Raw genomic sequence first — 144,179 nt, 5'->3', positions numbered from 1 at the left:
GCAAAAGTGTTTCTAAAAGGAAAGATCACAGCAATACAGTCCTACTATATAAGTCTAAGTCTATATCTGAAGGAGTTAGAAAACAAACAAACAAAGCCCAAGGTCAGCAGAAGAAAGAAAATAATAAAGATCAGAGGAGGAATAAATAAAAAGAGACAAAAAATGGAAGAGATCAATGCAACTAAGAGCTGGTTCTTTGAAAAAAATAAAACAAAATGGACAAACCTTTAGCTAGACTAACCAAAAAAAAAAAAAAAAAAAAAATCACAACCAAAACCAAAATAAAACAAACAAAAAACAACAACAAAAAAGAAGACACTAATAAAATCAGAAATCAAAGAGAAGTTAAAACTGACAGCACAGAAATCTAAAAGATCATAAGAGACTATTATGAACAATTACACACCAACAAATTGGACAACCTAGAAGAAGTGTATAAATTCCTTGAAACATACAATTTTCTAAAACTGAATCATGAAGTAACAGACAATCTGATTACTAGTATGGAGACTGAATCTGTAATCAAAAATCTCCCAACAAACAAAAGTCCAGGATCATATGGGTCACTGTGAATACATTCAAAACAAGAAAAAAAAAAAAAAGATTTTGCATGTATTCTTCTTAAAATCTTCCAAAGCTTAAATAGCAGGAAACACTTCCAAATACATTTTGTGAGGCCAGCATTACTGTGATAGCAAAACCAAGAAGGACACCATGAAAGAGAAAATTATAAGCCATTATCTTTGATCAACATAGATGCAAAAATCCTCAAAAAATATTAGGAAGCCAAATTCAACAATACATTAAAATGATCAAACACCAAAATAAAGTGGGATTTATTCCAGGGTTGCAAGAATGTTTCAACATTTGCAATCAAAGTGATATACCATATTAACAAAATGAAGGATGAAAATCATATGATCATCTCCATAGATGCCCAAAAAGCATTGAATAAAATTCAACTCCAATTTTGATAAAAACTGTCAGAAAAGTGCTGATAGGGGAAATGTACCTCAGCATAATAAAGGCCATATATGATTAACCCATAACTAACACCTTACTCAATGAGGAAAACCTGAAAACTTTTCCTTGAAGTTAAGGAAGAAGATAAGGATCCCCACACTCACCACTTTTATTCTACATAGTACTGGAAGTCTTAGCCACAGCAATTAGTCAACAAAAGGAAATAAGAGGCATCCAAAATGAAAAAGAATAAATAAAAATGTCACTCTTTGCAATTGACATGAGATCATATATACAAAGACGCCACCAAAACAAAAATATTAGAATGAATAAATTAAGTTGCAGAATATAAAATTACTTGTGAAATCTGTTAAATTTCGATATACAAATAATAAACTCCCAGAAAGATAAATTAAAAAAAAACAATATCAAGAAGAATATCTAGAAACAAATTTTACCAAAGAGGTAAAATATCTGTACACAGAGAACTATAATATATTGATAAAAGAAATTGAAGAAGACACAAATGAATGAAAAGATGTTCTGTGCTTGTGAATTAGAATAATTAATCTTGGTAAAATGTCCCTACTACCTCTTTTGTTCAGGCCCATGATACCGGCAGGATGGGCAAGTGTAGCAGTTTTCATACTGCCAGGAAGCTCACAGCCACCAATGCATCAGAAGTGGCATGATCAAAGTACATGAAGGCCTATGTGGACACAGCCCTGAATGGCAACCCTTTTGGAGGTGCTTCCCATGCAAAGGGAATTGTACTGGAAAAAGTAGGTGTTGAAGCCAAATAGCTAAATTTAGCCATCAGGAAGTGTCTCAGGGTCCAGCTGATCAAGAAAGGCTAAAAAATCACAGCCTTTTTACCCAATGATTGTTGTTTGAATTTTATTGAGAAAAATGATAAAGTTCTGGTTGTTAGAATTGGTTGCAAAGGTCATGCTGTTAGTGACATTCCTGGAGTTTGCTTTAAGGCTGTCAAAGTAGCCAGCATCATTCTTTTGGTCTTACACAAAGGCAAGAAGGAAAGACCAAGATCATAAGTTTTGATGGTGAAAACATGATAGTAAAAAATATTCATGTGCCAAAAAAAGTCCCTACTACCCAAAGCTATATATAGATTCAATGCAATCCTTATCAAAATTGTAACATCATTTTTACAGAACAAGAACAAATGACTCTAAAATTTGTATGAACCCACAAAAGATCCCTGATAGCCAAAGCAAACTTAAGAAAAAGAACAAAACCAAAGGTATTACTCTCCTTAATTTCAAAATATATTTTAAAGCTATAGCAATCAAAACAATATGGCACTGGCACAAAAACAGACACACAGATCAATGGAAAAGAACAGAGACCCCAGGAATAAATCTATATACATATGGACAATTAATTTATGACAAAGCATCCAAGAACACAATGGAGAAAGGATTGTCCCTTCAGTAAATAATGTTGGGAAGACTGGTTAGCCACATGCAAAAGAATGAAACTAGACCACTCTCTTACACCATGCACAAACATTAATTCAAACTGGATTAAAGACTTGAATGTAAGACCTGAAATTATAAAATCCTTTGAAGGAAACAGGCAGTAAGCTCCTTGACATTGGTCTCAGCAATGGTTTTGTGGATCCGACTCCAAAGGCAAGGGGAACAAAAGCAAACATAAACAAATGGGATTATATGAAACTGAAAGCTTTTGCACAGCAAAGAAAACCATCATTAAAATGAAAAGTTGGCCTACTAAATGGGAGAAGATATTTTCAAGTCATGCATCTAATAAGGGGTTAATCTACAAGATATACAAAGAGCTCACACAACTCAGCAACAACAACAAAATTTGTTTAAAAATGGGCAGAGGATCTGAATAGACTATTCACAAAACAAGCATATAGATGGCCAACAGGAACATGTAAAGATGTTCAACATCACTATTATCAGGGAAATGCAAATCAAAACCACAATGAGATATTATCTCACACCAATTAGAATGGCCATTATAAAAAAGGCAAGAAATAACTACTGTTGGAGAGGATGTGGAGAAAAGGGAACACTTGTACACTTTTGGTAGAAATGTAAATTAATGCAGCCACTATGGAAAATAGTATAGAGATTCCTCAAAAAATTAAGAATACAACTGCCACATATCCCTCTGTTCCACTGCTGGATATTTATCCAAATAATATAAAAATGCTTATTCAAAAAGATATATGCACCTCTATGTTCACTGCAACATTATTTATAATAGCCAAGAAATGGAAACAGTCTATACGTCCATCAATGGGGGCACCTAGGTGGCTCAGTAAGTTAAGCATCTGACTCTAGATCTCAGGTCAGGTGATTATCTCACAGTTCATGAGTTCAAGCCCCATGCAGGGCTCCGTGCTGACAGTGCAAAGCCTGCTTGGGATCCTCTCTCTTTGCCCCACCCCTGCTTGTGCTCTCTCTCTCTCTCTCTCTCTCTCTCAAAATAAATAAGTAAACTTAAAAATAGATGAATAAAGATGATGTGATATATATGTGAATACACATACACAATGGAATATTAATCAGCCACAAATAGAATGAAACCTTGCCATTTACAACAACATGAATGAACCTTGAAGGTATACTAAGAGGAATAAATCAGACAGAGAAAGACAGATAGTATATGATTTCACTTATACGTGGTATAAGAACAAAACAAATGAAGGAACAAAATTAAAGGAAACAAAACAAAACTCGTAGATAGAGAGAATAGATTGGTGGTTATCAGAAGGTAAAGAAGGTCAGGAGTGGGAAAAATAGGTAAAGGGGATAATTTGTATGGCGATGGATGGTAGCTAGACTCTTTGTGATGATCAATTTGTAGTGCACAGAGATGTTGAATTATAATATTGGATATCTGAAACCTACATAATGTTATATTCCAATATTACCTCAATTTATAAAAAGACAGGACCCATTTAGAAAATCAATGTATTCTTCAGAATTTATTATTCTCAATAGTAAGAATTTATTATTCTGGTAAATTTAGGATTAGGGTGATGAATTTAATGCATAGGGTTGGCTTTTTGAAAAGAAAAAATGAAGACTACCTTCTGAAAAAATATATAATTTACCATTATTAATACTATACATTAATTGCTTCTATTTAGAAAAAACATAACTTTATAGGTCAAGATGAAAGACATGACAATAGGCTTATATTCTACACCAATTATAATGAAATAACAAATTTACATTATATATATGTATGTATGTAAAACATAAACACATACATACTACTGTATTCACCTAGTGCCACTTAGCAATTCTTAACATATAAAACTGAGGAAGAAAGGACCCACGAAACAAGATAGGGAGCGATGCTGTAGCTCCAGGAATAGGAGCTCTTATACAACAGGGACTGAGTTATAACAGTGCTTATCATTTTAATGTGGTGACATTCAGGAACAAGAGAAGACTTAGTGTATGTTTACAGTCAGTGGACTATCTCCACAAAGGCAGACAGATACCTATTCCAGAAAATGCATAATTTCTTTCCAAAACAAACCAATTTCAGAAAAGATCTCGATTTTATGCTGGCCCAGAGTCTGAAAGCTTGGGAGAGGTCCGTGATGTCTATGACTGGAAACGCCCAGGAAGTACAAGAAGCACACATTTCAGAAGACCAGATGACTAATAACCTAGAACTGACGCAAACCTTATCTTTGTAATTCCTATAAAACTACTATAATGTACTATAGCAGACCCAATACGTTATCTTAGACCAAATGCAAAACAGAGGCAAAAGAAAAGTATGGCAGGATCTCAACTAAAATGGCAAGTATATGATACAAAACAATTTAACTTCTGAGGAATGTCTACATCAAGAAGGAAAGATATCAAATTCAACAGATGAAATAAATGATTCCTAAGAAAAATGTAAAGTAGTAAGACAGGACCTGAAAAATAAGTACATTTAACATCCTTAGAGAAGTAACAGGATGTATTACACTGCTAACCTGCTAACAGACAAATATGGAAATGATCCAATTATAGATCATATAAATGAAAATTTAATTGTTGTTTTTTAAGTAAATTATTATTATAAGAGATCGGATATATCTGAAGCATCAAAGCTAAGAAAGTTTCTGAGATTAAATACAAACTAATCTTATAGGTGGAAGGTATGCAAGAATAAGTAAAAGAGAAGCTCTTTCCAAAACTTCCAACATCAGCTAATGGAAATTTGTGTAGGCAAATATAGTACAGCAAAGAGGCAAGAGTTAAGAATATATTTCAAAACTGCTGAGAAATGGAGATTTAGGTATGCTTATTTCACTTTTTTACTATGGGTCATGTAAGAAGTTAAATACAAAAAAACTAACAAAAAGTAAAGGACCTTGTATAGCCAGTCATCAGAATTCTAAGGAAGAACAAAGTTGAATTAATCACATTGCTCACTTTCAAGATCTTCCATAAAGCTACTATAAATAAGACAGCATACTATTGGCCAAAAGAGAGAGAGAAAGAGCTCATAAATAGACCCATTAAAATATAATCAACTGACTTTTTTAATATGCAAAGGTATTTCAGTGGAGAAATGATAGGAATTTCAATTAATGGTGCTGGGAAAATTGGATGCCCATATCAAAATGTTGAAGCTCAACCCAGATCTCACACCTTACACAAACATTAAAAAAGTATTATAGACCTATTATAAAACTTCTCCAATAAATCATAGGAGGAAACCTAAGTGAACTTAGTGTTGGTAAGTTTTTGGATATGAGAGAAAAATCAGAATCCATTAAAAAATAACAATAAGGTGGATTTGATTTAGTTTAAAATAAACACATTCATAAAACATCAACATCACACACAGCTACTATGAGACAATTATGGATCAAGACAAAAACAAGACAATATCATAACTGTGTTTAAATTACGGGCAAAATATAAACATGTTCCAAGCCAGAAAAAAAATGACCAAATATCTCCTTGTTGGGCTACCATGAGAAGCTGTTGCTTCTTAACCAATTACAACTCTAAGATTGTTCTAGCCTTCCCTTCTCCTAGATAAGATTTATTAAGATACACAATCATAGAATCACCTGTACTTCCTGCACTGCATCCAAACCAGAACAAAAGCCTGTTTCTTAAAACTTCACCAAGCCCCTTAAGGCTAAATCTTAATGTCTTTCTAACACCTGCTTGCTGAGATGCCTCATGGGTCCCATTGTGTGTATTCTTTCTCACCACAATAACCCTAACTTGTTTTGACTTACACGTAGGTTCACAATGGTCTTTAGCAGGAAGGCACTGACAGAAGGAAATAAACCCACTGTAACTGTTCTCCTCATCTGAGGACATTCTTCCCAGTGTTATTATCAATAACGGCTTCCACGGTTATTTGGCTTCCACAAATATACTTAGATAAAATTTCGAGGGTTGGACACCTTCTGCATAATTCCTGTAATATCCCCAAATCCACGTCATTGTTTTAGTGGAAAGTGCGGGTGTCATGAAAAACTGAAAGTCCATGAAAAAAGAATCTTTCATATGTCTAATAAAATTTTTTAAAGACTTGGGATAAAAAGGTATTAAAGGAAGAAAATAAGAGAGATAAAGGATGTCTACTATAAGAAATCAAAGGAGACCATTAGCATACTCTATCACAGGGAAAAACAGCTTACAGAATTCCATATATAGAATACAAAAAATGTATACTGAACACATTAGGTAAAACTATGTCATGTTCCTCAATGCTGCCATATGCTTTGGACAGGCAATTTGAAGTAAACAGCTTGAAGTTTAAAGTGACCGTGCAGTGACAAACAGAAGTACAAACAGAAGTAAATCAGAAAAAACGAACAAAACATGTTTTATGCAAAGAAGTTTTTCAGAAAAAAGTAGTTTACTTATAATGAAATTGGAGTTATAAATTAAAGATTAGATTCCATGTCCTAAAGCTTATAGGTTTGATGCCCTTAACATTTTTAATCTTTTTTTCTAAATACATGTGTGTATGTATTATATATATATATATATATATATATATTTCCTATTTCAGAAGGTTAATGTAAGAATTAAATGAGATTAGTATAAGAAATACAACTAGTCTAAAGGAAATTATTTTATTATGATTTTCAAGTACATTTTCGCACACATTTTATTTTTTATTATAATTGTTCAGTAGTAGAACTTAATTGGGATAAGCTCCAATTCTATATGTCAAAACACAGTTAATGAATTCTTAATTTTTTTAACTTTTATTTCAAAAATTGTTCCTTCAACCTGAAAATGTTTTCCAGGGTTACCTGGAAATATAATATATTTATATTATAATATATAATAAATATAATATAATATAATATAATATAATACAATATAATACAATATATTGACTACAGCATTTTAACAACATGGAAATCTAAACCCCTTTATTGTGACATCCAGTTTAATATGTAAAATATGAAAACTATACAAATTTGAAATATTTTAGTTAAGAAAATATTCAAGAGTGGATGCCTTCAATTTAACTCTTTTTTATAGCAAGTAAGCATTTTCAACTTCTTTTTCCAATTCGTATTTATTTATTGTAATCTTTTTCATTATATGCAGGCAAATATGAAATTTTTTTTCTTTCTCTTACCTTCTTTCTTTGGCTATTACCTCTACAAAGTCTGATGCTTCTGGGTCAAAATTTTCCTGGAGATCATTTTTTTTTTCCTTTTTTGTCGCTTTAGTGGCCATTCACAAATTTGTAATAATTGCAGGCTGGACCACTGTTACACATATTTCATACTGATTTTTTTTTCTACCCGTATTACTCCTGAGAAGAGTTTACTATTTTTTGGAAGTTGTGTGCAAGTATGTCAGAAGAAATGGAGAGATGACAAGGGCACAGGAGTTAGCAGAAGTGTGGGGAAGGGAGGATCAGAATATACTAACAGACAAAATAACGCAGGGAAATAGTTTCCTTTGCAAGTGGCTACAGATCAGTATGATCTGACTTAATGCAAAGGTAAATAAAAAGAGACTTAAAGTTTTAAATTATAAAGCAAATATTCTTGATTGTTCACCTGTTTCTCTGAATCTTCACTCTCATTTGACTTTATCTTCCATGGAACTGTGACATGCAGTAATATTTCTTCAGAATCTGCAGTAGGAAAATGGGTTTTTGTGTGTGTGTGTGTTTTTATTTTTATTTATTTATTTATTTTATTTATTTATTTATTTTTTCTTGGCAACAATCTTCTCGGTCGAGCATGGAGTTCTTAATCCTGAGTACATGGCGGTCTCAAATTGAAAGTAAACTTCCATAGATGTGCCCACCCTCCTTGGTGTACAACTTTCACTAGATTTCCAGGGGCACACTCAAAATGGCTAAGATTCAAACAAATGAACAAAAAGTAGACATTACAGTTCTACAGGACCATCCTGTTGGTTTCCAGAACAACGTCAGTGCCCATTTCCTTGGGACTCTGGGGAATAAACCGAGGGCAGGACTCACCCCTCTAGAACCTCTGGCCAGGAAGACTGGCTGCATTTCAACTGCTAAGACTCTAGACCCTGATGCAGGGAGTAGATACCTTGGCTAACATCCTCAGTCACCTACCCGGGCCTGGGGGTGGGGAGGGGGGAGAGATGCTGGGGAAGGCACCAGCAGGAGATCAGAAGGGGAAGGCCATGGGAGTACCACAAAGAAAATTGCTCTCCTGGCAGAGCCCAGCCCTGCTTCGAGGCAAAAGGAGAAGGAAATCCAGGCTTCCCAGTCTTCCCAATCTTACCCAGGAGGGCGTGCAGTCCTTCAAGCGCACAGAGCAGTGCAAAGAGAAGGAACATGGCGGGGTCAAAGCGCTGCAAGCACGACCAAGGCTGAAGGCCGTTGGGCAGCTCAGGCTCGCGGGCCGGAGAACGCTGAGGAGTCCAGCATGCTGGCCCGGCCCTGCGGGTGAGGATTGCGCTTGCTTTCAGCTCGCGCTGGCTCACCCTCAGGGCCCTGAGCGGATCAGCGGCTTCCATGGGTCAAAGGAGAGGAAGCACCAGACACAAGCCTATGCATTTGCACACAACTGATTTGTTCTGGCTAAGTTGTCACTGATCGGACTCTTCATTAGGGACACAGGGGCAACGAGGCGTGATTTGTTTCTCTGGTGAAGTTCTCCGTAATTTTGATTCTCTGGGTCATGGTTTTCTGGCATGTTTTTTTATTTGCTGTGATGGAGGAGAGAGGAAAATAGAGACGTTAACCACTTTTACAAGAAATTTCCTGCTTGAATCGTGCTACTGCGGACTTAATTTAGTATCTTTGCAAATAAGGAAAAATCAAGAATATTGATCTTGATCCTGGATAAGGCAATCAAAAAGCGCTTTTCATCAACAGTGTGCCTATTCATACAGTATTAGATTGTAATCAGCTGAAGAAAGGGAAAGGAAACCTTAACAAGCAACGTAGGTGTTTTGTTAACAGTTACTCTGAGCACTAGCAGAAAGCTGTAAAGGTGCTGAGGCAGCAAGGCAAACAGGAAATGTGTCTTGGCTGGACAAGAGCAAGCAATTGTCATTAAATATTCTAAGAGAAATCTTAAATCACACATGTCTAAGACCCAACTCAACCTCTACGCATCTCTCACTTTTATCTTCTTATATCCCAGTACACCCTATGCCAAGGATGAATTGTGTCAACAGTTGCAACGTTAAACTCCAGTCAGGCTTCAAACTTGGATCTGCTAGGTGGTAGTATACCTGGGATCCTTAGAAATTCTTATTAAAAATAAGGTAGGCCAGTTATCATAATGCCCTAAAATAAGTTAGTAGTATTGAGGATGATGGAAAGTTGTGGTAGAATCATCCTGATATGTATGTTTCTTAACCACACAAATCACCCACTAAAGTGTACAATTGAATGATTTTTAGGATTTTCCATATATTTACAGATGTGTGCAGCCATCACCACAGTCTATTTTAGTTTCATCATTTCGAACGGAACCCTGTACCCTTTAATTATCACTACCCCTCACCCCAGATCTTCATCCCCCACCTAAACAACCCAGCCATAAGTAACCAATAATCTTTGCCTGTATAGATGTCCCCATTCTGAATATTTCAAATAAACAACATATGGGTTTTGTGGCTGGCTTTATATACTTAGCAGAACGGTTTTAAAGGTTCATCCATGTTGTAGGGGTATCAGTGTTTCGTTCCTTTTTATGGCTGAATAATATTCCATTGCATGCATAGATCGCTATTCATACAATGTTTATCCATTCATCAGTTGATGGGCATTTGGAAAAGGAATCTCTTAGCCTCTGTGGTGAGGTACCCCCAACCTTGAACCAGGAGCATCCTTGTTTATTGAGGGAGACTCTGTAGGTTCTCATTAGATTCCAGCTAGGTTGATGGCTCCATTATCCATGTACAACGCTTTGAGGTATGCAGAAGTGCACTCATCTTAGTAAGAGGGAGATGGGGAGGGGGACCCTGAAGCAAGAAAATATTACCCAGAAAAGCTCAGCTCCAGCAAAGGAGGAGGAGCAAGTCTGGCTTCCCCAAAGGACAATGATATATCCTAGATCTCAAATTACATGAGGCCACAGAATTCTCACCTGGACACACAACAGTTATCTATGACCAGAAACACAGTTGGAGCAATTCCCTGGAGATGGAATGGATGTTAGTGTCTTTCTGGGTGTTTGTTCTGGGGCTGGCCTTATCTGGCAACATTTCCTCTCAATATCCCAAAGCTTGGAAGGGATAAGACAGGGAATCATGGGCAATTGGGAGAGGTGTGGACTGTGGGTGTCCTCAGTGAACAAGAAATGTTCACATCTGGGGATGTGACAGCTTCTCTGGTTCAAAAGTTGCTTATTTTCCCATAAAGGATCACAACATGTAGAAGAATCAATAGACATAAGCCTGCATACTTTCACTCTCAGGATTTATTTTTGTTTGTGAAGTTGAAAGCTTTGAGCCATAACCAAAGAAGAGGATAGCATTTTTTTTTTCTTTCTTTCTTGAATCAAGTCAGTTAATGGTGAGTGTCTTGGTAATATCCTTTCTCCAACCTATGGCTTTTTGACATTGTTTTGTCACTGTTGTAAAACAAATATAGAAAAAGAGAAATGCTAAGTTTTAATTGTTAATAAAAGTGATCTCATTTTACTATGCAACTAGAGGTATAGCAAATCATTGGTATATAGGATGCTGGTTATGGTGTCACAATCTAGGCCTGTACTTCATGAAATTTGTAAGCCCAGGTTTCTTGTTCCTAAATTGTCTGGGATAGCCACAGTAAAAGGAAATGCTGAAAGTAGTTATTCAGAAACATTTCAATTACACAGTTTCTACACTTCACATGGATTAAAGAAAATCACCAACAAGGAAACAGAGAGGAAAAGAACACTAAGAATATGTGAAGAAACAAATAACTACTAATTTGTCTATTATCTTCAGAGGAAGAGTATTTCAAGAAGCCCTCTGTGCCTTTACAACAGGCGTCCCATATACATACAGATGGAGCTGTTTTAACTAGCCTCCAGTTCTTACTGAGTTTGACTTTTTCCCCAAATTTGTGAAAAAGCAGTCCATATCATGCTGAATCCCTCCCTTACCACTTTAAAAACACTTTAACTATACCAGAAATATTTTCTCGTGTGTGAGAAAACAAATGCCTTATCATGGCATATCAGACACTTGTCTTGGTTCACAATTACCCACATAGATTTTAATATAAATTTTAAATGTAGTAAGAGCAGAAGTTTGAAAACAGGTCTGTGTTTACATTTAACCTTGCTTATCTTGCCGCTTTATCAATAAACGTTATTTAGGCACATTTTCTTACACTTTATATTCAAACTGCCAATTCATTCTGCTTGTCTCCTTCAAAATTTATTCCTAAAACCATCTTTACTACCCCTGGTCTGAGGTACCATCCTTTTCCTCCTGCATTTTGCAGTAATTTCTCCACCAACTGGTTTCTCCACTTCTCCTCTTGCCACCATACAATTTTCAAGAAACCAGCCTTTTAAAGTGGAAATCTGTGCTTGAAACCTTAATCCTCCAATGATTTCCTCCTTTCACTCCAAATAAAACACAGATAGCCCCCAAGACCTCCCACAGCCTACAAGGGTCTTACTGTCTGACCTACTCACGACCACAGTCCCCTTACTAACTCTGCTCCAGCTAAACTGACATCACTGTTATTCATCAAACATTCCTGACTTACTTCTTCATTGGATCATTCACATGCTTGGAAAGCTCCTGCCTAGATATACGCATGGCGACGTCTGCCAGCTCTATGCCTCTGTAAGGAGTTGATTTACAGCTGGAATGGAAAAGCTCTATCTTTATCTCTGGGAAAGCCTGGATGCTTGGTTTCACTTTTTGCCAAGACATTGGCAGTGGAATTTATAATGGGCTGTTTAAAATTTAAAGTAAGGAACCTTGAGACCTTGTGCATGAGGTATCTCTCTGGTGCCCATTGCTTGCCTGCACTCTTTCTTGCTGCACTGTATCCTTTACATTTAAATAAAAGCCCCATGTGAACTGAACCTGGGAGGTCAAGTACCTCCTTTTAAATATCTAAACTGAGTCAATACTTGCAAATCCTCCAATTCTTTGTTTACACATCTCTTACTGAATAGGGCTCATTCATTGGATTATATTTAAAACCAATTGAATTTAAAACCAGCTTCTCCCTCATCACCAAATCTCCCAATTATTCCTACTGAGAAATAAGACTATTTTTCATAACGGGTAGTAATTATGTTTTCTTTGGTAGCAGAAGATGGGGAAACAGAGATCCATTGACTTAACTCTCCATCAAAGTAAGATATGGAGGAATAGCAGATTAGTAAGTGAGTGAACTCTTGTTTTCACTCATGGTTGAATTTTTAATTTTTTCCACTTATTCACAGTGATAGGTTATAACATGTCAAGTATTATGATTTCTTTATGTATCGACTTACAAATTTGAATATATACAGATATATACCTAATATACAGAATATATTATATATAGATATATACAGAATATACAGAATATATTCAGATATATCTGTATATATGCAAGTATGTATATGTGTGTGTACATATATATACATATATATATTGAATATATATATTCATATATATATATATATTCAATATATAGAGATGCAAACACTATCCCATCTATAGTAAAGAATTGTCTTTCTACCCTGGAGAGAGACTGCATTTATCATTTTGCCTGGCATCTAATAGATCCTCAATGATTATAAATTCCTTCTCATTACCAGGCATACATCAAACTGTGCAAAATTGTAGAGTACTTAAGAGTTAAACCCTAGAGTCTGGTTGTCTTAAATGAAACTCGGCTCAAACTTACTACAATCTGTACACATAGGGAATTATTTAAATTCCTTATGCCTGTTCCCTCACTTTAAACTGAGAATAACAATAACCATGGAGTCTTAGTGAGAAAGAAATGTAAACATCAGGAGTCAATCTGTGTAACTACCAATGGGAACCCCAAGTGTGGGAGCAGGATGCATAAATGCTCATAAATATTTTAAGAACATCTTTAAATTCTCTTTAAAATAATTTCTCTGGGCACTTGGGTGGCTCAGTCAGTTAAGTGTCCAACTCTTGGTTTTAGCTCTGATTTCACGGTTCATGGATTTGAGCCCTCTGTCAGGCACTGTGCTGACAGCGCAGAGCCTGCTTGGGATTCTCTGTCTCCCTCTTTCTGACCCTTCCCTGCTCATATGCTCTCTCTTTCTCTCTCAAGATAAATAAATAGACATTTAAAACATTTTAAAATAATTTGTCATTACAAAAATGTTGGTTAATAAGTCTCTGGCTAATATTAGTTAACATTAACATTTCTAAATTAATATAAAACAAAATTACAAAATGAGTTCAGTCTTTGTTTTAGTATATGATATTGATAAATAAGAATCAGTATGATGAAATGTGGAATAGGAAGTATTGTTAGAAATTTAAAAAACTGGGGCGCCTGGGTGGCGCAGTCGGTTAAAGCGTCCGACTTCAGCCAGGTCACGATCTCGCGGTCCGGGAGTTCGAGCCCCGCGTCGGCCTCTGGGCTGATGGCTCAGAGCCTGGAGCCTGTTTCCGATTCTGTGTCTCCCTCTCTCTCTGCCCCTCCCCTGTTCATGCTCTGTCTCTCTCTGTCCCAAAAATAAAAAAAAAAAAAAAAAAAGTTGAAGAAAAAAAAAATTAAAAAAAAAAGAAATTTAAAAAACTATTTCATGAAATAGTTAAAAATTAAATTTTTTAATTTCATAAAAATTAAAAAAAACTACATCATTTAAAATAATTTGACTCCTTCAATTCACCTTTAATTCTATGACAGGTTGCTGTTACTATTGCTGTCTTCTGATATATATCTGCACAAAAGAAATAGCATTACTTTTAGGGTTATGTAACACGTAGTCTTAAAATCAAGAAAAGTAGAAAAACTAGGTTTGTACTATTTACTCCATTCACATGTACTGCTATCTCCTTTGCTTCCCATATCCCACTCAGTGATCACATATCTAGCATTTGGTCTTTCTAATGTTGATCTAGGTTTTAAGAATGTTAAGCATTTAAAATTTCAAACTTAAATCCATCTAGTACTTTTTTCCTTTTTGTCTACATGGAAGACAGGATGAAATAGTAGTATGTTTGATAATGCTTCTCCAAAGTTAAAAAAGACGATTTACACACAAGTCTTCAAATTCTTAAATTATCATATATCCAATTATATTATTCTATCAAATAACTATGTAAATAACGATTTCACTTTTATTACTGAGGTCCTTAATGAGGTTTCTGTATCTTTCAGCTACATTGTTACATGCTGTGGCATTAAACCTCTATTTTTTTCCTTTGGCTCCTATACTCCTGTTGAAGAGGCATGTCACTGTGTTCACGTTCTTACTACATAGCAACAATACCTTACCCACAGATGATAAGATCAAGTTTGAACACCTAACTCAGAATTATAAATCCAGACAGAACATTGGCTGAATTTAGGTACACTTACACAGCTATTTTCTTGTATCTCTTGAGAATATGAACTAAGAAGCATTGGGTGTGGAAAGATTATTCGTATTTTATTTGAAAACAAATCTGAAAAGGATTAAGATAGGTAAACTGGACCATGTGCAAGCAGAGCAGTCATTTTGGAAGAATGGATAGAGAGACAAGAAGAGATTATTTCACTCATAAACCTTTGGGTGATAGAAAGAATAACCTATTTCCTGACTGTCCAATTCATTACCATCCCTTTGGACGTCAGCTGTACATCATTTCTTACCCTTGTGGCCCTAAAGCCACTTATCGTTGATCTAAAACTTAGGCTGTTGCGACTAGATTTTGTTATTTATGATTCATGATCCCTTACTATAATCTCTCTTCCAAAAATCAGGTTTCCTTCTAGCAACTATTCAGATTTTGTCAAGATCTCTTAAGATCACCAGAAGACTTTAAATAAATTGTAACAAATTGATGATTATGTAAATGCATATATAAATTATGCAGAATACTACATTGACTTTAACTCGTTGCTGTCACTTGTTGAGAAATAAAATTAATTAACTTGGGAAATAGAGGTGTTGGTGGAAATTTTCTATTATTTTATCTCCATCTACACAAGAAATGGAGACATTTTCCTTTAGCATGGAACAACAAGCCCCACTTATTTACCTTTACTTCTGCACTCTCATTTTCCTAAATATTCACCAAGCAAAGTTCTGGCTTATATTGGTGTCATAGTAGAGAAAAAAGCATTTAAGTGAAGTAATTCAGACAGAGAAGGTCGATTACCATATGATCTCACTTATATGTGGAATCTAAAATTTTACAAAAAAGGGGGGCGCCTGGGTGGCGCAGTTGGTTAAGCGTCCGACTTCAGCCAGGTCATGATCTCGCAGTCCGTGAGTTCGAGCCCCGCGTCAGGCTCTGGGCTGATGGCTCAGAGCCTGGAGCCTATTTCCGATTCTGTGTCTCCCTCTCTCTCTGCCCCTCCCCCGTTCATGCTCTGTCTCTCTCTGTCCCAAAAATAAATAAACGTTGGAAAAAAAAAAAAAGCTATTAAAATTTTAAAAAAAAGGAAAGAAAAAAACCCCTGATAGACACAGAAAATAGAAGAACAGATTAGTAGTTGCCAGACATGAGGGTAGAGGGTAGGCAAAATGTGTGAAGGGGGTCAAAAGGTACAAACTTCCAGTTATAAAATAAATAAGTCATGGGTATATAATAAACAATATGGTGACTATAATTAATAACACTGTATTGAATATTTGAAACTTGCTAAAAGAGTAGATCTTAAAAGTCCTCATCACAAGAAGAAAACATTTGTAACTATATATGGTGACAGATGTTAACTAGACTTATTGTGGTGATCGTTTTGTAATATATACAAATATTGAATTATTATGTTATATATATATATGAAACTAATGTCATATATAAATTGTGTTTAATTAAAATAAAAGACCTAGTCAAGCTCAGCTCTACTAAAAAAATAAAAACAATTGTGAAAGTACCTCAATTTTATTTTTAGAAATACACGAAAAATATTAAGTGTAAAATGCATCATGTTCCATGTTCTTTCTTCATTATCTTATTTTTTTTAATTTTTCTCACCTTCTACATATTCTATTTACAAAATTTGCTTCTGTATCTCTATTACTCTCCTTAGCACAGATGAATGTCAATTCAAGGAAAGTGGGGTTGCTTGGAAAGTAGAAACTTCTCCTAAAGCAATTATAGTCAACCTGGTTTCCTATTTGAAATGCGCTATGAATTAACTGAGTATCTTCAGTTGTCTCTGGACCTATAATAACATAAAAGATATCTAACTAACTGAAATTTAGAAAAAAAATCTGTGTATACAAAGACTCAATATTTCTAAACATAGCACAAACTATCCAGGAATCCCTATTTGCAATATTCTGAATTACATTTGGATTCTTCCCATAATATATTTTAATATTAAATATAAACAATAATAAATTTATTTACCCTTTACTTTCTATTCCCTCTCGGTTCCAAAGTTGTATTTTATTCCATTTAAAAGCAAGGATGGCAATTAAAATAAGGAAAGGTAGAAAAATGTAGAAACCAAACAAGAGGCCATGTTTTCGAGAAGCCACATGTTGTTTTATAAACAGGTATTCATCTCCACCTAAAAACATGAGAGTACCTTTTAACATTTTCAAAACATATATTCAAAGCATATTAGTAATTTTAACTATAAAAGTTAGGGATTCAAATAATATGTATTTTCCTATATTCTGTGACTATTCCCCAAAATCCACCACAATTACATATGTGTATGTGTATCTATATCTATCTATATCAATAACAATATTTATTTTTAAATTCTTTTTTCATTTATTTATTTTTGAGAGACAGAGAGAGCACATTTGGGAGGGGCAGAGAGAGAAGGAGATAGAATCCAAACCAGGCTCCAGGCTCTGAGCTGTCAGCACGGGGCCCAACGAGGAGCTCGAACTCAGGAACCGTGAGATCATGACCTAAGCCAAAGTCGGATGCTTAACCGACTGAGCCACCCAAGCGCCCCAACACTTACTTTTAATCTTTATGTCTATATTTAATCTTTAGTTTTGTGTTTTATTAAATATATTTATTCTACTGCATTCTTTTCTACGAACTACTTAGAATTCATTAAATTAATATTCTTATTTAATAAGTTCTTTCATTAAATAAAATAGAGCAAAAAGAAAGTGTTTTTTTTTTAACTAACTTAATAAAAATTTACTGACATAACTGATGGCTACTTTTAAAAACAATTAATGACTGTAAACTAGGTTAAATTTCCATATTAGCTATATATAGTGATATTGTTCTATTTTTAGCTACATTAATTAGAAAAATAAATATTCCTCTAGGTGTTATAAAGTCATTACAGAAAATTAGAAAACTCTATGAAGTCTTAGTCCGGTTAAACAAAATAAATAAACCAGATAACTAAAGTACATAATGCTAAATTAAGCAATCAGAATTACCCTTAAAACAACTATGATGGCACTAAATGCAAATGAATTTAGTGTCTTTCAAAAAAAGACAAAAATTCAGTAACTTCAAAACATGGACAGAATCCAGTTATATGTTGATAAGAAGTGATCTACCTAAAAGAAAGTAATTCAGTATGTTACATGGATTATAGGAAATAAATTGACAAATATCTACAAAATATTAAAATTAAGCTCTATATAGTGGGTTTAGGCTCTCCTTTTAAAACTCTCCTTTCCTCCCTCATCCATCAGAAAATGTCAACTCTCCATCAGTTCACCTTAACTAAAAATTATCATATTGGAAGTGGAGCTTCCTTCTCATGTCCTTAGTTACTCCAAAGGCTGATTAAAGAAATTGGACTTAATCATTATTGGATTAATTGGGCAATATCCATTACTCTAAGGAAGAAAGGGCTTCCAGTTTGGCCATGATGAACACTTTTCATTAAATAGTGCTTAACTAGCCTTTTTATAATATAATAAATAGAAACAGAAATTAGAAATAGAAATAGAAATATGAAACAGGACAAAATACATGAAGGAAATGGTTTCTGGAAATCAACAAAAAATGCAAATCTATAATATCTGAAGGAAAGAAAACATGATATATTTTATAAAAATCCAGTTTACCCATTGACAATTTACTGATCTCAGCACAGAGAATTGAAGTCTTAGAAAATACAGAATTACCACTGAGTTATGGAGGCAGAGGAAAGAATTCACAACACTCGTAATGGCTAGAATCTGTAGGGTGCACACTGGAGAGAAGGGGAAAGATATATAAACATATACACAGTCTTAAACAACCTAAAGCTAATTAGATGGCAGCTCTCACTGGGTTGAGGGTAGAAAGAAGAAAGTATCATTTGCTCTACAAAAGTTCTTAATTTTGATGAAGTTCAATCAATCTATTGTTCTGTCTTCACTTGTGCTTTGATGCCCTCTAAAAACATAGCCTATGCCAAGGTCACAAAGTGACCTTAGTTATGTGTGTTGTGTTTTATATGTTTAAATCTTACATTTAGATCTATGATCTATTTTCCATTAATTTTTATGAATATTGTGATGTAGCAATCTAACTTCTTTCTTTTACATGTGGTTATCTACTTCTCCCATTTGCTGAAAAGACATTTTTTCCCCATTGAATTGACTTGGCATCCTTGTCAAAGATGAATGACTGTAAATATGAAGTTTTATTTCTGGACTCTCTATCCTATTCCATTGAACTAATGTCTATCCTTATCTTTAGGTTATTACTACACCATTTTGATTACTTTAGCTTTGGATTATCTTTTGGAATTAGAAAGTATGTTTTCAGCTTCAAGTTTTCTTCAAGACTTCTTTTACCATTCCATGTCCCTTAAATTTCTGAATGACTTTTAGGATCAGCTTATCAACTTCTGCAAAAAAAAAAAATTAAAAAAATAGTGCTCGGGTTTGTTAAGAATTGTGTTGAATTTGAAGGTCAATTTAAGGGGTATTTCTGTATCAACAATATTGAGACTTCTAATACATGAACCTGGCATGTCTTTACATTTTATGCAGATCTTTCCATCAATAATGCATGTTTAGCTTTCAGTTCATATCTTATACTTCATAACATTATTTCTAAATATTGTATTATTTTTGGTAATATAAAGGGAATTTTTCCTAATTTAATTTTTATCATGGAAAAATACACAATAAAGTTTATAATTTTAAACATTTTTAAGTGCGTCATTGCCACCATCAAACACCAGAACTTTTTTCATCCCTACAAACTGAACCCTTAAATATTAATTTATCATTTTCACTCCCCCAATTCCTGACAAGTACACTTCTCTTTTTTTTTCTATGAATTTGACTATTCTAGATGCCTCATAAAAGCAGAATCATCCAATATTTGTTCTAGTGTGACTGGCTTGTTTTAATTAGGATAAGTTCTTCATATTCCATCCACGTTGTAGCAGGTGTCCTAATTTCATTCCTTTTTAAAGCTGAATAATAGTCCATTTGTATGTATATGACACATTTTGTTTCTCCATTTATCTGTTGATAGACATTTAAATATTTCTACCATTTAGCTATTGTAAATAATGCTGTTATAAGCATGGGTATACAAATACCTGTTCAAATACATGCTTTCAATACTTTTGAGTATATACTTAGATGTGGAATTGCAGGATATGGTAATTCTAGGTTTAATTTTATGAGGAATCACCATACTATTTTCCACAGAGCCTGAATCATGTTACATTCCCACTAGCAATGAACAGGGATGCCAATTTCTCCACATCATCACCAACACTTGATATTTCTGAATTTTTTTTATAACAGCCATCCTAATAGGTATGAATTGGAATCTTGTGGTTCTGACTTGCAATTCCCTAGCAATTAGTGATGTTGAACATCTTTTCATTTGCTTATCAGTCATTTGTGTATCTTCTTTGGAGAAATGTCTATTCAAGTCCTTTGCCCATTTTTTAATTAGTTTCTTTGTTGCTGAGTTTTAAGAGTTCTTTAAATATTTTGGATATTAATACTTCATCAGATACATTCCATGGGTTACATTTTTGTTGATGGTATCTTTTTATAAGTAACAGTTTTTCATTATGATGAATTCCAATTTGTTTATTTTTTTCTTCTGTTTTCTGTGCTTTGGTGTCATATCCAAGAAATCATTGCCAAATCCAGTGTTTTAAAGACCTCCCACGGGCACCTGGGTGGCACAGTTGGTTGAGTTTCCGACTCTTGGTTTTGGCTCAGGTCATGATCTTACAGTTTGTGAGTTCAAGCCCTGCATCAAGCCTCGCATTAGACTCCACACTGACAGTGTGGAGCCTACTTGGGATTCTCTCTCCTCCTTCTCTGACCGACCCCTGCTTGCATGCTTTCTCTCTCTCTTAAAATAAACTATTTTAAAAAAAGACTTCTGGGGCGCCTGGGTGGCGCAGTCGGTTGAGCGTCCGACTTCAGCCAGGTCACGATCTCGCGGTCCGTGAGTTCGAGCCCCGCGTCAGGCTTTGGGCTGATGGCTCAGAGCCTGGAGCCTGTTTCCGATTCTGTGTCTCCCTCTCTCTCTGCCCCTCCCCCATTCATGCTCTGTCTCTCTCTGTCCCAAAAATAAATAAACGTTGAAAAAAAAAAATTAAAAAAAAAAAAAGACTTCTTCCATGCTTTCTTATAAGAATTTTATAGATTTAGCTCTTACATTTAAATCTTTGATCCATTTGGAGTTAAGTTTTATATACAATGTAAAGGTCCAATCTCATTCTTTTGCATGTGGATATCCTATTATCCCAATACCATTTCTTGAAAAGATTATTCTTTTTCTCATTAAAAGGTCATGGCCACTTTGTTGAAAGTCATTAGACCATATGTATGGTCTATAAATGGTCTATTTCTTGGCTTCCTATTTTATTTCATTGAAAAATTTCAGTTTTCTTATACTGTTGCCCAAATTAATTTATCAACTTTCAAAAAGGTACAAAAGAGCCCTGGAGCCAAATGTATCTTTTTATTTTAGCTTCTACTGAACATGACTGAGAATTCAGAAATGTTCTTTACTGCCCATAATGATAAAGAAAAGAATATTGATGGAGGAAGATGTTTTAAAATTTTTAATCAGAAAAATGCAAAAAATAAAAAAAAAAAACAGAGAAGACCTCTGGGCTGTAATGGTGATATTTAAATTGATAACACAAATGAAGTTTCATGGTATAGCTCATATAGTCTTCAGATAATGATATCATTTTTCTCCAACTCAAGAATCAATGAGAAACAGAATATTTCTAATAGCAAAAAAGAAATATAATATTTTCATCCAGTTACTCATACTCTGACATGCAATATTTCATCACAAATATCTGGAACATTCTGTGTTGTAAAGAAGATCTAGAATATCCATTTTTTTTTACAACATTCGGACATGAACACTTATACGATATGGTTCACAAGTGGACAGATATGTATAGAAGGTTGATTGGAAGGAGTTAGATGGTGTAGGATCAATAAACATTAAAGTTAATAATTTTAATTGATGTTTATAAATGTAAAAAATGTTTAATTATCGTACACTATTTATAATTGCTCTAAAAAGGAAAAAACAAAATATGAAATTGTAAAACATGTACAGTATCTGGTAAAAAGTACAAAATTCTGATGAAGAAAATCCTACAAAATCTAAATAAATGAAGTGACATACTGTAGATTGGAAGGGTCAATAATATATAGTAAAGATATGAAACCTTCCTAAATTGTTCCATAGGTTTTTTTTTTTTAATTTTTTTTAACGTTTATTTATTTTTGAGACAGAGAGAGACAGAGCATGAATGGGGGAGGGGCAGAGAGAGAGGGAGACACAGAAACGGAAGCAGGCTCCAGGCTCTGAGCCGTCAGCCCAGAGCCCTACGCGGGGCTCGAACTCACGGACCACGAGATCGTGACCTGAGCTGAAGTCCAACGCTTAACCGACTGAGCCACCCAGGCGCCCCTCCATAGGTTTAACATAATTTGAATTAAGACCACAGCAAAAAGTTTTTAAACATAGATAAGCTTATCTTGAAATGTACATAGAAAGGAGACCCTAGAATAGCCAAAACAATTTTGAAAAAGAAGAATAAAGTGGGAAAAAACACTCTTCCCAATGTCAAAGATTGCCACACAGTTACAATAATCAGAACAGTATAACAATGAAGAAAATGACGCATAGATAAATGGAACAAAATAGAGAAGTGAGAAATACACTAACACAAAAATTTCCAATTAATTATTGATGAAGGAACAAAAACAATTCAAAAGACAAGTGAATGCTTTTTCAAAGAATTATGGTGCAGCAATTGGAGATGTGTTAATCAAAAAGTTAACCTCCCACCCTTTACAAAATGTAACTCAAAATGGATCATGGACTTAAATGTAAAACACAAAACTGCATCTTTTAGGAATGTCATGGCAGAAAATCTTCGGGACTTAAGGTTGATAAAGAGTTCATACACTTGGCACCAAAAGCATGATCCATTAAGGAAAAGAAGTAGACTTTATCAGAAAAAGAATTAATATTTGGGGTCTGAGGGAAAACAAATTACAGAGATGGAAAAAATGTATTCAAATTATCTATCTATCTATCTATGAAACCAAAAAACCAAAAAAAACAAAAAAACAAAAAAACCTCTAAAAATTCAACATTTAAAAAAACACAGTCTAATTAGAAAATGGGCAAAGACATGAACAGATTTTCACTGAAGAGAACATACAGACGCCAAATAAACACATTAAAGACATTCAACATCATTACCCATTAGGGAAGTTCAAATTAAAACTACAATTAATACATACCTAATAGAATGACTAAAAAAACCCAAAAACCAAAAACCAAAAAACAAAAAAAAAACAAAACAAAAAACCAGTGATATCACCAAATATTAGTGAGGATGCCAAAACAATGGGTCATTCATATACTGTTGGTAAGAATGTCAAATGTTACAGTCACTCTGAAAAATAGTTTGGCAGTTGCTTTTAAATCTATAAATGGATTATTATTGACCCAGCAATTTCAATTTTGAGGATGTTTCCCTGGGAATTCAAATTTCACTTTCATTCGGAATTTTCCACACCTGTGCATTGGAGATCTATTCATAGTAGCTAAAAATTGGCAAATATCCATCAGTAGTTTGATACATCTGTACAAAAGAACACTAGTCATCAATAAAAAGGCATGAAGTATTTATACTTGCAACAATTTGGATGCAGTTCATGGAAATTACGGAAGAGAAAGAAGCCAATCTCCAAGAGATATAAACTGTATGATTCCATATGTATAACATTCATGAAATAACATAAGAGAGATAGCAGTTTAGCTATTACCAGGAGTTAGCAATGGCAGAAAAGGGGATCAGTGTAGCTATATAAAGGGGTAATATTAGGAACCATAAAGTGATGATACACTTCTGTATTTTGATTGTGGTGGTGGTTACACAAACTTGAACATGTGGTAAAACTGCATGAAACTGAATACCAACACCCACATATGCACTCATACACACACACACACACACACACACACACACACTATATAGATGTATACTAGTGAAATCTGAATAAGGTCTGTGATTTTAATAATGTCCATTTCCTTGTTTTGCTACTGTACTATAGTATTAAAATATGTTAAAACTGACAGAGTCTGAGTAAAGGGTACATAGGACTTCCATCTGCATTTTTTTGCAGCTCTTTGTGAATCTATAATTATTTCAAAATATTAAATAAAAATCACAGAGGGATATCATTAGACATCTACAACTGGCAAAACAAAATCAAAGCAAACCAAACAAAAATGACAACATCAAGTGCTTGTGAAGTGTTCAACATCCATGCAGAGAAACTGGAACTCTCATTGATAAATGCAAGGAAGGAAAACTGGTACATTCACGTTAGAAAATAGTTTCGCTATTTTTTTCCTTTTTTTTTTTTTAAAGTTTATTTATTTTGAGAGAGAATGTGTGGGTGTGGAGGAGGGACAGAGAGAGAAAGAGAGAGAGAATCCCAGCCAAACAGGCTCCACACTTTCAGCATGTAGCCTGATGCGAGGCCTGAACTCACAAGTTGTGAAATCATGACCTGAGCTGAAATCAAATTGGACGCTTAACCAACCGAGCCACCCAGGCACCCCAAAGCTATTTCTTGTAAAATTAAAAATACACTTGCTAAAAACTAAACACTTAATAAATGACCCGGAAATCTTAGTCCTTGGTGTTTACCAGCCAAACGGTGAAAATTTACGTAAACACAAAAGTCTATGTGCACATGTTTATAGCAGGTTTATTTAAAATTGCCCAAATCTAGAAATAACCCAAATACCTTTCAATGGCTGACTGGATAAGCAAATAAGAATGCATCATTTCAATATAGAAGCCTACTTAACAATAAAAGAATGAGCTATTAGGGAGCGCTTGGCTGGATCAGTTGGTATAGCACACAACTTTTGATCTCAGGGTTATCAGTTCACGCCCCATATTGGGCCTGGAGCCTACTTAACAAACAAACAAAACAAACCAAACAAACAAACAAATGAATGAACTCTTAAACAGGAATATGACCTATGACAACAGAAATGGATCTGAAATGCATATGTACTGCAAATGACATTCTGAACAAGGCAAATCTATAGAGACAAGAACAGGTAATTTGTTTCCAGGAATCCGCAGTGGGGCATGAATACAAAAGAGCAGCCAGTGGGAACTATTGAGGTGAAAGATCTATTGTGCATTGTGACTGTGGTGTTGGGAACAAAAGTCTGTGCTTTTTTCAATACTCATTGAATTATATCCCACAGAGCGAATGTCACTGTGTATCATTTTTTAAAACCCAAAGATGTTTAATAAAAAATATTTAAAAAGAGACAAGTGTTCAAGATTTTTTTCAAAATTTCCAAAGCCATATTAACCTATGGATTCAAGAATCACAGCCAACCTAAGCAAGATAAATTCAAAAAGAAACATGTCTTGATAAATTGTAGTGAAACTGGAAAATCATATAAACATGTAAAATAAAAATGTGTAACATAAACACATATAAAAAAGGTATAAAAAAATAAAAGAAACATTAATCAGAAGAATAATAAGAATGGCACTGTAGGGGCTCCTAGGTGGCTCATTTGGTTGAGCATATGACTCTTGATTTCAGCTCAGATCATGATTCCAGGGTTATGGGACCAAGCCCCACAGCGGGCTCCACACTCAGCGTGGAGCCTGCTTAAGATTCTCTCTCTCTTTCTCTCTCTCCTTCTGCCCCTGTCCTCCAAGTACATTCTCTCTCTCTAAAAAAAAAAGAAAATTACATCTTTGAACTGCTGAAAGAAAAACTTCTCAGTGTAGAATGATTTAATTCCAGTGAAAATAGTCTTTGGAAATTAAGACATTTTTATAAAACTTTTAAAGACAAAAGCTGAGACAATTGGCCACCACAAGGTACAAACAAAAAGAAATATAAAAGGAAGTTTTTTCAGAGAGAAAAAAATGACCCACATGGAAGAGTTGAAAAGCCCTTGATAACTGCAAATGGATGGGTAAATGTAAATATTTATATTAAAAATCTTTAAAATTTCATTATCTATTCAAGGCAATATAACAATAATCTATTATCAGATTTACGACATATATAAATAAAGTATAAAAGTACAAATGATGGAAAGACATTAATGAAATTATACTGCAAAGATTTTTACATTTTGAAGTTTAGAAAGAACAAATACGCTTATATATGTTCATCAATGTCCACCAAATATTTTTTAAATGTTTTGTACCATCTACTATCCATATGCTATGGATACTTAAATTTAAATTAAATAAAGTAAAATAAAATGGAAATTTAGGTTCCTCGTTGCACTATCTATATGTCAGGTGCTCTATAACCACACAGTCAGTGGAGATGCAGACCATTTCTGAAAGGGGAGAAAGCTCTTTGAAACACACTCATCTGGATACTAACTTCCTTTACTCCAAAACCCATTATCAATACTTCCTCCTGGTGATAATGGTGATGGTTTACAATATGGAGGAGTATATCCAACATCACAGTGACAATGAAGCAAATTATTGCAAACCTGAAACCAAAACCAAATAAAAAATAAGAACATTTTATGTACAACATAAAAATTAAATGCACTGTTCTGTTAGTCAATGTAAATTATTAAAGTATTGTAATTTGTATATTTATTTTAATGTGGCAAATATTTTTAAAATAAAATATAACAAATTCCCATGCATTAACCTTTTAAATGTCATTAAGATTTTCTTTTGTCTCGTATGTTTTCAAATAAAAGATAACCTTCTTGATAAAACTGAAATGCCTTATTCCAAAAAGGCACAAAATTATGAACCAAAAAATTATACTAATCATCAGTGAAATGTAAATCAAAACCACAATGAGATATAACCTCCCAACAGTCAGAATGGCTAGTATCAAAACAATAATAAATAAATAAGAAAGAAAGAAAGAAAGAAAGAAAGAAAGAAAGAAAGAAAGAAAGAAAAAAACAAGTGTTGGTGAGAATGTGGAGAAAAGGGAACCATTGTGCACTGTTGGTGAGAATGTAAATTAGTGCAGCCACTGTCAAAAACAGTATGGAGTTTCCCCCAAAATTAAAAATAGAACTATCATACAATCCAGTAATTCTACTACTGAGTATTCACCCAATGAAAACAAAATCACTAATTAGTATATTTCACTCTTTTGGTTATTGCAGCATTATTTACACTAGCAAAGATATGGAAGCAACCTAAATGGCTATCAGTAGATGAATGGATAAATATGCAGTATATCTAAACAATGGAGTGTTACACAGCCATAAAAAAGAAGAGATCTTCCCATTTTTGACAAGTTGGATGGACCTAGAAGATATTGTGCTAACTGAAATAAGTCAGACTAAGAAAGACAAATACCATATGATTTCATTCCTACGTGGAATCTAAAAAAAATAAATGAATAAACAAAAAAGCAGGATTAAATCTGTAAATACAGAGAACTGGTGGTTGCCATAAAGGGGAACAGGTGGGGGTAATGGGCAAAATGCGTAAAGAGGAGTGGGAGATATAGGCTTCCAGTTATAGAATGAACAAGTCATGGGGCTAATAGGTACAGCAGAGGGAATATATTCAATGATACTGTAATAGCAAATGATAGCTACATTTGTGGTGAGCATATCATAATACAGAGTTGTTGAATCACTATATTCTACACCTGAAACTAATGTAACATTGTTTGTCAACATATTTCAATTAAAAAATTATAAAATAGAAGTTAATATTTATTTTGAATTGTGCTAGGTTTAAAAATAGTGGTTATAAAAACAAACTTTTCCAAAAAATGGGGAAAAAAACAAAAGGAGAATCTTCCTTAATGAGACAGATACCGAAATGTATTTTGTTAGAAATAGGAAGGTTAGAAAATACCTATACATGTAATTGAAAGAAGGGTCAGAAGCAGTAGGTTCATAGAAAAAATTAATAAGAAATTAAATTCAAATTAAATAAGAAAGGATAGAAATAGAAAAGAAACTGTTAATAATAGGACATGTAAGTGATTTGGGAGAAATTTTTGATATAAGACACGCAGGCAGGTCACTTTATTCCTGGATTATTATATAAAATGTGAAGCATCAATATGGCAGGAGACACTAGCCACAAAATTAAAGCCAAATTTATGTTCAAAAAAACAAACTACAAAATTTCTATTCCCTAGTAGATAATTTCACAGTGGATGAACAAATTAAAATGCAAATGGAAAATACGACTATACATACATGCTTAAAAACCATATCATTAGGTAAATACAAATTAACAATGGATTTAGCATGTTAAAAGTGATTTACAAAAACTGAGATGCTAGTCTGGCCAGAATTTGAGGAAATGCGTATTTTTATACCTGATAGGAGAGAGCAAAAATTGGTATGATATGCGTTAAACACAATATAGTATTTATAAAAATTTAAATAGTACATCAATGTGGCCAATAATATTTCATTAAAAATTTAACAAGAAGTCAGATGAATGTGCAAAGGTTACTGTACCCGATGTCCATTGTCCCACTACTTATAATAGTTAAGTTAAAATTTAACATCCAAAAGTCCATCAGTGAAGGACTTTTCAAATATAGTATGGAGGACATACAGGGAAATAAATTGAAGTCACTAAAGGATGAAAGAGATCTGAATAGACAAGAAACTCTGCTCTCACAAAAATATTAGATCATAATATTTTGATATAAATATATTGTGTGTCTAAATATATATCAGTACACATACACTCAACCATAAGCATATTTACATGTATGTATAAATATGTATGAATAATCCTTAATAAATTCATTTCCTAAGTATCATAATCTTGATATAAATTATAATAGATTACACTTCATATTGCATTTCTGTACAAAGTTCAAAGCTCATGAGGCCTAAAACAATAGCACATAAATCATGTACATATGTATAAATAATGGAATACAATTTCCTTATTTAACTGAAAGTTTTCAACATAATTTCTATGTCAAATAATTCTGAACCATATTATCTTGGAAAATATTATTGACGTGAACTAAAATAACTATATGTAGAAATGAAATAACCATTACATACCCCATTTCCACTGCAATTTGTAACTGAGTCACAATTTACTCTCTTTGAGTATGAATCCTTAGGAGTGCACCGTCCCCGGTCACAAAACTAAAATGTTAAAACAGCCAACAACAAAAATTTTAAATGTAAAGCCATGAATCGAGCAATTGTACTTTGTACAAAAATTTGCACAATATACTTTATATTTATCCTTCATATACTATATATTTATATTATCATATTATATTATATATATTATATTATATATTATTATACATGTATGTTTATATATACATAAATAACATGATTTGGAATTTCATGAGATCTACTCATTCTAAAAGAAGAACTTGGGAGTCCAAACGGTATGCTATTACTTTACCACATATAAAATTTAGAGAATGAGATACTATTTTTTTCCCATGAGTACAGCTGTGAGCTTATTGATACGAATTATTATAAGAATAAAAATAGCCACCTTGTACTGACCATTTTTAATAAGCTAGGATCTGTCTTTGCACTTTCTATATATTTTTATAATATACACTAATACACACTCAAAGGAAATATTTTTATCCACATTTTAGATTTGATGAGAATAAATCTACTCTTCTAAGTTCAAGCACAAGTTATTGACAAATGCAATATTCAGTGCAAGAACTACTTTCGTCACAGAGCGACATATTGATCAATGCTAAATAGTAGTGTTCCTGTCATTTTTATATTTTTTCCAACTTTAATGATAATGTCTCTTATCTTTCAAATTAGCAGTGTGACCTAGAGCAAGTAATTTAATCCCTCCATATCTCTGTTTATCCATCTTTGAATTTGGAACAGCAATTATACCCAAATTTTATAAAAGTGTAGGTTATAAGGATGAAATAATTTGTTAGACATAAAGGAATAAAAGTAGTGTCTGGTACATAGTAAATGATCACTAAACACAGAAAGTATTTTAATTATTGTTTATTTGACCTGATTTTTATGTAAGCTCTATGTTAATATTGTTTTATCCAAATTTTAATTTAATTTGAATATCTTTAGGGAAGTCTGTAAAAATTTCTGTTGGCTTTTCTCAGGTTATCTGATAGAATATATATTATATGATGAATAGTCTTAAAAATCATTATTTCCTATCACCATTAACCAATCATCATCATAAAGGAAAGAATATCAGCTTGTTCAGTAACTGGAAGTGCTCTGATGAAGCCAGCAAGAATAGCAAAAATTTTGGATAAACCAGCATTACCTGTGCACAAAATCATTTTCATTCTAGTGCTCCTTAAACATTGTCATTGAGGCAATAATAACTAGTCATATTTCCCTGGGCTATCTTTAGGGGAAAAATAAGCTGGAAAAGTTAAGACCCATGCTTCTAATATAATTTCCTGCAGGTAAAAGGGTCAATTTGCAGCTGGATCTTTTGTAATGACAGCAAAAGCAAGAGACATTACAAAAGTAGTTAGGCCTGGGCAGTGGTTGGGATATGTTTTGAATATAAACTAATATACAAGATTCCTTCCTTGAACAAGATACACGGTGTCCCAGAAGCAGTCATACCATGTTTCAAAGAAAAAACAAAACAAAACACATAAAAACAACATAAGTAAATACATATTTCCTAAAGAGAAATGTGAATTATATGTAAGCATATTTTTGTATAGTCCCAGGTATGAGTAAGATAAAAGGAGTTAATTTTATTCATTTATTCATTGATTAGCTTATCTAATTTTGGACAAATGCCCCAAACATACTTCTTTTCAAGTTTGAAATGAATGTGTTGAGATATGTTCATCTTCCCTGGCCTACGTACGTGAACTAGAATCATTTCCCCTGTTCTAAGTCTTATAAATTAAAAAATTAAAAAGCTTTCTATCATATCCAATATTAAGCAAATTTGCATTGCTGGAATATGCCTATCTCCATGCAGTATACTCTTCACCCACTATATAACAGTATTAAATATATGAGTGTTTTATTTATACCTTCATTATGATTAATAAGGAGATATATTTTTCTTCCTGTTAATAAAAAAATAAGAAATAAAGTCTCCCCTCTTTCCCTCCTTCTCTTGCTATCTATCAAGATAATTTTTACAGGGGCACCTGGATGGCTCAATCAGTTAAGCATCCGACTTTTGGTTTCAGCTCAGGTCATGCATCTCACAGCTTCATGGGTTCGAGCCCCATGTTTGGCTCTCTGCTGACAGGGAGAGAGGCCTGGCTGGGATTCTCTCTCTCTCTGCCCCTCTCCCACTCATGCTGTCTCTGTCTCTCTCAAAATAAATAAATAAACTTCAAAAAGAAGATAATTTTTACAAAGGACCCACCTTTAGTGAGGGAAAAGTAAAGAAATCTTTCCTTTCCAACCACTCTGAAATCAACTAAAGAGAGAATTACACATGAAAATACAGTATAACTTTGATGAATTTTTAAAATAACCACAGGAAAATTCCAGTTCAAATTCACAGATACGGCACTCAAAATAGCTCCCCTTTTCCTAATTAATGCAAATAAAGGATCATCAGAAAGAGGCAATTGGAAGATAAAAGATTTAAGAACTTCCTGGGATTTTGAAATAAAATGAAGTCCACTAATGGATAAAATGAGGCGAGGAAGCAACATCATCAAATACAATGGTAAAAGAGAGAGCCTGGTTGATCAACTTCGAATGCTCTGGAGGAGCTGCAGCCTGAGTAAGAAGGAAAAGCAGAGGAAGAAGAGCCTAAAAGGCAGGTAGGGAAGGGTGGCTAAAATGCAGAATTTTCAATGGAAGTCTGTCCACAAAACTACAGAAGTAGTTAGCTCTCATATTCACTACTCATCTCTCCTTTCTCTCAATTACAAAATGCAGTCAACACAACACTTTTATCCCAAGGGAGATTATTTCGAAAGGTATTTTGTTTCCGAAAGCAACTGAATTAATGGTCACTGTAGAATTTCGACGTTTCAAGTGGTCTGTCCTCTAGAAGAGTTCCTATCCAATTAAACTACTGGAAGTATAGGGTGTCTGGATGCCTCAGTCGGGTAAGCATCTGACTCTTGATTTTGGCTCAGGTCATGATTTCAGCTCAGATCACGATCTCACAGTTTGTGAGTTTGAGCCCTGCATCAAGCTCTGTGCTATGTCAGCATGGAGCCTCCTTGGAATTCTCTCTCCCTCTCTCTCTGTCGCTACCCCGCTCATGCTCTCTCTCTCTCCCTCTCTCTCTCTCTCTCTCTCTCTCTCAAAATAAAGATATAAATGTAAAAATTTTTTAAATAAAAAAAAATAATAAACTACTGGAAGTATCATGGCCTAAAAGCCAGTTTCTGAAATGAAGGCTGTCATGTGACAAAGCCTTGTCACATGGAGAAGGCTGCCGATTCGTTTTTTGCGTTTTTTTTGTTTTTGTTTTTGAGTTAAAAATGGTGTGGGAGTAAAAAGTCATGCCAGCGTCTACTGAACCAAGTAGGAAAAATCAGTCTTCCTTCTGCCCTTCCCTTCCCTTCCCTTCCCTTCCCTTCCCTTCCCTTCCCCTCCCTTCCCCTCGCATTCCCTCCCTTCCCCTCCCCCTCCTCCCTCATTCCTTTCTTTGTTTTCCCTCCATGGGGACATTAGCCAGTTGGGCATAGGCTTATGATCAGACTTCCCAGGCAAAGAATCACTGCTGGAGAGATGAGTGAATTGATCTGTAAAGCTTAAAAGCTTTACATACAAGCTGGTTGGAACAAACCAGCATAGCAATCTTCTGCGGTATTTGCATGGCTTATTCCTATACTGTTTTATTTCAATTGTTATCATTGTAATTGTATTTTTTCCTGTACATGTAATTTCACTATCACTACTTTTAAGATTCTTTTTCTTGGTCTTTAATTGTCAGTTTGATTATGCTACATCCTACTGTGGATCTCACTGGCTTCATCCTACATGATGTTCTTTCAATTTTTTGCATCTGTGTGTTTACACCTTTTGCCAAATTTGGAAGCATTCCAAGCATTACTCCCTGAAATACTTTTCCATCCTTAAAATCTTTCTCTTATTCTCCTAGGATCTTAGAATGGCTTTTATCATGACAAAAAGCAATAGAAAATGTTTGCAAAGATGTAGAGAAAATGGAACCCTGGTGCATTATTGGTGGAAATGTAAACCATTGCAGCCACTATGGAAAATATTATGGATGTTGTTACAAAAATTAAAAATAGAAACATCACATGATCCAGCAATTCCACTTCTGAGTATTTATCAAAGTAAATTAAAACATGTAACTCAAAAATATATGTGTACCTTCATGTTCACTGCAGCATTATTTAGATTAGCTAAGATATGTAAGCAATCTAAATGTTCACTGATGAATGAATGGATAAAGGAAATGTAGCAAATATACACAAAGGAATATTATTCATCCATAAAAAGGAATTAAATCTTGCCATTTGTGCCAACTTGAACGGAACTTGAGAACATTAGCTGATTGATATAAGTCAGACAGAGAAAGACAAATACTGTGTGACCTTATGTGTATGTGTAATTTAAACAACAAAAACAACAAAACCCAAGGTCTTTGATGCAAGGAATGGATTGGTGGCTGTGAATGGTGAGAGTTGGGGAAAGTAGGTAAAATGGGTGAACAGGGTCAAAAATTACAAACAGGGTCAAAATTACAGTTTGTAAATAAATAAGTCATGGAGGTTACAATACTATGGTGACTGCAATTAATAACACTGTATTGCGTATTTGAAACTTGCTAATAGAGTAAGTCTTGAAAGTTCTCATCACGATAAAAAAAATTTCATAACTATGTACAGTAATGGATGTTAACCAGATTTCTTTTGGTGGTCATTTCACAATATGTATAAATATTGAACCACTATGTTGTACATCTGCAACTAAGTTAATGTTATATTTCAATTATATGTCAATTAAAAATAGTAACAAATAATTTTTAAAAACCAATAAAAATGTGTAATAATATATTTTGACATTATACACATTTCTAAATCACTTTCCGGATAGTATATGCTAATTTATACTTGTTTTAGGATGATAAATTATGCTTCCCATCATCAATTATTATTTTCAACTCCTAACTGATTAGAAAAAACAATAACTGGATGTTCACTTACTTTATTTACTTCACCAAGCTAGAAGCACACCGAATCTCACTGTTCAAAAGTTTTTACAGTGTTAAATCTCCAGTTACACCACTTCCCTTCCCGAAGATTGTGATGAGGCTAAAAGTTCCAGCCCTCTAATCTCTTGGTCTTATTGGTGATCAGCTCCATCATACAGCTATCTAGAGACCCCATCCTGTCACTTCATTAGCATAAATTCAGTTTGATTGGAAGAAGCTCTTTACGATTAACAAAAAGCATTCATTATCACTAGGGAAATTCCAAGGGGTTTAGGAGCTCTTGTACCAGAAAATCAGGGAAAAAGACCAAATTATTTTTGTGTATTATACCACCTTTATGCCATTAGAATGATTTTTCCAATCAATTAATGATTAAATTAGCTGATAAATTTATGTACTTAATCTCTCACATTTATAGTAAACATTTTTTCAGTTTGTCTTAAGTGATCTTTAAAGGGATGACATGTTACTTTATAAGGTAGTCAGCACCAGTGTGTTCATTTGTAATTATTTTATTATTTTTATGTAAGAATAAGTTTTCTAATTTTGACATAAATTTAATATTCATTTCCATTTTCCTCAAGTTTTCATTTCTTAAAATATTTCATCTCAATGTTAAGTATCTAAATTTCAACGTGAGATACTTGAGTAATGTTTTACCTTAGTTAATGAATATTTCAATGGTACAAAGGACACACACAAATCATTTATTGTTTCTTAAGCTGTTTAAGAAAAATAAAAACAAAGCTTGAGATCCATTTTATTATTATGTCTTGTGAGAGGGCCAAATTTTTAATAAGTATTATGCTTTTGGAAGAAGAATTAGGGAAGTTGGCTAATGAGCAAATACCTGTTTTACTTTCATTACAACCAAATCAATTATTCTTGTCAATTATAGCAGTACTAAGTAATTTGCTTTTTTTGCTTTCTTTGTTTTTCTTATTATTCAGGTTGTTTTAACCTACTTTTTGGTGTATTATTTGATTCTTTTTTGTTATTTATATAAATTTTTGCAGACCAGATCCTGGCCTAATGAAGAGGCTAATATTCTGCAGTGTGAGAAAATAAGTTCTAATATCTATAGCAAAATTCATAATAAACAAAATGATAGTGAAGCAAGTGTTCCTTTGACCAATAGAAATCCTAAACTTTAAATCTTAAGATCATTATGTAGGAACCAAAATTTGTAATATTAATTATAAAAAAAATGTTAAGGTCTTTGTCTCTCCCTCTCATGTGTGTGCACATGTGCACTCACACACACACACACACACACACACACACACAGACATCCACACACTGTATATATAATCAAGTCAAATTTTTATTTACCATATTTGGACCACACATAATGCCATTCGCTGTATACGTAATATCATCTGTTACATGTGCTGTTGGTATTCTTAAATATGCGGAGATACACACATGGCCTTCCATGTAAGTATACTGAACATCAAATTTTTTAAATGGTATTACTTCTAAACGTGTCCAGTGGCAAACTATCTTTCCACAAAGGATATCCCTGGCAATATAAGGAAGAAACAATTATCCATATGTCACTTAAGGACAAAAAATATTAGGGAAATCATAGTTCAAATATGAGGGTAATTGAAAATGTTACTGGATCATAGCACCAAGCTATTCAGAATATAAACAATCTTAAGAAGTGCAACATAAATATTTATCTGTATATAATACATTCACCTCTCATTTGCATTAAGCAACTCTTTGCAGTACAAACACACAAACAAAATTGGAAAATTTATAATTTTCTAAATACACACTTAAAATTACAATACTTTCGTCCACAGTTTCCAAAATCATCTTCCTGAAGATTCACTTCTTGTGTACATAGAGAAGTAGAACCCTTTGCAACTGAAAATATAAATAAAGTTCCAATTACTCATCTTTAAAACATTAAAAGCTAAAAGTGTGGTAAATTAATATAAAGACATCTAGACAACAGCAATGCCCAGTCAGTGTCAGGTACTATAAATTTTTGGTATCATCTACTGACTACACAAGAACCATTAAAAACTCCTACTTGAGAATAGGAAAATTGCTATCATAGTGAAGCAATGACTAAGAAATCAAACCATCATTACTCTCTTATCTATAATTCTAATATTCTACTCATTTTCTATCAATTACCTGAAATTTGACTAATATCTTATTCTTTTTATCCTATAATTATTAGATCTATCTACCTGTTGGCATAGTTCAAAGTTGTTTTGATTTGTAATTTTATTTTCAAATTTGAATTTACACAAACAATACCTTTTATCATGGTTACAGGGTGGATTACTGACTTTAGAAAAATATAGTTTGAAAATGAACCACTGAGGAGCCTACACAGGAAAGACAAATCCCATGATATCTGGTTTTGAAAGCAAGAGGGCCAAATTTTGTGAATTCTTACAACCAGCAGGACTTAAAACCCAGAATTTTATTTTATTTTATTTTATTTTATTTTATTTTATTTTATTTTATTTATTTTTTTTTTCAAATATATATATTTTTTATTTTCAATATATGAAATTTATTTTCAAATTGGTTTCCATACAACATCCAGTGCTCATCCCAAAAGGTGCCCTCCTCAATACCCATCACCCACCCTCCCCTCCCTCCCACCCCCCATCAACCCTCAGTTTGTTCTCAGTTTTTAACAGTCTCTTATGCTTTGGCTCTCTCCCACTCTAACCTCTTTTTTTTTTTCCTTCCCCTCCCCCATGGGTTTCTGTTAAGTTTCTCAGGATCCACATAAGAGTGAAAACATATGGTATCTGTCTTTCTCTGTATGGCTTATTTCACTTAGCATAACACTCTCCAGTTCCATCCACGTTGCTACAAAGGGCCATATTTCGTTCTTTCTCATTGCCACGTAGTACTCCATTGTGTATATAAACCACAATTTCTTTATCCATTCATCAGTTGATGGACATTTCAGCTCTTTCCATAATTTGGCTATTGTTGAGAGTGCTGCTATAAACATTGGGGTACAAGTGTCCCTATGCATCAGTACTCCTGTATCCCTTGTAAAACCCAGAATTTTAAAACTCAGTGGCTAGGCTCTGGTTGAACCCAGAGGGCATTAGGAAGCTGAGTCCCTAGTCTTAGACAGCAGGACAAACAGCCAGCAGAGATACGACAAGGAAGCAGCAGTCTGAAAACTGCCAGGGACAGACAGGAGGGAGAGTGATTTATTCATCTTAGAGCATGGTCTGGGAAGGCAAGGATCATGGGGAAATGCCTCCAGGAACAAAGGAGCTAGACATTGCCATTTTCCTCCCCCAGCCCCCACCATAAACACAGGGCCACCTGCAGGAAACAGCAATGGTGCCACCATTTGCTACCTAAGCCCAAACCTCCTGTGCTTCAGTGGATCAGCCCTTCCCAATCATGCTTGCCTCAGTCCCAGTGCTGTGGGCCCACTCCCCCAGAAGACCAGTGAAAACTCCAACAACACCTAGTCAACTGACCCACATGTTTTGTGGGACCTCAGTTCCTGTAGTGTTGGTGGTAGCAGGTCTCTTTCTCAAGCAGACCAGCACACACCATGTTAAAATGTGCTGCACCCAGCCATGGACCAAACACTGCCCACAACAGAAAAAAAGATCCTCTGCAGACAACTGTACTAAAGGAAGAAAGAAGCAGGGCATAGGTAGCACACGTAGCAGACATTCCCTGAAGCATCAGGTCCTGGGGAACAGGGGACACTGTACTGCAAGGTACTAAAGGACTACTTCTTCATAAGGCCATTACCTTCAATAGCAAGATACATAGTTGACTTACCTAACACAGAGAACCAAACACAGGGTTGGACAAAATGAGGAGACAAAGGAATGTGTCCTAAATGAAAGAAATGTGTCCTAAATGAAAGACCAAACCACAGCAAAAGACCTAACCAAAACAGAAATAAGTAACATGCCTGATAGAGAATTTAAAGTAATAATCATAGAGATACTCTCCGCACTTGATAAAAGAGTAGAGAATATCAGTGAAACTCTTAATAAGGAGATAAAAAAGAACCAATCAGAGATGAAGAACAAAATAAATGAAATTAAAAATATACCCGATAGAATAAGTAGCAGGCTAGATGAAACAAAGGAAAGAATTCATAGCCTGCAAAATGGAGTACAGGAAAGTAATCACGCTGAACAAATGGGAGTAAAAATAATTATGCAAATTGAGAATACTCTTAGGGAACTTAGTGACTACATCAAGTATAAAACATTCACATCCTGGAAGGAGAGAGAGAAACGGGAGCAGAAAATTTATTTGAAGAAATAATAGCTGAAAATAATTGACAGTAATACAATAGTAGAGAAATTTAATACCTTACTTACATCAATGGACAGATCATCCCAACAGGAATACAACAAGGAAACAGTGGCTTTGACACTGAATAACACACAGGACAGGTGGATTTAATGGATATATTCAGAACAATTCATACTAAAACAGCAGAATACATATTCTTTTCAAGTGCACATAGGACATTCTCCCCAATATGTCATACATTAGCCCACAAAACAAGCCTCAAGAAATTCAAGAAGATAAAAGTCAGACCCTGCATCTTCTCTGACTACAATGCTATGAAACTAGAAGTCAACCACAAGAAAAAAATCTGGAAAGGCCAAAAATACATGCAAGTTAAATAACATGTTACTAAACAATGAATGGGTCAACCAAGAAATCAAAAAGCATATGGAAACAAATGAAAATGAAAACACAACCCTCTCTGGGATGCAGAAAAATCAATTCTAAGAGGAAAGTTTATAGCAGTACAAGGCTATCTCAAGAAGCAAGAAAAACCTCAAATAAACAGCCTACCTTGCACCAAAAGAGATAGAAAAAGAATAACAAACAAAACCCCAAACCAGCATAAAGAAGGAAATAATAAAATTAGAGCAGAGATAAATTATATAGAAACTAAAACACAAAAACAAAAACAAACAAAAAAAACAATAAAACAGATCAATAAAACCAGGAGCTGATTCTTTGAAAAAAACAATAGAATTTATAAAACCCTAGCCAGACTCATCAAAAAATAGAGAGGACCCCCCCCCGCTCCCGCCAAAAGATCAGAAATGAAAGAAGAGAAATGAAGGAGGAGAAATAATAATGAAAACAGAAAGTATTGCAAGAGAATATTATGAAAAGTTATATCCCAACAAATTGGACAACCAGAAGGAATGGATAAATTCTTAGAAACATATAACCTACCAAAACTGAAGCAGGAAGAAACAGAATATTTGAACACATCTATTACCAGCAATGAAATTGAATCAGTATAAAAAAACAAAAACAAAACAAAACAAACAAACAAAAATCTCTCAACAAACAAAAGTTGAGGACCAAATGGCTTCACAGAAGAATACTACCAAACATGTAAAGAAACGTTAATACCTATTCTTTACAAACTATTCCAAAAAATAGAAAGAAGGAAAACTTCCCAATTCATTCTATGAGACCAACATCACCCTGATACCAAAACCAGATAAAGACACCACAGAAAAAGAGAATTACAGGACAATATCTCAAATGAACATAAGGCAAACATCCTCAACAAAATACCAGCAATCTGAATCCAACAATATTCTTTTTTTATTTTTAAAAAAAAAATTTTTAACGTTTATTTATTTTTGAGACAGAGAGAGACAGAGCATGAATGGTGGAGGGTCAGAGAGAGAGGGAGACACAGAATCTGAAACAGGCTCCAGGCTCTGAGCGGTCAGCACAGAGCCCGACGCGGGGCTCGAACACACCTACCGTGAGATAGTGACCTGAGCCGAAGTCGGCCGCTTAACGGACTGAGCCACCCAGGCGCCCCTGAATCCAACAATATATTTTAAAAAAAGTCATTCACCAAAAATAAGTGGCATTTATTCCTGGGGTACAAAGGTGGTTCAACATTCACAAATCAATCAAATGTGATGAATCACATCAAGAAGAGAAGGGGTAAGAACCATATGATCGTTTCAAGATGGAGAAAAAGCATTTGGCAAAGTACAACATCCATTAATGATAAAAATACTCAACAGGGGTGCCTTGGTGGCTCAGTCAGCTAAGCATCTGACTTTGGCTCAGGTCATGATCTCACAGTTTGTGAGTTTGAGTCCTGCATCAGGCTCTGTGCTGACAGCTCGGAGCCTGGAGTCTGCTTCAGATTCTGTGTCTCCTCTGACCCTCCCCTGCTCATGCTCTGTCTCTCTCTGTCTCAAAAATAAATAATAAACATTAAAAAAAAACACTCAACAACATAGGTTTAGACTATATAAAAGTCCTAGCCACAGCAATCAGAAAAAAAAAAACCAAAAAGAAATAAATGGTATCAAAATTGATAGGGAAGATGCAAAATTTTCATTATTTGCAGATGACATTATACTATATATAGATAACTCAGAAGATTCCACCAAAAAACTACTAGAATTGATAAATGAATTCAGTAAAGTCACAGGATACAAAACTATACACAGAGACCTACTGCTTTCTTATACACTAATAATCAAGAGGCAGAAAGAGAAATTAAGAAAACAACCCACTTATAATTGAACCAAAAACAATAAAATATCTAAGAATAAACTTAATCAAATAAGTGAAAGACCTGGTACCCTGAAAACTATCAAACACTGATGAAACAGATTCAGGATGACACAAAGAAATGGAAAGACATCCCATGTTTATGGGTTGGAAAAATAAATATTGTTAAGCTGTCTAAACTACCCAAAGCAATCTGCACACTTATTTCAATCTGTATGAAAATACCAACATTTTCCACAGAACTAGATCAAACAATCCTAAAATTTGTATGGAAACACTAAAGACATCCAATAACCAAAGCAATAAAACAAAAACAAAAACAAAACAAACAAAAAAACTAGAGGTGTCACAATTCCAGACTTCAAGTTATATTACAGAGCCAAAGTAATCAAACAGTATGATACTGGCACAAAAACAGACACATAGATCAATATAACAGAATAGAAAACCCAGAATGAACCCACAACCAAATGGTTAATCTTTGACAAAGCAGGGAAGAGTAATCAATGGGGAAAGGACAGAGGACAGTCCCTTCAACAAATGGTGTTGGGAAAACTGCACAGCAACACACACGAAAGAAAAGAAAAGAAAAAAAAGAAAAGAAAAGAAAAGAAAAGAAAAGAAAAGAAAAGAAAAGAAAGGAAAGGAAGGAAAGGAAAGGAAAGGAAAGGAAAGGAAAGGAAAGGAAAGGAGACCACTTCTGTACACCATACACAAAAATAAATTCAAAATGGATTAAAGACCTAAATGTGACACCTAAAACCATAAAAATCACTGAGGAGAACACAGCCAGTAACCTCCTTGGCGTTGGCCATCGCAACATTTTTGTATATATGTCTCCTGAGGCAAGGGAAATAAAAGCAAAAATAAACTATTGGGACTACATCAAAAACAAAACAAAGCAATACAAAACAAAACAAAACAAAACAAAACAAAAACAAAAAACCAAAAAGCTTCTCCACAGTGAAGGAAACAATCAACAAAACTAAAAGGCAACCTGCTGAATGGGAGAAGATATCTGCAAACAACATATTCAATAAAGGGTTGGTACCCAAAATATATTTAAAAAACTGAGACAACACAATATCCAAAAAGAAAATAATCCAATTAAAAATGGGAAGAAGCTATAAACAGGCGTTTTTCCAAAGAAGACATACAGATGGTCAAAAAGACATAGGAAAAGGTGCTTACCATCACCACTCATCAGGGAAATGCAAATCAACACTACAATGAAATTATCACTTCACACCTGTCACAATGGCTAAAATCAAAACCACAAGAAACAAGTGTTCATGAGGATGTGGAGAAAAAGGAACCTTCTTGCACTGTTGGTGGGAATGCAAACTGGTATAGCCACTCTGAAAAAGTGTGGAGATTCCTCAAAAAGCTAAAAATAGAACAATCCTACAATCCAATAATCATACTACTAGGTCTTTACCCAAAAAGTACAAAAACATTAATTCAAAGAAATGCATGCACCTCTATGTTTATAGCAACACTATTTACAATAACCAAATAATAGAAACAGCCTAAATGCCAATCAATAGATAAATGGATAAAGAAGAAGTGGTATATATACAATGGAAGATTGTTCAGCCATAAAAAAAAAGAAAAGAATGACATTTTGCCATTCACAATGACACGGATGGAGCTAGAGAGTATAATGCTAAGTGAAGTAAGTCAGTCAGAGAAAGACAGATATCATATGATGTCACTGATATGTGGAATTTAAGAAGTGAAACAAAGGAGCAAAGGAAAAAAAGAAGAGGGAGAGGGATACAAACCAAGAAACAGACTCTTAACAATAGAGAACAAACGAGAGTCAACCAGAGGAGGTGGTTGGGGGAATGGGTGAAATAGGTGATGGGGATTAAGGAGTACACTTACCATGATGAGTACTGAGTAATGTATGGAATTGTTAAATCACTATATTGTATACCTGAAACTAATATAACTCTGTGTGCTAACTATACTGGGAAAAATACAAAATAAAATAATAAAAATGAACTTCAGATAAAAAGTATACTATTACATTTTCCAAATAACTCTGCACACTGTCTATCTGTATCTTGGCATATTCCTTGAAAGCAATAGGCAGTGTTATTATTGCATGGTTGTAAATCAGCAGATATCACATCAGGTACACAAAACTCAGATGTTCCATTGCAAAATTCTGGAAAATCACACAGATCTTGGCTTTGTCGACATATAGTTCCCTTTACAGAGAGCTGTGAGACAAAGAAAAAAGAATTATTTTTGTAAAGTAATAAACCAAAACTGTAAAAAAATTATGTAAGAAAAGTGTAGATCTATCATTTCTATTATTACCACATTTTAACTACTTAAAGTCAAATTATGAATTTACTTGAAAACTCAAGTTTAGAAAAAGCCCAAATGTCCATCAATGAATGAACAGGTTAACAAATTGTGGTATATTCATGCAATGGAATATTTTCAGCCATATAAAGGAGCACTGATACATAGGTTACAAGATGAATGAACATTCAACACTATGCTAAGTGAAGAAATCCATACACAAAAGGTCACATATTCTATGCTTCTAACTTACATAAAATATCCAGAATAGGTTACTCCAGACAGAACACAAATTGGTGGTTGCCAGGACTGAGGGGAAGGAAGAAAGGAGAGCAAGTGCTTAATGCTCCAGGAGTCTCCTGTTTGACTGAGGAACTTGTTTTGGAACTAGATAGAGGTGGCAGTTGCATAACACTGTGAATGTACTGAATATCACTAAATTGTTTCCCTGAAAATGGTAAATTTTATCGTACATGATTTTCACCTTAATTTTTTAAAAACTCTACCAAAAGTAAGAATTATTCCCTTTTTAAAGAACTTCCCTCTGGGATGTAGGGAAAGGGCAATGGGCTATGTAGAAAAACCTTATTGCTTAATCCTTCTGATTTGGAGACAAAGGACAAGATGAGAGCTCTGATGAAGGGAAGAGCAACAAGGTTTATTGCTAAATAGTGGAAACTCTACGCCTGCCTCCTTGAAGACAAGTGACCAGTGACTTTAATTACTAGCACGAAGAGTGAAAAAGAACACACAGAGAACAAAGTAGAATGATATTAGGAGAGATTTCATTGATGGAGAACCTGCAAATCTGAAATCTGGCAATCAAGATCTCTAATTAATCAGCTTTTATGATTGTTGTTGACGTCTAAAGGTGACACAAAAAAGGCAAGATGCTACAATGAAGCAATCCCCAAAAGACAAATCTTACTCAGTCTCCTTTCAGGTGTGACTATAAAGGAAAACTCAATGGGAAACTTCCCAAGGAAAGTCAAGGATTCAATCCACTTCAGGATCCAGGTGTATCTACAAAGCTAACTTCAATATTAGACATGCTACATGTTGCTGACTATTCTACATGGACTCTTTTTCTGCTATTCTCAAAATGAGATTTTTATTATTACTGTTGTCTGTTTATTCAAACACTGTACATGAACTGTGTTGGGTGGCTTATTTTTAATTTCATCATAAGTTCTTCAGTCATGAGGACCTACATTCAGGTATCACCTCAGATATGACCAAAAGGAGTCATTAGCATCCAAATAATTTGAAATTGGTATTGAATAATTGGATGGATCTTCAGCAGAGATTGAAACAATACAGTGAAGGCAAACATAAGAAGGAAGGTTGAAAAAAAAATCTAAGGATAGCTTCTGAATTCTGAAGTCAACTGTGTATGAATCAGGTACCTAAAGTTACACACAGTATTTGAAAGTTGTGTAAAAAAATAAAATTAAAAAAAAAGTGAATGCACAAGCACAGAAAAAAATCATGAAAGAATGTACCATAATATTTTGAAAGCTTACCAGACAAGTATTTTTATCACAGCATGGTCCAGTGCCACACTCTGCAGGTTCAATCAGAGTACAGTGTTCAGTATCACAGCATTTTTCAAATTTGCATGGCTAAAAGTAAATACAGTCAGGTTAAATAATAGGAATTTTCAATTAAAGAAATCATTTCATTGATTGTCAAAATATACTACAGCATATCTCTTAGTTAATTACAATCACAGTATGGTTTTTACTTCTGTACTTATTTTTAACACCACTTCTTTTAAAGTTAATATATTTCCAGTATAGGAAAAAGAATGAATTTTTTTATGGTTCCATGCTCAAGAAACTGAACTGTTAAAAATGTAATTCAATTTCTTTTTTTAATGTTTATTTATTTGAGGGAAGGAGGAGGGAGGGGAGAGAGAGAGAGAGAGAGAGAGAGAGAGAGAGAGAGAGAGAGAGAATCCCAAGTGAGCTCCATGCTCAATGCAGAGCCTAACCCAAGGCTTGATCTCACAACCATGAGACCATGACCTGAGCTGAAATCAAGCTGTATACTTAATAACTGAGCCACCTAAGCATCCCAAATGCAATTTCTGTCAATCTTATTTGTGTTCATAAATATAACACTGTAAATCTAAAAGTACTTTAAGACAGAGAGAGAGAGAGAGAGAGAGAGAGAGAGAGAGAGAGAGAGAGAATCTTAAGCAGGCTTCATGCTTAGTGTGAAGCCCAACATGGTGCTCAATCCCACAACCCTGAAATCATGACCTGAGTTGAAATCATGAGTTGGATGCTCAACCCACAGAGCCACCCAGGCACAGCTAACAGGTTACTGTACTAAAGGATATTTCAATGAAAATTTTGTTATTATTTTTTAGCTCTAAGATTTTATATTAAAGATTAATTCTAGAAATTATTGGGCTATAGAGTACAAAAATATTAAAGGCTGTTTATAACATACTCATTTTCTTCTTTGTATACACTTATCTTTTAAGTGCAAGAGTAATGCTTCACAAGACTGTTAGTAATACTTAAAAATTAGTAAAGTGATAGGCAAAAATACTAAGTGTTTACATCTGTTTCAGTTTTGTTATTTTTATTACTAGTGTGCTGAAAATTCTATATATATACATCTTCTGGTTTATTTTACATTTCTGCATGTATATTTATGTTAAGGTATTCTTGTCTTTATTTCCTTTATTTGTATGCACTTTTATGTTAATTATCTTAACCCTGACTACTGATTTATCTTTACTATGTTTTACAATTTGTCATTGACCTGATTTTGGTTTTGGCACTTTTGGGGTTATTCTGGGTATGATAATACGATATTGTGAAATGATAGACTCATGATATCTGATAACTATCATCTTTTTTTGTGTGCTTCTTGAATTTATAGATAAAACTTTCTTTCACCCTAACCCCAGTAAATATGGGAGGTTTTGTAAAATATTTGCATTACATGTATTATGTATTTATTTTTATGTTGAATGGTTTGAATAGTATATTGTGAAAGAAGCTATTAATGATGTATCTTTTTCTCAAAACAGAGGTTCAATTTATCAGTTGCTTTTATAGAATAATAATTTATTCCTGATCTTTTGTAATCCCTGGATTATCATATACTATCCTATATAAAATCATATATAATGTCAATGTCTTCAATTACACTAACTGCATATAACTAAAGTGTATTTAAAAATTTTATTATTATAGGGGTGCCTGGGTGGCTCAGTCATTTAAGCATCCAACTTTGGCTCAGATCATGATCTTGCACAAGTTTGAGCCCTGCAATGGGCTCTGTGCTGACAGCTCAGAGCCTGGAGCCTGCTTCAGATTCTATGTCTCCCTCTCTCTCTACCCCTCCCCCACTTGCCCTCTGTCTCTCTCTCTCTCTCTCTCTCTCAAAAATAAATTAAAAGAATAAAATTTTATTATTATACACATGTTTTAATATTGACAAAAGACATTTTTACATTTTCATATTTCATTAATAAAAAATGTATTATGCTTCATAATACAAATATTTTCATAAAAATTATCAAGATTATTTAGTAAAGACAGAAAATGGAACACATTAACTATTAATATTGCAGGGGAAAAAAACCCTAAAATCAATGACATGAAAAGGGAAAACCTCCAAAGGCTAGAATCAAAGAGAGTCTACAGTGAAGAATATGTTTTGAAAATACTCGATTTACAATTGAAAGCTACACTAAATTTGGGGCTTAGAAATGTTTTTTTCTTCCAAGATTTTATTTAAATTCGGGTTACTTAAGATATAATGCAGTTTTGGTTTCAGGAGATTTTTTAGTGATTCATCACTTACATATAACACCCAGTGCTCATCATGAAAACTTCCCTCTTTAATACCTATCACCCATTTATCACATTTCCCCACCGACCTCCCCTCCAGCAACCCTCAGTTTGTTCTCTACAGTTAAAAGTCTCTATGGCTTGCCTCCCTCTAAGTTTTTATCATGTTTTATTTTTCCTTACATTCCCATGTTCATCTGTTTTGTTTCTTAAATTCCACATATGAGTGCAACCATATGGTATTTGTCTTTCTCTGAATGGCTTATTTTGCTTAGCATAATACAGTGATTTTATCCACATCTTCAAAATGGCAAGATTATATTCTTCTTGATGGCTGAATAATATTACATTGTGTATATATACACCACATCTTCTTTATCCATTCATCAGTCCATGGACATTTGGGATCTTTCCATAATTTGGCTATTCTTGATAGTGCTGCTATAAACATAGGGATGCATTAGCCCCTTCAAGTCAGTACTTTTGTATCCTTTGGATAAATACCTAGTAGTGCAATTGCTGGATTTTAGGGTAGTTCTATTTTTAACTTTTGGAGAACCTCAAAACTGTTTTCCAGAGTGGCCGCACCAGTTTGCATTCCCACTAACACTGTAAGAGGGTTCCCCTTTCTCTGCATCATTACCAACATCTTTTGTTTTCCTGTGTTGTTTATTTTAGCCATTCTTATAGGTGTGAGGTAATATCTCATCATGGTTTTGATTTGTATTTCCCTGATGATGAGTGATGTTGATCATCTTTCCATGTGTCTGATAACCATCTTTATGCCTTCTTTGGAAAAATGTCTATTCATGCCTTCTGCCTATTTTTAACTGGATTATTTGGGTGTTAAGTTTGTATTTTGGGGTGTTGACTTTGATAATTTGTTTTTAGATTTTGGATACTAACCCTCTATCTGATATGTCATCTGCAAATATCTTCTCCCATTCCATATGGGGCCTTTTAGTTTTGTTGTTTCCTTTACTGTGCAGAAGCTTTTTATCTTGATGAAGTCACAATAGTTCAGGTTTGCTTTTGCTTCCCTTGCCCCTGGAGACATGTCTAGTAAGAAGTTGCTGCACCAAGGTCAAAGACATTGTTACTTGTGTTCTCCTCTAGGATTTAGTGGTTTTCTGTCTCACATTTAGGTGTTTCATCCATTTTGAATTTAGTTTTGTATATGGTGTAAAAAAGTGGTCCAATTTCATTTTTCTGCATGTCACCATACAGTTTTCCCAACACCATTTGTTGAAGAGACTGTCTTTTATCCATTGGATAGGCTTTCTTCCTTTGTTGAAGATTAATTGTCTATACATTTGTTGGTCCATTTCTAGGTTTCCTATTCTGTTCCATTGATCTTTGTGTCTGTTTCTTTGCCAGTACCATACTGTCATGATGACTACAGCTTTGTATTGTAGCTTGAAGTCCAAAATTGTGATGCCTCCAGTTTGGTTTTCTTTTTCAACATTACAATACAAATTTTAGAATTGTTTTTTTCTAGCTCTGTGAAAAATGCCGGTGGTATTTTGATAGGAATTGAATTGAATGTGTAGACTGCTTTGGGTATTAAATATATTTTAACAATATTTGTTCTTCCAATCCATGAGTATAGATTATTTTTTCATTTCTTTGTGTCTTCTTCAATTTCTTTCATGGAGCACTTAGTTCTTTTACAGTCAGAGTAACTATTGATAGATATGAATTTAGTGTCATTTATTACCTGTAAAGTTGCTGTTCATGTAGATTGTTCATTTCTATTTTTGGTGATTTTGGTATTTCTTTCTCTCCCAAAGGGTCCCATTTAATATTTCTTGTGGAGCTGGTTTAGTGTTCACGAACTCCTTTAGTTTTTGCTTGTCTTGAAAACTCTTTATCTCTCCTTCTATTTTGAATGAGAGCCTTGCTGAATAAAGTATTCTTGGCTGCAATATTTCCCATTAAGCATGTTGAATATGTCATGAAACTTTCTTCTGGCCTGCCAAGTTTCTGTGGACAGGTCTGCTGCTAACCTTATGTGTCTAACTTTGTAGTTTAAGGACCTTTTGTCCCTAACTGTTTACAGAATTCTCTATCTTTGTAAGTTTCACTAAGGTATGTCTTGGTGCTGACTTGATTTTGTTGATTTTGAGGGGAGTTTGCTGTGCCTCTTGGACTTGAATGCCTGTTCCTTCCCCAGATTAGGAAAGTTCTCAGTATAATTTGTTCAAATAAACCTCCTTCCCCCTTTTCCCACTCTTCTGGGTTGCTATGATATGGATATTATTGCACTTTATGGAATAGCTGAGTTCCCTAAGCCTATATGTGTGATGTTTTCTTCCCTTCCTCTTTTCAGCTTCATTATTTTCGATAATTTTATCTTCTATATAACCTATTCCTTCCTCTGCTTCTCCCCGTTGTGATTAACTCAAGTTGGTTTTGCATCCCACTTATAGCATTTTTATTGCAGCCTGACTAGTTTTTCAGCCTTTTATCTCTGAAGCAAGGATGTCTCTGGTGTCTTCTATGCTTTTTTCAAGACCAGCTAGTATTCTTAAGACTTTTGTTCTAAATTCTTGTCATATATATTGCTTGTATCTGTTTTGAGCAGATCCCTGGCTGTGATTTCTTCTTGATCTTTCTTTTGGGGAGTATTCCTCCATCTTGCCATTTTTGCCTAGGTTTCTGTCTTTTGAAAGTTATGAGAACTTGTTGTGTTTCCTGTTCCTGAGAGTAATGCTATATGAAGAGGTCATACACTGTCCATGGCCTGGAGCTTCAGGAAGTGTTTCTGGTGTATGCTGTGTGCAGTGTGTTGTGTTTTGGCTGGTCTTTCCCACAGGTCAGTCCTATGCAGAGTTCCTCCTTGCTTGCACTGGGGAGTGTTCGGACCTTTACCCAAGTGTGCTTTGATTTGTTTGGTAAAATAAGCCTAATTTTTTGTTTTAAGTTTTTTAACTTTATTCATTATTGAGAGACAGAGAAAGACAGAACATGAGCAGGGAAGGGGCAGAGAAAGGGAGACACAGAATCCAAGGCAGGCTCCAGGCTCAGAGCCATCAGCACAGAGCCCAACGAGGGGCTTGAACCCACGAACTGCAAGATCATGACCTGAGCTGAAGTCGGTTGCTCAACTGACTGAGCCACCCAGGTGCCCCAAAATAAAACTAATTTTAAAAAAGCCTGATTCCCCCTTCCAAAAAAGAAAAAAAAAGAGAGAGAGAGAGAAAAGGAAAAAGAGCCAAAAATAAAATGATAAAAAATAACTATAAACCTGATTCCAAAAAAAAAAAAAAAAAGAGAAAGAACGAAAGAAAGGAAGAAAAGGAAATGAAAATAAACGAATGAACCAAAAACTATAAGACTGATTGCAAAAGAAAACAAAGAAAAAGAAAAGAAGCAAGCTTAGTCATATTTCCACCAAAACTGAATCTGATGCTTTGGAGCACTCTATGATCAGTAAGTAGTCTTGCTGCATAAGGGGTCCCTGTGTTGTTCCTCTGGGGGAGAGGCCCTGCTTTGGGTCACAGTCAGATCTGCTTTAGTAAAGATTCCCCTGCAGGGTGCAGGGTGCAGGATGCAGGGTTTGGTACAAGAGGTTCCAGCCTATACTGGGGGCACTGTGTTGCTCACTGAAGTCCAACTGGAGAAGATGGTGTTGCCCTGCTTTCTTATCCCCAGACGGGAGCCCTCACAGAGAAGTGAACAATCCCCCTTCCTGTGTCCCAGGTTTCCATCAGATCCCTGCCCTCATACCTGGTGCCACAATTCTCCTGTGTTTTATCTCTGGCACACAGCTAGGATTCAAAACTCCAAATCTTAAAGGATCCGGAAGTGTGAACCCACTCCCCTCCTCCAGAGGAGAGCCTCACAGTGCTGCACTTGGCGCCTGTGCAGTTTCACCACCGCACAGGTACCTGGAATTTATGGTAAAGCACAGCAACAAGGTGCAACCAGTTTTCCTGCCTTCTGCATGCACCTCTGTCCCTTGCTGTTGAACGGCTGCTCAATGTACCCGCTATGTCTTTTGTCCTTGGAGATGCAATATACCCTCTTCCAAATGTACTCCAGGAAGGGGAACGTTCTCTCCCAGTGTGACCCAGGGGATCCCCACACAGTGCTGTCCACATTCCACTCCCAGGCCTCTGCCCTCTTCCCCAGGAGCACCACTGCCTGCCCATCTCCACTCTGGTGAATGGCAGGGATTTCTAAAACCTCAGAATTTGAGCTCCACTGTTTGCAAAAACTTAAGTCAGTTCCTCTTGACTTCCCGGTCAATGGTTTTGGAGGAGTGTTTTTCTTGCATGAACCCAACATGCTGCTCTCTCTCCTTTCTCCTTCACGGTCTTCTCTCTACAAAAAAGGCTCCCTCCCCTCTGTGGCACTGTGGCTTTTCTTTTCCCCAATTCATGTATCTGCCCCTTGTATTTGTCACGTCTCCCCCTCTAATTGTGCAAATTGTTCTCTTAATCCTCAGATTGATATCCTAGGTCTTCAAAATGATTTGGTATTGATCTAGCTATGTTCTAGGGTCCTCTTACTACTCCACCATCTTAACTCTTCCTGGGCTTACAAATAAATGTTCAATGAACTGTAGTTTAAAAATGGAATCCCATGGGGCGCCCAGGTGGCTCAGCTGGTTAAGCGTCCAACTTCAGCTCAGGTCATGATCTCACAGTTTGTGAGTTCGAGCCCCACATCAGACTCTGTGCTGACAGCTCAGAGCCTGGAGCCTGCTTCAGATTCTGTGTCTCCCTTTCTCTCTGCTCTTCCCTTGCTCATGCTCCGTCCCTCCCTCTCCTTCGAAAATAAACATTAAAAAAAAACACTTTTTAAAAATGGAATCCCATTATGGGACTGAATGTGAGACCTTTTTAAAATAGGTAACTGTGGTTTGCAATTGATAATTTAGAGAAATCAAAAGGACTTTTTTAACTCCTAGTTTTCCCAACTTTTATCAAATGTCTCTTCAGTACTTAATATCATAATTTTTTATCTCTTTATTAATTTTGATATATGTTGAAAAGTATTGAAATGCTTCTCTATTTCTGGAATAAACTCCAAAAGTATACTTTTTCATACGTTCACTGGGATTATTTGACAATTTTGATTTAAACATTTTGCAGTAATTTTCCAAAATATGAATCAGTCATTCAAAGTAATGCTAAGCTGGTTATTGGAGGAATCAACAACTTCCATGGATTTAATTCTATGTCTATGTGCCTGTGAAGGGCACTGGAAATAGGGATTTTTAAAATGTACACAATTAATAACATTCAGAAATATGAGATATTTACGCTTTAATTTAGAGACATCTAAATAAATGGAATATACCAGGTTCATGGTTTGAAAATCACATCATGAATATGGCTGTTCCCCACAAATTCATGTATAGATTCAAAAAACTCCAATCAAAATTTCTGCAATGTTTTTTTATTTTTTAGGGGGTGTGGTAAAAATGGAAAATTTGATTCCAAATTTCACATAGAAATACAAAAACCTAAAATCACCAAATCCATATTCAGAAAAAAGTATAAAATATGAAGACACAATTTACCTGATTTTGTGAATTAGGGTAAGAATAGCTGGTATTAGTTTAAGGGGAGATATATGGATCGATGGAACACAAAGTAGGTGATGAACTGTTTTTCAATAAAGGTACCATGGTAATTACATGGGAAGAGAAGATCGTTTCCCAATAAATGGGGTTAGAGCAATTAGATATATACAGAGAGAGAAAAATATGCCCTAATACTTAACTTACAAAAATTACTCAAAATGGATCATAGGCATATACATAAAAGCTAAAATCAGTAAACTTCTACAACACTTATGAGAAAGCATCACAACTTTGGGTCGGATAGGACACAAAATACAGAGCCAAGCCACATACTGGGGAGATAATCTGGCAAAATATTTGCATGCAGTTTATATTAAGAATTTTTATACATGATAAAAAAACAAACATTAAAATATGTAAAATATGTGAACATTCAAAAGAGAGACATTTGAATGTCTCATAATCATATAAGACACAGTCCAATACAAAGTAGTCATCAGGAAGATAAAATTAAAACTGCAATGAAATACCAGCACACCTCGAAATGACTAAAATATAAGAGACTGGAAGTAACAAAAGTTGGTAAGAATAAGGAACAACTGCCACTCTCATACATAGATGGTTGGAATGTAAAATACTGTAAGAACTTTAAAATGCAGTTTGATGCCTTTTTACACATTTAATAGTATAATTAACATGTGACCCAATAATTCTATTCTTAGAAATTTACCCAAGATATGTGAAAACTTATGTCTAAAAAAGACATGGATATTCTTTAGAAGCATTTTTCAGAATACTCAAAAACAAAAACAACCTAAAAGGTCGTTAATAATTGCACGAATCGGGGTGCCTGGGTGGCTCAATCAGTTGAAAGTCTGACTCTTGGTTTTGGCTCGGGTCACAATCTCACAGTTTGTGCATTTAAGCCCCACTTTGGACTCTGCACTGACAATGCAGAGCCTGCTTGAGATCTTTCTCCCTCTCTCGTTGCCCCTCCCCCCACTCAAAATAAATAAAAAAAAATTGCATGAATCCACAAACTATGTCATATTCATACAAAGAAATACTACTCCACAGTAAATACCAATGAACTACAGATACATTTAATCATGCAGTTGAATATCAAAATTATAGGCAAAAAATCTAGAATTAAAAAGGATCCATACTCTATTATTTCACTTATGTGAAGTTCAGTAGTGGGCAAAAATAACGTGAGATAATTAGAAGTTTCAGATACTAATGGGATTGACTTAGATTCCTCCAAGTCAGTGGAGTTATGAGAGAACTGTCTGTGGTAATGTCAATGTCCTAATACTTCTTTTATCCACATCTAATTAAATATAACATAAGTAGAATTAAAAAACAAAACTCGGTAAACCAGAAGGAAAACAATATAAACAAATATAATGAGGACTACCTAGACACATCCTAAGTCCTTGTGCTGAAATGAAAGACAAAGTCACAATGCTTTTATGAATACAAAGACAGATGGGTTCTAAGGATCATCTGTCCAGGTTTGGAGCTGACTTGGTTGCTGAAGTCTTCATTGATAATGGGTACAAATGGTCTTTGACCACCATTGTTGAGATTCCTGATGAGTTCCATCAGTGGAGGTTGGTGGTCTTGTAATACCAAGGAAAGATTATTGTGGTTGTATTCACTCACCTACACTATATCAAGAAAATAAAACTACTTCTCTTCTGTTGGTGGCCATTACTATAGACAGAAAAATCCCTGGTGAGCAAGAACGGTTAGTCACTCTATAATTTACTGAGATATATTCTTACAATGTATTAGAGGGAAGAAATTAGAGATATATTTAGTCAAAAGCCTAATGAAATCCTAAAAACTAGGATCATTTGACTAACTCTTTAGGGATCAGTGCAGGTTTTTCCAGATTTGAAGGCTAGGAAGTCATTTGGTCACTTAAGAATCAACTTCATGCTCTAAGCACCACTAGTCAATGACCACTCTAGTTAATGGTATGAAGATGGAGGGATACAGTGTAAAGACTTATTGTAGCTTACTGCAGTAGGTCCTGTTAAAAGATAAAATTGAGGCACATTAAAATTTTTAAGATAAATTCTTAGCAAAACTCCATTCAAACTGGGCAGCATTCAATCTAGCAAAAGAAAGATTTGAGGAGATTCCATTTGTATACAGAATGAAAGACTTTTATAGGCAGAAGGGAGTGGGAACAAGGTAATTATACTGGCAGAAAAGCATGTTTATTATTACAAAATTCCGTTCCTTTAGGGGATAGCAGGGGTCTATCAGGCAAATAACTTGTGCTGATAAGGTGATTCCTGATAGACTGATTGAGGACTCTATTTCTGTGAGAGCAAAGACAAAACTGTAATGAAGTCTTGGTGTGGTAGCATGGGGATTAGCCAAAGTGACTCCACTTTGGGTCTGTTGTCATGTTTTTAATAGTCTGTATAGCTATAATAAAACAGTGGCCTACCCAAGATAAATTCCTATTTAGATGTCCTTGAAACCCAGTGGGGCAAGCCACCACTTCCTTTTGCTTCACTGTGACTCCAGCCTAGGTTTCCAATAAAGATTAAGAGTGCCCAGATGATGAAATAGGCAAGCAAATCAAATAATCAGTTCAGAGACAACTGAATTGCCTCTTCTGTCCCAGGAATAATCTCTAAAAAACTATTCAGTAACTGGGATATAAAGTACCCCAAGTAAACACTATGGCAAAAGATAGACAAAATTCCCTGCAAGCCAAGGGCAAAAAAATAAGACAACCAATAGTTCATGGCCATGTAGATCTGGATGTTAGGCCATAGAAAGTCTAATGAGGAATTTGATGGTCTGTTGTTGGGAGAGACACAGAGACAGCACAAGGGGCAGAGAGAGAGAGGGAGAGAGAATCTAAAGCAGGCTCCATGCTGTCAGTGCACAGCCTGATGTGGGGCTCAGTCTCATGAACCATGATAAAATGACCTGAGTCAAAATCAAGAGTTGGATGATTAGCTGACTGAGCCTCTCAGGCACCCCCAAAATGTATTCTTAAAGGAGAAATTTGAAAAGGTAAGTGCACAACCAAGAGTTAGTTCCCAGTGGAACACACACTCAAGACAGGCAGTAGAGGCTTTAAATACGGTAATTTCCTTGAAGGGGACAGATGGAGAGGAAGTCCAAACTGACTATAAAAGAACCGTAACACGTAATTAAACGTCGTATTTTTCTTTTATTACCTCTGTGTCTATCCCCAACACACGAGGCTACTGAGACAAGAAGGTAGCAAATAAGAGTCAAGGAGTGGTAGACACTAACACGGTCCCCTTTTTACTGCCATATTTCTTCACAGAATCAAGGTGATAATGAATAAAAATGATCATTGCCACGAGGTCAAAACTCCCAAGGTGATCCTGCTATGGTTCATGTACCAGTGGATGCGAGATGTTCTAAGATGGCAAAGATATATAAGAAATAAACTGCTGAACTACCTAAAGATGAATGTAGCCAAATGGTTTGGTTTGCTATGGTAAGGATGGGAAAAGGGTAAAGTGGTGCTGCAGACACAAGTCATACTGATCACTTGGCCATGGAATAAGAGAACAACCCCAACAGGTAGAGAAGAAACATCTTAGTCTCAGAGGTCAAGGGTGGGAGGAGAGTCAATTAAACTCTTGGCTCTCACTCACAAGACACATGACCTGGCCTTGCCAATTCAGAATGCTTGGATGATCTTGTCCCAGACTATCACCAATTCCTTTAACCTAAAGGTTGGATACCCATTCTATTAGGAAACCATAAGCTGAGACTTGTTAACTGTAGAGGTAGACAGCTTCTGCCCAGATAAACTTTTGAGCACTGATATTGTTCCTCTTAGCCAGCTACATTTTATTAACTCTGGAGATCTGCATTTACTACCTAAGGGAAAACAAAACTTTCTTGTGTACTCTCCTCAGGCCCATAGGTACTACTCTGATTGCTAGATCTATCAATTCACTGACCTTCTTGAAGGTCAAGAGTTCTTGAAGGTCAAGACCTTCTTGAAGGTCAATTCACTGACCTTCTTGAAAACCATTAGCTGTTTTTTTTAGCAGTTTGTTCTTGTTAGTTTCTTTTTTAAAGATTTTATTTTTAAGTAATCTCTATACCCAACGTGGGGCTTGAACTCACAACCCTGTAATCAAGAGTCACATTCCACCAACTGAGCCAGCCAGGTGCCCTCTATTAGCTATTTCTTTAAATACTTCAGATATTCTAAGATTACCTCCTACATGTCCCTTCTGGCATTTATGTTTCTCTTACATTAATAATCCTGCCTTTCAGTTTCCTAAGAACTGGACCCCAACCTCACATTAGCAAAATGCTGCTGAGATTGCTACAAATGTCTTGGCAACAATGATTTCTCCCAAAATAGGCCAATGTATTAGATCTAGGCTTGCTAGTATAGCCAAATTATTTTTCTCTTCAGAAAACTGCAGACTGCTTGGCAGCAAATGGTTAAACATATTCAAAGGTTTGCCTATCAAAAGAAATACATAATTGGTTTACTTTTGTACTCATTTCCTATTTCTCCTATCAAAAAATTTACCATGCTTAATGGCTTAAATAATACATGCATTATTTTATAGTTCTGGAAGTCGAAAGTCCAAAAGGTGTCTTACCTGGACTAAAATTGAAATGTTGAAAGCTGTGCATTCCTTGGGAACTCTTGAGAAAATCCATTTCCCTACCTTTTACAGCTTCTAGAGGCCACCTGCATTCTTTGGTTAATGGAATCTTCATCTTCAAAATCACAGTACATCTCCAAATATCATTTTTACGTGTCCTCTGACTCTGACCTGCCCCCTGTCATTATTACATTGGACCTGCTCAGATAATATAGCATACCTAACACTCTCAAAGTCCCTAACTTGATCATATCTTCAAAGACACTTTTACCATGTAAGGCAAAATTACAGGTGCATTGCATATATAAACAAACTGCCGAAAAAATTCCAAATATATTTTGAGGAATACACGTGAACATTTCCATGTGTCTGCTCTATATGTTACAAAATGCAGTTGCTACAACTATTCTTTCTGGCTTATCCATAAAAGTAACATACCATCATTGCCATAGATCCTAATCATCACGGAGGTGACCCCTATTCAATATGGCAGGATACTAAGGGCAGAAACACCAGCAGAAAAGAATCACTGGGGAAATGATGGATTATGGTTATCAAGGGTGGCACTAGGGTAGAGCAGGCAAGCCACCTAGGACTACAAATTTTTAGAAGGCACACACTCTAAGGCCATGCAATTGCTGACTCCACATGTTTCGTGGAAGTGATGGTTCCAACTGGCTACCTTAGGAAACATTCTTCCCTAAGGAGGGGATTAGACCATGGAGAGGAGAGGTGGAAAGCTGGCAGCTTGAGCCTCCAAAGAGGACAGAGAAGTTTATCAGCAGGGTCTGAAAGCCGCTAACTCCCAAAACAAAGGGAGCATTCCAAATCTAAAGGTGCTAACCTGTGAAAAAGAGACAGGAGCAATTCAGGGATTTCTGGTTTCAGCTGTGACATGTAGAGTCTGGAAGTATCACTCCCACCTTAACTAAAGAAAAAAAAAAAAGCAGAACAAAGGCAATTGAATAGGGAATGATCTTTTGTAAATGTTGCTGGAGTAACTAAATGTGGATATGCAAAAAAAAAAAAAAAAGAATTTAGACATATAGACTTTTATCTTTTCTGCAAAAATCAACTCAAAATGGATCAGAGAAAAAAAAGTTAAGGAGAAGGGAAAGAGGATTGCATAAGTGAAGCACAGGGGAGTTTTTACGGTGGTGAAACTATTCTGTGTGATGCTATAATAGCGAATACAGGTCATTATAAATTTTATCAAAATCCTCAGAATTGTCTAACACAAAAAGTGAACCTTAATGTAGACTATTGAATTTAGTTAATTATAATGTATAAATACTGGCTGATCCACTATAAGAAATGTACAACAATAAGATGCTTATAATAGAAAAACTGTATGCTGGAATTGGGGTAGAGGGTGGGGTGGGTATATAGAACTCACTGTAGTATCTGTTGGATTTTGTTGTAAATCTATTACTATATTTTAAAAAATCATAACTTATTTTTTAAATAGATTGAAACTGTGCACAGGTAAAACATACATTCTGCAAATATATGTTTGTGTTTATTAAAGACTGGAACTAACCTGGCTATTGGTTTTTTTATGCCTTTTATGTATTTTTGTTCTTGCATTAGTTTTTATCACTTGATAAATTTTTTCTTGGTTCTCAGATATGACACACATTCATAGTTTCTGTAATGATTGGATCAACTAAGAACGACCTATACTCCTAAAGTATTTCAAAGTTGTAAAATGTTGCATACAAGGGAAAAATAAAGAAGTACTGTCTGGGACTGGGGGAAGTCATGGATAATTAGAAGCTTGCATTATACTACTAAGATAAACAAGAAGTAAACACCATTGTTCCCAGAGTGAACAACAAATTAACCATAATTAAAATATTTTTCCATGAATGACCTTTGGCATATAGTAATGGGTATAACTAATACTTTTTATACTATTGTGGGACCAAATTCATTTTAATTTCATCACACAATGCTTAGAGATCACAGCTTTACTGCTCTGGGTTCCCACAGTGATGGGCCTTCTCTGGATTATATTAATTCTTGTAAAATGTGAAATACTATCAAGTATGTAGACATTCTGCCACAATCATAACATTTTTATGTGGCCTGCACTGAAAAACTATTTTGTGTGTGTGCTCCATGATATTTAATATTTAAACATATATGACTACAGATAGACTTTATAATCCAAATAATATTCTTTTTTTAAATTTTTTAACATTTATTTATTTTTAAGAGATAGAGCACAAGAGGGAGAGGGGTAGAAAGAGAGAGGGAAACACAGAAACTGAGGCAGGCTCCAGGCTCTGAGCTGTCAGCACAGAGCCTGACGTGGGGCTCGAGCCCACGAACTGTGAGATCATGACCTGAGCTGAAGTAGGACCCTTAACCGACTGAGCCACCCAGGCGCCCCCCAAATAATATTCTTGATATGCTAGTATATAAGTCACCAAAAAAAGCAGCTAAGTTTCGTTGGGGTAGGTGGAGTTCAGCAACAAGATCACTGAAGGCAATCCAGGATAATGGGGGGTAGAGGAGAAGAGCCCTTGAGCACTATGTCTGATTAGGACCCCATGCAATTGCAGGCATCTCAGACCAGTACACAGCTGATTTCATCCACTGGCCCTGAATTTCCTTTGATATTCATTGGCACATTGGAACCAAAGAATTTATCCCATAGTTATGTAAAGAAAATGTATGATTCTGATATTCCCATTAAAAGTTCTTTAATGAAATAATACAATGTAACAACAATACAATCTGATTGGGTGGGAAAATCCCCAAAAGTTCCACTATAAACAGACTGGCCCCTGACACTGGTAAACTCCACAAACAGGAGGTTGTTCACCCATAAGAAACAGATAGCACCAGCCCACCTCCTGCTTCACCTGAACCACTTGATCACGGGCGTCTTGCCAACAAGACTCATCTCATGCCCAGAAATTGTAGTTTACTGGAGAAACAGTGTACCTCTGAGCCTTCTACCACATTGATGATAAATTGCTGATAGTTTACAGAAGTGAATGCTGATGAAATAACCAAAAACTGTATGAAAGATATGCACAGACCACTCAGGAATAAAACCCAAAGTCAGATACATTCAAAGAAATATACATATAAATAGCTCAGGACATAGCACATTCACCTACTGATGCATAGCCTAGAACAATGCAGGCACATGTGCAGCAGAAGACATGTGCCAGGAAAGACACAACTGCATGAATCTTAATAGTAAAAAATTGAAATAAACTTACATTTTCATTGACATAGAACAAACTATAATATCAATAAAATACTAAAAGCAATGAAAACAATTGGACTAAGCTACATTCAAAAACAGATGACCTTTGCAAGTGTAATATTGAGTAAAAGGCCAAGTGACAAAATGATATAAGCCATATGGTTGCTATGTAAAGGTAGAAAACAGTCAACCAAAGTATATTGTGTAAGGATGCAAAAATAGAAGTAAAACTGTGTTGAAGAGTAGTAAAGCAGTGAAATTGTAAATGATGATTGTAAATGATGATTGTAAATCTGATTGGGAAGAGACATACAAAGAACTCCTTTGGCAGAGGTAAGATTTGTTTTGAACTGAATGCAAATTATTCAGGTGTGTGTTAAGTATCTGTTTGTTACACCCTTCATTCATATTTCATGTGTATTGTATATCACAATGAAATGGTGAGTATGACATAATTTTTTTTGATAAACAAAAGTGGGAAGTGAATTGTCCTATCAAGAGAACAGTCCTAAAGTATATTTTAAGGAATAGGATATAATTCAAAAGGACATTATTTCAGAAACAAACTTTCACATGCAAAAAAACCCTTAATAAATAAAAGGACTGGTAGGGGAAATAAAGCAACTGTTTTCTGAATACAATCTCTGGAATAATAAAGATGACAAATTAAATATTTTGTAAAAATGTCATGTAAGTTATTGGGTTGTTGTGAGAAGTGAAATGATTCATTTTCAGAAATACCAAATAAAAGCTGTGCTGACTAGTTAACAGTAGGTTTAACCTATTAGAAATATATATGAACCCCCTCCCCTCTCCCGACACACACACACACACACACACACACACACACACACACACACCATAATGGAGTCCCAAAACTTCAGACACCTCACTTCCTTGTTCTTCCATTCTCTATTTCGCTGGCTTATTTCTTTTCAGACTTTGCAATGAGCATGCACCAAAGAACAAAGGAGAGATGGAAAGTCTCTACCACCTCAGAGAATGTACATTTGTTCCAATCAGACTACTTTTTGCCTTACGTGGGCATAGGGACATCCAGGTAAGGCTGTAATCTCTGTAGTACTCAGCCAATGAGGAGCCAGGGGAGGGACATGCATGCTAGCAGATAAATTGTCTGCTGTAACTGCTCTGAGTGTGCCTGTCCATCAGACACCCGCTCTTGCAAGAACATTGATTAAAGCCTCGCCTCACTGTGCTCCGAGTTTCCAGTGTCCCTCTTTTGACTGGGTCAGTGAGCTTTTTCTAACAGTTGTAAATCCTGTTATTTTGGGGTAATGTGGTCTAGATATGGTTAAACATTACATATATATGGTTAAAAATGCAAATATAATCACTGAAGGGAAATTGAAAATACATATCCACTGAATCACTAAAAAATAGTGGAAGAAAGAAAAACAAAACACATAGACCAAAAGAAATAAAAAAAATTCAACTGAAAAACAAATGTGGCAAAGTGAACACAGAAAACATAAACATTTTGAGCCAAGTAAAGTTATAAATAATATGTAAGAAGTAATAATAGCTACATGTAGTGAGGTATCCTGGAGGAGATTCTGGGACAGAAAGATGCCATTAGGTAAAAACAAAGGAAATATGAACAAATTATGGACTTTAGTTAATTAAAAGAATACTCAAAAAGTAATAATCATGTTTAAGGGGATAATCTTATAAATCAAAGACAGAGTGAATATTAAATTAAAACCAAACATAGATATTGAACTTAATAGTACAGAAAAACTAAATGTAAATAGAAAATTATCAGGGAAATACCAATTAAAGAAAGTTATTATGTGTACAGATACAGATGTATGCCAGACCAGATAGACTTTAAAACCAAAAGAAACATGAGAGATAAACAGATTCAGTATTTATTTAAAGGTAAAATGTTAAATTTCTAGGAAGATATAAAAATTGTAAATATGTTTGCACCATATAAAAAGCTACAAAATATATAAAGCATGAATTAAGTAAATTATAGTGAGAATTAGGCAAATCCAACTCTACAGTTGAAGGTACCAACATTATTTCTTAAGTACTGAGAATTCAGGCAAACAAAACCAATAAAAATGCAGATGTGAGTCATTCACTTAAAAATTATAATGCAATCAAGTATACAGAATTTTGTTCCAGTTAGTTTACATCTTCTCAACCAAATGTGAAATATTCAAAATTATCTCCATTTATAAGTATATGAAAGCAGTCACAACAAAATTCAATGATTACTTATCTTACCAAGCACAACTAAAAAAAAATAGCAAAAAGCTAAATAGAACAACACATCAAGACGTTATTAATTAAATTCTGTGAAGTCAAAAGTTAAAATAAATGAAGATCTCACAAATGCAGGAACAGCAATTAGGAGATGAGGAGGTAAACAACAACACACATTTAATAACTTAGTGAACCAATGCAGTCACTTTGGAGGAATTCAGGAGATGTGATTGAGGTGATAATTATAGAACTGATGTTAACATTGTTTGTGATACAGAAAGGTAGATATTACCATTAATGGTTACACAATGAAGAAACTCTACCTCCTCTGTTTTTTTTTTAAATTTTTAATGTTTATTTATTTTTGAGAGAGAGACAGAGCGTGAGCAGGGGAGGCGAAGAGAGAGACAGAGACACAGAATCCAAAGCAGGCTCTAGGCTCTAGCTGTCAGCACAGAGTCCAATGCCGGGGTTGAAACCACCAACTGTGCGAATTTCATGACCTGAGCCAAATGGCAGTTTAACCAATTTAGCCATCCAGGCACCCTGAAAATCTACCTCTTTAATCCATGCTACACTTACCTGCTACTTAAACTCTTCAAATGCTTTAAATTCAAGATGAGTCAGTTATCACATGCCCCATATCTCCCTTAGATATCTGATAAATGGTGGAGCTTTTGAGAAAAAAAAAATCTTTCTTTTTTATATCACATCTATAAGTCTACAAAAGAAACACAAACAAAAATCTTTATTTTAAAAAAATTAATGTTTATTTATTTTTGAGAGAGAGACAGACAGACAGCACGATCAGGGGAGGGGAAGAGGGAGACAGCAAGATACAGAATCCGAAGCAGGCTCCAGGCTCGAAGAGCTGCCAGCATTGAGCCCAACATGGCCCGAAGCCACGAACCACAAAACCATGACCCAGAGCCACAGTTAGGCGCATAACCGACTGAGCCACCGAGGCTCCCTCAAAGAAAAATCTTTAGATAAGCAATTCATGTTTGTCACTAACCTGTGAACGACCACAATCACATTCCTCAGGCGGTTCCAAAATACCATTGCCACAGAGTGTATTTTTATCTTGGTAAGACACTTCTGAAACTATTTGATTCTGAAGACATTCAAATTCAGGCTGTGAAACCATACGGTTAAATTCATTCATGCTGCAACTGCTAAAAAACTTCACACCATGGGAACGTCTAAAAATAAATTATATTCTTCAGACAAATGGAATAAAGTCAGTTTTAAAGAAACCCTCTTCAACAGAGTACTATGAATTCTACATTTCACTTACTGGAGAGCCAAGGAGGGGAAAATACCATTTTTCTTAAGTTTTTATTTAAATACCAGTTACTTAACATGCAGTGTCATATTGGTTTCATGTGCTTTTATTTTTTTTTTTAATTTTTTTTTCAATGTTTTTATTTATTTTTGGGACAGAGAGAGACAGAGCATGAACGGGGGAGGGGCAGAGAGAGAAGGAGACACAGAATCGGAAACAGGCTCCAGGCTCCGAGCCATCAGCCCAGAGCCCGACGTGGGGCTCAAACTCACGGACCGCGAGATCGTGACCTGGCTGAAGTCGGACGCTTAACCGACTGCGCCACCCAGGCGCCCCATGTGCTTTTATTTTTAATACAAACCGTAAATAAAAGCAGTGAGTCCATTTTTATTATAATTCCATATAATAGACATCTACCACATAAAGGAAGTTAAAATGACATGAGTTCAAATATATTAAAACACTTTATAGTGCTTCACACACAAAAAGATCTCTTTAAGAATATCTTATTTTTACTTTTATTGTCAACATAAGTCATAATTACTTATAAAAATGAAATGTACTAGGAAATTTATATAAACTGAAGGAATAAAAAGTGGTTGATTATGCTAATGAAAAATCAAGGTTATTTATTCTTTGATATCAAAATCAATCAATTAAAATATATCAACATTAAGTATATAAAATCTACAAGCCCTAGATTCTTTTTTATTTTATATTTGTACATTTCTAAGTGTACTACTTAATGGACTTTTCTTTAATTTTGTAAAAATCTAAATCTTAGATAAATAATACAGTACAGTTCAAAGAATAAATTTTGTTTCCTGAAAACAGTTAAGAATAATTGCCAAAAACAATGTTAATAACTCTAAGTATTTTAATGTATAATTCTTGCATAGAAATGAATTCTCCTTAACCAGACCCTTCAAAATCAGGAAATAGTGGTACATTACTATTACATAATCCTCAGATTCCATTCAAATTTCTCCTTCTTCACAATATTAGCACTTTATAGCAAAAGGATCCAGTTCAGAATCAACCATTGCATTTACTTCTCCGTATCTACATTTGTTATCCACATTTGTTGTTGAAAAATGCTTTAAACGAAATGCAAAACAAAATGGAAAGGACGACGGCTCGGATTGAAGAGGCAGAGGAGAGAATAGGTGAACTAGAAGATAAAGTTATGGAAAAAGAGGAAGCTGAGAAAAAGAGAGATAAAAAAATCCAGGAGTATGAGGGGAAAATTAGAGAACTAAGTGATACACTAAAAAGAAATAATATACGCATAATTGGTATCCCAGAGGAGGAAGAGAGACGGAAAGGTGCTGAAGGGGTACTTGAAGAAATAATAGCTGAGAACTTCCCTGAACTGGGGAAGGAAAAAGGCATTGAAATCCAAGAGGCACAGAGAACTCCCTTCAGACGTAACTTGAATCGATCTTCTGCATGACATATTGTAGTGAAACTGGCAAAATATAAGGATAAAGAGAAAATTCTGAAGCAGCAAGGGATAAACGTGCCCTATCATATAAAGGGAGACCTGTAAGACTCGTGACTGATCTCTCTTTTGAAACTTGGCAGGCCAGAAAGGATTGGCACGAGATCTTCAATGTGCTGGACAGAAAAAATATGCAGTCGAGAATCCTTTATCCAGCAAGTCTGTCGTTTAGAATAGAAGGAGAGATAAAGGTCTTCCCAAACAAACAAAAACTGAAGGAATTTGTCACCACTAAACCAGCCCTACAAGAGATCCTAAGGGGGATCCTGTGAGACAAAGTACCAGAGACATCACTACAAGCATAAATCATACAGACATCACAATGACTCTAAACCCGTATCTTTCTATAATAACACTGAATGTAAATGGATTAAATGCACCAACCAAAAGACATAGGGTATCAGAATGGATAAAAAAAACAAGACCCATCTATTTGCTGTCTACAAGACACTCATTTTAGATCTGAGGACACCTTTAGATTGAGAGTAAGGGGATGGAGAACTATTTATCATGCTACTGGAAGCCAAAAGAGAGCTGGAGTAGCCATACTTATATCAGACAAACTAGACTTTAAATTAAAGGCTGTAACAAGAGATGAAGAAGGGCATTATATAATAATTACAGGGTCTATCCACCAGGAAGAGCTAACAATTATAAATGTCTATGCGCCGAATACCGGAGCCCCCAAATATATAAAACAATTACTCATAAACATAAGCAACCTTATTGATAAGACTGTGGTAATTGCAGGGGGCTTTAACACTCCACTTACAGAAATGCATAGATCATCTAGACACATGGTCAATAAAGAAACAAGGGCCCTGAATGAGACATTGGATCAGATGGACTTGACAGATATATTTAGAACTCTGCATCCCAAAGCAACAGAATATACTTTCTTCTCGAGTGCACATGGAACATTCTCCAAGATAGATCATATACTGGGTCACAAAACAGCCCTTCATAAGTTTACAAGAATTGAAATTATACCATGCATACTTTCAGACCACAATGCTATAAAGCTTGAAATCAACCACAGGAAAAAGTCTGGAAAACCTCCAAAACATGGAGGTTAAAGAACACCCTACTAAAGAATGAGTGGGTCAACCAGGCACTTAGAGAAGAAATTAAAAAATATATGGAAACAAACGAAAACGAAAATACAACAATCCAAACCCTTTGGGATGCAGCGAAGGCAGTCCTGAGAGGAAAATACATCGCAATCCAGGCCTATCTCCACAAACAAGAAAAATCCCAAATACAAAATCTAACAGCACACCTAAAGGAAATAGAAGCAGAACAGCAAAGACACCCCAAACCCAGCAGAAGAAGAGAAATAATAAAGATCAGAGCAGATATAAACAATATAGAATCTAAAAAAACGGTAGAGCAGATCAACGAAACCAAGAGTTGGTTTTTTTGAAAAAATAAACAAAATTGACAAACTTCTAGCCAGGCTTCTCAAAAAGAAAAGGGAGATGACCCAAATAGATAAAATCATGAATGAAAATGGAATTATTACAACCAATCCCTCAGAGATACAAACAATTATCAGGGAATACTATGAAAAATTATATGCCAACAAATTGGACAACCTGGAAGAAATGGACAAATTCCTAAACACCCACACTCTTCCAAAACTCAATCAGGAGGAAATAGAAAGCTTGAACAGACCCATAACAGTGAAGAAATTGAATCAGTTATCAAAAATCTCCCAACAAATAAGAGTCCAGGACCAGATGGCTTTCCAGGGGAGTTCTACCAGACATTTAAAGCAGAGATAATACCTATCCTTCTCAAGCTATTCCAAGAAATAGAAAGGGAAGGAAAACTTCCAGACTCATTCTATGAAGCCAGTATTACTTTGATTCCTAAACCAGACAGAGACCCAGTAAAAAAAGAGAACTATAGGCCAATATCCCTGATGAATATGGATGCAAAAATTCTCAATAAGACACTAGCAAATCGAATTCAACAGCATATAAAAAGAATTATTCACCATGATCAAGTGGGATTCCTGGGATGCAGGGCTGGTTCAACATTCGCAAATCAATCAACGTGATACATCACATTAATAAAAGAAAAGATAAGAACCATATGATCCTGTCAATCGATGCAGAAAAGGCCTTTGACAAAATCCAGCAGGCTTTCTTAATAAAAACCCTTGAGAAAGTTGGGATAGAAGGAACATACTTAAAGATCATAAAAGCCATTTATGAAAAGCCCACAGCTAACATCATCCTCAATGGGGAAAAACTGAGAGCTTTATCCCTGAGATCAGGAACACGACAGGGATGCCCACTCTCACCGCTGTTGTTTCACATAGTGTTGGAAGTTCTAGCATCAGCAATCAGACAACAAAAGGAAATCAAAGGCATCCAAATTGGCAAAGATGAAGTCAAGCTTTCGCTTTTTGCAGATGACATGATATTATACATGGAAAATCAGATGGACTCCACCAAAAGTCTGCTAGAACTGATACATGAATTCAGCAAAGCTGCACGATACAAAATCAATGTACACAAATCAGTTGCATTCTTATACACTAACAACGAAGCAACAGAAAGACAAATAAAGAAACTGATCCCATTCACAATTGCACCAAGAAGCATAAAATACCTAGGAATAAATATAACCAAAGATGTAAAAGATCTGTATGCTGAAAACTACAGAAAGCTTATGAAGGTAATTGAAGAAGATATAAAGAAATGGAAAGACATTCCCTGCTCATGGATTGGAAGAACAAATATTGTCAAAATGTCAATACTACCCAAAGCTATCTACACATTCAATGCAATCCCAATCAAAATTGCACCAGCATTCTTCTCGAAGCTAGAACAAGCAATCCTAAAATTCATATGGAACCACAAAAGGCCCCGAATAGCCAAAGGAATTTTGAAGAAGAAGACCAAAGCAGGAGGCATCACAATCCCAGACTTCAGCCTCTACTACAAAGCTGTCATCATCAAGACAGCATGGTATTGGCACAAAAACAGACACATAGACCAATGGAATAGAATAGAAACCCCAGAACTAGACCCACAAACGTATGGCCAATTAATCTTTGACAAAGCAGGAAAGAACATCCAATGGAAAAAAGACGGTCTCTTTAACAAATGGTGCTGGGAGAACTGGACAGCAACATGCAGAAGGTTGAAACTAGACCACTTTCTCACACCATTCACAAAAATAAACTCAAAATGGATAAAGGACCTGCATGTGAGACAGGAAACCATCAAAACCCTAGAGGAGAAAGCAGGAAAAGACCTCTCTGACCTCAGCTGTACCAATCTCTTACTCGATACATCCCCAAAGACAAGGGAATTAAAAGCAAAAATGAATTACTGGGACCTTATGAAGATAAAAAGCTTCTGCACAGCAAAGGAAACAACCAACAAAACTAAAAGGCAACCAACGGAATGGGAAAAGATATTTGCAAATGACATATCGGACAAAGGGCTAGTATCCAAAATCTATAAAGAGCTCACCAAACTCCACACCCGAAAAACAAATAACCCAGTGAAGAAATGGGCAGAAAACGTGAATACACACTTGTCTAAAGAAGACATCCGGATGGCCAACAGGCACATGAAAAGATGCTCAATGTCGCTCCTCATCAGGGAAATACAAATCAAAACCACACTCAGATATCACCTCACGCCAGTCAGAGTGGCCAAAATGAACAAATCAGGAGACTATAGATGCTGGAGAGGATGTGGAGAAACGGGAACCCTCTTGCACTGTTGGTGGGAATGCAAATTGGTGCAGCCACTCTGGAAAACAGTGTGGAGGTTCCTCAGAAAATTAAAAATAGACCTACCCTATGACCCAGCAATAGCACTGCTAGGAATTGACCCAAGGGATAAAGGAGTACTGATGCATAGGGGCACTCGTACCCCAATGTTTATAGCAGCACTCTCAACAATAGCCCAATTATGGAAAGACCCTAAATGTCCATCAACTGATGAATGGATAAAGAAATTGTGGTTTATATACACAATGGAGTACTACGTGGCAATGGGAAAGAATGAAATATGGCCTTTTGTAGCAACGTGGATGGAACTGGAGAGTGTTATGTAAGTGAAATAAGCCATACAGAGAAAGACAGATACCATATGGTTTCACTCTTATGTGGATTCTGAGAAACTTAACAGAAACCCATGGGGGAGGGGAAGGGGAAAAAAAAGAGATTAGAGTGGGAGAGAGCCAAAGCATAAAAGACTCTTAAAAACTGAGAACAAACTGAGGGTTGATGGGGGGGTGGGAGGGAGGGGAGGGTGGGTGATTGGGTATTGAGGAGGGCACCTTTTGGGATGAGCACTGGGTGTTGTATTGGAAACCAATTTGACAATAAATTTCATATATTGAAAAAAAATTAAAAAAAAAAGAGAAAATGTCAATTTTAATATCAGTTTTAGTATCAGTTGTAACTTCTCTTTCATTTGTGGTTTATTTGGGTCCTCTCTCTCTCTCTCTCTTTTTAATATTTTTTAGAGAGCACAAGTGGGGGGAGAGGCAGAGAGGATGGAAGCAGACTCTGCGCTGAAAGGTTGACACCAGTGAGCCCAATGTGGGGCTCCAACTTAGGAACCATGAGATCATGACCTGAGCTGAATTGGCACACTCAACCAACTGAGCCACCCAGGTGCCCTCTGCCTTCTTTTATTGAAAAGTCTGGTTAAATGCTTGTTAATTTTGTTTATTATTTCAAATAAATTGTTCTTAGTTTCCTTTTTCTTTTCTAATGTTTTTTTTTAATTTTTTGTTTTTCAGAGAGATAGAGCATGAGCCAGGGATGGGGCAGAGAGAGAATCCCAAGCAGGTTGCTCATCAGCACAGAGCCCAGTGCAAGGTTTGATCCCATGAACCATGAGATCATGATCTGAGCAGAAATCAACAGTTGGATGGTTAATAAACTGAGCGACCCAGGACCCCCTGTCTGTTCTATTGTTTTTTAAGCATATTTCATTTCTTCACTCATCTTTATTATTTACTTCCTTCTACTAACTTTAGACTTGATTTGTAATTCATTTCTAGTTTCATACTGTTGTGGTTGAAAAAGATGCTTGATATAATTTAAATCATCTTAAATTTATTGAGACTTATTTTGTAGCCTAACATCATCTATCCTGGAGAATGTTCTATATGTACTTGAAAAGAATGTGCACTCTGCCAATTTTGGATGGAAAGATTCATCTGCTTAATGAGTCATTTATGGCCAATGTTTTGCTGTCTGGATGATCTGTCCACTGATATAAGTGGGGTGTTAAAGGCTCCTACTATTATTGTATTACTGTCAATTTCTCCCATTATGTATGCTAATATTTATGTATTTAAGTGCTTCTATGTTAAGTGCATAGATATTTACAAGTATTACATCATCTTGTTCAATTGATCCCTTTATCATCATGTGATGACTTTTTTGTCTATTACAGTGTTTATTTTAAAGTCTATTTTGTCCGAGAGAAGTATGGCTACCCCAACTTTCTTTTAATTTCCATCTGCATGGGATATCTTTGTCCATCCCTTCCCTTTCACTCCATGTGTCTTTGGATCTGCATTGAGCCTACTGTAGGTAGTATATATGTAAATCTTGTTTTTATTTGTCCATTTAATCACTGTACACATTTTGACTGGAGAATTTAGTCCATTTAGATATTTTATTGATAGTTATGTACTTATTGCCATTATATTGATTGTTTATTGTTTTTATAGTTCTGTTTCCTTCTTCTGTCTTCTGTTGGTATTTGGTGACTTAGTGTTGTGTTTGTGTTCCTTTCTCTTTATGTTTTGTGTATCTATTATTGGTATTTTTTGTGGTATTTTTTGTGAATCTTTTGAGATTCATATGTAACATCCTATGTATACTGCAGTCTATTTTAAGTTGATGGCTGAGGGCTGAAGTTCAAGTGTGTTCCAAAAATACTACATTTTTGCTCCCCCTGCATTTTGTTTTTGAGATATTTTACATTTTATTTTGTATAAAACTTGACTAATTATTATAGGTCTAGATGACTGTCTATATTTGTCTTTTAACACTCATACCAAATACATGGGTGGTTGACTTGCTGCCTTTACTATATGTTTACCTTGAGTGACACTGCTTTCATTCACAGTTTCATTTCTAGTTAAGGCCTCTTCTTTTTCCACTGAAAGAATCCTTTAACATTTCTTGTGATATCTGTTTGGTGTTGATGAACTCCTTTAGTTTTGCTTGTCTGAGGAACTCCTCATCTCTCCTTTAACTCAAGTGATAATCTTGATAGGTACCGTATTTTTTATTATAAATATTCCTTTCATTACTGTGAATATATCATGCCACTCCCTTTTGAACTACAAAGTTTTTTCCAAAAAAACCCCTGATAATCATAGGAAGGTTTCCTTTTACATAACTGTTTTTCTCTTGCTGTTTTTAAGATTCTCTGTTTATCTTTATATGTTGTCACTATGATTATAATGGGTATTGCTCTCTTTGGGTCCATATTATTTGAGACTCTTGTTTCCTGGACTTGGATATCTGTCTCCTTCACCAGATTAGGTTAAATTTTCAGACATTATTTCTTCAGATGTATTTTCTGATCCTTTTCTTCTCTTCTACTTCTTTTTATTTAATGTTTATTTTATTTTGAAGGAGGGAGAGAGAGAGGCAGAGCATGAGTGGGGGAGGGGCAGAGAGAGAGAGGAAGACACAGAATCCCAAGTTGGCTCCAGGCTCTGAGCTGTCAGAACAGAGACTAATGCGGGGCTCGAACTCACAAGCCATGAGATCATGACCTGAGCTGAAGTCAGACGCTTAACTGACTGAGCCACCCAGGTGCCCCTCTTCTACTTCTGAGGGTACCTATAAGTGCTAGTATGACTGATGTTACCCTAGAGGTTCCTTAAAATAACTTCAATTTTTAACATTATTTTTTTCTTTCTGCTTCTCTGATCGGGTGCTTTCCATTATCCAATCTTCCAGATTGCTTATCCATTCTTGTGCAACATCTAATCTGCTGTTGATTTCCTCTAGTGTGTTTTTTATTTCAGTTATTGTATTCTTCAGCTTGATTGATTCTTTTTTATATTTTCTATGTATTTGTTGAAGTTCTCACTGTGATTCCTCTTCCAGTTTGGTGACCATCTTTATGACCATTCCTTTGAACTTTGCCTAGTGGACTGACTATCCATTTCACTTTTCTCAGGTATTGTCTTGTTCTTTCATTTGCAACCTCTAGTGCCTCATTTTGCCTCCTTCTGTTTATTTCTATGTACTAAGCAGTTATGTCTCCTGGTCTTGAAGGAGTGGCTTTATGCAGATAGTCCTTTATGCAGGTACTGTGGGGCTCAGTAGTGCATACCCACATGGACTCCCAAACCAAGTGCTCCAGGACTCTCTATGGGCTGTGTGCATGTTCCTGTTTTGGCTAGTCGATGATAGGTGGTCACCAGACTTGCTGGTGAGTGGGGCTGTCCCTCAGTGCACATGTATATGAGTGAGGTTCAGCTACAGACACATTGGTGTTTAGGGCTGGCCCTTAACCCATCTGGGAGTCCTGGCCATGACTCTTAGAGGCATGCTGGTAAAGTGGCTGGCTTCCCAGTGTGGGGCCCTTGGGAGGGGCTCTGGTGGTGGCTTATGACACCCACTAGGTCTGGCAGGATGGGGGGCTGCTTGGGTGGCAGCTCTCGTACTGACCAAGGGTGCACACCAAGAGTGGTGAAGGGGCACTGTATTGAATATTTGAAAGTTGCTAAGAGATTATACATTAAAAGTTCTTATTATAAGAAAAAAAAAAAGACTTGTTACTCCTAATGGTGACAAACGTTAACTGGTTTTCTGTCCCTTTGACTCTTTCCTCTCCTTCTGGGACCCCTATAATGTGAATATTGGTCTGCTGGATTTGTTTAGTAAGCCCCTTATTTAACTTCACATTTCAAAAATTATTTCTTTTTGTTGATCTGGCTATGAGTTCTACTACTCTGTTCGTGAGTTCATTGATCTTTTCTTGTGCTTCATCTAGTCTGCTTGTTAAATCCCTCTATTGAATTTTCAGTTCTGTTATTGTATTCTTCAGTTCTGTTTTATAATCTTAAGTTCTGTGACTTCTATTTGGTACTTTCTTCTATTTTATATCTGTGTTGATGTTCTCACCTTGTTCATTCATTCTTCTCCCAAGCTTGGTGAGCATCTTTATGACCATTACTTCAAACAAAATTTATTAGGTAGATTACTTATTGCTGTATTATTAAGTCTTTTTCTGATGTTTTGCCTTCTTTTGTTTGGAACAAATTCCTCTGTTTCTTGATTTTGTTTTATTCTCTGTCCACTGCTATGCATTAGATAAAACAGCCTTCTCTTCCAGTCTCAAAGGGGTGGCCTCATGTAGGAGATGAGCCTTGCTATTCAGGCTTCTCCTAACTCTTGGTTGTCTCTCAAACTCTTGTGATTGTCCAAGCAGCCAATTTTAGTTTTTGGCTTCAAGTGGTTAAAGATGTACCAAGACCTTTAATTGTCCCAAAGGGGAGGAGCTCAATAAGCACCTAGGTTCAGGGTGATTGGAAGCCAGACCCTCAAGCAACAGCTTTTAAAGTATAAAAATACACACAGTGCTATGGGGCTACAAACATATACCTTGCTGGCCAACAGAGTAAGGAGATGCAGAGATGTATACTGTGCAACATTCTCAAAACTTAGGGTACCAGATGATTATAAAAGTTCATTTTGAGGTGCCTGGGTGGCTCAGTCGGTTAAGCGTCCAACTTCAGCTCAGGTCATGATGTCACAGTTCATGGATTCAAGCTCCACATCAGTGGGTTCAAGCCCCACATCTGTGCTGACAGCTCAGAGCCTGGAGCCTGCTTCAGATTCTGTCTTCCTCACTCTCTGCCCACCCCCCACTCACGCTCTGTCTCTCTCTGTCTCTCTCTCTCACAAAAATAAATAAACATTAAAACAAATTTTTTAAAAAGTTCCTTTCCTGAGATCCCAGAGATCTTTTGTGAGTCAGAGAAAGAGCACAAAATGGCACATACTAGACTCCATTTCCAGAGTGCACCTTAGTAGGACTCTAAAGGTGTCCCAAACCAGAAGCCTGCCCCTCAGGCAGAAGCTCCAGGACAAGCAAATAGGCCATTTCAAAGAAAGTTTGGTGTTATGTTTCAGTCTGCTGTCTGTGTATTGCCACAAAAGTAGTAGCTGGCCAAGAACCATCTCTTAATTTGTTATAGTTCCATGAGACCCAGGAATGCAAACCTTCCTGGACACCAGAGCTAGGTGATATGTCAGGCACCTCTACAAACTTCTCTATGGAAGAGATTGGCACTCCAGAGTACAACAGATGAAGACAGCCAAATTAGCACCTGCTATCTTAAAAGTTGTGGTATCCAAGGATGGTTCAAACCCTTTATTCCTTAGGGGAAAACTACTGGTTTCAGTTTTCTCCTGATTTGGGGTTGGCATGTGAGGGGTGGGAATTATAGAAAGATATAAGATTGTGCCTTAGCCTCCCCTACCCACTCTGATATGGGTTTTTTTTTTCTCATTTTCCCAATATGTAGGAGTTCTTACTTAGTTTTTATATTTTTAAAGGAAAATGATCCATATGTAGTTATAGATTTGTTGTGTCTGTAGGAGAACATGAGTTCAGATTATTCTTATGTTGCCATCTTGAACCAGAACCCCTGCAAAAAATTCTTGGCATCTCCTTTTCTCTCAATTTTAAGAAACTGCTATAGATTATTATGAGAATCATCATTTCCAAATATCACTATATTCTTGCTCCCTCTGATATATTTCATATTCATTTTATAAGATAATTTTTATTATCCATACTGCATGAACCAATTAAAAATATATTTCATTACATTTATCATAAGATCCTAATTTCCACATCATGATTGCATGATCAGGCTCTTTTCTGTATCACATCCTGGACTTCTTTCCATGACTCATTATTTATCCCCATTGCATGTTACTTCTTTTTCCTTATGTCTAAAACATTCTCCCTTATAGTCCCAGCTATATTTTTTTCACTTTTATCCTCCCCCCAACCTCCTTAACTTCAGTCTGTCAAGCTTTACAATCTTGTCGCTACCCAAGTATTAGTTCACTTGCTTTCACTGAAACTTTTTCAATGAGCTCTTTAATAACCAGATTCATTCTCATTCAGATCCCAACAAAATTATTTCCATAATTATTCCTAGACTACTTTATCAGAATGTTTCTTCTCCCCATACTTTCGCTATTCATTTTCTTCTTGGAACCTATCATAAACTGTTTAGATTTTGTTTGTTTTTATGTCTACTTTTTAATTTTCTATCTCTGATGGACTAATGTATTTAGGACTTATCTATCTTATTAACTATTTGTAAACCAAACTAACACAATAACTGGGACACAGTAGATGTTCATTAAAATTTTTTTTTTGGTGAATGAATAAATTTTACTCTAAGATTCTAGTAAGCCCCAGAAAGTTATCATCAACATCCACTTTCTCTCTATACTAGAACGATTAAACACAATTTCTATAATATCAAATGTCCACTTCCTTTAGGCATTAAATTAGCACATATTTACTTAATAAGAAATGTTCATAATCAGGTCATATTGAAAGAGATTGTACATTAAAGAATATTACAAACATTTCCCAAGGGAAGATATAGATTTGAAAAAAATAAAACCTTACATTGCCTCAGGGTTCATTATGCATGTAGTTCCTGGACAGTAACAAGTGAGGATGTCATTATTATATGTTAATCCCAGATTAACTCCAAGCAACTGTGTCATAACAACTGAAAATGCCTCTAAAGTTATCATCTTTGGATACTAAATAGGAAAAAAAAAATCACAATTGTTGCCTAACTTGTTTATCTATTTTATCTTTTCAAGTAAATATAATGTATATAAGTTAAACTAGTATAACAAAGTTCATTATTTTCTTAAGAATATGGAAAAAATAGGCAAATTTTGTTATTATCTTTGAGTAATAGTATTTTTAGTCCAAATGGCATTGACAAATAACAAATAAGATTAATGCAATTTCATGTTTTAATGACATGCTACTGATTTAAATCTGAATTTTTTTTTTAATTTTTTTTTCAACATTTTTTATTTATTTTTGGGACAGAGAGAGACAGAGCATGAACGGGGGATGGGCAGAGAGAGAGGGAGACACAGAATCGGAAACAGGCTCCAGGCTCTGAGCCATGAGCCCAGAGCCCGACGCGGGGCTCGAACTCACAGACCGCGAGATCGTGACCTGGCTGAAGTCGGACGCTTTAACCGACTGCGCCACCCAGGCGCCCCTAAATCTGAATTTTTTTAATGGAAAATAATAAGCATTGCTTCTGTAACTATATTACTTTCCATGTGAACAATTAGAAAAAAGTACACAGATTCTTAAGGGTTGGGTTGGCCATTAGTTTTGACTTCAGAAACAGTTTTAGGGAAGAAATCAAATTAACTTTCTTCTAAAGGCAGAATGTGCAAGCAGCATTTTTTTTTTGTCTTAAAAACTAAAACTTGAGAAGTAGTGATGTCAGCAGCATGGAAATCCTTGGCAATCAATGATTTTTACATGATCTCTATAGTTTTGCCTTTTATAGAATGTCACAGAATAATAATATAATATAATAATATAATATTAATATAATACAGGATATAACAGCACTTAGCCTTTTCTCCAAATGGCTTCTTTCATTAACCAGTATCCATTTAAGATTCCTTTATGTCTTCAAATGCCTTGTGGCTCCTTTTCTAAATAACTGAATAATATTCCTTTATATGTATTTATTCCAGTTTTTTTTATCCATTCACTTATTAAACGATATCTTGGTTCCTTCTAATTTTTGCCAATTGTGAATAAAGTTGCCATAAATATTCATGTACATGATCTTGTGTGGATATAAGAAGTTTTATACTCATTTGGGTAACTGCCAAAGAGGACAGTTGCTGGATCATATGGTAAGAGTAAGAAAGTGCCAAACTGTCTTCCACAGTGGCTGTACCAGTTTGCATTCCTATGATCATGAATGAGAGTTTCTGTTGCTCCACATCCTTATGTGTTTGGTGTAACCAGTGTTTTTGAATTCCAGTACAAAGCTGAAAAGGACTGGGAAATTACATTCTTGCCTTGTTCCTGATTTCACTGGGAAAGCATTTAGTTTCTCACAATTAAGGTGTTAGCTGCAGGTCTTTTCTAGATGTCTCAAGTTAAGAAAGTTCCCTTCTAGACTTGGTTTTCTAAAATTTTGTCACAAATGGTGTTGGGATTTGTCAAATTCTTTTTCTGCATCTATTGACATGATCAAAGAAGTTTTCTAGTTTAGTCTAAGGATGGAATTGGTTAAATTAAATGATTAACTAGCCTTACATACCTGAATAAATTCTGAGTGTAGGTGTCAACAAGGAAATTTAAACTATTCTAAAAAGAAATTCTAGAGTGGAAAAATGCAATAAATGAGCTTAAAAATCCACTGGAGGTATTCAAAATTAGATTTGATCAGGCAGAAGAAAGAATAAGATCTAAAGACTGATCATTTGAAATCATCCAGTCAGAGAAGTAAAAAGAAAAAAAGAATGAAGAAGATAGAACCTATTGACATGAACAAGCAGATCAATGTATGCATTATGGGGATCTCAGAAGGAGAAAAAAGAAAGAAAGGGACAGAGAGTTTATTTGGAGAAATAATGACCATAAACTTCAGAAATCTGAGTGAACTGCTCAACAAACTCCAACTAGGATAAATCCAAAGAGACCCACAAATTTCCCATTATAATCAAACTGCCATAAGGTAAAGGTGAGGAGAGAATCTTGAAAGAAGCAAGACAAAAATAACTTGTCACATATAAGGGAACTCCCATAAGATTACCAGTAGACTTCTCAGGAGAAATTTTACAGGCCATAAGGGATTAGGATGAATACATTCAAACTGCTGAAAGAAAGAAACTGTCAACCAAAATTACTGTATCCAGGAAAACCATAGTTTAAAATATAATGAAGACATTAAGACTTTTCCAGAAAAATAAAAGCTGAGGTAATGAACAAAAGTTAATTACCACTAGACTTGATCTATAAGAAATGCTAAAGGGAGGCTGTCATGTTGAAACTAAAGGAAGCTGGTTAGCAATATAAAGCCAAAAGAAAATTATAAAGTTCTCTAATAAAGATAAATACATGGACAAATATAGTAACATATATTATTGTAATTTTGGTGGGTAAGTTCACTTTTAATTATTGTATAGAATCAGAAGGACAAATACAAAAAAAAAAACCAAAACAAAACAAACAAAGCCTATAATCTATGTAATAACATAAAATGAGAAATAGAGCTGTAAAGGAGTAATGTTTTTGTATGCAATTGAAGTTAAGATGTTATCAGTTTAAAATACTATTAATGTTAATATATTTTAAGTAATTAAAATGGTGATTAAAAATAAAATATGTACACAATATACACAAAATAAAAACAGAAGGGAACCAGAGCATGTCACAATAAAAAAAAAAAAATCAGTGGAACACAAACGAAAGCATTAAGAGAGAGGAAGGGACAAAAATGTTACAGGGTATAAAAAATAAAATTAGCAAAATGGCAATAGTAAGCTTTTCATATAAGAAATTAATTTAAATTTGAATAAATTAAACTCCCTAATAAAAATATACAGATAGGTTGAAAGATTCAAAAACAGATTCCAACTATATTACTTCAGATATAAGACTTACATAAGCTAAAAGGTTAAAAAGGAAGAAAGATATTCCTTGCAAATTATAACCAAATGAGAACATGGGTGGCCATACTCATATCAAACACAATAGACTTTAAATCAAAAACTATTAAAAGGGAATAATAAAAGGGTCAATTAACCAAGAATATATAATAATTATACTTATGCACCAAACATCAGAGCTCCTAAATATATGAAGCAAGTTTTGAAAGAATTGAAGGGATAAACAGAAACATAATATCAAAAGACTATAGTACCTCACTTTTAATAATGGATAGAAAACTTAGACAAAAGATAATTAAATAAAGGATTTGACAACAGTATAGACCAGCTGGACCTAATAAAGATATACAGAACATCCCACCTAACAAGAGTGGAATACACATCTTTCTCAAGTGAACGTAGAATATTCTGGGGGATAGACTACTTGTCATACTACAAAACAAGTAACTTTAAAAATATTGAAATTATACAAAGTATCTTTTCTGATCCCTATGGATTGAAACAAGAGAATAACAAGTGAAAGAAAACTTGAAAGTCCACAGATCTGTGAAACTTCAACAACAGACTCAGACACCACTAAGTCCAAGTTAGAAGTCACAAAAGAAATGAGAAAATACATTGAGATAAAAAGAAAATGAAAACACAACGTATCTAAACTTACAGGATCCAGTAAAAGATATGCTAAGAGGCATGCTTACAGCAGTATACACATACATTTAAAAAGAAAAACAAGGGCGCCTGGGTGGCTCAGTTGGTTAAGCCTCCGACTTCAGCTCAGGTCAAGATCTCGCGGTCCATGAGTTTGAGCCCAGCGTCGGGCTCTGGGCTGATGGCTCAGAGCCTGGAGCCTGCTTCCGATTCTGTGTCTCCTTCTCTCTCTGCCCCTCCCCCGTTCATGCTTTGTCTCTTTCTGTCTCAAAAATAAAAATAAACTTTAAAAAAACAAAAAAAAGAAAAAGAAAAACAGATGTCATATCAACAGCGTAATTTCACCACTCAAGAAATTAGAAAAAATGAACCCCAGCAAAAAGAAGGAAATGAATAATACAGATTAAAGCAGAGAAAGAACAGAAAAACAATAGAAAAAATTCAATAAAACAAATAGTGGGTTCTTTTAAAAGATCAACAAAATTGGCATATTCTTAGCTAGATTAACTAAGAGATAGTACTCAAATGCTTAAAATAAGAAATAAAAGAGGGGGCACCTGGGTGGCTCAGTGGGTTGAGTGTCCAACTCCTCATTTTCACTCAGGTCATGATCTCACAGTTTGTGGGATTGAGCCCCACCTTGGGCTCTGGGCTGACAGAGCAGAGCCGCTTGGGATCTTCTCTCTCCCTCTCTCCCTGCCCCTCCCCAACTCATGCACACATGCCAGCACATGTGCGTGCACACTCTCTCTCTCAAAATAAATAAATAAACTTAACAAAAAGAAATAAAAGACATTGTAAGTGACATCACAGAATTAAAAAAAATGGAAGAGAATACTATTAAAAATAGTAATCCAATAAATTGGATAAGCAAGAAAAAAAGGATAAACTCCTAGAAACATACAATCTTTCAAGACTCACTCATGAAGAAATAAAATAATAACTACTAAGGAGATTGAAATAATGGTAAAAATAGTAAAAACACCTCCCAAAAAGAAAAGCCCAGGACTTGATGGTTTTCCTGGTAAATTCTACATTAAACATTAAACAAAGAATTAATACCAATCCTCCTCAAATTCTTCCAAAGAATTAAAAGAGAAGGAACACTCCTAAACTCATTCTGTGAAATCATTCTATGATTACCCTGATACAAAAACTCAACAAGAAAACTATAGAGCAATATCCCTAATGAATATTGATATAAAAATCCTCAACCAAATACTAGCAAACTGAATGGAATAGCATATTAAAAAGATTCTACACCATGAGTGAGTGGTATTTATATCTGGAATGTGAGGAACATTTAACATTTGAATAGCTATCAATGTAAAACCCCATTTTTGAAGAATGAAGAAAAAATACCGCATGATAATCTCTATGCTGAAAATGGATTTCACAAGATTCAACATCTTTTTATAATTAAAAACACTCAACAAACTAGGAATATACGAAAACTACCTCGACATAATCAAGGACATGTAGAAAAGCCCACAGCTAATGTCACACATGCTGGTGAAATCCTGACAATTTTACCTCTAAGATCAAGAACTAGATGGAATACTCACTCGCCACTTCTATTTAACATAGTATAGAAAGACCTAGCCAGAGCAATTAAGCAATAAAATAAATAAAAGGCTTATAGTTTGGAAAGAAAGAAGCAAAATTATCTCTGTTTGCAAATGACATGATCCATATGTAGACATATATATCACTGGAATAGATTAAAGAGCCTAGAAATAAACCCTTGCATATAATTAAATGATCTATAAAAAGGTGCCAATATGACACAATGGGAAAGGACAGTCTGTTCAACAAGTAAACTCAAGGGAGAAAATACAGCTTTTTCAATAAATGGTGATGGGAACATTGGATATCCACATAACAAAAGAATAAAGTTGGACCCACATATTTCACCATATACAAAAATTAATTCAAAATGGCTTAAAAATCTAAATGTAAGACTCAAAATTATAAAACTTTTAAAAGAAAACAGGAAAAAACTTCATGACATTAGGTTTGACAATTATTTCTTAGATATGATACCAAAAGCACAGGCAACAAAAGTAAAAGTGGACAAATGGGACTACACCAAACATAAAACTTTTGTGCTTCAAAGGACATGATCAACAAAGTGTAAAGGCAACCTACAAAATGGGGGGAAATTTTGCAAATCGTATAGCTGATAAGAGACTAACATCCAAAATATAAAGAACTCATACAATCCAAAAACAAACAAAAAAAACCTCAAAGCCATTAAAAAATGGGCTAAGGACTTGAATAGACATTTCTGCAGGGAAGATTTCACAAGGTCACAAGGTATATGAAAAGATCCTCAATATTACTAATAATCATAGAAACGTAGATCAAAACCACAGTAAGATATCACCACATACCCAATAGGATGGCTACTGTAAAATAAAGCAACTGCAGAAAGTAACAGGTGTTGGTGAGGTTGTGATGGATATAATGTGAACTGCTAGTGGGATTATCAAATGGTGCAACCATTCTCAAAATTAGTATGATCATTCCTCAAAATATTAAAGATGACCCAGCAAACCTACTTCTGTGTGTGTGTGTGTGTGTGTGTATATATATATATATATATATATATATATATATATATCTCCAAATATATATATATATATATATACATATATCCAAAATAACTGGAATCAGCATTTCAAAGAGATATCTGCACTCCTACATTTATTACAGCATTATTTATGATAGCCAAGGTATTAAAAACAACTTAGGTGTTCATTGACATGTTAATGGAAAAAAATAAAATGTCACCTATACAGACACACATAATGGAATGTTATTCAGCCATAAGAAGAATGAAATCCTGCTATATGCAACGACATGTATGAACCTAGACTGTACTATAATAAGAGAAGTAAGCCAGACACGTGAAGACAAAAATTGTATGTTCACCATTATATAGGGAATCCAAAAATGTCATACTCACAGAAGCAGGTAAATAGAATGGTAGATGCCAGGGGCTAGAGGGCTTGGAAAATGGGGCCATGTTGGTGAAAAGGCACAAAGCTATAGTTATGCAAGATGAGGAGTTCTTGAGATCTGTCTCACAATGATGGAACATCATAAGCACTACTGAACTATATGCTTAAAATAGCTAAGATGGTAAATTTCACATTCTGGGTATTTTACCACACACAAAAATTTTAAAATTGTAATATTTGACTTTCAAAATCCAAATAAAAGGTATTTCATAAAAATGTGTCAAAACAGCATGGTAGAAACACTGTATGTATGTTTGTTCCCTGAAATAGATATTAACTTCAAAAGGTGATATAATTACTAAAGAGATGGAGATAAAATGCATACCAGAGCAATTCCTGCAGCAAACTTTGGATTGCATGCCATTCCATGATATGTTGCTCCTACATAATTAGGATGGTCTCTATAACTAAAATAACAAAACTTTTTATTGTAAATAAACATACTTTATTAATAACTTAATGACGTTTTAAGAATTGGATTCCTCAGTAAAGCTGTTTTTTGAAACTTGAGTATTACATATTGAATCTAATGTTTTCAATCATTTTGTATTTGATTTCCCACAGTTTCTAAAAGTTAAGTTCTAAAGTCTACTTTAATGTCATATGATACACAGCCCAAAACCCAGCAGTGCCTACCCTTCTGAAAAATTAATCATCACTCTTGCCACCACTGGATGGATATAATTCTAAGATGTACAAGTCAGGATAGTTTACTGCCATGATTTGCATTAATTGATTCTGTAAAGCATATAAAAAAGGATGGATTGGAGGACAGGGAGAGAAAAGACAATATGAGGTAGACTCATATTGAGAGAGAGGATACAGAAAGCATCCTCACACATTTCAGTCCCATTAATGTTTTCCTGAGTACCCAGACCTGACCTTAATGCAGTAGGAGACACCAATAGATTTATAAATGTATTCCATATTGCTTAAGACCTTCTGAATTATGTTCTTATTTTTCCATGTAAATTAATCAAATTAGTAAAGCAAACATCTATATGAAGTCTTTTGAAAACTATAGTACAAATAGTTATATATCTATACCTTAGGTTATTATACAAATACTAGAAGGTAACCATATTATTATTTTAATGTTTTTATTTTAACCAGTTTTATATGCAACTGTTGCATTCTGTTAACTAATTTATATTTTATTTAATATTAAAGTGATAGTTTCAATTATTTAACTCTGAGAAAATCTTTAAAACCCTTGAGGCCCCATGTTTATCCCAAGGCTTTCTGAATTTTCTTTTTTTTTTTTAATTTTTTTTAACATTTATTTATTTTTGAGACAGAGACAGAGCATGAACGGGGGAGGGGCAGAGAGAGAGGGAGACACAGAATCGGAAGCAGGCTCCAGGCTCTGAGCCATCCGCCCAGAGCCCGACGCAGGGCTCAAACTCAAACTCCCGGACCGCGAGATCATGACCTGAGCTGAAGTCAGACGCTCAACTGACTGAGGCACCCAGGCGCCCTGGCTTTCTGAATTTTCAAATTTAATACACTTCCATGGGTAAACAGTCCACTCTGAGAATAATGGCCTGCTACGATTTAGTGTCCTACATTGTTATTAGATTTTTATATTTTGCATTTTGCTAACACAGTATGCATACGATTTTTGAGGTGTCTTGTCATAACCCATAACACATTTTGCATATAATTCTGATCACTAACATATGAGGTAATTTTATAAATTCCATATCAATGCAAATAATGCACTTACATTAATAAGTATGCCATATCATGAGACCTTTGAAATAAACTTTTTTCTTTCCATGACACAAATCTTTGTAGTACTTCATCAGCATCCCCATTAGTTGAAATCTTATTTTGATCTGACCAGAACTCCAAAGAAGTTAGCTTAACAGTGACTTTAAGCTGGGAAAACATCTAAAAATAAAAGTTACACCACATACAGGTGTAAGTACTCATAAGCATTACATTACATCTCTATACATAATGCTAATATATTCACTTCACTCATTTTTGGAGATGAGATTCATCAGTGGATAAAACTAGTTTTAAGAATATATTTTATAAAATTGTAAATACTATTTATACAAACAATGTTATTGCATTAATAGGAATGTTTAGTATTTAAATGAAACATACTTACAGCATTGATAAGACCAAAGATATGGACAACTTTCTCAACTGTACCTGGCACTTCAGAGCCCATATAATCAAACTGAAAGACAAATTTTGTTCACTATTAAAAATTACTAAACCAGCACGTTTTAAATGGATATAAGTGTCAAAATAATGCAGTGCTCAGTGAAAGGAAAAAAAGCAGAATTAAGTGCTTAGTAAGTTTTAGGCTTAAACCTATGGAGCTTATGTATTAATAATAATAAAATGAGAAGTTTGTGATTATCTTCTTCCTTACACATACAGAAATTAAGGGTTGAAAGTTAAAGTTCCAAGATTGTATGACTACTAACAATAGGAACCAGGACTCAAATCTCTTAACTAAAATACTAAGTCATTTTTATCTGATATAGTATGCTGCCACCACCATTTTCTTCAGCACAGTAAGAAAACATGACTATATACCCCATATAAACAATGTACCATAAAAATAAAAATACTCAAGAAATTGTCCTCATTCAAAGAAACAAAAATCACATATTACCTCTGAAATGCTTTAATTATATGTATATGCACATACTTAGTAGACTGAATAAAAAGTATTTTAATGATGTTATTTTTACCTACATGAATAACTCGATCGTGGTTATATAAGATAATGATCTTATTCTAGGTAAATGAACACTGAAAAAAAGCTTCATGATGCAATTTACAACGTACTTTCAAATACAGCACAAGTGATAATGGGATACAATCAATGGACTACAATAAATCTGAGTAAATAGAGTATAGGTATTTTTTGTGTTACTCTTATTCTTGCAACTTTTTGGAAAATTTAAAAATATTTCAAAATTAAATATTTAAAGAGTTGAAGTAAAATAAAAATAATTGCAGATGAACAAAAGATGAAGCAAATTCATCAACAGGCTAAACAGAAATGTCAGCAATGGAGACCTATAAGAAGGAACAAAGAGTTTTGAAAATGGTAAACATGGGGGGAAAATGAAATTCTTTTTTCATTTCCTTAATTTCCTTAAACAATTGAATATTTAAAAGAATAAACTATTGTGTAGTTTAGAACACATGGCAAAGTAAAATATATTACAATAACATCACATAGGGTTAGTTTTACAATTATTTTCATTAATTTTTTAAGAGTGACACAGACTGTTACATTAGTTTCAGGTGTACAACATATTAATTCCACAAGGGTAAACATTACCCTAAGCTCATCATAAGTGTAGCTATTTCTGTCACCATACAAAGCTATTACAACATCATTGACTTTATTCCTAACGCTATGCTGTGCCTTTTATTCTCATAACACTCATTCCGTATCTAGAAGGCTGTATCTCCCATTCTCCTTTACCTATTTTACCTATCCCCCACTCCCTCTATTCTGGCAATCATCAGCTTGCTCTCATTGTTCATGTGTTGAATTCTGCTTTTTATTTATTTTTATAGATTCCACATATGAATAAAATCATATGGTATTTTTTTTCCCAGTCCGACTTATTTCATTTAGCATAATAGCCTCTAGGTCCATCCATTATGTCACAAAGAGCATGACCTCATTATTTTTTAAGGCTTTACAATGAAACCACACAAGATCCCAAATAGCCAAAGCAATGTTGGAAAAGAAGAACAAAGCTGGAGGTAACACAGTTTAATATTTCAAGATATATATATTATAAAGCCGTAGTAATCAAAACAGTATGGTACTGGCACAAAAATAGGCACATAGATCAGTGGAACAGAATGGAGAGTCCAGAAATAAACCCACAATTATATGGTTAATTAATCAATGACAACAGAAGCAAGAATGCACAATGGGGAAAAGACAATCTCTTCAATAAATGATGCTGCAAAAAACAGACAGCTATGTGTAAAAGGATAAAACTGGACCACTTTCTAAACACTATACACAAAAATAAACTCAAAACAGATTAAAGATGTAAACGTAAGCCTTGAAACCATAAAAATCCTGGAAGACAACACAGGCAGCAATTTCTCCGTCATTGGCTGTAGCAACATTTTTCTAGATAGGTCTCTTGAGGCAAGGGAGACAAAAGCAAAAATAAACTATTGGAACTATATCAAAATAAAAAGCTTTTGCATAAAGAAATCATCAACAAAACAAAAAAGCAACATACTGAACACAAGTAGATATCCACAAATGTTATATCCGTTAAGGGGATAATATCCACGTAACTTTATTTTTATAAACCTCTTACATTATATGTGAATGGGTATAACATTAATCCTAGATTGTGACAAGAATGTTAATTGGAACCACTCAAGAAACCAATGGGGTAAGATGTGAGAGATAAAAAGGTACAGCAGCAAAATATAATATAGGAGATAAAGATAAAAGCTAAAAAATACCCCATTAACCCAAGGGTAGCAAAGGAGGAACAGAGAAGCAAATAACTAATAAGACAAACAATACTAATAGCATAGTAGTACTTAACCTACACCCACAGTATTAGTACTTTTGATAAAACTTAAATCAACTAAATGTATAATGAAAAGGCAGGGATTATCTAAAAAAATCAGTTTACAAATCATACTTGAAAATTTAAGACAGATAAACTGAATACAAAAAAGAAGGAATACTATTCATAGGATATTATAAAGAACTCTGGAGTTCTTTATTGTTGTTTTTGCATGATGACATTTGCATTGAAAATTCCTTCTGTTGTTATTGGAATGGTAAGAAGGTATCCAGCTAAATGGAGAGAGAAAAGTAGGCTGTCTATATTTAATATTAGCAACCTCATGGGGACAGCTATGACAAAACATAATTCCAATGCTTATGATACTGGTTTTAGGACAAAAAGTATTATTCCCTATGTAACAATAACAAAAATCTAAATCTAAATGCCCCCAAAGGGCATTAGCCAGTAAAATACATTAAATTATGTTAAATATATTAATCAGATACTATATAAATGTTAAAATTAAATTAATATATTTAATATGTGGAAAAACAAAATAATTTACAAAATAGCATATGTAAGACAAAGGTATAAGAACATATATATACATGTATGTATATTAAAAACAGAAAATGTGCATAAAATTTATCTCCTGGTAATAAAATTATATGTGCTTTTCTCTTTATTATTTTGTCTGCCTATTCTTTCCTATTATTTTTATAAAAATTATTTAAAGATCTAAATATTGCCTTTTATCAACAAGATCTAATTTTCAACATTATGGCACTTGATAAACCTTATATATCAGTAATAATGAAAACATAAGATTTCTTAGTTGCCACCCATAATGGCTTTGCTGATTATATATAAATAAAAATTTCCCTAACTAAATGAATATTCCAATGGATAATTCTTCCCATTTTTAGAATATAGAATTTCTGCCAGAGAATCCAAGAAATTGTAAAGCATAAAATAATCTTATAAAAGATAATTTTTAATAACAGGGATCTCCCATTTATAATAAACTAAATAGCTTATTTTAAAATGGAAATTAATTTATGGAAGAGTTTCCTCACAATTTGGAGTGGATCCAGAAGTATATGCAGCTAGTTATAATCGAATAGGTTATAGTATAGTAGAACACTTCCATACATACAAATTATATATTATTGCTAGAATTCTATATTTGTAAGTTAACACTGTAAATATTAGTCCCCCATGTTAATCCAAAGGCAACTGACAACATTTATGTCCTGCTACACTAAGATACATATTTCAAAGAGTAAAATATATCTGTATTTAAGACAAGGAGAATTTTCTTTTTCACATTCCCATTAAATATAAACACAAAACAAAGCTATTATATATCAATAATGCATACCAAGGCTTTATCCATAATGATTTGTATTTTCAGAAATCTGTTCAATAATGCATCCGAATCTTTCTGCAAAACAGAGGACATGAATTAAATAAAACATGAAAATAAATAAAAAAAATATTAAAAATATATTGTTATTATCGTGCACATTATATATGTATCTATATACACATGGAGGAAGAAGAAAGAAAGAAAGAAAGAAAGAAAGAAAGAAAGAAAGAAAGAAAGAAAGAAAGAAAGAAAGAAAAAGAAACTACAGATACATAAAGATATAGATATTGGTAATAGGAAAATAAGACAATGGACGCCATTGAATAAAAAGCAGGTGACATTCCAAACACAAATTTTAGGAATAAAACGAAAGCTTCTATCTTATATTCTTTATAATTAAGATCCTCATGATGGACAACCCATGTTTCGCTTCACTCTAAACCTTTGTCTTAGACCCTCCTCAAACCTTCAAGCTAAATAAACTCCCATCATCTTTCCCCAAAACACTGCTTTTAATTACTCATTATTTTTGTACATTTAACTAATTATGTTAGCTTGATCACAGTTCTATCAATTGATATTAATGGATACACCACCCATGTATCCATTTCTATAAATAAAATAAAAAGTGTTTCCATCAGAGCCCAATATGGCTCAAGGCAATCAATGATCTGCTTTCTCTCACCATAGGGTAGAATAATCTATTCTAGAATTTCATAAAACTGGAATCATATGTCACATACTTTTTTACATCTGGCTTCTTTCACTCAGCATTTATCCATTATGTTGTGATTATTAACGCATTAGTGTTTATTAAAATAGTATGCCATTTTAGAAATATATCCCAATTTGTTAATACATTTACCTGTTGATGATCACTTGGATTATTTAGACATTTTAGCTATTATATATAAAGCTGCTATGAATATCCATATAGAGGTCTTTGTGCAAGTACGTTCTTTACTTTTTCTTGGAAAATCTTAAAAGTGGAATACCTAAGTCATATGGTAAGTGTGGATGTGTAATATAATGCCAAAGTGCCAGATTGCTTTCTAAAGCAGTTTGATTATTCTGCATTTTATCAAGAACTAAAAAAGAGTGCCAATTACTCCACATTTTTGCCTGTATTTGATATTATCCATCTTCTTCATTGTATTCATTCCTGTTGGTCCATACTGAAATCTCATTTATGTTTTAATTTGCAATTCCCTGATGTTGAATGATACTGACCATCTTTCACAGGCTTACTGCTCATTAATTTAGTTTCTCCTAAATTCCCTACCAGAAATTTTATGTTTAGCTTTGACTTTTAATTAAGTCTATGCTTTAATTCAATTTTTCTGAATAGGGGCCAAAATTCATTTTATTTCATGTGAATATCCAGTCTTTCAGCACTGCTTGTTGAAGGGAGTATTCTTTAGTTTTTCAGAGTCCTTAGCACCCTTGTGGAAAATCAATCAGCCAATAGCATGTGGGTCTATTTCTGATCTATTCTGATATACTGACCTATATACCTACATTTATATCACTAACACAATATGCACCTCTATACCAGGGGTCAGCAAACTATGGCCCGAGATACAGCCACCTGTTTTACAAAAAAATATATATGTTTTATTGTAACCTAGGCATACCCATTTATTTATATATCCTCTACAGACGCTGTTTTCTTGCAAAAACGCTCAGTGTTATAACTTGCAACAAACCATCTGCCCCACAAACCTAACACATTTACACTCTGGCCCTTTAAGAAAAAGTAATGTTAAGTCTTTCATCTTGTTCTGTTTAAAACTGTGTGATTATTCTAGGTTACTTATATCTCTCCTTATGCATTTGAGACCCAATTTCCATAAAATGTTTTCTGAAATTTTGATTGGGATTACACTGAATTTACAGATCAATTTGAGGAAAATAAACAACAACATCAATTTCTTTCTTTCCTGTGACTTTGCTAGACTCTCTTTTTTTTTTTTTTTTTTTTAACGTTTATTTATTTTTGGGACAGAGAGAGACAGAGCATGAACGGGCGAGGGGCAGAGAGAGAGGGAGACACAGAATCAGAAACAGGCTCCAGGCTCCGAGCCATCAGCCCAGAGCCCGACGCGGGGCTCGAACTCACGGACCGCGAGATCGTGACCTGGCTGAAGTCGGACGCTTAACCGACTGCGCCACCCAGGCGCCCCTAGACTCTCTTTTTTTAAAAAGTTTATTTATTTATCATGAGAGACAGCGCATGCACACACAGGCACATGAGTGGGGGAGGGGCAGAGAGAGGGAGAAAGAGTCCCAAGCAGGCTCCGCACCGTCAGTGCAGAGCCCAATGTGGGGTCTGAACTCAAGAACCATGAGATCATGACCTGAGCCCAAATCAAGAGTCGGGCGCTCAACTAACTGAGCCACGCAGGCGCTCCCAGACTCTCTTATTAGTCCTGATAGCTTTGGTGGAGATTCTTTAGTATTTTCTATGTATGGAGTTAAGTCACTTAAAAAAAGAGAATTTTTTTTCTTTCAAAAACGTATGTCCTTTATCATTCTTTCTCCTGTTGCACTCTCTAGTAACTCTACGGAAAAAAGTGGCTGGAAATAGTGAGGGCAGACAGTCTCGCATTATTCCTAATCTTATAGGCTGTTTTAGTCAGTTCAGGTTCTTAACAAATATACCAGACGAGGTTGCTTAAACAACAAACACTCTTCCTAGTTTGCAGATAGCTGTCTTCCTATTGTTTGCTCATGTGAGGGGGCACGAACAGATCAAGGAAGTTTTCTACTCCCTAGTTTATCATGAATGGGTGTTGAATTTGGCCAAATGATATTTCTGGAACTACTGATACAATACCGTCCTGTGGTTTTCTACATAAATCTGTTAAATTGTTTCATTCTTGTATTGCTGTACTGATTTAAGCCATATTTCCTCAAAGTCACATAGATATTATAGTCTTAAAATTCTTGAAAAAGTATGAATGCTTTTATATTATAATGGCAACTTGACTAGACAAAAATTGTTGGGATTTTTATACCTTCCAGAGAAGTCACTCTATACATCCTAGATATACACTGCACTATCTTATAAGCACTTCATTTGGCTAAGGCTAAAGTCAGTTTGTTTCTCTACTTTTATAGGTGATTTGGGGGCCAAGACGCCTATATTCATTATTGGGGGTACCTACATGGCTCAGTCAGTTAAGCGTCCAACTCTTTATTTTGGCTCAGGTTATGATCTCATGGTCCACGAGATCAAGCCCCACATCGGGTTCTGCACTGACAGCTTGGAGCTTGCTTGGGATTCTCTCTTCTCTCTCTCCCTTTCTGCTCCTCCCCTGCTCATGTTCTCTCACTCTCTCAAAAATAAATAAATAAACTTTTTCTTTTTAAGTACTGGTGTATATTTCAAGTTTTCTATAGCCTATCCGAATTACCTGTTTAGGATTAATATTTATTTATTTATTTTTAATGTTTTATTTATTTTTAAGACAGAGACAGAGCATGAGTGGGGATGGGGCAGAGAGAGAGACACAGAATCTGAAGCAGGCTCCAGGTTCTGAGCTGTCAGCTCTGTGCTGACGCAGGGTCAAACTCACGAACTGTGAGATCATGACCTGAACCGAAGTCGGACGCTCAACCGACTGAGCCACCTCGGCGCCCCTAAGATTTTCTTTTAATGTGTGTTTATTTTTGAAAGAGCATGCATGCTAGTGGAGGAGGGGCAGAGAGAGAAGGAGACAGAGAATCCAAAGCAGGCTCCACGCTGTCAGCACAAAGTTGGACATGGGAACCCAGAACGTTGAGATCATGACCTGAGCTGAAGTAGGATGCTTACTCAACTGAGCCACCCAGGTGCCTCAAGGATTTAGATTTTTAAATGAGCTATTCAATTTTGATTATTATTCCTTTCCTGTTCTTTTTGTGTTTGTATGTCTTTTGGTCATTTTAAAAATCACTTTTAATTTGTAGGGGGGGTTTAAGGAAGGAACAGGGGTAAAACATGTGCCCAAAATGCTTTTAACAAATAAGCCCTTTACCATATTGTTTGGTTTTTATTCTACTTTTCAACTCTGGTTATAGTGAAGGTATTTACCTTGTTTATGAGTTCATTTCTGTTTACTTTCAAAAATATAAAAATATACCTAAAACATAAGGTTGTATATTATTTTCTGTTCCTTATTAAAATCTGATATAGTGAAGATAGTTATTTTGTATATCTGTGCTTGTAAAAGCACTAGTCATGTGAAAACAAACTTAACTAAACCTATAGATCTAAGCCTATCAAATTCAGGATAAAAAGCAATTGAGTTACTTCATGAAAGATATAAATTTCACAAACATGTAACAATTACTCACTTATCTCCAATCCTGCAATGGCATCCCTGGTTTCTTCTTAAATTCTGAAATTTCTGTCTCTATTTTACTTGATCATTACATTTGTTCTGCACCCAAGTTTTACATAATCACCCCCAATTACCTTGTCCACTACATTAGAAAATATTGTGAGCAAATATGAATAGCAGTAACAATAATATTTATTGATCACTTTTTTATTTGTCCACACACTATGCTAAGTAATTTCCATTTATAAACTTAGTCTTTGAAATAACTGTATGAGCTAAGTATTATGTTTACTTTTATTTATTTATTTTTTTTACAGATAAGAAAATTTAAACACATAAAGGTTATGTTACTTTCCCAAGTTATTGTGGCTAAAACTAATAGACTTGGAATTCAAGCCAAGGCAGCTGGGACTGTATGTTACCTCTATCTTGTCTAATCTCTGCCAAGTGGTTGATGGCTTCAAGTGTTGTTATTTGTCTTTTCCAAAGTTATGTCCATCCTTTCAGGTTCTTCTTCTGCCACGGCAAAGTATTCATGGAATCTTTTAAAGCTTTCCAATTTACATATATGATAGTGCTCTATTTCAGTGGTGAAAATTGTCTTAATTGTGTCTAATGTTGTATTACAACATGCAGACAGTTTCCAGAGCTAGCATAAAGTTTGGGGTCATTTCTTAGTTTCACTAAAAATGAAATTTTCATCTCTATATATGTTTATACTTCATCATTTTTTAAGTTTCTGGAAGTACAGTTTTATCAATCTGTATTCATACTACTAACTTTGTCAAAATAAACAAAAGCAAATTAAAGCAACAGGGAGATGGAGTTCATTATAAATTCAGTTCAGGTTTCATTCCTAACTATTTTGTTTTGCTTGTCTTCAGTGTGATATCCAATTATGATGAGAATATGTGGACAGAGATTCATTTATTTAACCATGATGATAAAAGTAAAGTTGTATAAACATTCTTAAGGAGGAAGTTAGGAGGTATATACACACAGACATGTACACACACACACACACACACATATATATATATATATGAAAAGTATATATATATATATATGAAAAGTATATATATACATATATATATATGAAAAGTACATATATATGTAAAGTTAGGATATACACATATATATCCTATATAAACCCTATATATACATATATATATATGAAAAGTTAGGATATATACATATATATCCTATATATACAAATATATGTGTATATATATGTGTGTGTATGTGTATATATATATGCATACACACACACACACATGAAAAAGCCTTTGAAATATGCCTACCTTAAGTGTGAGCATTTATAATCAAAGTGTAATTGTTCAAAACTATTGTAAACTCATGCAGATGGATTACTTAATATAAAAATATAAATATGCAAAAATGGCATAATTTTATAAAATATACACATTTCAAGTTTATGCATATATATGAAAACTATAAAATACCATACATCAAAATGATGATAATGGATTCCACAACTGCATTTATCTTTAGAAAATAACATGAGGGCCCATTCTTATTATCCTTACATATGCATATGTTTAATATTTTAATAGATGCTAACCCAAATATTATTTAATTGTAAATAATAATAAATGTAATATAATGTGTATTTTCCTTTTGATAGCAAAAAGGAAATTTCAAAGCATTTGTGGTTATACAATTTTTTGTTTAAAAATTATCTACATATTTATAAATCTACATTTATAACTAGATATATAAAAATAATTAGAACAGATAATCCAAACTTCTAGCACTATTTTGAGATGATGACCTTTGGGACAATTTTTTTCCCTCTGTTCTAATTTTAAATTTTTAATAAAAATAATAAAGAAAAATTTTCTGGTAAGGAAAATGCAGACAAATTAATAATCAGCAGATTTGGATATCATTGTATTAGTAGTATGCAAATTCAGTGACAATGAAACTTTTTATATGCATGAAATACACTTTCAATTACGGAAATGTGAGTACTTTGATTTTTAAATTATGTGTGTTTATACCTATTACAGTTTGTAAATATTATCTGACTAAACATCAAAATACATTTAAAAATCAATATCTTACAACAGAAGGTTTTAATATAGTCAATTCCCAACATGAATAAATTTACTAGAAGTAACACAATGAAGATTTCATAAAAGGGGTTACTTACTTCTGATTTCACAAGAATCCTGTAGGATGGATCTACCAATTGGGTGATAGAATAATTTTCTTGTAAGGGAGAAAAATCAACTTTATCATTATTTATTTGATAAAGCATATGCTCATATGCAACTGCAGATTCCAATGGTTCAATGCCATAACTGACATTCTCCAACTGCAATAATCCCCTAGATATTTAAACACACAAAAAAGAAATAAAAAGATAATATAGACTCCCCACTAAGAAATGTAAATCACAATTAAATAACATTTTATAGAAATTTAACAGTTGTCTTTGCAGTCTGATGTCGAAGAATCATCCCTTCTTACATGGACAGACTTTCAAACTTTATTTTATACCTTTTTTGCCTACTATGCCATTTAGGATTCATTGTGGTTTTAGTGTGACTGAGGAATGTGAATATTCTTCATACTGGGGGTGGGGGTGGTTCCTGCATAAATTTTAAGACTGCAAGCCTGGGACAGAGACAAGGAGAAAAGGAAAAATGATAAGAGAGGGGGAGAAAAGAAAGTATATGAGCAGAAACACAATCAAAGTCTATTTTCTTTGCCTTCACTCTATCCTTTAAGATGTTTCTAAAAATTAAAGGATCACACAAGATTGTCAATCATGTACATCTCTGGAATATGCCAGTACCTGAGTCCAGAACAAGTGCTAAGTGTCACAACTGATTTTGGAATCTCTGCGGTGTATCCTTGATAAAAGCAATGGCCCTAAACAGAAGCATATGAAGATACATTCATGAGTGATTTGTAAATAAAGTTTTAGGTTTACCTTACTTCCTAGACATCATCAAACATTCAGATTTAGTCATCACCATAATATTATTTACCAGGCATTCCATTTCCTTGTTATCTATGCACAATCTCTTTTAACCCTCTTTAGATTATAAATAATCATTACTTCTGTCCTCCCCAAAATAACTTACTGCTAGAATATTTAATTTTTGATGAATAACTTTCTTATCTGTGTCTTTTCTTTCTCAGCCACATTTTTTCTTGTTTTTTTTCTAACTTGTAAACTTTGATTCTTTCAAATATGATCATTGTATTTTTAATCTTGACTCTGTGTTATGATCTTAGTTTTTACAGTATTATTTTTAATGATTCAGCTGGAGTTTTTCTCTTTTTGTCAGGTTATTTAAATTTTTTTATTTGAGTACATTTCTTGAATGTATAATCTATAGCTGCTAATTTAATGTAATTAGCGGCATCAATGTGACTTCAAATGTGAACATTTCACTTCTCTTTTCCAAGTTACCCAAAAGCATGTTAACTGAGATTTCCTCAGTTTTATTTCTCTTTAATATCTCACCATATTATTTAATCTATATAGCTCACCATCACTAGTTCAAGCTCTTCTCCCTCTAGATGTTCACAGCATTAGTCTTCCCAGGATCTCCCCTAATATTCTCATTCAGTGAATATTCCCTTTCTTCCCTTAAAAATCTAGTGATAACTAGAGTCAATCCTGTTCCTTTGTTAATGTTGTGCAATGAAAAGTATCATCACATTCTCTACCATAAATTTGTTTATATGCTATTAGCTCCCAGATATACATGTCCATCAGTAACCATTCACTTTTTCTCAAAACTAGGCTTAACTCCTATTCCCCACCCACTGACAGTGGCAGGGCATACCCTGCCCCATGCTAAGGAACAGCAGCAGCCACCTCTGTCTGCACTAGTTCCAACAGACTATGCTACAAGCCCTCACAAAAAGGTGGAATACAGACCATGTCCAAATCCTCTACCCAGCGGCAGAAAGCAATTCAGTCTCTGTAGCTCCTGGCTTTGCACCAGTGGGAGAAAATGAGCCTCATGAAATAATTCTCAACACCCCCAACACAAAGGACAAGAATTTCCAGATAGGAACTTTCCTCACCCAGGGGCACTACCAGAGTGAGAAGTGCACTGACAGTGCTAGAGAAGAGCCAGAGTAAATGCTCTCTATCCCATGGGACCTTCATCACCCAACCCCACCTAGTAATACAAAGTGGCCCAGGAAAGTACCTTTTACCACTATAGGCTGTATCAGCAGAGATCCAGTAGGAGCTTCTGAATCACAATAGAGTAACATTAAAAGCACCTCAAAAGTGAAATTGTCATTGGCACAACAAACCACACTAAATCTAAACTTGGGTTACTGTCTCTTAACAATAGATTTGAATGTCAAGGACACAACCAAAAATCACACATTACACCAAGAACCATAAAAATCACAAGAATGGGAAAAGAAAACCAACTGATAACAATATTGAGATAAGCCACATGTTGGAACTAATGAAGATTTTAAAGTAGCTGTGATAGTATTGCTTCAGTAAACAATTACAAATAATCTTGAAAAAAATTAAAGAACAGAAAATATCAGAAAATAAATGGAAGCCATAAAAACAGATAAAAAATATTAGAACTAAAAAATAGAATAAACAAATCTACAAAAAACATATTTGATAGACTGATAAGTAAAGTGGAGATGGCAAGGGATAGAATCAATGAACTTGAGAAGAGATCAATAGAATTTACTCAATATATATAACAGAGACAAAGGAACTAAGAAAATAAACAGAGCCCCAAGGACCCGTGGAACGATAACAAGAGATCTAAAATAAGTATCAGAATCTGAGGAAAAGAACAGAAAGAATATAGGGCTGAAAAAGTATTCAAAGAAATAAAAGCTAAAATTCTGGTCAGGAAGATGGCAGAGTAGGAAACCTTAGACCCCCACCCCCCACCCCTTCAAAAACAAATGAATTCAGCAACAATTCACAGACAAATTTCTTTTATAAGAAATCTGAAACTAATTAAAAAGCTAATTAAACTAATTAAAAAGTGTGTAGGGGCACACTCTGGGAAAATGCAAAATCAGACTCACCAAAGCCAATATAGAGATTTGGTATCCCCTTTCAATAGGGATACTGCCCCAGAGCACTGCTATATGATCACAAAACAATGGCCCTCTAGCTCCCAGCCTAACCCAGAGCATGAAACAGGTTTGTCCTCATGTCTAGAGCCCCAATTTTTCTGAAGGGGCTACCTAAAGAACTAGAACCCATTTCACTGGTCTTGGAGCTCTAATAGGTTCAGCACGATCTGGCCATCCAGGCAACAATGGAGATAGAGACTTGGGCTAGTAGACACCATGGGTTTCTCCCCCATGTCCCCACTAAGCACAGAATAAGTGGACAAAAAGATGCCAGCTCTGCTTCTCCTTGAGGAAGGAAAAAGTTGATCCATACATGTAGTTTCCCTACTTCACCAAAACTGCCAAAAGAACTGGCATCTTTCTCACCAATCCTGGAACACAGATGGGCCAAGCACAATATAGTTGCTTGGGTGAGAATAGAGGCGGCAGCTTGTGAGGGTAGATGCTACTAATCCTCTCTCCTGATCAACACAGAGCAGGAAAAAGCACAGATGCATGTTTCCCCCTGGAGAGAAAAAGATTCGGTAGAGGCCCCCCAAATGATTGGACAGGATGACTTGTTGAGATACTTTTCTGTACAAGGCCTGTCAGTGAAGACTGGGCAAAGCAACTAATTTGTCTAATGAGCAGATACCAAAACAGAGAGTCAAATAAATGAGTAATCAGGAAAAGACATTTCAAATAAAGGAAAAAGATATCTCCAGAAATGGATGCTAATTAAATAAAATTAAATAATTTACCTCACAGAGAATTTAAAATGTTCACTGAGGTCAAGAGGACAATGCATGAACAAATTGACAATTTCAATTACAATTTTCAGAGACAGAAAATATTTTTTAAAAGTACCAAACAGAGGAAGGAGTTGAGATCTTGGAGTAAGGGGACTCTAAGCTTGCCTCATACCTCAAACACAGCCAGATAAATATCAACACCCATTCTGAACACCCAAGAATTCAAATTGAGAGAACAAACTCAACATCTAAAGGGAGAAAAACAGCCACATCGTGGAAGGTAGGAACTGCAAAGAGTTGATTTGGGGGAGAAAAGAACAGCAGGTGCCGCAAAGGGGAGAGCCCTGATCACAGGACGGGACAGGACAGGGGAGGGGAAGGGAGGGGAGGGGATGGAAGGGGAGGAGACGGGAGGGGTCGGAGGAAAGAAAGCACACATAGGCAACTGCACAAGAAAAATTCTTCCCCAAAACCACTGACTAGGATAGGGACAGGGGCTGAATGCCAGCCACAAGCTTATATAAACAGTAGAGTACAAAGTCTGAAGTATTAGAAGTCCCTTAAATCACTGGGGTCATGCCCAAGAGGCTTAGTAGTGCTCCAGTGGGGATGGAAGACAGAGACCTGGAAGGGAAAGCATGGTCTGAGGATCCCTGGGTCACATAGGGAGAAACAGTTCCCCTTCTTGGAGTGCATTTAGGAGGGGTGGCACTGCCTCTCTGGGGACAAAAGAACTGGCAGTGTCAAAGTACTGCTCTATTGAGTAGCACAGGAACAGAGACATCAGCTGAAAGCAGCAAACCCTGGTGCCAGCTTTTTGTTATGCTTTACCATAAATTCTAAACCACTGCATGGTCATGCAACTCCCTTTATGGGGTAAACTAGCATGAGGGTAAACTAGCACAGTGTGGTGAGACCCTCCCCAGAGATCAGTGTGGAACTGTGCCACATAGTTCCCCCAAATGCAAAGTTTTAAAAAACAGATACACACCTGAGATAAATCACAAGAATACTGTGCCACCTGGCAGGCATACAGCTCAGACACAGACAGGGTAAAGGCAAGGATCTGACAGAGGCCAGGGACACATGAGGGGTGATTGTTTGCTCTTCTATGAGGGCTTCCTGAAGAGTGGCAGGCAGAAACTACCCACTCCAGAAACTAGAGAGTAGAGTGAAGCCATTTCCCCCACATCCAATAGCACTGACCAGGTCAACGAGCAACACAGCATCCCACAGTGGAAGCCATAGCCTGCTTACACCAAGCCCCACCCCACTGCACCCTGCAGGCACATGTCTACTAGGGCAAGTCTGCGTATCTCTCCCAGAAGACCAGCACAAACACCTTGCACACACCAAGTCTACTAAACAGAGAGTGCTGCAAAGCTTCAGCTCTAGGGGGAATAGAATCTAGCTTCGTTTAACAAGCAGACCAAACACACCTACTTAAAAATTTCCACACAGTGGATGAGGTCCAAACACCCCTACTGCAGGCAAGGAGAAACTCTGCAGAGGATTGACCTAAGGGAAGGAGCAGCCAAAACACAACAGCAGAGTGCACACTCTGAAACACCTCCTGAAGCACCAGACCCAAGAAAGTATTGGACCTCTTCTTAATATAGCCACTATTCTCAGAAGCAGGAATATAACAGGCTTTCCTAACAACTACTAAAAAAAACAATGACCTAGAAAAAATGACAAGATGTAGGAAGTGACCCCCCAAAAAGAACAGGAAGATGTAATGGCCAGGGATTTAATCAAGACTGATATAAGTAAAATGCCTGAACCAGAATTAAAAACAAACAAAAACAAAAAAACAAAAAACAAAAAGATAGTAAATAAGGATACTAGCTGGGCTTGAGAAAAGCATAGAAGACTGTAGAGAATCCCCTACTGCAGAGATAAAAGAACTAAACCTAGTCAGGCCAAAATAAAAAATACTACAACTGCGTGCAAAACTGACTAGATACAATGACAATGAGGATGGATGAAGCAGAGAGCAGAAGAACAATTCAGTGATATAGAAGATAAAATGATGGAAAATCATAAAGCTGTAAACAAGAGGGAAAGAAAATTATTGGATCACGAATGTAGACTTAGGGAACTCAGTGTCTCCTTAAAGCATAGTAATATTCGTATCATAGGAGTCCCACAAAAAGAGAGGGAAAGAGGGCAGAAGCAAATAATAGCTCAAAATCTACCTAATCTTGGGAAGAAAATAGACATCAAAATTCAAGAGGCACAGAGAACTCCCATCAAATTCAATAAAAGCTGGCCCACACCAAGATATATCATAGTCAAATTAACAAAACACACAGACAAGGAAAGAATCCTGAAAGCAGCAAGGTTAAAAAAAAAGTCCTTAACCTACAAGGGAAAACATATCAGGTTCATAGCAGATCTATCCACAGAAACATGGCAGTCCAGAAAGGAGTGACAAGATGTATTCAACATGCTGAATGGGAAAATATTCAGCCAAGAACACTTTATTCCACAAGGTGGTCATTTGGAATAGAAGGAGAGAGAATAGTTTCCCGGATAAATAAAAACTAAAGGAGTTTGTCACCATTAAACCAGATCTGCAAGAAATATTGAAGGGGACTCTTTGTGTGGGAAAGAAAGATCAAAAGCAACAAAGACTAGAGGAACAGAGGACATCACTAGAAACACCAACTTTACAGGTAACACAATGGCACTAAATTTATATCTATCAATAATCACTCTGAATGTAAATGGACTAAATGCTCCAATAAAAGCTATAGGGTATGTGAATGGATAAAAAATAACCATCTATATGTTGTCTACAAGAGACTCATTTTAGACCTAAAGACACCTGCAGATTGAAATTGAAGGGATGCAACCATGATGTCCGTCATGCTAACGGACACTAAAAGAAATCTAGAGTAGCCACACTTATATCAGACAAACTAGATTTTAAGTTGAATCTGTAACAAGAGATGAAGAAGGGCACTATATCATAGTTAAGAAATCTATCAATCAGGAAGATCTAACAATTGTATATATTTATGGCCTCAACTAGAAAGTACCCAAATATAGAAATCAAATAATGACAAACAAAAAGAGACTCATTGATAATAATAAAATAATAGTAGGGGACTTTAACACTCCACCTACAGAAATGGACAGATCATCTAAGCAGAAAATCAACGAGGAAACAATGCTTTGAATAATAAATTTGACCAGATGGACTCAACATATATATTCAGAATATTCCATTCTAAATTTTTTTAATGTTTATTTATTTGAGAGAGAGAGAGAGAGCTGGGGAGGGGCAGAGAGAGAGGAGACACAGAATCAGAAGCAGGCTCCAGGCTCTGAGCTGTCAGCAGAGTCCAATGCTGGGCTCGAACCCACTAACTGTGAGATCACGACCTGAGCTAAAGTCAGACACTTAACCAACTGAGCCACGTAGGTGCCCCCAGAACATTTCATTCTAAAGCAGCAGAATATACATTTTTTTCAAGTACACATGGAACATTCTCCAGAATAGATCATGTACTGGGTCACAAATCAGCACTCAACATCTACAAAAAGACTGAAATCATACCATGCATATTTTCCAACCACAATGCTATTAAACTTGAAGTCAACCACAAGAAAAAATTCGGAAAGACCAGGAATACATTGAGGTCAAAGAGCATCATACTAAAGAATGAATGGGTTAACCAGGAAATTAAAGAAGAAATTAAGAAATGCATGGAAGCTGGAGCACCTGGGTGGCTCAGTCGGTTAAGCGTCTGACTTCAGCTTGGGTCACGATCTCGTGGTCCGTGAGTTCAAGCCCTGCGTTGGGCTCTGGGCTGATGTCTCAGAGTCTGGAGCCTGCTTCTGATTCTGTGTCTCCCTCTCTTTCTCTGCCCCTCCCCCATTCATGCTCTGTCTCTCTCTGTCTCAAAAATAAATAAACATTAAAAAAAAATTAAAAAAAAAATACATGGAAGCAAATGAAAATGGAAACATGACAGTCCAAACCCTTTGATATACAACAAAGGTGTCCTAAGAGCAAAGTAGATTGCAACACAGGCCTATAACAAGAAAAAAGAAAAGTCCAAATTGTTAACCTAACCTTATACAAGAAAAGGAAGAGCAAATAAAGCATAAAGCCAGGAGAAAAATGGAAATAATAAAAATTAGAGATGAAATAAATGATATAGAAACATAAAAAAACCTAGTAGAATAGATCAACAAAACTAAGAGCTGTTTCTTGTAAAGAATTTATGAAAGTGGTAAACCCTTAGCCAGACATATGAAAAAAAAAAAAAAGAGGACTCAGATAATTAAAATCATGAATGAAAGAGAAGAGATCACAACCAACACCAGAGAAATACAAACAATCATAAGAGAATATTATGAAAATTTATATGCCAACAAACTGGGCTCTTTGGAAGAAATGGGTAAGTCCCTAGAAATATACAAACTACCAAAGCTGAAACAGGAAGAAATAGAAAATTTGAACAGACCTATAACCAGTAAAGAAATTTAATCAGTAAGTAAAAACCTCCCAACATAGAAACGTCCAGGGTCAGATGGCTTCCCAGGAGAATTCTACCAGATATTTAAAGAACAGATTGTCTTTTCCCCATTGTGTATTCTTGCCTCTGTGGTCATTGATGAATTGACCATATAATTGTGGGTTTATTTCTGTGTTCTCCATTTTGCTCCATTGATCTAGGTGTCTGTAATCTATGTGATCCATTGATCTATGTGTTGGTAAACACATACTTGAAGAAAAAGAAGATCTCAAATCCATAAACTAACTTCACACATCAAAGAACTAAAAATAGAAGAATAAACTAAGGCCAAAGTATCAGAAAGAGAGAAATAACAAAGGTCAGAGAAGAAATAAAGAAAATAAAAAGTAAAAAATTAAGAAAACAATAGAAAAAATCATGGAACTAATAAGAGTTGTTTCTTTGAACAACTTGATAAACAAAACTGACAAACCCCCAGGTAGATTAAGAAAAAAGAGAAGACACAAATAAATAAAATCAGATATGAAAGCAAAGATCAAAAGAGAATACTATTAATAATTATACACCAACAACTGGATATCATAGAAAATGGGCATGTTCTTAGAAACATATGACCTACCAAAACCGAATCATGAAGAAACAGAAAATCTGAACAAACCTACAACTAGTATGGACTCTGAATCAGTAATCAAAACTTCATAACAAAGAGAAGCCTAAAACCAAATGACATCACTGATGAACTCTCCCAAACACCTAAGTAAGAATTACAACAATCTTTCCCACACTGTCCCCAAAAACATTAAACAGGAGGGAACATTTCCAAACTATTTTACGAGGCCATCATTACACTGATTTAAAAGCCATACACACAGTCCACAAGAAAACTACAAGTCAAAAGCCCTCATGAATACAGACGCAAATTCTCAACAAAATACCAGTAAACCAAATCCAATGTAATCCAAAAAATGTAAAATTATTTTACATCAAGACCAAGTTAGATTATCCCTGCAGTGCTAGCATGGTTTAATGCACAAAAATCAATTAATTTGATAAACCACATTAACAGTGTAGAGGATAAAAATCACATGATCATCTGAATAATAGTAAGAGAAAGAATTTGCAAAATTCAACATACTTTTCATAACAACTCTCAACAAACTAGGAATAGAAGGAAATTACCTCAAAATAATAAAAGGCTATTTATGAAATGTTATTTATGAAAATAACATTGTATTCAACAGTGAAAAACTGAAAGCTTTTCCTCTTAGATCAGGAACAAAGCAAGGATGCCCAATCTCACCAATTCTATTCAATGTAGGACAGCAAGTTCTAGCCAGAGTAATTAGATAAGAAAATGAAATAAAAGGCATTCAAGTCAGAAAGAAAGAAGAAAAATTGTATTTGTTTGATGACGTGATCTCATATGTAGAAAACCTAAAGATTTTACATACACACACAAAAGAAATTCAGTAAAGTTGCAGGACACAAGATCAACATACAAAAAAATAAAATGAAAATAAAACCTTCCTTATCTAAAAGGAAAATTAAGAAAATAACCCCATTTGAAATGACACACACACACACACACACACACACACACACACACACCAATAAAATACCTAGGGATAAATTTAAGGTTAAATACTTGTACTCTGAAAATTACAAAGTATTGATGAAAGAAATTAAATAAGACACAAACAAATGGAAAGACATTCCATGTCCATGGATTGAAAGACTTAACATTGTTAAAATTGTTGAACAGACATTTCCCAAAGAAGACATACAAATGGCCAACAGGTATATGAAAATACACCCAACCCTGGTTATTAGGGAAACGCAAGCCAACATCACAATGAGATAACATCTCACACCTGTTAGGATGGTGATGATCATATAAAAATAGACAAGACTTGGCAAATGTAGAGAAACTGGAACTGTTGTACACCATTAGTGAGAATATGATATGGTGCAAGTTGCTATAGAAAACTGAGTGAAAGTTCCTCTAAAAATTAAAGGTAGAGGGGAGCCTGGGTGGTTCAGCCAGTTAAGTGTCTGACTTAAGCTCAGGTCATGATCTCACATTTCTTTTTTTTTTTTTTTTTTTTTTTTTTAATTTTTTTTTTCAACGTTTATTTATTTATTTTTTTTGGGACAGAGAGAGACAGAGCATGAACGGGGGAGGGGCAGAGAGAGAGGGAGACACAGAATCGGAAACAGGCTCCAGGCCCCGAGCCATCAGCCCAGAGCCCGACGCGGGGCCCGAACTCACGGACCGCGAGATCGTGACCTGGCTGAAGTCGGACGCTTAACGGACTGCGCCACCCAGGCGCCCCTCTCACATTTCTTGAGTTCGAGCCCTGCATCAGGCTCTGTGCTGACAGCTCAGAGCCTGGAGCCTGCTTCAGATTCTGTGTCTTCCTTTCTCTCTGCCCACCCCCCTTCAAAAATAAACATTAAAAATTTTTAAAATTAAAAGTAGAATAAGCATACGATCCAGTGATGTCATTTCTGTGTAGTTATTCAAAAGAACTGAAAATAGGATCATGGGGAGCTATTGATATTCCTGTGTTCGTTGCAGCACTATCCAAAAGAGACAAGATGTGGAAACTACCTAACGGTCCACCAACAGATAGGTAGAGTTAAAAAAATGTGGTATATACATTTAATGGAATATTATTCAGCCTTCAATTAAATTCTGCAATATATGCAACATGTATGGACCTCAAGGACATTATGCTAAGTGAAATAAGCCAGTTACAGGAAGACAAATATTGTGAGTCCTTTTATGTGAAATATTTAAAACATCCAAATTCATAGCTCCAAAGACTGAAATGGTGCTTTCCAGGTACCGGGGAAATGCTGAAATGGACACTTACTAAGTAGTGAAAGTTTCAGTCAAGGGGTCCCTGGGTGGCTCAGTAGGTTAAGTGTCCAACTCTTGATCTAAGCTCAGGTCATGATCTCACAGCTCATCAGGGCTCTATACTGACAGCACAGAGCCTGCTTGGGATTTTCTCTCCCTCTCTCTCTCTCTCTCTCTCTCTCTCTCTCTCTCTGTCCCTCCCCAACTTGCACACTCTCGCTCTCTCTCTAAAAATATGTAAATAAACTTTAAAAAAAAAGTTTCAGTCAAGCAAGATGAATAAATTCTAGTGGCTTCTATACAACATCATACTTATGCTCAATAATAATGTAATGTATACATAAGATTTGTTAACAGCATAGAACTCATGTTAAGTATTTTTGCCACACAAAAATATATATAAATTTTTTAACGTTTATTTATTTTTGCGAGAGAAAGAGAGAGACAGTGTGCAAGCTGGGGAGGGCAGAGAGAGAGAGAGACACACACAGAATCTGACAGGCTCCAGGCTCTGAGCTGTCAGCACAGAACTCGACGCAGGGCTTGAACTCACAAACTATGACATCATGACCTGAGCCAAAATTGGATGCTTAACCGACTGAGCCACCCAGGTGCCCAATATAAATAAAAATTAAGAAAAAGAAATACTGCTGAAACTTTCACAAAATTAACAAATGGCATAAACACTTGGGTTCCGTGAGATGAGCAAACTGCAAAGGGAATGGACCCAAAATAACTCACAGGAACAAAACATCACAATTAACAATTAACAAAACCAATAGAAATATCTTCAAAGTAACCAGAGAGCAATGTCACATAGCCTATAGGGGAACACCAATTTGAATGACAGCAGATTTCACATCTGAAGTAATGAGGCTATAAAGAAACACTACAGCAATTTCCAAGTGCTAAAAAAAAAAAAAAAGGTACAATAAAAAAAAAGAAAAGAAAAGAAAAGAAAAGAAAAGAAAGAAAGAAAGAAAGAAAGAAAGAAAGAAAGAAAGAAAGAAAAAGAAAAGTACAGTCAAACATGAACTCTATGTATCTGGAAAGTTTATCCTTTAAGAATGAAGGAAAAAGAGAGTCTTTCTCAGACAAAAGAAAACCAGGAGACTTTATTACTAGCACACATACCCTTAAAGAATATCAGAAAGAAATTCCAAAAGTGAAAGCTAATATCACAAAAAGACATGGAATTCAAGAATCTGGAAAACCAGAATAGATAAAAATAGTAGTAAGTATAGTGGACTATCGTTTCCCTCATGAGTTTCTTAAATCATATTTAGTAGTTGAAGCAAAATCATACAATATCATGTGACTTAAGATACAGATAGGGATATTTAGGCAATTATAACTTAAAAATGTAGAGGTTAAAGGAACCTACATAGAAATAATTTTTGATAATTCACTTGAAGTAGTAAAAATTCCACAATAGTAGACTATTATAAGTTATATATGTATATTGTAATATCTAGAGCAAACATTAAGAAAGTTGTTGGGGCACCTGGGTGGCTCAGTTGGCTGAGTGTCTGCCTTTGGCTCAGGTCATGATCTCCCTGTCCCTGAGTTCAAGCCCCGTGTGGGGCTCTGTGCTGACAGCTCAGAGCCTGGAGCCTGTTTCAGATTCTGTGTCTCCCTCTCTCCCTGACCCTCCCCCACTCATGCTCTGTCTCTGTCTCTGTCTCTCTCTCTCTCTCTCTGTCAAATATAAATAAACATTAAAAAAATTTTTAATAAAAAAGAAAAAAAGAAAAAAAAGGAAATTGTAATAAGGAAAATACTTTAAAACCCTACAAATAAATCACAATGTAATCCTAAAAATGTTCAAGTAATGCAGAAGAAGGCAATAAGAGAGGAACAAAGAAATGAGAAACATAGAAAAGAAAACAGAAATATATGTACATTATGGCAAACAAAATCTCTAACATATAAATAATTACATTATGTACATTATGGCAAATATATATGTACATTATGGCAAACAAAATCTCTAACATATAAATAATTACTTTAAATGTATGAGTATAGAAACATCAAATAAAATACCAGATGCTAGGATAGATGCGAGAAAAAAAAACCCACCATGGCCCAACTAAATATTCTCTATAGGAAATTTACTTCAAACAATAACATAGGTAGACTGAAATTAAAAGGATGGAAGATTTATGTAATGAAAATATTTATAAAACAAAGAAGAATTGTAGAGAATAAGTTTAGGAATTCCCTGAGCCTGCACTGATGGGTTAACAAGGCATAAAGAATTACGAAGCCATAGGACACTCACACCCAAGTTTGGGTAAACAAGATTAAATAAATAAAAGGGGGGGCAGAGGCCCCAGTATAGAGAGAACGGGGCAAAGGCCCCAATATAGAACATAGGTATATGAAATAAACAAGATTAGGTAGTCAGGGCAGAAGCGCCCACCAACTTAGTACTATAGCAGAAAACTTAGTACTTTCACAGGAAGGAAGGACCAAATTTGGTAAACAGGTAAATCGGGCTATAGACCCCTGTGGGTGAAGTTGCCCAGAGAGGAGCTAATTAACAAAAGAAAGGTGCCTTGTTGACCCTGAGGTTACTTGCTCTGTCTTTCTTGTCCCCTAGACCAGTTTAGGTAAACAGAGGTGGTACCTCATGTCTGCTGTAAACATCCTTCCACCCCCACAGCCCAGGGGCCAGGATTTTGTTTTGCATTGACCCAAACCCCTAACTCTGCATATCTTCAAAACCCCCTTTCCCTCATGTCCATGAGTTAATGTTCACAGTTTCATTTTCCCTTTGTGCACATCCATCATCATGTTTGTGAGCCTTCTGATCCTAATAAAAACGGAACAAGGACCCTTAATCTGGGCTCTTGTCTTTTCCCAGACATTAGCCATCTCTTGCTTTCAATCCTATGTCCCGCTCTCTTGCTAGACAAGAAAGAACTCTAGACCCAGAGTCTATGACAAAGAATGGCTTTATTAATATCAGATAAAGTGGACTTACTAGCAAAGAAATCTACTAGGGACAAGGAGACTCACTGCATATTCATGAAAGCATTAATCCATCAAGAAGACATGGCAATCCTAAATGTATAGGCACCGAACAATAGAGCTTCAAAATATGTGAAGCAAACACTGATACAGCTAAAAGAGAAGATAGAAAAACAAAATAATAAATAATTCAATGCACTCCATTCAGTTATTGATAGTGCTAGACAGAAAATCAGTAAAAATACAGAACTGAAACAGCGTCAGTCAAAATGATCTATATGACATTCATGGAAGACTGCACCAGCAATAGCGGAATACACATTTTTTCATAAGTATCTAAGAACATTTACCTACACACATAATATACTGGACCATAAAACAAACCTTCACAATTTAAAAGATCTGAAATTATACAGAGTACATTTTCTAACCATAATGAAATCAAACTAGAAATCAGTTGACAAAGACAACAGGAAAAATCTCCAAACACTTGGAAACTGAACAATGCACTTTTAAAAAATACATGAGTCAAACAAGCCTCAAAGGAAATTAAAAAAAAATACATATACCCTTATTAAAATAAAAATACAACACATTGTTTCAGAGTGCAGTAAAGCAGTGCTGAGCAGGAAATTTTAGCACTAAAATGCTTGCAATAGAAACAAAGGAGGTCACAGGTAGAAATACAAGTGTTTTCCCCAACAAATAGAAAAGAAGCACAAAATAAACCCAAAGTAAGATATAAGGGAGAAAGTAATAAACATAAGAGGTAAATGCTATGACATTGAAAATAAGACAATAGTATGGAAAAAGCAAGAAAAAAACTGGTTCTCTGATAAATTCAATAAATTGAAAAATCTCTAGCAGGACTGTTAAAGTTAAGAAGAGAGAAGACAGCAATTAATCATGTTACAACCAAAACACTCCTGTGGTCATTAAAAGGATAATAAGGACTGTGACATAATTATACCCATAAATTCCATACCTGAGATGGAATGGACCAATTCCTTAAAAAACACAAACCACCAAAACAATACATATGAAACAGATAAGGTATTTCCATAAGTATTAAATAAAGTGAGATGGTAATTAAAAATCTCCCACCATACACATACATAAAGGTCCAGGGATTTCACTAAAGAATTTTACCAAATATCTTAAGAATGAACATGTACTTTAAACAACTTCTTCCAAAACACAGAAGAGAAGGTAATACTTCTCAATTTATTTTATGAGGCCAGTATCACTCTAATACAAAAATTAGACAGTCAGTACAAAACAAGAAAGCCACAGAGTCACAGACCAATATTTCTCATGAACTTTAAAAACAACAAAACCAATAAATTATTAGCAAATAAACCCAGTCACCAATAAAAAGAATTATATAGCAGGACCAAGTTGTAGCTTTTCTAGATATGTGATACTGTTTTCAATATCTGAAAGTCAATCAGTGCAGTCCATCATATCAACAGGCTGAAAAAGATTTATGTGATCTTATCAACTGAGGCAGAAAAGGCATTTAATTGAATCAAATGCACATACTTTGATGTAAAAAAGAAATCTTAGCAAACCAGAAATGGAGAATGTCCTCAACTTTGTAAAGAATATGTTTTAAAAACAACCCTACAATTAACATTATGCTTAATGGTAAAAGAGTAAATATTTTATCCTTAAGATTGGGAGCAAAATGAGGGTGTCGGCCCTCACTATTGTGATTCAACACAACTGGAAGTTGTAACAAGCACAGTAAGGCTAAGCAGAGAATAAAAGCACATAGATTGAAAATGAAACAGAAAAATGTTCATGTTTGTAAATGACAGGTCTATTTAGAGAATCACAAAGATCTACCAAAAAAATGAAAACAAAACAAAAAGCCATCATAGAATTATTATGTAACTTCAGCAAGGTTGTAGGTTTTAAAATCAAAAGAATACAATTCTAGATAACAACAAATATATAAAAACTGAAATTGAAATACAATAGCATTTACAATTGCATCAAAGAAAACGAAATACTTTGGTATAAGCCTAAAAAACTACATACAGAATCTGAATGCTAAAATTACAAAATGCTAATAAAAGACACTTAACAAAAGATCAAATAAGTGGAGAGACTCGTTGCATTCATGGACTGGAAGACTCAACATAGTAAAGACGTCAACTACCCCCAAACTGATCTATAGGTTTGACATAATGTCTATCATAATCCTAGCAACACCATTTGTATACATATAGCAGGTTTTGTCTAAAGTTTATATGAAAAATTGGGGTGCCTGGGTGGCTCAGTCAGTTAAGCATCCACTTTGGCTCAGGTCTTGATCTCATGGTTCGTGAGCTCGAGCCCCGCATTGGTGCTGACAGTTCAGAGCCTGGAGCCTGCTTCGGATTCTGTGTCTCCCTCTCTCTCTGCCCCTCCCTTGTTCACGCTCTGTCTCTCTCTCTCTCTCAAAAATAAATAAAAGATTAAAAAAATGTCTATCTGAAAAATCAAAATATCTGGAATAGTCTAAAAATCTTAAAAAAATGAGAATAAGTGGGAAGAATCACTATAGCTTACACAAATGTTTAAGATGCAGGTAAACTAAAGACAGCATGATAGTGGCAGAAATATGTATACACATAAAAGAATTGAATAGAATGAAGAACCCAGAAATATATGCACAAAAATATGCCCCACTGACCTTCTCACAAAGATACAAGAGCAATTCAATGCACAACCTCTGTCAAAAGAATGAAACTTGATTCAAATCCAATACCTAACATAAAGCTATATAAAAGTGAACATAGGGGCGCCTGGGTGGCTCAGTCAGTTAAGCGTCCGACTTCAGCTCAGGTCATGATCTCGCGGTCTGTGAGTTCAAGCCCCGCATCGGGCTCGGTGCTGACAGCTCAGAGCCTGGACCCTGTTTTGGATTCTGTGTCTCCCTCTCTCTCTGACCCTCCCCCATTAATGCTCTCTCTCTGTCTCAAAAATAAATAAATGTTAAAAAAATTTTTTTTTAAAGTGAACATAAATGTAAATAAAACTTTTACGAAACAAAAGCAGAATATTCAAGAACCAGGGATAGATATATGGAGCTCCTAGGCTTGATAGCTAAACCACCATTAAAAGGGAAAGTTGATAAATTAACCCTCATCAACATTAAAAACTTCTGACCAATGAGATACCTTATGAACAGGCTGTAAAGACACATTACAGACTGGGAATAAATGTTGGCAAACTACACATCTGGCAAAAGATCTGTATTGAGAATATATAAATTGCTCAAAAATCAAGAGTAAAAACCAAGCAATCCAATTCAAAAATGGGTAAAAGACATTAATAGACATTTCACAGAAGGCAACAAATAAGTACATGAAAATATGTTCAACATCACTGGTCACTAGGAAAATACAAATCAAAATTACATGAGATAATCACTATACATCTATCACAATGGCTAATTTTTTTTTAATTTGATAATATCAAAGGTGACAAAAATGCAATCTTTATCTCTCATATATTGACAGTGTAAATGTAAAATGGTAGAGATGTTCTGAAAAACAGCTTAGTAATTTTTTTCTTAAAAATAAACTTACACTTACCATATGATCTGGCAATCATATTCCCAGACATGTATTCCAGAGAAATAAAAAATTATATCCACACAACGAACTACCCAGAATGTTCACAGAAACATTATTTTTAATAGGTAAATTGGAAACAATCAGAATTATCTCTCAATAGGTAAAGTGTGAAAACATCTAAACCTGGCGTGGGAATGTGGTTATTTAGAAATTCAAATTTTTAAATAGGTTTCAAGTGATTGAGATTTTCTATGATTTCTTCCCTCAATTTTGGTAAGTTGTCCTTTTCAAGGAAACAGTCTATTTCATCTAAACTATAAAATGAATTAGCATAAAGTTTTCCTAATACCCCAAAATATCATCTTATTTTCTGTATGACTAATCATATATCCTTTTATTCCTAATAGTGATGGAATTTTGTTTTGTGCTAGTTTAGCCTTACTAGGGGTTATTAATGCTGTTAGTCCTTTTAAAGAACTAAATTCTGGGCTTAAATTTTTTTTTCTATTCTTTTTCATTTTTCTATCTCATTGATTTCTACCTTTATATGCATTATTTCCTTCATCTACTATGTTTTAACCCTTTGCAGAGTTTTGCATTTTGTATTGGAAGGCAATTAATTTAATGGCAACCTTCCTTAATCCTCTTGTTGCTAAGTTTTAGGCCTTGGGTAGAGAACTGGGGTGATAAGAGTATCTCTTACCCTAGAGTTTGGTCCTTCCTCCTAAGAATTAGCCTTTCTGGTCTCAGCTGAATGTCTAGGGTGTCAGCAAAGTCACCTTACTCTCTCTGGGCTGAAAATCCAACATCTCCCAATACTGTTTGACCGTTAGCATTATCTCCATTCTACTCTCTGCCCTTCAGTAGAGTTTTATCCAGCACATAGGCAGCCTAATCTTTAGTAAGGGACATAAGCATAACTCCCCTCCCCATAAAAAATCATACATCTGATGGCCCCTCTTCTCTGGTCCCGTGTCATGCCCTTTCCAGCTGCTTCAGCAGCACTGAACTCCAAATTCTTTGAGTTCTGCTTGGTTCCAACTCCCTATGCTCTGGTTAAGACTTTATCCTCAGTCAGAGGGCCAAGTTGAATATGACTCACCTTCTGGGCTTTCTTTTCTCTCAGAAAAACTTCCTGATCAGCCTATTGTCAAATGTCTCAAAATAGGATTCTCGTGTATTTTGTTCTGCTTTCTAATTGCAAGTGGTGAAAAAGACAATGTACTAATGATTTTTATTTTCATCCTCTCTCAGTTGCAATGTAGCAGAAGAATCTTATCCTTCACTTGCATTTACTTCTTCCCAATCATCTGTTCAGACACAAGCACACAAACACACACACACACACACACACACACACACACACACACACACATCTCACAGACTAAAGCTAACTTTCTCACATACTTAAAATTTCTTGACTCCTATCTGCATTTTGGGAACAACACAAACTCATGTCTCACATGTGAACCTATTCAGATTCTGTAACCAATATACTTTTGCATCCTCACTATCCCTTTCTATAAGGTCTTTCCACAAAGTAATTCCCACCACTTCCTCCACTGCTCATGTCCTATGAAATCTCAATTAAAATGACTCTGTGTTTCAGGGTTTCTTATTCTTTGCTCCTTAACCCACTTTCTTTCTCAGACCTCTGATAGTTTAAACAACCTTTTTGGATAAGGGATTCCTAAATTCCATATCTGAAAAGTAGTTGTTCTATTTAATCTGCCTTCACAGTAATTGTTACATTATATTTGGGTTTCTGATCTGTTTGCCCAATAATTCTGTGAGGTAGAAAGCATCCTTTTTCTTCCCACCAATGGCACCTTAGCTATATAAAAAACTGCAAATATACACAGCAAAAAGCAAAATTTACCTTTGTAAATGAAGAATCTGGATACAATACTCCTGATTTGTTGTATGCATACACCAGGAAATGAGGGTCTAAAAATGACCTAATTCAACCAAAGTAATAACATTTCATTGTAATAGTAACATTAACAAAAATAGAATCCTGATATTAAGCAATTTACTTTCAATTTTACAAGCTCCAAAAATTAAATGGTCTCATCTCTTGATTATCTGGTTTGCTGACAGTATATTGTGCATATAAGAAAAAATAATAAGCAGTATAATAATATCAGTAGGGACACCATAATGACATAGATTTATGTACAGTAGAAACTAGGACTTCCAGATTCCCATGGCAAAGTTTTCTTTTACATTCAATGATCAATAAAACTCATGTCATAAATATGTTAGTATTTGCTAACAAACAGCCATGGATTGGTAATAAAAATATATGCTTTTCCTGTCAGTTTCCATGAAATTATGCTTTGGTAAAAACAATCCCAGAATTCTCAATGCCTTAAAACAACGATTGTTCTTTACAAGTTTATTACAGAGTCAATTCCACACTACTTTCATTCTAGAACCTGGGTAAAGACATACCTTTTACCCCTGGAACATGTCTTTCTTGTAGCAGAAAGAGAAAAGAAAGTGTAGAGACACACAGTAGTTCTTAAAGACTTTGCTTAGAAGTGGAAGACCAGTGTTTTGCTCAAATTCTGTAAGCTAAATGATCTCTATAGATAAACCTCATATAAATGGTACTGAAGTTTAATCTTCTTACATAGAAGATAGTGATTCTTATGGAACAATCTGACACCATTATTTATTGCCAGGGTTTCTCAAGGATCCAAATATCAAGGGGCAGTTCAAGACCAGAATCAAGGAAGGACTAGAACATTCACAGAGTGTTTGCTTTCACCACTTCTCTTTCCAGACCTGCTTTATCATCTCTCATTCCTGACAGCTTTCCCTTTTCCTCAATTCAAATAACAAAACCAGAGAGCTTCCCAGAAAAAAAGACTGGTATTCATCAGCTCATATTGTACATATATTCAAGGACACGCCAAGTCGCCTGGGTTGGTTTAGATGCAAGTACCTAGAACATGTGGCAAAAAAGCAGAGCCACATTTTAGTAACTAAGCATGTAAATGGAGGTGGTGGAAATGGAAATCCAGAATCATTTCCCAGGAAAAGGAATTTCAACAGGTTTCTGACAAGCACAATTAAAAGGATAACAGTTTAGTTTACAAGTTTATTCATCCTTAGTAAAAATGTATACTTTTGCTTCTACACAAAACAATAAAAAAGTCTGCCTTAGTGAAGTAACAGAAATACAAATGATCATTCAAGGGAAAACAATATCCAATGTAAGGAAAATTAACAACAAAAGGGAAGAAGGCAAAACTTAAAAGCAAGTTCCTAAGGAAGTTGAAGAAATTGATTACAGAAAATAATCATTATTTCAAGAAAATTTAACAAGTTAAAAAGTTAATAAGCTTTCAAAGGAGACCATTTCAGAGAAAAAAAAGACACTCAAACTAAAATAATGACAGTTAAAAATAAATAATTTAATAAATGTGTCAAAGATACTTTGCTGAGAACAGAATTAGAGGCCTAGTCAATAAAGAGAACAAATGGCTGAATAAATAATAAAGGAGATATATTTATTTGATTTATATATATTACATATGTATTTACAATCAATTAACTCATTCTGCACAAATCTGTATGAATGACTCTCAAATAAAAATGTTATGCAAAATGTTGCACAAAAAGCACAGCCTCAAAACCAGAACTACACATAATAACATAATAAGTATCTATTGCTCACACTTCTGGGTCAAGTACGAGTAGCCTTAGCAGTTCTGCTAATGGCGGCCAGGCTTGCTCAATGGTCTGGTATTCAGCTGAATGTTGGGTGATCTAGAGATGATTAGGGCACCTTGGCTGTGCCCCACCTGTCTCCATCTCCCAGAAAGTTGGCCCCAGCATATTTTCATGGGGATGGCAGACAAACAAGATGGAGAGCAGGAACGCAGGGGAGCTTTTTCAAACCTCTGTTTGAATCAAGTCAGCTAAACATCTTTTTGGCCAAAGTCAGTCACATAGCCACAGAATGGGCTACATGATTTGCAGGGCCCGTGGTGAAATGAAAATATGAGGTCTCTTGTTCAAAAGTATTAAGAATCTCAGGGCAGCAACAGCAGAGAATGAAACCATGTACAGGGCATGTCTAACCATAGTGTCCTGGGGGACCACATACCCATGAAATTGGCCTTGCATAAATAAACTCATATCCAAGGGCTGGGAGTGGGGAGGCTGAGGTAGATGTATATATCCTACCTCTTGATGACAGAAACTCAAAGTTATATGGCAAAGAGTGAAGATACAGGGAAAGGTAAAGAATTGGGGTCACTTTATTGGTCTACAATATTAAGATAAATAAATTATATAGAAGAGTACTGTGTCATTTGTGTCTATTTAAAGTAATAGTCAAAACATGATGATTCTTAATCTCTAGGCATACAGATGAATGATAAAATTATGGCAGAAGAATATGTATCAGTATCATAACTGTGATTAGCACTGGGGGGTGAAATAACTGAATATATCTAGGCATGGGAATAACAGATTTCACTATTATTTGCCACGTATGCTTTTTAGAAAAATACATAAATAAAATGCTTGCATGTGTGTCATTCATAGTGATATATATTATTCTCAGAATTTTCCTTTTTTAATTTTTAATCAAAAGAAAAAAGTCAATATAGAAAAATTAAGACAGGGGCGCCTGGGTGGCGCAGTCGGTTAAGCGTCCGACTTCAGCCAGGTCACGATCTCGCGGTCCGTGAGTTCGAGCCCCGCGTCAGGCTCTGGGCTGATGGCTCAGAGCCTGGAGCCTGTTTCCGATTCTGTGTCTCCCTCTCTCTCTGCCCCTCCCCCGTTCATGCTCTGTCTCTCTCTGTCCCAAAAATAATAAAATAAAATAAAATAAAAATAAAATAAAGAAAAATTAAGACAAATATAAACTATGATAAACTATGGACTTTGGGTGATAATGATATGTCAATGTGGAGTCATCAAATATAATGAATGTATCACTCTGGTGGGGCATGTTGATAATGGGGAGGCTATACATGTGTGGGGGGTGGGAGGCACAGGGTATACAGATACTCTCTGTACCTTCTACTCAATTTTGCTGTGAACCTAAAACTGCTCTGAAAAATAAATATTCAACTGGAAATAAGAAACTACAAATAGCTGATAACTGTTTAGAGAAGATATTTAGGGAAATACAAATTGACACGAAGATGTGATATAATATTTTAGCACATATTGCATGCTTTTGAAAATCTAAACTGCTACTTTCTTTCCAGAAACTGAAAATCTCTCTCAAAATCTTAATATAAAATGTGAGTAATAAAGAAGGTTGTTGTGAAAATTAAATTAGTTACTACATGCAAATTGCTTAGAAATACACCTGGCAAATGGCATGTGCTCCTTAAATGTCTGTTACTTTTGTTGTTGTTGTTGTCACTATTATTACTATTACTCATACTTCTTGTTACAGAAACCCATTTCTTAATACCAACCCTACAAAAGAAAACCTCTATTACATAAGAATTTACATACAAGGATGTTTACTGCAGTACTCTCAAGTGATAATTCCTTGAAATAACTTATGTGTCAATATTACATACTATAGAATGCTATCTATTAAAGAATGAGTTAAAATATATACATAGAGCCAGAAAATGAACATTATTAAATAAGACCTGCTAGCAGCAAAACTATTTCCAACTGTGTAAAAACAAACTTAAAAAAAAATAGGTTTCTATATTTTTATTTAAGGGAAAGATGAAATTTAGATAGAAAATGGTAGAAGGGACTTGGGTGGCTCAGTTGGATAAGCATCTGACTTAGATGCCGTGGATCATGATCTCACAGTTCAAGAGTTTAAGGCCTGCAACAGGCTCTCTACTATCAGCACAGAGTCTGCTTCAGGTCCCTCTCTTTGCCACTACACCCTGCTCAAAAATAATAAACATTTTTAAAATTTTTTAAATGTTTATTAATTTTTGAGAGAGACATAGTGTGAGTGAGGGAGGGGCAAAGAGAGAGGGAGACACAGAATCTGAAGTAGGCTCCAGCCTCTGAGCTGTCAGCACAGGGCCCGACGCGGGGCTCGAATTCACAAACCGTGAGATCATGACCTGAGCCGAAGTCAGACACTTAACTGACTGAATCACCCAGGCACCCCAGTAATAAACATTTTTTAAAAAGAATAGAAAATTGTGGAAAGATACACATAAGATTATTAATACTGGTTTCCTCAAAGAGCAAAAGTGGGAAACAGAAAATTTAAGAGATTAAATTATATATTATACCAAGATAAGAAAAAATTATGGCATAATATTTAGTTAAATGCTTAAAATCACATAAATATATAAAATGACATGAAGGTGAACAAAATTAAACAGGGACAAATAGAGTTATTCCTTTAATTATTGCTATTGTGGTTATATTTCAAGGAGTTACATAGAGTAATTTTAATTTACCTAGTTACACATTAATATTTACATCATTAAATCAGAATTTGGCTCCAAAATTAAATTTAAAATCTCAAGATGAAGACTTGAAATTCTAATCTGACTTGAATCACAAAGATGTAACAAGTTAAATATAATAGTCATGCTCTTGTTTAGGCTCAATTTAGGGTAGTGATTGTAAAACTTGAAGAAACTGAAAAGTATATGAAAAGAAGAATGGCCACTTACTGTATTTCAAGATGGAGAGTATATGTTTTCCTGTCAATTTTGATGGCATACATGACCTACAGCAAAGTATTCAGAGAGAAAGTAATTAATAGAAATTTAAAATTCTTAAGTCAGAAGCCATAATTTTTTTTAAATGTAAGTACTCTTTCATACAAACATAGATGGTATCACACATGTCTCAAAATTATATATACATGTATGTTACTATCTTTCTTCAATCTCATCATGTATGACAGAATGAATAATTTCACTAAAATTAAGGAGGCTAAATGTATTTTAAAACTAAGAGCATTGGTCATTAGCATTTATTGTCATATGAAATTTTAATTTGAAATGGGTACATTTAGGAATGTTGGGTAATCTTTGAAGACACTTGAATTTATCTTTTTTTTAATGTTTACTTATTTTTGAGACAGAAAGAGCACCAGTGGGGGAGGGGCAGAGAGCTAGAGGGAGACACAGAATATGAAGTCAGGCACAGAGCCTGACACAGGGCTTGAACCCACAAATTGTGAGATCATGACCTGAGCTGAAGTCGGATGCCTAACCAACTGAGCCATCCAGGCACCCCTTAATTATCTTTTTTCTACTTTACAATTTCTAGCCCAAATAAATGAAAAATTAAAGAATATAACACAGTTTGTGGGGAGCTAAGATGGCGGAGTAGTAGGAAGACCCAAAGTTTGCCTTATCATTTGAACACAGATAAGTATCAAATCATTCTGACTACCCAAGATATCCATCTGAAAACTGACATACCAAAACGCACAACTAGAGGGAGAGAAGAGACCACATTGTGGAAGGTAGGAGATGCAGAGACCTGGTTTCCAGGAAAATGGATTGCATGTGCTACAGAAGGGAGGGAGACCTGGTTACAGAGAGAGGAGAGAGAGAGAAAGACAGAGAGAGGAGCACATAGGGGATCATACAAGGAAAACAATTCTCCCAAAGCCAATGACTGGAAAAATGAGAGGGGGATTTTCCTGAGTTTTTACAACCAGCAAGGCTCAAAGACTGGAGTTTTAGAGTTTGCTCCTGTGGAGAAAGAGGGAAGATGGCCTGGATTCAGACAATCTGAGGATCTCCCTAGGATGCACTGAGAGAGACAATTCCATCCTCTTGGACCACATCGGGGACAGGTGGCATTGCCTCTCTGGGGACAAAAGAGCTGGTGGGTGCCATTGCCCTCCCCTGCCCTTCAGCATAGGTGTGGGGACACCTGCTGAGGGCAGCTAACCTGGACACCTGCTCTTTGCTGTGCTTTACTCCAAACTCCACACCCCTGCACTTTGATGGGACTGCCCTTCCGGGACAACCCTGCATCAGTACGAAAGCAGTGAGACTCCCCCACCAAAGGATCAGCACAGGTGCACACCAGGCCAGGTCCCTAAAGTTTGGAGTTTTAAAACTCAGCTGCCTGACTGGGATAGAGCCCAAAGTGCCCCACGCTGCAGGTGGGGCAGGTGGCCCAGACACAAACAGGGTCAAGACAGCAATCTGAGGGATGCCTGGAACACACAAAGGGAGATTGTTCACCCTTCTGGGAGGGCTTTCCAGACAGCAGCAGGTACAAACACAACCTCTCCGGGGATGATGGAGCTGGCTAGAGCCATTATTCTCTCCCACACCTCTGCATAAACTTAAGTAAGCAGTGCAATGCCAACACTGGCAGCCTAAACCACTTACACCCCAACCCCCTACAGATGCTGCTTTTCTCAGACAACTGTGCCTGAGACCAAGAGCAGTGAGCCTTTCCCCCAGAATACCAGCACCAAACCCCTGCATGCACTATGTCTACTGACCACAGAGTTATGCAAAGCTTCAGCTCTTGGAAATAGTATCAGGTCTCTTTCAATAAGCAGACCAGAGCACACCTAGTTAAAACTTGCCCCATTCTGGCCAAGGTCCAAACACTCCCCACTGTAGGCAAGGAGAAGGTCTACCAAGGACTAACGTGAGGGAAAGAGCAGCCAAAACACAGCAGCAGAGTGGATACAGCATACACCAGAGACACTTCCTGAAGTGCCAGACCCTGAACAATATATAACTTCTTCTTCATAAAGCCATTACTTATAGGAGCAAGAAACATAACAGAAATCCTAACACACAGAAGAAGACAAAGACCTAGACAAAATGCCAAGATAAAGGATTTCATCCCAAAAGGAAACAACAGAAGGTCATACCCAGGGATCTAATCAAAACAGATATAAACAATATGCCTGATCCAGAATTTAAAGCAACAATCATAAAGATACTCACTGAGCTTGAGAAAAGCAGAGAAGACACAAGGGAGTCCCTTACCACAGAGATAAAAGACCTAAAAACTAGTCAGGCCAAAATGAAAAATGCAATAACTGAGATTCAAAACCAACTGGATGTAATGACCACAAGGATGGAAGAAGCAGAGGAATGAATGATACAGAAGATAAAATTATGGAAAATAATGAAGCTGAAAAGAAGAGGGAAAGAATACAACACAGGTCCTCTTTTCAGAATAAAGGAAGCATCCCTAAGCTATCAGAAGTGCTACCCACAGTCTTCTCCCTGTTCTCTTTGGGAAATTGCCTCAGCTAAAAAGTCACACCAAGTCACAATTTCCAAGTTAATGAGAAGCCCAACTCCAGATCTTGATGGACCAGGCCAGCTTCACACTTTGCTGAGACTCAGTTGAGTCTCTGTCTCCCCATTCCTGCTTCCTCCCGTCCTGTCCACAGAGGCTCATCAAAAGAGCATACCCTAATAAACTGCCTTCACAGGAATTTTCTCAAAGACTGCATCCCAAAGAATACAATCTGTGACATCATCATAAAACATAACACGTTCTTCATGGCATAACATACGGTTAATGCCAGAAATTTTCCCACATTTGCAAAAACATGAATTTTGTCACTGGTTGCAGTTTTCTGCATAAGTCATTTTAAATCTTGTATAGTGTTCAGTCTTTTGTAACCCTACAGCTCTTGAAATAGGTGTGTTGAAATCTCCCCCAAATTTTGTGATATTTCTTTCTCATTTTTTTGCCTTAGTTTTTTGTCTTAGGAGCTCTGTTGTTAGGTACAAACACATTTAGTATGGTGGTATCTTCAGGATAAATCAATCATGTTATTATTAAGGTAACTTTTATCTCTAGAAGTACTTCTTCACCTGATATTATTATAGTTGCATCAGCTTACTTTTGATACTTCAGGTTTTTAAAAATGTTTTTTAAAAAATGTTTCATAATCATTTAAAATATAAAGATGCATTCTGAGGATAAAATCAAGTTTCAATTTTCAGAGATGTACTAACATAAAGATGCCTCTCAAATAATTTATTTCACAATAGGTATTGTTAACAGTAATTGTCTAGATGCAAACTAAATGGAAAACAAATTGATTTAAGTACTACTTCTTTAGTAGCTCTCCTCTTTCTATTGTTGAGAATAAATCTGTATAATTTGCCTTCTACAATCTGGGTATTAGATAGGTAATGACATCACCATATATCCAAGGTACTCGAAGCAAAAATATGGTTCATGTAATAGCTGGTCTCTGTCTTACCATTTAAACCCTACTTTTAAAATTTTTATTTTCTTAATTTTTTATATTTTAAATTACTGAATAAAACGGAAATAATAGACACTCCTGTGTTAGTCTGATCCTAAAATGGAATGCTGTGATGTGTAAAACTTTAAGGATGGTTTAGTTATAGATGGCTTTGGTTGGTGCTGTCCTTGTTCCCTGGATCCATTTAAGCACATTGAGGCTATTCTATTCCAAAGAGGAGTATTATATGTGTATTTGGTGAATATGTATGTGTGAATGTGGAATAATTATCTGAGATGTTCTTTTGGATACGTTCACTGATATTTGAAGTATGCTAGTGTGGTAGGTTAATTTAATAAAGTTTTCTAGTATCCACACATCCTTCAACAGAGAGAAAATCTACTTGGTCATAAAGTTCTACAATTATTTGCTACTTTTACTTTTTTTTTTTTTTTTTAATTTTTTTTTTCAACGTTTATTTATTTTTGGGACAGAGAGAGACAGAGCATGAATGGGGGAGGGGCAGAGAGAGAGGGAGACACAGAATGGGAAACAGGCTCCAGGCTCTGAGCCATCAGCCCAGAGCCTGACGCGGGGCTCGAACTCACGGACCGCGAGATCGTGACCTGGCTGAAGTCGGATGCTTAACCGACTGCGCCACCCAGGCGCCCCATTACTTTTACTTTTTAAATATTTTAGTTAAGTAAAAGAACCTATCATTTCCTTTTCTGATACTTTATTTGATCTCTATCAAAGGTACATTAATATTTTAAGCATTATTAAGTGATCTGAAGGATTAACTTATGTTCTTCTCGTGTTCTAGTCTCCGAAAAAGGCACATCATCTTTCCTTGAATATTGTCCAAAAACTTAAAACCATTTGACTAGTAAGATTTTCTGGCAATTTATTTAAATTATTAATTCATAATTAATTCATAAATAACTTCATGATTATAAATATAGTCTATAAGCAGATATTGTATTTCTACCTGAGTCAAAAAAATGTATTTGGGAAAGAAAAAAGAAAACCAAATATCAAGATTGCAGACTTATACCAAACCTATAAATAATTACAAAAATTAAAAATATGAGTGTGCATATATCTAAAAACTAATTCAGTTCAAATTTACTATCTTTAGAAACTGAGATAGACATTCATTCACCTTCTCAACAATTCTCTGTGCTATCTATGAGTCCCAGAAGAAGAGAAAGGGGGGAAGAAAATTTATTTAAAGAAATAATAACTGAAAACATCCCTAATCTGGGGAAGGAAACAGATATTCAGATCCAGGAAGCACAGATAACTTCCAGCAAAATCAACAAAAGCAAGCCAACACCAAGACACACCATAGATTTGCAAAATATAGGGATAAAAAATATTAAAAGTAGAAAGACAAAATAAGTCCTTATTTTAAAAGGGAAGACCCATAAAGCTAGCTAGAGATCTCTCCACAGAAATTTGGCAAGCCTAAAGGGAGTGGCATGATATATTCAAAGTGCCAAATGGGAAAAATCTGCAGCCAAGAATACTTGACCCAGCAAGGCTATCATTCAGAATAGAAGGAAAGATGAAGAGTTTCCCAGACAAACAAAACCCCAAGGAATTCAAGACCACTAAACCAGCCCTGCCAGAAATATTAAAGGATACTCTGTGAGTGTAAAGGAGAGACAAAAAGGGACAAAGACAAGGATCAGAGAAATCACCAGAAACAACACAAAACAAGTAATAAAATGGCAATAAAAATATATCTATCAATAATTACTCTGAATGCAAATGGACTAACTGCTGCAATCAGAAGACATAGGTGTCAGAATGGAAAATAAAACAAGACCCATGTATATGGTGCTTTCAAGAGACTAATATTAGGACTAAAGACACCTGCAGAAGAAAAGTAAGGGGGTGGAGAAATATTTATCACCCAAATGGATGTCAAAAAAAAAGCTGAGTAGCATTACTTAGATAAACTAGATTTTAAAAGAAAGAATGTGGGGCGCCTGGGTGGCGCAGTCGGTTAAGCGTCTGACTTCAGCCAGGTCACGATCTTGCGGTCCGTGAGTTCGAGCCCCGCGTCAGGCTCTGGGCTGATGGCTCAGAGCCTGGAGCCTGTTTCCAATTCTGTGTCTCCCTCTCTCTCTGCCCCTCCCCCGTTCATGCTCTGTATCTCTCTATCCCAAAAATAAAATAAACGTTGAAAAAAAAAATTAAAAAAAAAAAAAAAGAAAGAATGTAACAAGAGACAATGAAGGGTACTATATCATCATAAAGGAAACAATCCAACAAGAAGATATAACAATTGTAAATATTTATGCACTCAACATAAAGGCATCCAAATACATAAAACAGTAAGAAACGTAGAGGAACTAATTGATAATAATGCAATAATAGTAGAACACTTCAACACCACACTTACATCAACGGGAAAATCATCTAAATAGAAAATCAACAAGGAAATAATGGCTTTGAATGACACATTGGGTGAGAGGGACTGAAGAGATATATTCAGAACACTCCCTAAAACAGCAGAATATACATTCTTTTCAAATACACATGTTAACATTCTCCAGAACAGATCTCATATTAGGTACAAATCAGGCCTGAATACAAAAATCCTGAAACCATATCATGTGCCTTTTCTAACCACCACACTATGACCAGAAGTCAACCACAAGAAAAATGTGGAAAGAGCACAAATATATGGAAGTTAAAGAATATGCTACTAAACAATGAATCAGTCAACCAGAAAAGCAAAGAAGAAATTAAAAAAAAAAACACGGAAACAAATGAAAATGAAAATACAATGATCCAAAACCTTTAGGAGCAGCAAGAGTGGTCCTAGGAGGGAAGTACATGACAATACAGGCCTACATCAGGAAGCAAGAAAAATCTCAAATAAACAACTTAACCTTACACTTAATGGAGCTAGAAAAAGAATAGCAAATGAAGCCTAAAGCCAGCAGAAGGAAGGAAATAATAAAGATTAGAGCAGAAATAAATGATACAGAAATTAAAAAAAAAAACAAAAACAAAAAACAATAGGTCAATGAAAACAAGAGCTGGTTCTTTAAAATTGATAAACTTCTAGTCAGGCTTATCAAAAGAAAAGAGAAAAGAACCAAGTAAATAAAAATAGAAATGAGATTATAAAAATAATAACCAACACCACAGAAATACAAACAATTATAAGAGTACTATGAAAATTTGTATGTCAACAAATTGGGACAATCTGGAAGAAATGGATAAATTCCTAGAAACATCTAAACTACCAAAACTGAAACAGGAAGAAACAGAAAACTTTAACAGACCAATAACAAGCAAAGAGATTGAATTAGTAAACAAAACACTCCCAACAAAAAACCAGATGGCTTCACAGGAACACTCCCAACAAAAAAAACAGATGGCTTCGCAGGCAGATCATACCAAACATTTAAAAAGAGTTAATTCTTCTCAAACTATTCCAAAACATGGAGAAGGAAGAAAAACTTCCAAATTCATTCTATGAGCCAGCATTACCCTGGCTCATACCAAAACCAGATACCAAATCCAGATAAAGACTCAACTTAAAAAGAGAATTATAGGCCAATATCTCTGATGAACATGGATGTAAAAATGCTCAATAAAATTCTAGCAAACCAAATCCAACAAAACATTAATCATTCACCAAAATCACATGGGGTTTATTTCTGGGCTGTAAGGATGGTACAATATTCACAAATCAGTCAACATGATTAATAAAATGCCACATTAATAAAATAAAGTATAAGAACCATATGATCATTTCAATAGATGCAGAAAAAGCATATGACAAAGTACAATATGTATTCATGATAACAACCCTCAACAAAGTAGACTTAAAGGGAACATACCTCAACATCATAAAGGTCATATATGACAAACCCACAGCTAATTATCATCCTCAAAGGGGGAAAAACTCAGAGCTTTTCCTCTATGGTCAGGAACAAGACAGGGATGTCACCCTCACCACTGTTATTTAACATAGTACTAGAAGTCCCAGCCTCAGCAATCACACAACAAAAAGTAATAGGAGGCATCCAGATTGGCAAGGAAGAACTAAATGTTTCATTATTTGCAGATGACATGATTATCTATATAGAAAAACCTACAAGATGCCACCAAAAAACTGCTAAAACTGACACATACATGAATTCAGTAAAGTCACAAGATACAAAATCAATGTACAGAAATCAGTTGCATTTCTATATACCAATAATGAAGCAGCAGAAAGAAAAATTAAGAATCCATCCCATTAATTTAAATGAAATTTAGCACCCAAAACAATAAGACACTGGGAATAAACCTAACTGAAGAGTTGAAAATCCTGTACCCTGAAAACTATAAAACACTGATGAAAGAAACTGAAAACATCACAAAGAAATGAAAAGATATTTCATACTCATGGATTAGAAGAACAAATATAGTTAAATATAGTCTACACTACCCAAAGCAATATACACATTCAATGTAATCTCTATCAAAACACCAATCACATTTTTCACAGATATAGAATGAACATTCCTAAAATTTGTATGGACCACAAAAAACACGAATAGCCAAAGCAACCTTGAAAAAGAAAAGCAAAGCTGGAGGCATCACAATTCCAGGCTTCAAGTTATATTACAAAATTAGAGTGATCAAAACAGTATGGTACTGGCACAAAAACAGACACACAATCAATGGAACAGAATAGAAAACCCAGAAATAAACCCACAATTATATGGCCAATTTATATTCAACAAAATAGGAAAGAATATCCAATGGGAAAAAGTCTCTTCAATGAATGATGTTGAGAAAACTGGATGGCAATATGCAAAAGAACAAAACTGGACCACTTTCTTACACCATACACAAATATAATTTCAAAATGTGTTAAAGATCTAAATGTGAGACCTGAAACCATAAAGATCCCAGAGGAGAGCACACGCAGTAATTTTTTCAACTTTGACTAAGTTCTTTCTAGATATATCTTTGGAGGCAAGGGAAACAAAATTAAATTCATCAAAATTAAAAGCTTCTGCACAATGAGGAAGACCAACAAAACTAAAAGGCAACATACAGAATGAGAGAAGATATTGCAAACGACATATCTGATAATGGGTTAGTAACCAAAACATAACAAGAACTTAAACCCAACACCAAAAAAGCAAACAATTCAATTTAGGGGCGCCTGGGTGGCGCAGTCGGTTAAGCATCCGACTTCAGCCAGGTCACGATCTCGCGGTCCGTGAGTTCGAGCCCCGCGTCGGGCTCTGGGCTGATGGCTCAGAGCCTGGAGCCTGTTTCCGATTCTGTGTCTCCCTCTCTCTCTGCCCCTCCCCCGTTCATGCTCTGTCTCTCTCTGTCCCAAAAATAAATAAATGTTGAAAAAAAAAAAAATTAAAAAAAAAAAAAAATGGGTAGAAGACACAAATAAACATTTCTCCAAAGAAGACATCCAGATGGCTAACAGACACATGAAAAGATGCTCAACATCATTCATCATCAGGGAAATGTAAATCAAAACTACAATGAGATAGCACCTCACACCTGTCAGAACCGCTAACTGGCTAAAGAAACAACATATGTTGGCCAGGATGTGGACAAAGAGGAACCCGCTTACACTGTTGGTAGGACTGCAAACTAGTACAGCCACTGTGGTAAAACAGTATGGAGTTTCCTCAAATAGTTAAAACTAGAACTACGCTATGATCCAGGAAATGCACCACTAGTAATTTACCCAAAGAATGCAAAAATACTATTTCAAAGAGATACAAGTACCCCAATGTTTATAACAACATTGTCTACAATAGTCAAATTATGGAAACACCCCAGTGTCCATTGATGCTGAATGCATTAAGGTGATACAGACACACACACACACACACACACACACACACACACACACACTGGAATATTACTCAGCCATAAAAAAGAATGAAATCTTGCCATTTGCAAGGACATGGATGGAGCTAGAGAGTATTAAGATAAGCAGGTCAGAGAAAGACAAATGCCACATGATTTCACTCATATGTGAATTTAAGAAAAAAACAAAAGAGCAAACTGGGAGGAAAAAAGAGAAAGAAGGGCAAAACCAAGAAACAGACTCTTAATTATAGAGAACACACTGATGGTTATCAGAGGGGGTGGAGGGGAGAGATGGGTAAATTGGTGATGGAGACTAAGGAGTGCACTTGTATGAGTACCAGGTGTTGGATGTGAGTGTTGTATCACTAAATTTACACCTGAAGCTAATATTACACTGTATGTTAACTACCTGGAATTTAAATACTTAAAATATAAATAAACAAAAATGGCACAAATAATATATATGTCACACAAATGTCATAGAAATTATACTTAACGAATTATTCATAAAAATCATGCTAATATTAAAAGAGCTTTACCATTGAAAAAAACATTCTGTGCTACCTAGATTTGACAATGTACATGCTTTATTTTAATCATATGAAAAATAACAGTACTTGCATTTTAACAACGATTTATATATGTATATATGAGCAAATATAGGCATTCTTTATATATTGTCATTTTAAAATGACAATATAAATTTTATCATGACCTCACTTATATAGAATATTTAAATGTCCATATTTTGTAGACAAAAAGTCCAGTAGACTGTATATAACATTTTGTGTGATAAGGATTTGGGGCACTTTTTTCTGAGTCTGTGTTTTAAAAATATTTCATAATGTTCATTGGGAAATGAAGAAAAATCAAGACACTTGCTTTCATTCAGACAAAATGACACTTTAACACAGCAGTTAGAACACAAAATTTCAAAGGAATATATGCATGGGCTGATTTGGGTCACGTAGTCCAGTAAAAATAAAGCACTCAAAAAAGAAGTGATTTCTTAATTACATGAGTTTCTGAAACTTCACCATCGGTGTTTGTCTCTATCTTCCGTGGCACTGTAATTTGTAGAAGTGATGTTTCAGGATCTGCAGTAAGGAAAACACCTGTAAGCATTCCCCAGTGCCTGCCAGCATCCTCATTCTTCAGTGGTCCTGTCACATCACATCACTCTTTGAACTTCCACGAACTCACTCTCTCTCTCTCTCTCTCACACACACACACACACACACACACACACACGCAGGTACGTTCCCACCACGGAATCAGACTTTGTGCATTCCAGAAGAGGCTACCTAGAAATGGGACGTGACCCTACCACCTTCCAGAGACACTTTGGGATTTGCTGACCTCAGCCCCAACAGGTGAAGAAGAGCTGCTCTGGAGGCCCCACCTCCCAGAAGCTGCTCGCCCCCTCCTCCAAGTGCAGGGTCAGGCACGTGAGGACAACTGTCCCAGTCCTGTTCTGAGCCCTCCCAGCAGCAGGCCCCGCAGGATCCTGACTCTAGGCGGGCTCTGACAGGACGCAGGGCTCCCCCCAGCCGGGCACAGGGTTCTGGAGCAAGCTTCTGGAGCCCGCCACGCCCACAGGCTCTGCGACAGGTGACCCTCTACGGAGCAGGTCCTACACTCACGATGGCCGGCGGAGGTCAGCCGGCCCAGGCCTGAGAGGATCAGCAGGACAGGCAGCATTGCGCGTCCTGCCGGCCTTGCCACGGTGATGGCGGTTGGCTGCGGAATGGCGGCCGCTCGCGCGCTTGGCCCTGAGCTCCGGGCCTGCAGGGAGTGGGGGCGGCGCGGGCGGCGGGGGCGTGGGGTGACGGGGCGATGGGGGGAGGGGCACGCGGCTGGTCAGCCCGCCCCGCCCCTTCTGCTGACCCGCAAGCACATCCGCAGTCCCGGGCGCCCACCCACTGCCGTCTGTGCTGTGGAGGCACATGGCAGCCTGACCGGTGCCCACGTGGGCTTGGGTTTGGGCTTTCTTTTCCAAACGCGGACATTTGAAACTCATTTAGGGATTACGTAAGAGTCATAAAGTAAAGTTTTCTCCTCTGGAAACGGACCGTCTGCTGGTGAAGCGCTTGGCTGTGTCAATAGTCCACGTGATCGTTTTCTGGCACAATAGCTGAATTACTGTAGTGAAGAAAAACAAAATGGAAATTCACAATATGGTTAGTAGCAGATGGTTGCCTGTTTCAACCGTAGCTACTGACAGAGTTCTATTTAAGTCTTAGGTCGAAACAAATATACACAGGTGCACGCACGTAAAAAAAAAATGTAAAAAATATAATTAAATCGATTTTTCTATCCTAAATTTGTTTCTTAGAAAACTCTTTGTTTAAGGAAACTAAATAAAAAGTTAAATATGAAATGAGCGTACGTATGTGTTTTAATCCCTCGGAATGGGTTAGCAATTTAAGTATCAGACCAAAAATAAAAACAAAAAAGCAATGTACAACTATTAAATGATCCTGTAAGAATTACTTTATTTTTCCATTGTTTATTCCATGGTGTAGAACTTGAGTCCTTAGGAAAATATGTAACTAGTAAAAGGTTAAATGTAAACTTTTTTCCCCATCAGTATGACATTGACAGAACTTTAATTTTTTGTCTTAATATGCAAGTTGATGACCTGCATAATTTTGATTTTACAAGGATTTTCACCAACCAATTCTTGAGTTGTCCTTTCATGGGATACTTCTGATCACATCCTTGCATGCAATATTTATCCACAAAATTAAATGATTGTGTTTTCTCAGATTTTAAAAGAAAAAATTTTTAAACGGAGAAGGCTAGACTTTAACAATATATATTCTATGTTCATGCTTTTCCTAAACCTAATTTTAGTGCCTATCAAGAAAATATTCTTACAATTAACAAATGATAACAGAAGAAATTTATCTTCAAAATAGCAATTCTGAGTATTTTACTAAAGTGTTTATAGCCTAATCATTTAGTCTTGTTGTGATACATGTTGTATGCCATATTCATTTATTTGAATATTTCTATATACCTTAAAGTTAGTATTTTTATCTTTTTTGCCAAATCACATGAAAATTGATGGAATTAACATCAGGATTAATTATGGTGCTCTTAAAATTTCTTCCTGATTGTCTACAACATGATCAAATTTTTGAAGTCTGATATGCATATATGTCACTTAAGGCCTGGTAAGAATTAAAAGCTTGTAAATGGTTCTACTAAAAGTCTCTGTTGTTCAGTCAAGTAACCAAAAGGGGAAATCGCCTCTATTGTTTAAATTTGTTACTGTATTTCCAATGTTGGTATTGACTGCTCATTTTTAACTGGTATAATTTACAGACATTCAAATTATTTGAATTTAATACAACAATTGTTTTTTACATGCTTACTACAAGCCTGGAACCAGGCAGACGTGAAAATATACATGACAAGATACATGTTTTCAAGAACCCCAGAAACTAACAGAAAACTGAACATATACAAGAAATGAAATGTACATGTTAGAAATGTACACAGCTAGAAATGAAAAATTCTTTGTTACATGGATATTCAAAATTCTCTGGGAATATGGCTAAGATAATTTTGTTTTCTCTACAGATACTAAGTGAATTGAAAGGTGGCTGTGACATTTATGATGTGAGCCATATTCAGATGAGTGAATGATTTATATGGACATTAGTGCATTATAGGATTTTGTTCTTAAATAATTACATAATTTAAAATTATCCAAGAATCTTAGGGCAAATCAGTGATGGATTTTTGTGTAAGAATGAGAACTTGTAATGGGTTGGGGGTGGTGGGTTTGAAATGATGAGGACTAGAAACAACAGGTTCGCTAAGGGGAAGTTTTTGTGGTTTAGACCAAAGACGTCTACATCCTCAGGATTAGAGAGGCAAGAGAAGTATATGTAGTAGAAAGATCAGAGAGATATTTAGGAAGAAATGTCAGTGTGTTTAATAATTTATTCTGGAGGTTGATGACATTGTTAAGAGGACTAAGCCACTGGGAATGAAAGAGGCACCAAGTTTGAAAGCAGCGATTTGAATAGGAAGATAATGCATTCAGCTACACATGTTGACTTGGAAATAGTTGTGGAATGCCAGGTATAGACATTGGAAATTGGAGTCTGATGCCCCAGTGTTTGAGTTGAAATATACCAATTTATGAACGCATAAAAAAGGAACTTGAAGCAAAAGAGTGACTAAGATCATTTAAGACAAATGAGTGGAAAGAAAAAGGAGGTCCAAAGTAGACTCCTGGGCAACACAAAGGATTTGGGGATTAGGAGAAAAAGAATCTAGATTCAAAGTGAAACTAACAAAGGTTAAAGTGAGTAAGAATTAGAAGATATTATGATGACTACTAATAAAATAAAATAGAATTTCTAAGTGGAATATTAGAAACTTTAAATGCTACTCAGAGATTAGGTAGAATGAGAACTGAGAACGTAATTATTGTTTTGGTAGTAATGAACGTCCCCATTGTGCTCTCCAGGAAGCAGATGCTGAGGAAGAGTTAAGGAGCAAAAGGTTATTCAGGGACTAACAGCTGTGAAAGACAGGGGAAGTGAATTGGGAAAGGGAACCTAGGACCATAATAAGGACCTGGCAAAGTTTCTGCCAACCCAGAAGATTGCTCCAGAGCCAGGGAGCTCCAGAGCAAAGATTGCTCATTAACGGAGAAGAAGCTTAGGGCTTTGTACCAGTGGCTTGTTCAGTAATTGAAATGACGCACTCCCAAAAGGTCATGTAGTTGGCTCAAAAGCCCAGACAGAACTTAAGGCAACCAAGAGGTCAAGGCTGTCAGCTACTCACACTCCTTCCTCCAGTAGCAAATCCTTTCTTTAAGGGGGATCTAAGTGTTGCATTTTTCTGTTAGATAAACACAACTTGCTAGAAGCTGTCAGAATAGCAGGGATAGGACCCATCATGCAGAAAGGAGGGAAAGGGAGATGAGAAGCTGCAGATATTAGAAAGGGTAGCCTATATTTTGGCAGGGCCAGATAGTTCCAGTTAGAAAGGAAGAAACATAGCAAGGTAGAAGGTGGATAAGATGGAGTGATTAGAAAATGAAATATGAGGGGCGCCTGGGTGGCTCAGTCTGACTCTTGATTTCAGCTCAAATTATGATCCCAAAGTCATGAGATCAAGCCCTGCATTGGGCTCAGGGCTGGGTGTGGAGGCTGCTTGAATTTGAATCTGTCTCTCTCTCTCTCTCTCTCTCTCTCTCTCTGTATTCTCTCTCTCATTCTGTCTCTGTCTCTCTGTCTCTGTCTCCCCCTGCCCCTCAGGGCAGGGGGAGACAGAGACAGAGAGACAGAGACAGAATGTACATGTACATGCATGCTCTCTCTCAAAAAAATGTACAGACCTGTACATGCGTGCTCTCTCTCAAAATTTTTTGAGACAGAATGTACAAACCTGTACGTGTGCTCTCTCTCAAAAAAAATTTTTTTAATTAAATAAAATATAAAAGCAAAAAGAGAACAAAATCACACTTTGAAAGAGACATCATTAAAACATTGAATTAATAACCTATTGCCATTTTCTGAAAAATGAAGAAGGGAGAAACATTACGCCAAAAGATATAAGACTTAGGGGTAATAAAAGTAGTAGTTCAAATATTAAGAGGCACTATCTACTGTGGGACACAAAATAGAGTAATCATAGTAATATTTTCTTAATTAGAATGTAAGCTATATGGGGCAAGGATATCTTTATTTTTTTATTTCTATTTTTCTCACTGTGCCTAGAATAATGTGTAGCATATAGTAAGTAGTCCATAACCACATGCTGAATAAATATCAGTTGGACTACCTAATGAATCATCTATACAGCTCATTAAACTATGTTACATGCAAAGGGGGAAAACAAAGTTTGAGCTAAATGGTAAGAGAGGAGAGTGTGGAATACTGCCATGACATATGCTGTAGCAATTTACCAATGACTTTCAATGGATGACAAAGGAAAGCATTGTTAAAGACACAAAGGATATTTTAAAAATCGAGGCAAGAAGAATAAAGGTGCCAATGTGAAGGCAGTTTGAGATTTATATGTATTTTCTCCCTGTCTTTCACATATATTTTTAATAGTAAATGTAGAGGAAAAAATAGAATGTTGCTGAAGAGTTGCTATATGGAAGCAGGTACTGTGGATTGTTGAACAGAGTGCAATTAGACCTATAATGACTTTTATTTTTTTTCCAAGATATGGAAATGATAAAATTAACAGATTCTTGGAGAGATTAATTATATGCCATTAAGTCAGATCATAAACATGTAGTATTTCAGGTAGTACATAAACTGGCTTTCCTATAACATAATTAAATTCATTAAGATAGCTAAAGAGTAAGGGTTGCCTGGGTGGCTCAGTTGGTTAAGGTCTGACTTCAGCTGAGGTCGTGATCTCATGGTACATGAGTTCAAGCCCCATATCAAAGCCCCTGCTTGAGATTCTCTGTCTCCCTCTCTCTCTCTCTGGCCCTCCCCTGCGCTCTCTCTCTCTCTCTCTCTCTCTCTCTCTCTCTCTCTCAAATAGATAAATAAACATTTGGAAATGTTTGGAAAACTACAAACATGTATATTGAACATGCATATTGAATATAAAAAGTGTAATCTTAAATGTATACACTCAAGAAAATAAGAGAAAGTAAGAGAAACAACAAAAAAAAATGAAGTAGCATATATAAACCTAAATGCTAAGATGGCATTAAATTTTGAGATGATTTGTTTTTCTTTTCTTATATGTATATTTAAGTGTAATTGATGTACAATTTGCACACATTTAAATCTAGAACTCAATGAGTTTTGGCATGTGAATACAATCCTGAAACCACAATCAAAATACTGAACATACCCTTAACCTCCAACAGTTTTATTATGTCCGTTTACACGCGATTTGTATCTCCAGCACCCTGAATACTCAGGCGGCCACTCAGTAGACTGCTTTCTGTCACTATAGATTAGTGTACCTTCTCTAAAATTATATAAGAATGCAAACATACAGTATATGTGCTTTTTAATCTGACTTCTTTCATTCAGCATTTAATGATTCATCTATGTTATGTGTATCGATATTTCATTCCTAATTATGGTTGAATAATATTCCATTGTATAGATATATCACAATTGTTTATGCATTCATGTATTCAAGGGCAGTAGGTTGTATACTATTTTTCCTATTACAAATAAAAACTGCTATAAACATTCATGCACAAGTTTTTGTGTAGCTATTTGTTTACATTTTCTTGGATAAATATCTAGAAAAGAAAAGGCTGGGTCATAAGGTTAATATATAGCTAACTGTGGGAGGCCGGGCCCCGGTGCCAGGCTGAGACCGGGTGGAGCAACGGTTCCCTGTTGACTCAGCCAACCCGGTGGTTCCCCCTCCCATTCCCCCACTTTCAAGGGCATACGAAAGCCTTGTCAAGGCTGAGAAAGTTAAGTCCTGAAGCCTGTGGTCTGCAGGTGTTGGCAGTAATGCTACCTCCCTTTTTCTACCCCGAGTCAGATAGAAACAAACATGGGAATTGTGTTTTGCTAGCAATCTTATCAACAAGGTCTTGTTGTGACCCGTTTAGAAAATTCACAAGAAACACAGAACTAAATGTTTTGGTTGGCAGCGATTGTGTGAAACCTGTTTATTCTTAGAATGGCCTGACCCTTAAGAGTCTGGATATAAAAGATTGTGTACAGCAACAATAAAGTCGTCACTTGGGCCATCAGCCCAGGGGACCCTCCTGTTCCCAAACTGTCTTCTCTTCTCTCTTTTTTTCTTACATTCCCCTACCCTCAGGACCCTGATCTCGGTGTTTGTTGCGCCGGTCGCAACAGCTAACATAAGAAACTTTCACAGTGTTTTCTAAAATGTATCATTTCAGATGCTTACTAGCAATAAATGATTCCCAGTTGCTCTAAATCCTTACCAATACTTATTATATTAGTCTTTTATTTTTAGTAATTTTTAATGGGTTGTAATGATACCTTATTGTGGTTTCTTTCATGTGCTTATTTACCATCTATATATCCATTAAAATGTTTGTGTCTAGTTTAATTGGGTTTTTATTACATAATGATGATGAGGCCAATTCAACAAGAGGGTATAACAATTATAAATCTATATACGCCTAACACTGGAGCACCTAGATATGTAAAGCAAATATTAACACATTTGAAAGGAGAAATAGGCAATACAATAATAGTAAGGTATTGCAATACTCTGTTTTCAGCAATGGATAGATCATCCAGATAGAAAATCAACAAGAAAAGATTGGACTTGAACTACACTTTGGATCTAATGCATCTAACAGGTGTATACAGATGTTCCATCCAACAACAGCAGAATACACATTCATCTCAAACACATGTGGAATATTAAACAGGATAGATTATATGTTAGGTCACAAAATAAGCCGTAGCAAATGTGTGAAGATTTACTATCATACCAAGTATCTTTTCCCACCATAATGCTATGAAAATAGGAATCAATGATAGGAGAAAAACTAGAAAATAAAAACCAGGTGAAAATTAAGTAACACATTCCAGAACAACCAATTGGTCAAAGAAGAAACCAAAGTAAAAATCAAAATCTATATTGAGACAAATTTAAATAAAAGCACAACACACAAAAATTTATGGGATGCAACAAAAGCAATTCTCAGATGGAAGTTCATAGCAATAAAATCTCAAATAAACAAGTTTTAAGTTTATACCCTTAGCAGAAGAAATGAAATAACAAAAATCAGAGCAGAAATAAATGAAATAGAGACTATAAAGATGAAAAAAATTAAGTTTGGTGATTTTATTTTTTATTTTTTTCAACGTTTATTTATTTTTGGGACAGAGAGAGACAGAGCATGAACAGGGGAGGGGCAGAGAGAGAGGGAGACACAGAATCGGAAACAGGCTCCAGGCTCTGAGCCATCAGCCCAGAGCCCGACGCGGGGCTCGAACTCACGGACCGCGAGATCGTGACCTGGCTGAAGTCGGACGCTTAACCGACTGCGCCACCCAGGCGCCCCAAGTTTGGTGATTTTAAAAGATAAACTAAACTGACAAACTTTTAGCTCAACTAAGAAAGTGAGAAGATGCAAATAAAATCAGAAATGAAAGAGGAAGCATTACAACTGATACCACAAAAATTAAAATTATGATGAAAGACTACTGTGAAAAATTATGTACCAACAAATTGGAGAACCTAGAAGAAATGGTAAATTCCAAGAAATACACAAACTACCAAGACTGAATCAAAAGAAATAGAAAATCTGAACAGACCAATTACAAGAAAGTTGAAACAGTAATCAAAAATTTTCAAAGAAATGTTTGGGAGAAGATGGGTTCACTAATGAATTCCTTCAAACATTATATAATATATTTAATACCAATACTTACCAATTCTGATGAGGTTTTGGGGTGATGGGGGTTCACAGAGTCCAGAGCCAATGGCCAAGAGAGAATTCTTGAAGACATCTTTGATGCAAAAAGATGATTTTATTCAAGTATGGGGACAGGACCTATGGGCAGCAAAAGCTGCCTTGGGACTGTGAGGAGAGACTGGTTATATACTATGGAGTTGGGGGGAAGTAAAGTCCAGAAGTTCCCAAGGAGATTTTCATATGCTAAAGAAGACTCCCAGGATACTGGAGGCCTAGCTATTGTCAGGCTAGGGTTGTTTTTCCCTCTAGTAAAGCTTTAAGATGGTAGGGAGTTCCTGGAGAAACATTTTGCTCTGCCTGCCTCAAGTATTTGCCAACGGGCTGCATGTTATAAAGAAATTTAATTTTATCTGCTCTTTCCTTCTGCCTTTATTTCCCACATCAAATTCTTCCAAATCTTGAAGAGGAGAGAACACTTCCAAAGTCATTTAAGGAAGTTAGCATTACCATGATTCTAAAGCCAAACAAGTAAATAAAGTAACAGGCCAATATTTCTGATAAATATAGCTGCAAAATTTCTCAACAAAATATTAGCTAACCAAATTTAATGGCAGTTTTAAAAGATCACAAAACATTAACAAATGGGATTTATCTCTGGCATGCAAGGATGATTCAGCATGTGCAAATCAATAAATGTGACATTCCATGCACAGAATGATGGATCAAAATTATATGATCATCTTAATTGATGCAGAACTAGAATTTGAAAAAATTCAATATCCCTTTATGATAAAAAGTCTCAAGAAAATAAGTATAGATGAAATATACCTTATAATAATAAAGGCCATTTACGACAGCCCACAGATAGCATCAACATAGATACTCAACAGTGAAAAGCTGAAAAATTTTCCTCTAAGATCAGGAACAACACAAGGGTGAGAACTCTTGCCACTTTTATTCAACACAGTGCTGAAAAACCTAAGAGAGCAATCAGGTAGGAAAATGGAAAAAAGAAATGTCCAAGTTGGAAAGAAAGAAGTAAAAGAAGTAAAACTACCTGTTTGTACATGGCATAATCTTATTTGTAGAAAAGCCTAAAGAATCCATGAAAAAAACCTTTAGAACTGATAAATATAGTAAAGTTCCAAGATGTGATATCAACACACTAAAATTGGTTGCATTTCTATGCACTAACAATGAACTATCCAGAGAGAAAAATAAGAAAACAATCTCATTGATAATAGCATCAAAATAATGAAATACATAGAAATATATTTAACCAAAATGGTGAAAGATTTGTACAATGAAAATTAGTAGACATTGATAAAATAATTTTGAGAAGACACAAATAAATAGAAAGAAATCCCATGTTTATGGATTGGAAGAATTACCGTACCTTTGAGATATGATCTGAGTATCTATAGCTGCTATCTTCCTGGGTTTTTTGGTAATTCTACCCTCAGTTAAGAATGTGGAAATCTGGGCTTAGCCTAAACAAAGAGGAACTGTTTAGGGAAAGACAAACAAGCAGAACACATGTAGATCTACAATGCTATAGGGAAAAAAAAAAGGATAATTGTGGAGCCTTGACACATATCTACATTTATCCACAAAATTTTAGCCAATTAAAAAAAATATATACAGGCTGATCCTGAACTTAATATGTGTTATGGACTGAATTGCCCCCCACAATTTATATGTTGAAGACCTGACTCCCAGTGCCTCAGAATGTGATTGTATTTTAATATAGAACATTTAAATGGATGATTAAATTAAAGGGCCACTGGGGTGGGCCTAGCCCAATATGATTAATGTCTTTATAAATAGGAAATGTGGACACAAAAAGAAACATCAGCAATGTTTGAGCACAGAGAAAAGACCATGTAAGGACACAGAGGAGGCAGTCATCTACAAGCCAAGGAAAGAAGCCTCAGAAGGACTTCCAGCCTCCAGAATTATGATAAAATTAACTTATGTTGTTTAAGCCACCTAGGCTATGGTGTTTTATTATGACAGGCCTACCAAGCTAATACAGAAAGGCAAAGGACCCAGAATGTTTCCAACCTCAAACTTGGAATATATGCATTTCTCCATTTAAAAACATGCTACAAGCTACAGTAATCAAGACAGTGTGTTACTGACAAATGAAGAGACATATAGATCAATGGCATTGAAATGAGAGTACAAAATGAATCCTTACATTTACCTTCCATTGATTATTAATAAAGGTGCAAAAACAATTCAATGGGGAAAGATTGTCTTTTCAACAACCGGTGTTGAGAGAAATGTAAAGCCACAAGAATTAATCTGGGGACGCCGGGGTGGTTCAGTTGGTTAAGCATGCAACTCTTCATATCAGCTTAGGTCATGGTCTCACAGTCCTGAGATCAAGCTCCACATCATGCTCAGTCTGGAATTTTTTCTCTCCCTTTTTCTCTCTGCCCCTCTCCCACTCACATGTGCATGTGACCACTCTCTCTCAAAAGAAATGAAAACAAAAACTTAAAAGAAAAAAGAATTAATCTGGACCACTACCAAACATCATACAAAAATTAACCCCAAATGGATCATATACCAAGTTGTAAGTGCTAAAATCATAAAACTGTTAGAAGCAAACAGAGGTGTAAATCTTCATGACCTTGGGTTCAGCTATTATTTACTGCACAGAACACCAAATGTAGAAGAGGCGAAAGAAAAAAATGGACAAATTGGACTTCATCAAAGTTAAAATCTTCTACATTTCAAAGGACACCATCAGAAAATGAAAAGACAATCAAGCAGGGATAATATATTTTTCTTTCTGATTTTCGTTAAATTTTAATTCCAACATAGTTAACATACCATGTAATATCAATTCAAGGTATATAACATATATAACAAGGTGATTCAGTAATTCCATACATCACCCAGTGCTCATCATGACAACTGCAATCCTTATCATCTATTTTACACATCTGCCCACCCGCCTCCTCTCTGGTAACCATCAGTTTGTCCTCTATAGTGAAGAGTCTGTTTCCTGGTTTCTCTCTCTCTCTGTTTTGTTTTGTTTCTTAAATTCCACATATGAGTGAAATCATATGGCATTTTTCTTTCTCTGACTTATTTTGCTTAGCATTGTACTCTCTACCTTCATGTTACTGCAAATAGCAAGATTTCATTCTTTTTTATGGATGAATAATAATCTATTGTGTGTGTGTATGTGTGTGTATGTGTGTGTATATATACACACACACATATATATATATACATATATATATGTATATATATATATGTATATATATATATGTATATATGCCATTCCTTAATCAGTGGATACTTGGGCTCCTTCCACAATTTGGCTATTGTAAATAATGCTGCTATAAATGTAGGAGAGCATTTACCCCTTTGAATTAGTGTTTTTGTAATTTTTGGGTAAATACTGAGTATTGTAATTACTGGATTGTATGGTATTTTTTTTTAACTTTTTGAGGAATCTCCATATTGGTTTCCACAGTGGCTGCACCAGTTTGCATTCCAACAAATAGTGCAAGAAGTTTCCTTTTTCTTCACATTCTCCTCAACGCTTATTTTTTCTTATGTTTTTGATTTTAGACATTCTGACAAGTGTCAGGTAATATCTCATTGTAGTTTTGATTTGCATTTCCCTGATGATGAGTGATGTTGAGCATCTTTTCATGTGTCTGTTGGCCATCTGGATGTCTTCTTTGGAGAAATATCTGTCCATGTCTTCTGCCCATTTTTTAATTGGATTATTTGGGAAAACTGGTCAGCTACATGCAAAGGAATGAAACTGGACCACTTTCTTATATGATACCCAAAAATAAATTCAAAATGGATTAAAGGACTAAACGTGAGACATGAAACCTGAAAAATCCCAGAAGAGAGCACAGGCAGTAATGTTTCTGATGTTGGCCTAACAACATTTTTTTAGATATGTCTCCTGAGGCAAGGGAAATAAAACAAAAATACACTGTTGGGACTGTATCAAAACAAAAAACTTCTGCACAGTGAAGGAAACAATTAGCAAAACTAAAAGACAACCTGTTGAATGGGAGAAGATATTTGCAAGTTTTGATAAAACGTTAGTATCCAAAATATATAAAGAATTTATGCAACTCAACATGGATAATATATTTACAAATTATATATCTGATAAAGAACTTGTATCCAGAATACAAGCATACAATGTAAAGAAGTGTTATAACTTAATAACTCAAATAATCCAATTTTAAGGTGGAAAGTGATTTTATTTTTAATTTTTTTAACGTTTATTTGTTTTTGAGAGACAGGCAGACAGAGTGTGAGCAGGGGAGGGTCGGAGAGAGAGAGAGAGACACAGAATCTGAGGCAGGCTCCAGGCTCTGAGCTGTCAGCATATGGGGCTCGAACTCACGAACTGCAAGATCATGACCTTATTGGAAGTTGGATGCTTAACCGACTGAGCTACTCAGGCACCCAGGGTGGAATGTGATTTTAAAAGATATTTCTCCACAAAAGATATATGAATGGCCAATAAGCACATAAAAAGATAGTCAACATAATAAATTATTAGTCTGTGGCCACTATAAAAAATTATATTTAGAGTCTTAAAACAACTTAAATATATTGTCTTGAATTTCTGAAAGCCAGAAGTCTGCAATCAGTTTCACTGTACTGAGACTGAGATGTCAGCAGGACTGTATTCACTCCATAGGCTCTGGGGCATATATTATTTTAATAGCTATTTTAAAGTAATTATATGTAAGCCTCAATGTGATATAGCTGTGTCCATTTTTGTTGCTATAAATGGCAGTGGCATTTGGAATATTAATTAGAAAGTCTTCCATATTTACATATTAATTGTACACACTAAAGATCCCTGTAAATAAGAATTATAGTTTTCAGTAAAGAGAAATATTAAAGTATCATTTCTAATGCAAAAGATTGAAATAAAGCATTCAAGGCTTTCAAAATATTCATGCCATCAATTTTGAAATACCAAATATATGAAGGCTTTACTGTTATTGTTAATAATGAGTGACCATTTTAATAATTATAAACTATTTACTAGTTATCCTGTTCACTTTTTTGCTAATTATACCTTTACTCTTTTTTGATTCTTAAACAATCAATCCTAAGCTTCTATCCTAAAAAATTAGCAAAGTTTACCTGATTATGAATTTTATTGGAATTTATTTTCTGGTTTTAAGTGTAATGACTACTCTCAGCATTATAGATCACAAACTGACAAGACATTAAACCCATATTCAAAAGTATTACATGTAATAAACATTAAAATAAAACCACTAAGATGCATTACAATGACAGTGCTGTAAACCACAGAAAAAGTGGTAACCAGAATATAAAGAAAACCTTAAAAGCAAAAGAATAATAATACAATTTAAGATTGACTTTCCAACAGAAACAATGGAAACCACAAGATTGAATGACAAATTCAATTTGAATTTGAATGAATATTGAATGACAAATTAAAAAAAGAAACAAACCATTTATTATCTTTTCATTCTATATGCAAAGAAAATACCTTTCAAAATGAAATACAGTATTTTCAGACAATAATGAAGAAAATTTATCTCAAGCAGTCATGGACTAGAAAAAATGTAAACTGAGTTCTTCACATTCTCACATTCCTGAGTTCTAGGAATTGATCCTAGATGGAATGTTTCAGAAGTACAAAATGCATACAGCTTTCTCAGATTGAGGAAGTCCCTTTTTGTTTCTAGTTAGATAAGAGTATTTATCATGGATCAGTGCTAGATTTTGTGGTAAGTCAGACACAAAGTAAAGAAAATTGTATAGATAAATCTATATGAAGGGGCTATGAGAGAGAAAAACTATATTTAAATCATCTACTCCCAAAACACGTATAAAACTGAGCAATTTTGTCAAAACAACATTACAGGACTATAAAAACTTATCAAAACAAACAAAAAGTGAGAATCATTTATGAAAAGCTGCCACCAAATAAGGTAAAAATAGTGGGAGCTGTATTCTTCTTTCCTGAGTCTGCCCCTATGCCTTCTCCCAGATTAGCTGATGGTGTTATTTTACTAGAGCAAGGCTAGTCATGAAAACATTTAAATGAAATGTCAGAGGAGTGGTTCTACATTTGGTGCAAATGGCAAAAAAATCTCACCCATCAACACTTTGAATAAAAGTAGCAAACTTGGTAGGGAATGAGTGTAAAACCAGAAGTGCTATGAGCCCAAGATTGAGGTCTCAGTTGGGG

General features: G+C 35.3%; 1 protein-coding gene across 1 annotated transcript; it reads right to left on the bottom strand.

Moving 5' to 3' along the window:
- Positions 1–26,370: 26,370 nt before the first annotated feature.
- Positions 26,371–130,320, bottom strand: ADAM18 (ADAM metallopeptidase domain 18). The gene is made up of 18 exons (XM_032592868.1): positions 130,230–130,320; positions 129,604–129,683; positions 119,204–119,259; positions 114,451–114,529; positions 95,658–95,734; positions 95,010–95,187; positions 88,524–88,586; positions 84,733–84,804; positions 84,340–84,506; positions 82,939–83,020; positions 75,902–76,041; positions 63,464–63,650; positions 44,535–44,633; positions 42,728–42,923; positions 35,937–36,027; positions 35,485–35,674; positions 29,067–29,153; positions 26,371–26,537 (listed from the first exon to the last, which is right to left on the bottom strand). Exons 1-18 carry the CDS (start codon positions 130,285–130,287, stop codon positions 26,418–26,420), a joined length of 2,022 nt encoding a protein of 673 aa, XP_032448759.1. The 5' UTR covers positions 130,288–130,320; the 3' UTR covers positions 26,371–26,417.
- Between the last annotated feature and the right edge of the window lie 13,859 nt (positions 130,321–144,179).

This window comes from Lynx canadensis, chromosome B1 (assembly GCF_007474595.2).
Source record: "Lynx canadensis isolate LIC74 chromosome B1, mLynCan4.pri.v2, whole genome shotgun sequence".
Classification (NCBI taxonomy): domain Eukaryota; kingdom Metazoa; phylum Chordata; class Mammalia; order Carnivora; family Felidae; genus Lynx; species Lynx canadensis.
Note: the sequence above shows the minus strand (reverse complement) of the source record. Positions and strands in the feature narration are given on the sequence as shown.

What these genes read in the sequence shown, in the direction of transcription:
- ADAM18 (XM_032592868.1), bottom strand. Translation starts at nt 130,287, where the DNA reads ATGCTGCCTGTCCTGCTGATCCTCTCAGGCCTGGGCCGGCTGACCTCC. An exon ending in TGCAGAGTTATTTGGAAAAT is followed by an intron (nt 36,028 to 42,727) that starts GTAATAGTATAC and finishes TTATATTTTCAG; the next exon opens with TTGCAAAGGGTTCTACTTCT. An exon ending in CGAAAGTATTGTAATTTTAA is followed by an intron (nt 35,675 to 35,936) that starts GTGTGTATTTAG and finishes TTATATTGCCAG; the next exon opens with GGATATCCTTTGTGGAAAGA.